Genomic DNA, 123419 nt, shown 5'->3' with positions numbered 1-123419 from the left:
CGGACCGTTCGCACGTTAACATTTCCACCCACCCAATGACAAATGCCCCCCACACACATGCAGACTACACCTCTCTGGATACAGTTTTTGAAGCACTGTGTCACAGGCAGTGCCTCTCCAACCTTGCTTTTAATTACTTCTCTTACCCCTTTAGAAAATGGGTTTTAGGATTCAGTTCAGGTATACACCACTGTAACTGTACTAACGATCAATCTTCAAGGGTATCGCAAGCTTCGGCTGTGATGTACATATTATTATTCCCTGTTTTAATTGAGCTTAAACTTAGTCTCGGGGCAGAAGCAGAAAGTGGAAATATCATTAGACCGTGTTTATGTGCTCGTAATAAACAAAATGAAAGCAGCAAATAATAGTATATAAGCTAAGTAAATAACACTTAGTCAGCCGCTGTTTTAATTTTATTGTCATTCAGAGCTTCCCTTTATCTAACCATATTGATATCAGTGCACCCCACATACCTACATACATATGTATGTACATATATACATACATACATATGTATGTACGAGTACTCTACCGAAACAATCCTCTGGGTTACCAATTAAACTTCACGTTCCTACGGAAATCGGTTAACGCTTGGCCAACGGGGCGTGAAACCCAATCTGACAAAAGGCGAATCACTCACCGTTTGGCATGAAGAGCCCCCTCCGTAATGCTCTATGACAGGTGTCTGTCTGGTCCAATATTGCAAGCTCCCTCAAAACCCCAAACCCTTCTACACTGGTTCCCAATCGAAACGAAAACCAGAAAATGCTTGTGGCCCATTTACGCTGCTTTGTGGTTAGAATGGATTACGTTCAAATCTATTTTGTGGTTGCAGAAAATATTTTTAAAAGTAGATACTCGTAAATTCAGAATCTCTTGAAGCACAATGCCCCATTTAGAACCATTTCTGGATAGGATTCTCTGCATAGAAATGTTTATTTAAGTAGCTGATTAAATAAACTTTTTTAGTTTTCCATTGCACCCAATCACGCTACTGTAATTCTTACGCGTAATATCTTATTTTTCTATCACTGAAATTATAAAATAATTGTCCCACCATCTGGAAGCACTGTGCCTGACGATGTCCCTGGGAATTTCCCCAAGCTCGTCGCCACTCGGAGTAATTTAAATTGAGTGCAGTGACAGGCAGCAGTCGGTCCTCTGTCCTGTTCCACCACCTCCGTGCTTCATGGTTCCTGTTCCCAGGTGTAGCAGTTGACACGGTTGCTTCTTGTTTGTTTGCTTTGCGTGTTGTTTGCCCAGGTGCTGGTCTCCTCCATCCGCACCGCCATCTACCTATCGCATCAAGATGCTCTCGTTGCTACTCCCGCTTGTTTACTCTGACTCCGGAAGAATCTTGTCCCTTCCAATTAGCATATTCTTAATAAGTAAATAAATGGGAAAGCCTTGCGCAATCATCTCTATGCTCGTAATTTACCAAATGTTTTATTTTCGACGGCTGCTGCAACTAAATCCGAGTCCACTGGAATGTGGCACACACGCCCCGCTCCAAATTGTGCATTGACAATTTTATTTATGATTCTGTCGCGACTTTCGTTCCAGTTGGCTTCAAAAATAAACTTGATTCTGTTCCGCAGCGGTGTTGGCCTGTGGATAGTGGTGCTGCACCCGAAACTCAATTGGGCGTTATATAATGGTCGCCGAAAGATCCAGCTGTCTGATTTATTCTGTTATTATTTTTCGGCCTGACTGCATTCGTTGTTTGTACAATTTAAGGCTGTTTGGACACCTGTCGCCGTCATAAATCATCCTGAAAATCGTTCAATCTCCCAAGCAAACGACAATTCCCCGATAGCAGGCGCCGCCCACTCCCTCTTCTAATCGTATTGAAAATATAAGATAGGAAACCAGTATAAAATGATACCACACAAAGACGACGATTGAGTGCAAGGCAATTAGGCATTTACGCTTCCTTTCCAGATCCTATGTCGCTTCTCAACACTGCGTCTGAAATGCAGTAATAAACAGATATGGGGAAAAAGCTCCGTTTTATGCTTTCCTTCTATTATCCGAGACACACTGTACCACAGTGTACTCAATTCCCTTCTCTCCCTGTCTCTGTCCCTCGCTCACCGCTGATAAGCCAGGGCGGCACTGATAAGGCGATCGTATTTATCACGGCTCTCAGTGCTTATTTCGACGCGGTTTGTGCCTGGCCTGCCTCTCGGAACTAGTACGGCGTACTATTTGCGTCTGTTGGCTCGCAAATCCGTTAAGAACGCGTCCCCGGTCTTCGGGCACACTCGCGTACGAGGCTTTCTGTCCGTCTGTCTGTCGGTGTACTTGAACCGTTATTACGAAAATTACGTGGATGGGGGCCATGTACACCAACGAGATGATGAATCACATCGATCAGTATTTGCGGCGCATTATGGAGCTGCAGATACGCGACGTGGTGAAGAAGCAACGCGACGAAGGTGAGCGCCGTCGTCTCCATTTGTTTACCGTAATTTGAATGCGTCATTGCTGCGGCTGCATGACATGCTGAGACATGCATATTCCCGCTCTATTGCTCTCTTTTGTTCTGTTCCGCCTTGGAACCGATCGATCGATCGATCTGTCTGTCGGTCAGGTGCGCGGCTACTCCGACGATTTTGCACTTCATAAAAGTTTGGGCCAGCACCAACCCCCTGCTCTGACCACACCTTCTACTACAACGGAAATTGACTTGTTGAAAATTTATTGACGGTTCTTCGGTTCTCTTCGCTGTTGTTGCTCTTGCCGTTGCCCCTCTCTTTGTTTATTTGTTGTGTAGGGTCTTCAAAGACTTATCTCTGGCATCGACTTCCACTTCATTTACTTAGCGCGCGTCAGCGGGGCAGAGAGTTTCGTATGAGAGTGCCCCCGAGGTCGTACACCCATTGTTGCAATCGATTACACACACAAGGTGGATGTGCAATAAGCCAAATAAACAAAATGATTGGGAAAAAGAGTGCGTTCAGGAAGAGTTTTCAAACAATGGTAGAGTTATGCTGCTAACAAGAATGCATGCAAACCAAAGCTGAAAAGGATTTCCCTGTAATCGAACAATTTCGTGTGGAGAGACAGCTTACATAACCGCCAAAACGCATCGTTCCACTGCCCTAATTCTAGTAGAGTTCACACGAGCGAAGTCCCCCCGTAGTTGTACTCGTTTGACCTCCGCCTCCGCTGCAAACTTGTCGCTGCTCCGCCGCTCCGCCAGAGATGTGTGTGAGAAAATTCCCAGCCAAAATCCAAATCAAATGCAAATCAGTTCACAAATTTATACAAATCTCAATAGATGGGCGCAGGGGAATGAGATGAGCTGCTGCTAACCGAAGGCCAACGCATAAACAAAGGCAGTTGGAGATTGCCCCAATTGGGGTTGCAAGAGCCTGACCCCGGGCTGACCCAGTTGCTAGCAGCTCTCGATGGTACTGTCCGCTCAGGAGGGGGATAATTTATGCCGCCAATTAAATGCTGTGCTTATCATTCATTTGCAATGCAACTAAGTGGCAAATGGCGCGCCATTAGTGCGAATTTTTAATCGCAGGCACCTGCCTCCGTTCCAGCTCCAGCTCCGGCCAGATGACCCGCTCTCTTGCCGCCGCGCTCTCTCTCTCTCTCTCTGTCTACTCTCTACTGTCTACTCTTTCCTGCTATTTTTGTTTTACTCTCACTTTCAGACTGCTCCAATTTCAATGGCGCTGCTCTAGTTATCCTTCTTGCTGCTCATTAGTGATGCATATTTTCGTTGTTGCTTTGGCACACGCATAGTAACGGCACCTGGGCGCGCTCTGAGCCAGACAATTTTCGGTAGATTGGGAGGCAGAGGAAGAGGAAAGTTGGGGCCGAACTAGTTTGACAGCATCTCAAAATTGAAGAAAGAAAGAACCACACGGCAGCCCCATTAAAAGCCAAAGCCGAAACACGCTCATGTGCTCCATTTTCACTCGGTTCCACTCTCCTGCAGCTCTCTTTCTCAATAGCGCTGGTGAAATTGTGTCACCCAACAAGTGACGTTAATAACGTCGTAGCTGCGACTAGCATCCCTGACCTGGCAGACTTTGTCTGCTCCCGCACCCGCTGGTGCCCCTGCTGCCCGGCTGCTGCTGCTGTTGCTGCTCTGGCCCACTTATTTTTTGGGCGAGCAAGAGAGGCGGACAGCGCACCGAGAGAGTAGGAGAACCTGAACCTGTCGCTTTCTATTACTCAGCCACAATGGGCCAGCGCAGGCCGCAACGAAAATTTCGCACAATAAATTGCGTTTTGAGGTCAAGCGAATTACACTCGCCATGTGCCCCGCCCGCAATAAGAGTCATACATATGTACATACAAACATATATGGAAGGCAGAAGGTGTTGTCAAACAATTCGATCAACAGCCTACAGCTGTAAATGACTCACGAAATGTCAGCTGAGTTTCCAGTGCTGTCCCTGCTCTTTGTTGTCTCTCTCTCAATAACGACGAACGATTGAAAATTCTTTTCTCTTACTTTTAAGAGTTGGAGAGGAGCACGCTTCCTACTTTCATTCCTTCCTCCTCCCTCACTCGCTCCCTGTCACACAATCTTTCTTCTCCCAATGCCCCCCGTCCATACCTACTACTGTCTCTGCCTGTTTATGTTTGCACAAATATAATTAACATAACGTAAAGTAATCACAAACTTGCGCAAAGAAAAACGAAAATCAAAATCTTCGTTTAACTTTCTTTTGTGCTGCGCCTGATGGAAGCGCCGGCAGCGGTAAGGGCAGCAGCAGCGACAGCTGCAGAGGAAGAGACAGATACAGATACAGAGGCCTTGCCATTGTTATATCGTACTCTGACTTTTTTTGTTTTTCGCAAACATTTAAAGCGATTGCCGTTAGCTGAGCTTGCTGGTATGTGCGCGCGAATGATTCATTCGAATATAAGCTCATCTCTGTCTGGCATGCACTGAGAGAAACTGTAAAAGCCTCTCTTTGATAATTGCCAGAGCAGAGAGCTCAACCTGGGAGAGCTGAAGCTTTCATAATAATTATTAAGTTCGTTGTAGAAAAAGAAGATTTGTCGTTAGGGCCGTCATTAAATTGCAATTAAATATAAACATTAAAATTTAGAAGAGAAAGGTCAAACATTACTAGGTACCAGATCTATTCTTGTTTTGGGTGTTTTATTTTCGTTGATTCAAAAACAATACTTTTTCCAGTCATCGTTATCTCTGTCACGACCCCCTGCCCTGACCGAGTGAGAATATTGTGTGCAATTGCTGTCAAACTGCGTAATAGTTTTCTGACAAGTTTTGACAGCCTTTGTGGGCTTGCAGGCTTCATTTGCATAGATATTTGTACTATTAGCGAAAAGCAGGCGGATACAGTGTTACAAACTAGTATCGTACGAACTACACAGACACTACACACACACACACACACACACACACAGGGGTGTTAGACTAAGAGATACTGACGGGGTGACACATGCAGCATGCACCCGCACGCTTACGGCACAGTGAAGCACAATTGTTCACCCACTCCCAGCACAGTGGAAGGGGTAGGGGGGGGGAGGACAGGGCGAGGCAGGCAGGCAGACAGACAGACACTTGTAGTGGGGAGAGTATGAGTATTTTGAACTCGTGTAATCTCTGCCATTGTGCCGAGCTTTGCAGCTGCAAAAAGCAGATAAAATTGGGTCACATTCGTTGGGTTCTGCGTCTGAGCCAGCTTAGATAGTTGTCAATGCTGCCTGAAGATTCCGCTACGAAAAAGGCAACACACTGGGCCGAAACTTTTTGGACAAACTTCATGGGAGTATCAGTTCTTTGAACCCGATCTGGGTACGTGGCCATTGGAAAGCCATTTATCTGGCTCATACCGTAAATCGAACGAAACAACCGCAAAAATCAATTAAAGCAAAATTTCCCCTCAGCGGAAATGGAGTTGAGATAGTAACAGAGAGCGAAGAAGCGGAGTGTCCGGCCCAGACAGCCAATTATGTTGCATGCTCAATGTACATAATTGACTTCTGGCTGTGTAGTTTCAGGTGTGCAGACCTACGCCCTCAGAAAAGTTCAATGTTTGCTCTTGTTTCCATCGCTCATCCTCTCCGCATCTGGTTTTGCCAGCAGAAGTCGTAATTCTACGAGTAATTATAATTATGATCTCTCTGAGGGTATTTTAGAGCCGATTTAGAGCGAAATCCCAAGCCAAGTCGGATGTACCATATAAAAACTTTTATAACGCACTCTCAACGCCTTTTGCAACATTTCGTGACAAATCAGAGAATTCCGGGAATTTTAAACTTGGAAATCTGGAACCCGCGTTCTTATGACTGTGTACAAAGGGAAGGACTTTGGAATGGTGAGCAAACCATCTAGCAGCAAAGTAGTGGAAAGTTTTCGAAGCGTATCGAAACTTCGGTAGCTTCCGTTCTCTGTCATTTATTTTAGTTCTCTGTACAAGTAGTTCCCATTGATTCTGTTTCTTCTTCTGCTTCTGCTTCTGCTCTGCATTACATCTCAGCGCTTGCAGCACTCTCTTCCGTACATGATATTGACATAGTGACGCTGAATGTACGAACAAGTGGTACATTTCTTTTTTTTTTTTAGCTCAGAAAGGGAGTGGCCGAGGGAGAGAGTGCGCCCAAGTTCATTCACATTTCGACGCGCTTCGTCTGCAATTAAGAGGGGAATCAGTCAACTGTGGTTCACTGTTGTTGCCATCTCACTCGCACTATGATTATCACGCGACAGTCGCAGGTCTTCCAGTGAGTGGTGTGTGGCGGCTGGTGTGGGGTCCACACTCACTCACACTGTGTGCGTGCCGAAACGTCTTAACAATCTATTTTGGCCATAACGCACAATTGGCACTCATTATCATAGTCACGCCGCCCTCCCATGGGCATGGGCCATTGGGCCATAAAGACAAAATGCCTTAATATTTATTTTGGCCAACACTTTGTGGCCGGGCCCAGTGAGTGTGGTCAGGATCGGAAATTGCTCTGCCGCAGCTCTTTTTATGGCCCACCCGTCGTCATGCAAATCCATTGTCAAACATTCCCCCTCCCATTGGCCGTATATATTTAGTTGGCTTTTCACTTTCCACTGGAAACAGTGAAAGAGAGAGTGTGGGATTGCGTTAATTGCTTGACACTGACTGGATTCTTCTGGTCTTCTGATTCGGCTTGGGGAAGAGAGTTGTTTCAAAGCTTTACGTTACTTTAAGAGAGAGAGAGAGACAAGTATCTCCTTTCGTTTCTTTGTAGTCTTTGTTTTGTGGCGGCGTGTGAGGGAGCGGCACTTATGCTATGCCGGCAGTCAGAATTTTTGACATTTCAATTCCATTTCTACTCCTTTGCGTGCGGCATAGCCAGACAAGGAGTCATAACTCTCAGCTGCAGGCCTCAGAGAAAAGAGAAGAGCGGTGGATTGTGAAACGCGGCCCATGCCTGTAGCATGACATAATATGTACACACATACATACATACATATGCATGTATTCTCACCTCCCCCTTGTACATGAGCATAATGGTCTCCGAATCCCACTCTAAATAATTCGTCATCGCCCCAAGCGTGTGTGTGGCGTGAAAGAGAGTATGTGTGGAGAGTATGCTAAGTAGCTGGCGGCAGAGGCACGACATTGGAGCAAGTGAGAAGGATTGGCCCGACACAAGGCGCCCCGTGCCCCTATGCCGCCGCTCATGGACCCCGGAGAGCTGTACGTGTTTCGTTTGAAAACCTTTGAATCAATTCGATATACGGGCAATGATATAATTCCCGATTTTAGCATGCATAACGACAAAGCGCGACAGATGCACATACATATAAAATATATTACGATATGTGCACAAATGTACAAATATGTATGTACATGTGTATGTATGCACTGATATCGGTATTATGTATGCAGTCGCAGTCGTAATAATAATATTTTAAGTTTTTATTGTGAGACGCAGTTTCACAACGGACCTCGTCTGTGACTGCGACATCCCTTAATTGCATTTCCGCTTGCCTCCCAGATGATCTTTGTTCCGTTTTTTTCATTTTCTTGTCCATTTCTCTCTTTGCAGAAAGCGTCAAATCGATTCTGGGGCGACACACAAAGATACTCGTCAAGTATATGGTCAAATTGGAAACGAAAGGCGATAAGACGGAGAATCGTGTTTTGGTAAGTGGATTCCCCCTAACACCCCCAGCAGTAGCTGGACTTTCAACAAGCTGCAGGTGCTACTGCTGCTGGTAGTGACATGCCGCAGACGCTGCCTGTCAGCGGCACAGATGCATTTCTGCGGGCAGCCAGTGGTCCAATTTGTAGATGTAAATGGCATTCTGCAGCCAAATTGCCAGCAAATGAATGAATAGCCGAGTGTACTGAGCAGCCAGGCATGACCTGAAGTGTTTGTGGAAGTAATTGAAGGAGGACGGAGATAAACTTTTATCCCAACTTCTGCTTTAAAGTGTCAGAAATTTAAGAGAATACTCGCCAAAAGCAAAAGTAATGCCAATTTTGCAGGGAGAGTACGGAGCAGGTGATTAAGGCCTTGTTGTTTGATAGGTTGTATAAATAGATTTGATAATTTAGGCAGTTAATTATTTTGGAAAGTTATCACAGAAGTTCAGTAATTGAATCGAGACAGGTGTCGATGTGGGGCCCCACATTTTGAATAGAGAGACAGGCAGTTAAATGAGAAACGAGGAAATTATAGAACAGGGTCAATTATCGAGTCAAGGAAGGCATTGCATAAGTTCACCTATTGAATTATCGAAACAGGTGTACATCTTTCAAGTATTTAAATTCGAATAGCAGATATTTCGAAATAGTGAAGCTCATCTTAAATAAAGTCTAAGTTAGCTATCGGAATTAATTGAGTAAATAATATTTTAAAAGGAAAGCAACTCACTTAAACTAAACCAATTAAAATCAGTATCTAAAACTAAGTTTCAATCGGCAATTTCGCACATTTCTATGGAGTTTTGGCACCTTCTCCGTGGCTCAGTGGTCAAACCGTAAAATTAATTAAAAATACTCTCGGAGGAGACAATGAATGGACATAATTCTCAAGCAAAGACAAAGAATGCTTTCGAATGGAGGCAAAACTTTCCCACCTACACCGCCCAACCCCGTCGCGGTCCGTAATTGATATTTTATAGCATACTTAGCGGCGACATGCCTCTTGCCCTTTGGGCTATGCTAATTTCTTGGATGGCCAGGCCGACACTCTCCGCTGGCAAAACTTGTACGGCCGCTTTAGGAGCTCACACAGCCGGAAAATTGATTTGTGCAAGCCGCTTACCCGTATACGAGGTTCTCGCACAAGTTGCCTGAGACAAAGTGTCCAATTACCAAAGTCGACTAGAGCTCCACTGTTCTCCACTGCTCCCCTCTGCTCCACAACTCCACATCCGTACCCACTTCTGCTATTGCTGCTTTATTGGCCCTGCATTAAAGCAGCTAAACGAATTATTTGACGCACTTTGATTTTCAATTGGATGGCAACGAACTTTATTTTTTTTATCAATGCAGAACCGTTGAGGAGAGCAGAGGCACTGCGACAGCGACTAGCACAAAGGCAGCCAAGAAAATTGAGTTTACGAAGAGGGAGAATACACTGCGAGACACTTGTAGAGCGAATGAGTGCATATGGGGTTGAAGGGTTACTGAATGACAGGATATTTCCCTTGCTAATGTAGTTACACTACACTAACTGATTGAGAGCTGGCCAGTGCCAGCTCCCTAATGGAGTTGCAGTTTAAAATTTGTGTCTAGAGTGCCTTTTCATTTCCAATTAAAAAACACGCTAATGGTTCCCCTTTTTCCCCTTGGCATCGTCTCTTGCAGGTCTTCACTCCCGTGCGGGTTTACTTGCTCAATGCCAAAGTGCCAACAAAGGTGAGTCTACACACTGGAGCCAAGTAATGCTGGATTGTAATCATCGAATGCTTTCAGATCGAATGCCATTTCCACTATCTGGACATTGTGGGGGTCGAGAGCAAGAAGTCCACCCACTTTTCCATTGTGACCAACGATCGGCCATACTCGTTTGCCACCACCGGCGATGCGGGCAATTTCAGTTCGGTACGCAGCACTCCTCCATCCAACCATCCATCCATCCATCCAATTAATATTATTATAATGTACTATATGTGTATAATTAACTCGATTCTATCTTTGTGCTCATTCTGCAGAACGCTGATGTCATTCTAACCGATTTGGCCTCAGCCATCAAGCAGATATTTCCAACAGTTCCTCTCAAATACATCATCCGCAAGGCAAGTATCCGCAATATTAGCTATTAGCCAGATAAATCCAAGGAACCTTCTCCCTGAAAGATATAGATAGATAGAATTTTTACCCAAAGTACGCTTCAGTTTTACCCTCTGACAATCCACTGACTTCTGACTGACTCACGTCTGGCTTTAATTAATGTTTAATTGAATATTTAGTGAACAATTGTTTGTGTATCTGGTGTGTCTCACCACCACCCACAGCCATGCGTGCGTTCCTCTGCACTGCCACTGCCACTGCCACTGCCCTCCGTCCAATTAGGGGCTTAAGTGCATAAACGTTGTCATCTGGCGCAGTCGGGGTTAATAATTCAATGCATTTATAATGCTCCTACTACTGGCTTACGAGTTTGTTCATCTGTATGCTGGCTATACGTTTATGCAAATCGGTTAGATCCGCCCACCACAGCCGGAGAGGCACCCACGGCATGCTTTGAGAAACAGTACTCTACTTTGCCTTGGGGAGCGTATTATCATTTAGCATAGAAACTGGCACAACAGGTCTCAGTATCTAGGAGCCAATCGGCAGGTTAGAGTATCTGAAACCTCGGCCCTTGAAGCTCGAAGAATCTCTCTCGTTTTCCATTGTCGTCGGCTGGGGAAAAAGTCAGTCAGCCAGCAATTGGAGCAACATGTTTTGTTTGGATAATTGCCACATGACACGCGAGCTGTTGACGCCTCAAAATCTAGGCATCAAAATTCACATTAAGCAGAAGTGTTAAATGCGAGATTAAACATGCGCCGGGGTGGTGGGGAAGTCCGAGTCTGAGTTTGAGTTTGAGAAGTCATGGAACTGTGAATTGTTCTCCAAGTTGGTCAACTTGCAGCACAACAATGTCGGACAACCCTTGAAACCCTTGAAGCTGCTAAAAACTTGATAAAGTTTTGAAAGAGATTTTTGTAGCAGGTCTCTGAACTTTGAACATTTCTCTCTCCCCTTTATAGATCGATATACAGCCACCGGAACGAGAGACAATTTTCTCTGAGGAATTCCGACCCTCCGATCCGCGCAATGTGGGACCCTGCGGTGGCTTTAGCGCCCAGTACGCCTGCATGTGCGACTTCCATGGGGTGCCGTATCGCGAGGAGGTGGCCTGGGACGTGGACACCATCTATCTGTCCCACGACACACGAGTTCTCAACCTGCGCGACTTTGACCACTTGGAACCAAAGTAAGTTGCCTGCCAATGCGAATTCTTTGCACTGATTTAATGATGCTCTTCTGTTCGCTGCAGAGACTTGATGGCCATCGTTTCGGCGCTGGAGTACAATACGTTTTTTCGTGGCCTAAGGCCGCCCACATGCGTCTCTCCCACGAAACCCTGGAACGCATCCTGCACGTGCTCAAGCGTTCGATGTGGCTGGAGGAGCTGCATCTGGAGGCTTTAGGCTTAAGGTGAGTGACCTCCACAGCATTCAGCGTAATCTGCGCGACACTAATGGGGATATTTCACTTTTGCTCATTTCAGATGGGATTTCCTGAACAAGTTATCTATATCTGTGATAACGAATAGCAATCCCGCCATTCGCACCATCGATCTGAGCCACAATATAATTGAGGACAAAGGTGTGTGTGTGTGTGTGTGTCCGTCCCAGGCCATTGAGCCAACTGCCCCAACTTGACTATGCGCCTTACCCTACCCTGCCCTCGAGAGTCGTGCCACACGTAATCCAATTAATCCAATTCTTGTCTACCCATCTGTTCTCTTGTCGATTGTCGATTTCTGTTCTGTTCTTTTGTCTTGTTTTGTTTTGTTTTATTTCGATATTTATTGTCGATTATGTGTGACATTTTGTTCGTGTAGGTGCAAGCTCGTTGTGCGCCCTACTTGGAAAGATTGTACAAGGTTTGCAGCCCAGCCACTAATAGAAACATCATTTATCATTGATCACTAAATATATAACTCATATATATATATATATATATATATATATACACATTTGCCATGCCATGCCATTCTTGTTGTTGCTGTTGTTGTTTCATCAATATTTGCAATCCTCTAACCCCATATGTCCTACTCCCCCTCCCCCCACATACTGCCACCAAAGTTAAGCACTCTGTCAGACCTTATTTTCATAATCTTCTTCATGCATTTGCTCTTTCAAAAACATTGGTCTACAAATTAGTGAAAATAATTCCCCCAATTGGATGCAACCCACAGATCAAGCTTCATTCATGTCAAATATCTCTCGTTGTTTGTCATCGTTATCGTTCTTTTGATTATCCATAGACATTTGCTAAGCCTTTGCTTTGCTTGTTCTTTTGTGCTGTTTAGGTGCCATACATCTGGCCGGACCCATTGCCAAGGTGTCGAAGGGCCTGTGCAAGCTGGCGCTGGCCCACTGTGGCCTAACCTCGAAAGGCGTCAACCAGATGTCGCACTCACTGACGCTCAATCAAAGTATTTCCAGCTCGCTCACGTATCTAGACTTAAGTGGTAATAGTCTCAAAGATGATTTAACCGTGAGTACTCACAGATCTCTGTAGCCTGCACCTGGAGCTACTCAACTAAATCTGCTAACTATTTCGCAGAATCTGCACAATTTCCTGGCCCAGCCCAATGTGCTGGAGCACTTGGACCTCGCCTCGACAGACATCATGCTGGAGAATGTATGTATATTGGTTCACAAAAAGGGAACTTCTATAGCTCAACTCGTATCCATTTTATACACTAGCTGTTTGGAGCTCTGCTGCGCGGCTGTGCCACGCATCTGGCCCACCTGAATGTCTCCCACAACTCGTTCAGCACGAAGAAGGGCAAGGAGATACCGCCCTCGTTCAAGCAGTTCTTCACCAGCACATTGAGCCTGAAGCATCTGAACATTGCCGGCTGCAAGCTGCCCATGGAGGCGCTTAAGAACCTGCTGCTCGGCCTGGCCTGCAACGAGTCGACGGCGGGCCTCTACTTGGACCTAAGCAGCAATACGCTGGGCACCCAAGGCGCCCACGTGCTCGAGTCCTGCATACACGGCGTGCGTGTGCTCCAGAGTCTGGACATCAGTGACAACAGTGAGTGGGCAGCAAAGCCTAATGTCTCGCCATTCCCTAACTAAGGCTTGAAACCCCTTGCAGATCTGGATGCAGAGCTCGCGCCCGTTCTGACGGCCATCTCAAAGAATCCTTCGATCCGAACGCTGCACCTGTGCCGCAGTCTGACGGGCATGAAGCCGAAGCACATACCCCCTGTGATGGACGCCCTGGTGAACCTCATCCAGAAGGACGATTTCCCGCTGGCCGAGTTGGTGTTGTCGGAGAACAAGCTCAAGCACGACCTGCACGACTTCATCAACGCCCTCGGCAGCAACCAAAGTCTCCAGAAGCTGGACATTAGCGGCAACTTCATGGGCGACGTGGGCGCTCGGCTCCTGGCCAAGGCGCTGCAGATCAACAACCGCCTGCGCACCATCTACTTGGACAAGAACGGGGTCACGCTGCAGGGGTACGCGGACATTGTGTACGCGCTGGAGCACAACCACAGCATGCGCACCATCCCCTTTCCGGTGTTCGATATTGCGCCGCACCTGAAGAACCATCCGGACAAGACGGACGCCGTCATGCGCAAGATGCAGGAACTGCTGCAGCGCAACTGCAATGGTCTGCAGCGGACCAATGGCCAGGGCTTTCGGCTGCAGCACGGCTTCATGCTCTCCTCCACCCACCAGCTGGTGGACAAGCTCGTGGCCGAGACGCAGGACACCATCTCGATAGCCAAGGGCGGCGGTGGGGATTCGGCAGCATCTGCGGTCCAGCGGCTGATCACCGACGCTGAGAACTGCAAGCAGCTGATGCCCAAGCTCCAGGAGGCCGTGCGCAGCGATGCCCATCCCATCGAGATGAAGCTGACGCGCGTGGCCAGCGAGCTGGGCTACACCATCAAGAGCTACCTCGAGGAGACCCTGGAGACCATGATCCGCACCGGCATAGAGCAGTGCCCCAAGACCCTGGGCAACCAGATTGTGATCCAAGATCTCCGCAAGGCGCTCGCCGAGCGACTGGTCGTCCCCGAAGACTTTCTACAGACCTGCCTCCTCAACAATGCCGGCAGCGAGATAATGAACAAAGTTGGGTGAGTGCCACACAGATTGAGAAGAATAATGGGGTAGAGTGGAGGGAGAATGGAAGATATAACGAAAGTTTCTATTTAAGAAATTATGAAAATTTAAATAAACTCTACAGTAAGCGGATCCATAGAGCATCATCTTTCTTTATATAGAATACTCAATTGCACATGGAGTATATACATACATATGTACATACTCTGCTCACACACTGGACGATTAGCTAGAAACAGATTCGAAGGTCACATTCAAGAGGGAATAGTGATAGCTGAGAGAAAAAATGAGAGCAAATGGAGTTTTGATATGGGAACTATCTATTGTATATTGTACATATAATTGCATTTGAATTTGTATCTAATGGCAAACATTGTACATATGTACATATAAAGATTGAGATTATAGCAGTAGCATTTTATTTTATTTATAAATATATTTTGTAAATATTATCACAGTTATTAGTCATGATTCGCGAAAGAAACAAGAACAGTGGACGAAGCTGTAAATACAGTAACTCAAATATGGAACTTTTTTTTCCGTAAAAGCTGAACGATATCGATCCATAAAGGGTTACAGCCGCGGTAGCTGTTGCCATTAAAACAAATTAATGATTAAGGAATACATGTATATTTTATGCATTATATATATTAGATATATAACTCTTTGTGTTGCAAATCTATAGCCAAAATGGGAGATACCCATTGGAAGTGTATGGGAGCCAAGCAAACAAATATATTTTATTTTTGCATATTTGAAATTGCGCGTCGAGTGGCGCTGCGCTCTCACTTGACACTCTGTTTTGCTCTCCCACTCGCCCAGATAAGCCGCTCCACAGCTCTCCGTAGAGTATATGGAGAGTGGAGAGCATTAGCATGTGTGCGTGTGTGTGTGAGACTGGTAGAAATAGAAAGAGCAAGAGAGCATGCTCCACGATAAGATTAAATAAACCCACAAACGAAATACGAAACAGCTGAATGCAGTTCCACTGTGCGACAGGCGAAAGGGGATATCGGACTCAAACGCATCTGTGGGACAGAGCTAGGCACGCCGGGTGCCTTCAGTATATAGGAAAACATATTTATTTCTTGCAAAACATATGTGTCGCGCGACTGTGTGAGCGAGCGCCTGCATATCTTCCGAGGAGAATCCAGTGCGAATCAGTTGGCAGTCGTCGCGCGACAGCTGTTGAGCAGCGAACCCCCAACCGGCAGTGAGATGGGCCTGATGCGCACTTTGTGCTGCTGCCTTGGTGGCTCGTCCTCGAAGGCGCTGGCCAGCACCCCAGTCTACACAGTGTGTCCCCATGAGGAGGAACCTCTGGAAACTTTGCCCTTGCCCGCAGATCCAGTGCCAGCTGGCCAGAAGTAGCGCCTCCCCCTGCTCCCTTGCATACCATTGACTCCATTGACTAATTGGCACTTTCTGCTCGTTCTTTACAGTGAGATTGAGCAGACGCTGGCCGCCGCCATCTCGGACCGGGCAACGGATGAGGTGCTGGAGGCATTGACCCGCTATCGCCGGGGCATGGGTATCGCCGAGTCGCCGTCGGTGCTGCTGGATGAGCCCCAGACGCCGGACATTGTACGCAGTCGCTCCAGTCATGTAAGTGCGCTTTCCACACCCCACCCCCCCCCATCGATATGCATCGATCTACCTTATGGGTCGTCTATCGAAGAGGCAGCCAGCTCTCTTATCAGCCGCGGGCCAAAGCTGGCTCATGTCACATGTGATGTCATGGCCCCTAAGGCCGCCGGCGAGAGTTTCACTTTCGACAAAAGTGGAGCACCTAGCCAGCGACTGAGCCAGTTGGCCGCCGACTCTGCTTATCAGCATTCGATTAAATATCGGGCCTGTTTTTTGGGGGGTGGTTGCCGAATCGAGAAACTATTTGGAGTGGACCCCAACAGACAGCACCTAACCTAACCGAGCGCATATACCCTCTAATTTTTGCAGGATGCAGACGGGCTGATCATACGCCCGGGCGGACGCGGCTCGATACTGCCCAAGCTGGGCCTGGAATCGCCCACTGTAAGTGTTGAAAATCTGTCGCTACCCAAGTGGATGCAATAGACTCCTCCAAAAAAACAAAAAAAAAAAAAAAAAGCAACCAAAAATCAATTAGATCATAGAAATACATCGAAGATTGTAAGCGAATAGTGTAGAGTGCTAAATGCTGAGAAGAAGTCGTCACACCCTCATAGTCATACACACACCCCCTACATACGCCCATATATAAATACATATATGTATATATACATACGTACATGCCATACCATACATTCATGTGTAAAATGAAGTCATAGCCACATAGCCACAAAAACGTAGCTGGAACCACACGATCGTAAATGAAAGAAATCTAAAGAAATATAAATCTATATCGAAATCGAAACGCAATGCAACACCCATGTGCATCACATTATAGAATACATACATATATAGCTCCTACTACATACTGGTACATCATAGAATCATTAATAAATTATGTACTCAAATGTGTATTCAAAATGCTCATGCTCATTATTTTTCTCATGTCTTCCTGCCCCCCCGACAACACCCAACCAACACCAAACACCATCATCAAATCAAAACAAATCAAATCAACCAAACATAAATCAAAATCAATGTACAAAAAACGCAACTCGAACTCGTACTCGTACTATACAATATAAACTACTATATTTAAACCTTGTCTCCAACTCATTTACATAATTGCATTTCTAAATCAAACAAACACAAAAGAAATTGGAATATCTCAACCTTGTAAGTAGTATTTGTCATATCTCTTTTTATCTCTCTCTCTCTGTGTCTCTGTGTTACTCTGGAGTTGAGTCGATGAATCAGTTTCCTCTGGGACTGCCAGCGAATCATGGAATGATTATCCTTGATCCGCTGACAGCTGGCTGAGACAGCGCACTTAACTCTTATCCTTATATTCTATCCCCCCACCCGCTCTGTAGTCTGCTCGTTTCTGTAGAATATCTATATATGTATCTTTCCCCCGAAATACAAACACATTTCATTATTTCACACACACACACCATAAAGATCCCATAGAACCACCCCAATATTAACGATTTGCAGACACCTCCTCTACATATGGAGCCTATCTAATGTCATCCATATGCTTCGCAGGCCACTCCCCATCTGCCCACCAAGCGGCGCAGCGTTGCTCGAAAGGTTCGTCCTCAGTCGGTCGTGGAGAATCTCAGCCTGAGCCACATACCCGATCTGCTGGAGTCGCCCTCCTCGCATCGCTCCAACTCCCAGCTGTCGAACCGCGGTGCAGCTGCCGGTGCCGCCGCTTTGGCCGCTGCCAGCAACATGACGGACAGCATTGCGGCCATGGACGATGGCGGCGTCGACGAGTGCTGCGACTCCATCACCGAGCTGCCCAGCGCCTCGTTCCAGCTGCAGCATCTGGTTAAGGGACGCCCCAAGCGGGCCAAGACGCGGGCACCCACCCGTCCGTTGGTTAGCGCTGAGTGCGCCGGTGGCGGCAGGGAGATTGGCGAGGGACTGGAACACTTCTTTCGCCCCGGATCGGTGACACCCACCACACTGACGCCCCTCGTCTCGCCCACGTCGGAGGAGTGCAGCTCGCTGTCGTTTGTGGACAGCCCCACCATGAGCCGCGATGGCAACGGCCACATGACCTCCGAGGAGACTACACCCATCCTGGAGGAGCGCCGACCAATCAAATTGGAGCGCCAGTCGCCCCTCCTCAAGAGTAAGTGGATAACTGGATAATCTGCAGAACAATTTCTGATGTTGCTTTTGCCGCAGGTGCCTCCTGGGCCACCCGATCGCGCTCCACGGACAACCTCGAGAAGTATTCGCCGCTGGTGGGACGCAAATCGCCGCTGGTCAAGATGCGCACCGAGGGTGGACCTGGCTCGGGCGCTGCCATGGAAGAAGGAGCCACATCCGGACTGCTCAAAGCGGGCAACCGCGATGACAAGATGCGCTCGCCCAGCAGCGATTCGATCAAGAGCCACGCCACCAGCGGCGAGGGCAGCGTGATAGTGAAGACGGGCAACGGAATCCTGCGAACGCCCATTGTGCTGCAGAAGCCGCGTCCCTGGTCTGTGGTCGGCAGCGAGCCCAAGTCCAGCAGCGAGCTGGTGACTGGAAACGGTACCGCCGACTCCAACAAGACGACGCCGGACAAGCTGCAAGAAGGTAAGAGAAACTGCCAAATCTGAATCTAATCGCCAATCCACTGATCACTCTTTTTCCTGTGCTCAGATATTGAGGTGCTGACCTTTGGACAGAGCACCGGCGGATCAATCGTGGGCATCACGCCGGGCATAGCCATAGCAGGGGGCGGTAGTGGTGGCGGCAGCATTATGGGCATTACACCAGGTGAGCGCTGGCCGCTGTTCCCATAAGGAAAGGTCTTAAAATCTTTTATTGCAGGAGCTGCCCTCGAGAAGAAGTCTGTGCGCGAGCTGGCGGCAGGCCTTAGTCGATTGGGTAAGTGGAGTGTCCCCAGCCAGTGCATGAGAATGAGACGGATGTATGCCGGATTCGATGCCTGCCCAGCACTTTGTAGATCTCCTCCCTCCATTCGTAGATGTAGATTTATGCAAGCCTAAACGATTTTTGTTTTGTATCTTATTTATTTTCATATTTTGATTGATTTGTTGTACTCGTTAACTGTAAAGAACTCCCCCTGAAACCGCCCGTTATGCCCAGAACCCTCCTGAACGCAGCAGGTGGGCGTACGAGCAACGCATCGTGCACATCCTCGACCTCGTCGCTGTCATCATCCGCCAGCGGCGGTGCAACCACAACGACTACAATAACGACGACAGTATTAAACACCCAGAATCAGGCGCGCTCAAGGATTGTGAGCACCACAAGCAGCAACAGCGAGAGCCAGGAGACGCTGAGCAAGACCACCATCACGGAGCACGGCAGCAGCAGTCTCTCCAGCAGCCATTCGAGCACCACCGAGAAGAAGCATGCCATGGCCTGTGCCAGCCTCATCAGCAACGAGATACTGAGCATGCGCAACGGCCAGCTGAGCGGCAAGTCGGGCAGCTGTGCGGAGAGCGGCGGCGTCAAGCGCATCGCTGGCAAGGAGATCTCAACGCTATTCGAGGTTTGAAGAACGCGGAACCACAGCTGCTGCTTCAATCATGAATCGCCGTTCGAAATTTGGGTGGCATCGTTGTTTCGGTTGCTCATCCCCTCACCCCATCCTGTGCGTCTAATATTTGTTGTCTAGTGTGTAGTCCTGTAGTCCTGTGCATGCCTGTCACTAGCACTCATCTTGCATCTGTATGTTGTTGCCTGTTGTCAAAGTAATTGTTAAGCTAAGAAATACGAAAATAATGCTGACACGTTTAACATTCGCCCTTCCGAACAGGAGACATTAGCTGAAGACCTGCAGCGCACCATCTCGACACGACGCATGTTTAGAGAGGCCACGCCCTACACAAAGGAGGATGTCGTTGATTTATAAGTGTTCTAGTTATATGCTCAACATTCCCTTAGATCGTCCCCTAGGCCCACCCGCGCAACCCCTGCCCCATCCGAGAACCTGCCACAGTTCTGATCATCGTTCGATCGATCGAAAGGGGATGATTAGATGATAATGATAATGATGATGATGGTATATTTAAGTAGAGGATATGTAGAGACGGAAACGAGGTTGCAACTTATTCGTACTGAAACCATTAATTAATGTGCAATGGGCGCGTGTGTATTGTTTTCCTTTGGCAATTTTTGTGGAATGAACGTGATTTATTTATTGATATACATATACTATAACCTACATTTTATCCAAATTAACCTTTTGCATATTTATAAAGATGTTTTTGTGTACTATATTTTATATTTTATGTATTTTAAATGATTTAAGTGCCAATTATATACAGAACTAAAAGAAATCTATTTCTAGCGCGTGCTATTAAACAATTTCAATGAAACTAACGAAGGAGCGCAATGAATATGATATAGATATGAGATATATGATATGGAGAGATTGATATACACACTTTATGTAGATCGATTGCGTGCAAATAAGAACTATTTTAATGGCCTACACCTAAACAAATCTAAATGAAATACAATATTTTTTATAACTGCTTCCAAATACACGTATTTATCGTTTTTCATTTCAACAATTTTCATTTTCCTTACAACTACATACACGTACATATACATATATACATACATAGGTAGTATTAAAACGACAATCCGTTTCAAATTTTTCAAGCGCCGTTTGCGACAAAAGAACGTATGCATTTATTTACTGAGAAAACTCTGATTTTTTCTACAAAGTTAACAATTTACGCTAAGAATTTACTTGTATGTGAACGATAACGAATTACTCAATGCATTTAAAATTACAGTAAAACTACTACTATATACGCGACACTGACAGCAAGATCAAGTAGTTTGCACGAACGACACGGAAAGTTTTATCCAGAGTTTGACCCAGTCCACCTCCACCGAACACACGCACTTCGAGTTTAGAGTGTTGCCCGATATTCCCATAGTTGGCTCAATTGTTTGCCATTCAACGTAGACACACACGAAACGAAAATACGAAAAACTTAACGTGTTCATTATGGTTAAGCAATTAAAAAATCATTGTAATCTATTGAAATTCAAATTAAATGGAAAACAACTTAACTTACATCTGCATTTTACTTTCAAAGATCGATAGAACCGTTTTCTTCGGTATATTTACAGTATATTATAAAAATGAGAAGGTATATTTCGGTATATTTCTGAAGGTCAGATGGTATATTTTATCAGTCCGCGGTCACACTGCACGCGTCTGAAGCGGCGTTTTTTATTACTGTAATTTTTTGTGAAAAAAGCAAAATATCGTAAATTTGAAAGCAATTTTTGAGTAAAGTAGTGCAAATATTAACTGCCACGATGGTGAAGCTTACGCCGGAGTTGATAAACCAGTCCATGCAATACATAAATCCGTGCAGGGAGCGGGAGCTCGATTTGCGCGGCTACAAAATTCCACAGATCGAAAATCTTGGTGCTACTTTGGACCAGTTCGACACCATTGACATGTCGGACAACGATTTGAGGAAGCTGGACAATCTACCGCATTTGCCGCGTCTCAAGTGCCTGCTGCTGAACAACAATCGCATCTTGCGGATCAGCGACGGCCTCGAGGCCGTCGTTCCCAATCTGAGCTCCATCATTCTGACGGGCAATAACTTGCAGGAGCTCAGTGACCTGGAGCCACTCACTGCGTTCAGCAAGCTGGAAACCATATGCCTGCTCATCAACCCGGTCTCCACAAAGACTCACTATCGCGAGTACATGGCTTACAAGTTTCCACATCTGCGCCTGCTCGATTTCCGGAAGATAAAGCAAAAAGACAGGCAAGCGGCCCAGGAGTTCTTCCGCACCAAGCAGGGCAAAGACATGCTTAGGGAGGTTACCAAAAAGTCAAAACTGAGCGCTGCCGCAGCACTGGCAGCCGAGGCGAGTAGCGGCAAAGGCAGGGGCTCTGATGGTGGTCGCTTTGCCAATCCGGAGGATATGCAGCGCATCCGCGAGGCCATCAAGCGGGCCAGTTCTCTGGCAGAGGTGGAGCGTCTGTCACAAATACTACAGAGCGGGCAGCTGCCGGAGAAGTTCCAGCACGAGAAGGACCTGGGGCAAAACGGGACATCGCATAATGGCTCGGAGCCCGTGGCCATGGAGTACTAGCATTTCCCATAGCTGTCAGCTACCTTTTAACTGTAGAACAATATTTGTAATAAAACGCCGTAACAAATTGTGTCCCCATTTTCTGCACTCTAGATATACATACATACATACACAAATATATATATTGTTTCTGGTTCTCAAGTAGTGCCGCTGACCGGGATGGATCTTTCACAGAAAAATCTCCGTCTGGCGATGATACAGAACAGCTGGCAACCATTCAAATGCGCACATGATAGTAATTCACTAAAGTTTAACAATCTACACTGAGTTTAAAAAAGGACAAAACGGGTTAGCTTATTTTGGCTTCGCAACTGGATCTGCGGGAATAGTAGTATTGATATTGGACTCTGGAATTGTTTAATGCTCTGATGCGGCGTCGAATGGCTGGGAAGTTTATTATGAGGACTTTGCCGCCATTATCGAGTCGTAGTGCAGGCCCGTGTAGAAAATGATCCACGTCACCAAGAATCCGGCAAACGATGTCATGAATCCCTCTTTCACCAATTCCCAAACACCGCCGTACGCTTCCTCGTCCACATTCTGAAAGTTGATGGCGTACAGGTAGACAATGCCGCAGCTGATGCCGGCGAAACTGTGGACAAAAGTTCATGCATTCGATATGAATATGAGCAGCGCTATTTATAGCCCAGCTACTTACAGCACAAGACCCAGGAAGCCTTTGAGCGGCACAATGCCCCAGATGACACCAAGGATAATGCCAAACACCTGTCGGGACCAATAGATGACATCTAGGAATTCCTCCTGCAAAAGTCAAAGATCATGGGTTCGTTCATGGTTATCCAGCCCTGCACACGTACTTTGGTGCACAGGTCGGTGCTCCGGAAGATTCTTTCTTACCTTGTCCTCCCATTCGGATTTTGTGATGGCGCGCGCGCATATTTCTTTCAGTGTGGATGATTTGGCGCTGCCGTTTCCATGGCGCTCAATAGTATTCGTTCTGGTTGACATTATTAATTTCAGTTATGACCCACTTAAATTATTTGTTAATTAATTTTTTCACTATCATATAAAGTGTGGGCTGTTATCGATGGGTGATAAAGCATCGATTACAATATCGCATAACTGCGCAAAACCAGCATTTTAATGGTATCGTATATCGTTTGCTGTATATACGGTATATTTTGGTATATTTCTAAGGGCCAGTCACACGGCCACTCTGCTACCAGCTGTTTGGTTATGTCAATTACGTATTTTTGGTTTTAGCCGCTGATCAACAAAATATAATGCTGCAAATCACCAAGCTGTGCCTTGCCACTTCAAGCAAAATCATTGGTGAGTCTCGTATCAGAAACAGGCATAATAATTCACTCTGTTACCCGCAACAGCCCAGCGGTATGTCGCTGTCACCGCCACTCGTGCCATTGACCAGAAATGGCGTGAAGACAAGGGGCTTCCAGAGAATCCAAATGCATTCGGGCCACTTACCAATTTGCCCGACTACACGTTCCTTGATGGACGACCGACGCCATTGGGTGTATGTATATAGCCACTGCCACTGTCACATCCGAATTGCCAACTAATATGGTTATTGTTCTAGTCCAACCAGAATAAACGCCTGCTGAGGCAACAAGAGATCGCCACCAAAATCGTCGAGCTGAGCGGCGAGCTGGAGTTTGCGAAGCAGCGGCACGAACGCCAGAGAATCGCGGCTGCCACAGAGAAGCAGCGCATCATCGAGAACAAATTGAAGCCCAAGGGACATCTGATGCTGAAGCAGAAAAAGTAGCATCATATTGTTTCCGCATGTTACTTGTTATAAGCTATACTAAGTTGCCTAGTGAATGAAACCGAAACACTATATGATTGGTCTTGTGATGTGGGCACATGTTTGCCGAAAACACGTTTATAAAACGTTTCTCAAACTGTATGAAGCGTGGCGCACAGTCGTCAGTTCATTAGACACACTGCTAATCGAGACTTAATTGCAACTATTAGCAGAGACGCATATCGATGCTGTGGAATATACCTGTTGTGGACAAAGTACGATACACCGGCCCGGCCCTAGCATGATGGGGAATATCTCGATAATTAAGTGTTAAAACGCCAGTGACGCACTTGAGGCAGCGTGTCCTGGCATTTAGTTGAAAGAGCTGCTGAGTTTTCCGACTGGCATGCTGGTTGGCCAAGTCAACCCTTGCGCCGGCAATTGACTGGACTATACCTTAGGGCACGCTCAATCGGCTGCGATTCACACGTGAGTCGCTAATAAAAGGCTTACGCTGTCACATTTTTGTTGCTTTCCAAACTATCTTGTCAACAAGGAAGTAATCGTGTTTGTTTGTAAGCTGTTTTCGAGGGTCGTTTACAGCGTAGCAACGAATACGTCGATCATTCTTCCGGCCTTAGCCACCTGGAGCTCTCAATAGATCGTGCTCAAAGAGTTAAGCAGGCCTAACAAACAAGCTTCTCATAAATATGCATATGTACATACGTATGCTTAAGCGATTACCAGCTATTTATTTGCACAGCTTTGCCAGTGGCTCCCTTGTTTTCGTACCTGTTTGACTAATCGGTTAGGATATCAGGAATTTTGCACTCCATGGCTCCCATGTGTTTGCTTTGGTTGCGGTCAAGAAGAAACAGAAACATGCTCCACTTAACTAACGCTGCAACACCCTTTCCTTTCCATGAATGTCAAGGAAAGTACCAGCTTCAATAGATCTTCTAGTCATCCAGCTTTTATAGCCAGTTTTAATATCCATAGCAACCATTATCTAGCTCTGTCTATCATGAGAAACTGAGAAGATTCCAAACAAAAGTCTATAAATTATACGTTACTTCCTAGTTTCCAAGCACTGTGTTGATTTGGCGCAGGTCAAAACGCCAAAATCCATTGATCGCTCGGGTGGCAGACATGAAATTTTCCATAATTCATTGTAAAAAAAATTCACACCAGTCATAAGGCGGTAAAAGCAGAAATTGAATGAGCGAAAATGGTGCCAAAATAAATATTATATTAATGGAAGACGGCAAATTTATATATTTACATTCCCACATTGACTCAACAACAAATGAAATCTAACATCTAAGAAGTCAAGTCAAAGGAAATTTACCGAGCAGCTGGAGGGCTGATGACTTCAAAATGTTTGTCGTACGACGTGCATAAATTAGCCAGGGCGTCTGATATTTTGCACCAACCTTCAAGAATCTGTGGGGGTGTGACACAAAAGCGTGCTGGAAAAAACGTGCTACCAGAGCAGTCAATAAACTCGACTCCGCCTCAGTCCCAGTGCAGCCAATCGTGCGTATACGCAATGCAAGCTGAACTCGATTTCATTGCGAATGTTTTTCTTTTTCTCTGCCAATTTTCACACCTTTCTGCTGTTTTCGTTGATTTTGGAGTTGGCAAAAATATTTACTCAATGCGGGGTTTTGCGTGGAAAAAGATGTGATGTTGCGGAAAACAACGAACATTTTGTTATGGCTGGGACGGGCTTGCGAATTGTATATTTATATAAATTGTTTATAAATTTATTAAATTAGCAGGTTTATATTTACCGTCGAGCCGTCTCGAGCAAATCTTCTGAAAACCTGAAGATAATTAAGTGCGAATTTGTTTATGTCCAAGCATCAGTCTATTTCGGAATTAGTTTCATCTGCTTAACGATGGCTTACAGAAGACTAATCAAATTTGTTGCAGATTCTTCGATATTTTTTGTTTGGTGTTTGTGATTCATTTACGAGGTCCCGTCCCCCAACTATGAAGTCATGCCCCCTTTTTGGCAGCTGCGACTAACACTCAGGCCCCTACCACGGATTGACCACATTCGCTAATTATTTTAAAGTCCACGATCATATGCTCATATTTTTCCAGAAATCCAGATTTCTCACTTCCTGAGTCAGCAACATTTTCACGCCGAGGCAGCATGTACCACGGTTGTGGTTAATTATTTTTAAGTCACTGGGATATTTTTGGAAGGCGCCAACTCTATTTGCGCCTCTGTGCTGATTTATAATAAAAGCTCTGAGGGGCACGACATTACAACGATATGGGTGACCACACGGAATTACCACTCCCGACCACAGCGCCTGGTACACAAATTACTCATGCGCCATATGCCCTGAAGAAAACATGACACACCAGCTGAAAATATCTAATTAATATCGTCTGGGCATCGTTCACCCTAGACATGAACTTGATGGAATAATAAGTAACCAAACAACACAATAAATTAGTAAAACTACGTCAAGCAATAAAGGAATTTAAGGAGATCGTATAATTCCGTACTCTCTTTCGCTCTCAACTTTCGTTTGACGTCAAAGTATAGAAAACAAATAATTATAAATAAAACGTATTAATATAATTAATTAAGAAACTCCGCCCGGTCCCCGTCCAGGTATCTTTCCGAACTCGACTCCGATAGACATTTGGAAAGCATATAATTAATATGTATGTTTGAGAAACAAAGCCAGACAGTGGGGGATTTTTGGGCTTCGTATCTTTCCGCATTGTAAAAAGTTTTCCAAATCAAACTTGACTCGTTCCCTGCTAACCGAAACATTGCAACCGGCAATTAGAGCCTTTCGATCAAGTGATTCACATAGTGATAAGACAACAGCCCATCACAACGATCCTAACGATTCGTGTCGAATCGAAGTCACAGCGGCGGCACATGCGCAAAAACCAGAGGACGGATGGCGTCAATGAAAGAGAATTGAAATGTCCGAGCGTCGTTTATCGATTGTCGATTTGTCGCAGCAGCCGCCGCCAAGCGTTTCCTCCAGACTTGCGTCATAGCTGGAGCATCGGCTCTGCCCGGAGCCAAAATTTTCACATTTGGGTGCGAACAGGGCAGCATATTCGTATATAAAGGAAGCGTTCTTCACAGCTAAGCACACAGAACTCAACAGGCGTTCAAAGCATTCACAGCAAAGCCACAAGCAACCCAAACACCCAAAGGATTACAATAAATTTTGGATTTAAAAAGATAAAACCAGTTCGAAACCCACAATGGATCTTACGGTAAGCTACCACCGTGCTACAGCTTTCGTCAGCAAACCCAACTAACTCCCAACTCACCTCATCTCTCTATAGCAACTGTACACATGGGCCTGTCTTCTGCTCAGCATTATCGCCTGCAAGCTGTCCCAGTGCAGCGCCAAGCCCACTTACTATGACGTGGATAGCTATGAGAACTATGACACCGATCGCTATGACAGTTACAGCGGCAGCTCCTACGCCCTCACCTATGGCAAGCCACTGACAGAGAACCGCCTGAAGAAACTTAATCCGGGCTACTACTATGTGGATGATGGGTACATTGCGCCCGTCTCCACGGGCACCAACACCAACACTCGTCGCCAAGACGCCAGCCTCCACGATGGTACCCTGCCCTCCAATGTGAAGTTCACTCCACTCGTTCGCGTCCGACAGACCCGCACCAAGCGCAAGAAGCTGTTCGTGCCCAACTTCTTTGGCTAGACGGTGCTGCTCCAAACCGGATGCGAGAGTACAGACTGAAGATGATCGTTATGCATTAGAATAGGGATTAATTATTTTATTAGTCGAGTCGCAAACCAAAAAAGTACCTTATACTGTTAAATATTTTATACATATATACATCTCTAAAAATATATACCCAAATTATATATTTAAATTTATGGCTTGTAATTTAAAGGTCAACCACAATGCTTTAATTGAAATAGTGTTCGAAAAAAATGAAGCTGCCTCACTGGATTTGTTAGATGATCAAAATATATTTCAAGTAGTTGCTGAGTTGTTAAGTGTTCTTAGTTAAGAGGAAATTTACTCATAGAATGAAATGATTTTGATGATCAACTCCTTATACCTTTTATTGAAAAAATTCTATGACCCATGCAATGTCTAGCGAATTTGTCAGTCTGGTGCTAATTGACCACTTAGGCGCTTCAACGTAGAATTTATTCGTTTTACTTGACCATTTTCCATTAATGAATTATAAATTTATTATAGAGATCAGTGGATGACATAAACATTTAAATAATACATTGCAGCATACACATCAAATCAAAGTTTTCGAACGTACTGTTATCGTCCCAGAATAACTTCTGAAAGTATACATGTACATATATTTAAATATAAATGTTTTATTGCGCATTTATTAGATTGATTGAGTACTACAAATTTAAATCGTTCCAATTTTAATCAGCGCCAAATCCATGGAATTGATTTATTTATCTGATAAAATTATATTTTGTATTTATATATACTAACTAGCTAGTAATATTAAATCGAATATCAAAATTGAGAATTTGATTTTCTTCGGTATATTTACGGTATATTTAAGGTATATTTACCGTATATTTGCGGTATATATATAAGGTATATTATAAAAAGAGGTATAAATCCACTGAAGAGGAAGACTCTGAAAATTTACAAATAAAAAATTAAATTAATATTAGCAGAAGAAATGAGTTTCATGCAACCGAGTCCCGTCAAGTACGCGTGCTCCTGCGGCATACTGAACCCCATCAACAAGCTGTTCTTCTGCCGCCACTGCCCAAAGTTGAGATGCGGATTTTGTGTGTGCCACGAAATCGAGTCGCACTTCTGCTCCAATTGCCTGGAGAATATCCCTTCCTCGGAAGCGCGTCACAAGAAGAACTGCTGTGCCAACTGCTTCGACTGTCCATGCTGCCAGCACACGCTCTCGGCCCGCGCCGCCACCGTTCCAGTGGTGCGCAAGTCTGAGGAGACCAAGGACGGAGAAAGTAAGGAGTCACCTTCTGCGGCAGCCACACCCCCAGCTACGGCCAGCAGCAAGCCGTCGGCCATACCCACAACCAAGAAGATATACTATTTGTCATGTCTGTCATGCCGCTGGACAACGCGTGACGTCGGCATACCAGACCAGGGTGTGGCCTCCGGCACCTGGCCGGACAACGAGTGCCTGTACCAGGCGCGCTTTAACACTCTCGTAGACTACTACCAGTCGATAGTGCTGCAGGAGAAGCAGGAAAAGCTGGAGTTTATGCGACGCAAAGCGCCCAAGCAGCACAAGTTCCCCAGCCTAACCGATCGCACTGGCCTCACTGTGTCCCTGATTCGCCGACAGATCGGGTGGAACGAAAAAAGTATTCCGAAGGCGAAGGCAATCAGCATCACGCCAGCCGAGGCCACTGCAGATGTGGGTGGCCTTCCAGAGGACATCTTTACGGAGCCTCTGAATCTTCGCAACATAACAACGATTGCGCAGCGCCACGGCCAGCCGGGAGATCAGCCCACTGCTGTCAGCAACCTTTATCCGCAGCGACGTTCGCTCTGGATCAAGCGATCGCTGCGTTGCCGCCAGTGCGAGCATAATCTGATAAAGCCGGAGTATCATCCGACATCGATCAAGTATCGCATACAGCTGTTCGCCAGCTACCATGTTCCCGAGGTGCTCATGGTGCGCTGCGAGCAACCGCTCCAGCCGGGCAAGGCCAATGCCATACTCTTGAAGTTCTCGAATCCAACCATGTACGACATGACTATACGGATTCTGAGTGCACTTCCACCGGAGGAGTCACTTATTACTTCTGAGGCCTTCCAACAGGCCTGCAAGATTAAGGAGGAGGCGGTCACATCGTCTCCACTGGTGCGGTCCATCGGACTAACCCTGTCCCGACAAAATTCGACCCGAGAAGTGAAGCGCGAAGTGGAAGATGTGACCAATGCTGAGATTGTGCCACTCGAGAGCGAGTTTGTGTTAAGCCAACGGGACGATTCCAAGGAGTTCGACGAGGACGTGCAGCTGCCAACCGAAGAGCCCAAGTTTATTGTCTGGCGCAAGGGCAACAAGGTCCTGATTAGACTGCAGTTCACACCAGCAGCTGAGCTGTCGTCTGGCACTGACGTCATGCTGGGCTTCTTTATGCAATACACTTACGTCAACACAGTGTCCAATGCGTCCGAAAAGAAGGAGCCCACGACCCACGCCCTCCACTCCAGGATATTTATCAATGCGGGCGCCACGGAGAAGGCAAACTGAAATTACTTACAATATGTGTATATGGCATAGTAATTGAACTTATCTGCACTAACACGCTTGAAGAATGCTGAGCAAATCTGTATTTATTGAACTAATATAATCGTTAGGAGAGCAACTAGTATTACAGTTGGAAAATGCTGCGCGTGTCTGAATAAACCGCTTGTTCTAATCCTACTTAGACGACACTAGACCCGTCCATTTCTCGCTCTCTTCCCACAGGAATGTTCCAGTTTTGTCGTCCTTGGCAGCAGGGGCCACATCCTTTGGCTTACAGTCGCTAAAGTACAGTCCTGTAACTCCATCCAAGTCACGGTCCAGTGCTGCATAAATGGAAGTCTGTGCTCCACTCTTAGGAGTCTTCAGGAGCGGCCAAATTAGAGGCTTCAGGAAGTACCTACAATAAATTGTGATTAACAGCAGCCCTATTGATAAGTTCAAGTATCTCTTACTTCACAAAATTGGTCTGAAAGAAGGCCCAATTCCTCCCCAGCTCAGTGTCCACAACACCAGGATGCAGGGAATTCACCGTGACTCTAGTACCCTCCAAACGTTTGGCCAGCTCGCGGGTGAATAGGACATTGGCCAATTTGCTCTGGCTATAGGCGTCGGCTTCACTATACGACTTTTCGCTATTCAAGTCGTCTACGTTGATGGCCCCACGCGTGTGTGCCAAGCTAGAAACGACGACAATGCGGCTAGGTGCCGATTTCTAAAATAATCGTGGTTAATGACAATCAGCTATGAGATATCTATTATAATCGTCAGTACCTTCAGTACATCCAGCAGCAAATTTGTGAGCAGAAAGTGGCCCATGTGATTTACGCCCAGTTGCATTTCAAAGCCATCCTTTGTCAATGCTTTGGGACAGCGCATGACTCCGGCATTGTTGATGAGGACATGAAGTTTGTCCTGCTCCTTCTTGAATCTAATGGGGAGAAGACTTATTAGAACACGCTTTGATATGCTTTCAAGTGATCTCACCCAGCAGCAAATTCGCGAATGGAGTCCAGCGAACTCAAATCCAACACTCGGGAGAATATGTTTTTATTGTTGGTCTCGCTAACGATTTCCAGACGGGCCCGTTCACATCTGTTTATATCGCGACAAGCCATGTAAACAGTTCCACCGCGTTTGGCTATCTCCCGCACCGTCTCCTTGCCGATGCCGGTGTTGGCTCCAGTCACAATGAACACCTTACCCGTCTCATCGGTGTCCTTTTTGAATTGGCCACCCTGCATGTAATCCCTGGAAAGGTCGAACATCGAACATTATCATTATTTGTCCAGACACTTGCTATCAACAATTGGCAGCCCATAATCGCGGGTGTTACTGATTACAAATTTCGTAATTTCATGCAAAGTTCTTGTTGGAAATGACGATTTGACCGACTTACTTTAGGAAATAGATGGCTCCGCCGATTAGGCCCGCCCACACTACACACGGGCACAACAAACAATCTAGGAAACAGCTCATTATGTGTTAATTATGAATATTCTCGCTTTCGTTTGGAGGTGCTGTCAGAAGTGAACTAAGGAATGGAATGCGAGCAAAGCAGTTGGAACATTGTATATATACTGCCCAATATACAGGTGATAAAACGCCAACTAACGATGAGTATATTACGAATGTGCGAGAACAACAGAACCCAATTTCTATGGAAGGAAAAAAACGATAAGCCAGCGTCGAGTTAGATATACCCTTACAGTTTGACCACAGTCCATCTCTTTCATTCAGAGTTAATGTTATGCCGCGAGCACACTCTACTCCACTTCACGGAAAACCCCAAACTCTCTCTAGTTCATTACTATATTATATGGTAGACTGACTATCGAATTCGAGCGTAATTCTGTGCGTGACATATACCTGAGCCATTTTAATATATCCTCAGAAAGGGTATACAGAGAGAGAGAGAGATAACGTGGGAAAAAGTGTGCAGAGAGAGAGAGGTAAGAACCAGTGTGGAACCAGAGTAAATCGAATCGTAGAAATTATGTGCACAGGTAGAAGAAGAAATGAAATTCAAAGTACGCGCGTTCATAATGCCATCCCTAGATTTTAATTCACGACAAAACAGCTGTTTGTTAATTATTTTCAAGTTTTTATTTATTTGTTTCCCATAATCTGATGCATCTTAATCTCCACGCCAAAGGCTGTTCTGGGGTTTCCTAGATTTCCTGGCCCTTATTTTTAGTTGGCATTACTAAAGGCATCCGGAAAAAAACCCCTAAAAGAAAAATGATCAACTAGTGGCAGGTGACGCGCCACCTCTTCAGTTATAATGGTGACTCATCTGTCCGTATAGGCAGAGCCGGATGGGTGTTTGTTTTCACTTTTGTTGTGGCCCCGAACAGCTTTAAAGGCATTCCAGTGTAGACAGCGGTAAGTGTTGGACGCGCACGTTGATACAGAAAACAACAAGTACAAACAATCTATTTTGTGATTACGCAGCCGGTACACCCACAAATATTCAGCCATCATCAGCCAATATGTTCGACTTCAATTTGGAATTTGCGAGGGGCGGTGCCCGATTCACCAGTGAGCTGTTCCAACTGCTGGCCGCAGGTGGCGTCAAGGAGAACATCGTTTTCTCGCCCTTCTCCATACAAGCCTGCATTGCTTTGGCGTTTGCCGGTGCCCAGGGCGAGACCGCCGATGAGATCGCCAAGGCCTTGCATTTCGTGTCCAACTTCCCCCCGGAGGTGGCGCAAACCTTCCAGTTTGTGCTGGAGCAGTACAAGAACAGCAGCCTCCTGAGTGTCGCCAATAAGCTGTATGTGCAACAGGGCAAGGTCCTGAAACAGTCCTATGAGGCGGCCATCAAGGAGCAGTACCACTCCGAGGCGGAGTCCATCAACTTTGCTCTCAGCGATGCAGCTGCTCAGGCTATTAACAGCTGGGTCAATGCCAAGACCCAGGGCAAGATAACTGAGCTGGTTAGTGCCGACAGCTTCACGGACAACACACGCCTTGTCCTTCTGAACGCGCTCCACTTCAAGGGGAGCTGGACCCACAAATTCAACGAGCAGGGCACAGCAGAGGACGACTTCTTTGTGGGCGAAGAGGAGGCCGTTAAAGTTAATTACATGAATCAGAAGGCTAAATTCGGCTATGGCTTCTTTGAGGACTTGGGCTGCACGGCCCTGGATATGCCGTACAAGGACTCCGATTTGTCCATGTTTGTGCTGTTGCCACAGGAACGCACAGGCCTGAAGGCCTTGGCCGAAAAACTCAAGTCAGTGAACTTGATCGATTTGGCCGGAAAGCTGGACGTCGAGGAGGTGCAAGTCAAATTCCCTAAGTTCAAAGTTGACTACTCCCTCGAGCTGGGTGACAAGCTGAAAGAGGTGAGTGCAGAGAAAGTAACCTAAATATTACCTGCTTTATGACACGTTGCTACTCTAATTGCAAACCGCCCCCAATCAATGGAATACGTTTGAAGTATTGTATATATGGCAGTCTTATCTCGGAACGATATTTTTAGTAGCTTATCGGTTTAAAAATTTCTCAGATAAGCTTCGATATTGTGGTCATCCCATACGAATTGACGCAGCCTGCGGTTCGTGTTTAAGATCATGTATCACAACACGATTCCATAAAGTTATATAATTCTAGTTGCAATCGCATGAGACACACCTTAGTCTATCTTATCGATCGCGTACCTTTTAACGTGCGATGACCTCACCTGTTATTTATTTAACATACATTTAATTTCTCCCTGTTCATTTCAGCTTGGCATCAAGAAAATGTTTACGGAGAGCGCAGAGTTTAACAATTTGCTGGAATCTCCCGAAGGTGTGTTTGTGTCCAAGGTATTGCACAAGGCGACAATTGAAGTTAATGAGGAGGGCACAGAGGCTGCTGCAGCCACCGGAATGATCATGATGACTCGCATGATGACATTCCCGTTGCAGTTCCAAGCGGATCGCCCGTTCCTTTACGTCATCTGGAATAAGAAGAACATCCTCTTCGCGGGTGCTTTTGTCAATGCACCAACTTCTTAGAATTTCACCTCTCATCATTAGGTAATGTTTTTATATGAAAAGTATTTTTGAAATAAACGATTCGCACAACGAATGTTTTTTCTGGTTTATTCAGTATTTACTTAGTTCTGCAAATTCTCCATCACATTAACAAAATACCCTTTAATTAGATATTCTGGTTATTGAAATAGGTAAAAATATATGTTAAATAGGGAGTATAAAAATATTTACAAAAATTAGGATGGATCAACCACAGTTGTAATTGTTAAAATCGTTTAAAATAAGGCGCCAATTTTTTCGCTTATCGCACAAAAATACCGATATATTTTTAACACCACACAGTGCATCGATTGGTACAATAATACGACGTAAAAAACAGAAAAAAAATATATATATTTGACTCTGAACTCTGAAAAGTAGTTCTGTTGATGATATCCCACAATATCCCGCAATATATATGTTTTCGCCAGTCCGAAAAGATATCGATATATTGATGCAACATATTTAGCATCCCTAATGGCCATTGTTTTTCGAGTTTCATCCGCAGCCACAGTGCAAAATAGGTTTATCAATTTAATTTAAGTGTTAAAGTAGTTGTAAAGTGTTTTTTAAAGTTGTGAATGAAAACAGCGTCACAGGGGCCAGTAGCAACCGTAGTCAGCGTCGTTAAGCTTATTAATACACCCGATAATACGCTCCAAATTGAGGAGCAGTATTTGTTCTCAATAAATTGCGTTCGTGTTTGCCTTCTGCAGACGAGGAGCAAGTAAAGTACAAAAATACATTGCCCACGGCAACAGAAGGTATGTTGTTGTGGTTGTAGTAGAACTCTGCGCGCAGAAAGGAAAGCGAATGCAAACTGTTATGCCATATGATCAGCGGCGTCTGCATTCGATCAGCAGGGGGGTTCCGTCGTTCTGAGTATCTGTCTTTCGTCCGATTCCGATTCATACTTCGAAATGAACAGTTCAATGCACGTTGAGAACGCAGCGATCCTGCCTGGAACCTGATTTCGAAAACAATTCCAAAATGCAGCTGCATTTTATCCGATTTCAGCAGCAACATAACTACCACAGAACTAGAAAAGTGCATCACAGTCTGCAAGATAGTTGCACGTACATCGATCAATGGGCAGGAAGGCTGGCAGGCAGGCGGGCAGCTATGAATGTTCTTATGCTCAAGAAACGGTGGTTGCTTGGCAGCGCCTCAACCACTGCCGCTACCACTATCTCCACCCCTAGCCCTACCCCTAGCCCTTGCTGTAGCCTGTCACAATTTGATTTAGGCACATCGTCGCCGTCATTGGTGTCGTCGTGGCTCTCGTTGCATTTGCATGCGTGCAGTGCCAATGCAGCTACAGGCGGCACGTTGTTTTTCCATTCTTGCTGAAAGTCTGCACAATTGCCAAACAAAGAGACACCTCTCCCTTATGAAAACATTGCTTTGTCCCTCCCTGTCTCTCTGTGCGTATCTCATGAAAATGACTCGTGTTACCTCTATTGCAGCTGCACTCGCTCATCCCGCTAGAATCGCTCTCTTCGAAGGAAGCCCAGCCCCAACATGCAGCACAATGTGCACGCCGCCAGATCAGCGCCCCACATACGCGCCCATCACCTCACGCACGGCCACACTCACATGCAGATGCATCCCAGCTTGGAGCAGCATCTGGCAGCCGCGGCATCTATGGCCGGTGCTCCCCAGATGCAGGCACAACAGCAGCCGACTCCACACCGCGATCATCATCATCCACGGTAAACATAGCAAATAATAGAAGAATATACTGAGCTGGAGTTCAAGTTGGAACTATCTGAGACCCAACCCTTGACTGGCCCCAGCATCGTCGCTGCTTGCCTTGCCTCGCCTCGCTTTGCCCGACTCGCCAGCGTGTCTAGGCTTTATGCGATGCGGCAATTATGTTAATTCCTGTCACTGACAATCGGTGTGAGACTCATCATCCCATTTTCTCAACTCATAAATTATAATTTCAGTGGCTCTTTGTTCTTTCGCGCTCAGCATGACTTCCGTTTGATAACGGGTTTGAGCAGAGCAGAAGCAGGAGCAGGAGCAGCAACGACTGGGCTGCAATTATCCTTGACGTTCGTGAGGATCGTTCGGATTTCTTGGATCGCTTTCTGGTCTCCCTTCGTCTTTGTATTCTTTGCGATCATATGTTTTGCATCAACTTGAACTGAACTTTTCGTTCTGTCTTCAGTTGCGTTTTGCCTGGCACTCGGATCGCTCATGAATTTATGTCAAACAGCGCGTTAGTGGTCACAGTTCTTAGCGTACATTTCAGTACGTCATGAAATGCGGAAGTCCATGTCGAGTAAGAGTTGAAAAGATTAGATGTTTTTTGTAATAGAAAAGAGCTGTGCACAATCTAATGCAACAGTTGGTTTTGATTCTGATTCTGTGTCTCAAAGGTGCAAAGGTTCCTTGAATTAGTTGATGTTAAACTGTTCATCTAACCTTTAATCGTGTAGAAAATTCCATAATAATGGAAGATTTAAATTGGTTTGTGAGTGGTTCAAAAAGAATCCAGATAAATCCCATCTAAGGGTCATCCATCTGCTGCATCCCAGCGGAGCTGATCTTTATCTCTAATTGTCCATATCAATGTTAATTTGAAGGCTTTTTCTTTCTCAACTGATTTGGCGATTAAAAATTGCCCAAATTTGTCCGTGTCTTATGAAACTGATCAGCATAGTATGTGTATGTATGTCTGTCTGTCTGTATGTGTGGCAGTTAGGCTCCTGATTTGTGATGCTGAGACTGCGACTGAGAGTGAGACCGTCCCTGATGGCCCCTCAAATGCCCAATTCCGAAAAGACGTCAGGGTGTCGCGGTAGGTGCGTCTCAATTGAAACTGACAGTTGGCGAAAAATGACACGATGCGTAAGAGAATGCGGCTTTTGTGCTTTGTTGGGATTTCGCCCATTGTTCTGCCTCACCGCTGTTGTCTGTTGTCCTCTGCAGCAGGAGCAGCAGCAGAAACAACAACAACAACAACAGTGAAAAAGAGGCAGGGGCAGGGGTTGAACTGGGGTGCGGAGGCAGCAGCATCAGCAACAGAAAAGGACTTTGGGTCGGGCTGCGTGTTGGTGTTTTTGTTTTTCCCAGATGTCAGTTGATGTACTTTTGTCCATCAGCATTCCTCATTGCCTCTCTAATCCTTTTGCCATGCATTGTTTGCTGACTTAACCGCAAAGCCATCGCGTTCCATGCCCTCCAGGGCTGCAGCTAGCTTCCATTTGATCGATTAACAGATCTGCCATTTCGTTCTCGTTCGCAGCCTGAACCATCACCATCTTCACGCACAGCAGCAGCAGACGCCGTCGAATCCTGCCGCCGTTGCCGTGGCGGCTGGACCTGCCTATCACCACAACAGCAACATCAGCAGCAGCAGCAGCAACAATAACAACCAAATGCAAAAGATCCGGCAGCAGCATCAGCATCTCAGCAGCAGCAACGGACACGTGGGTAAATGCAACCAGCCTCCGCCGCAGGCCTACAACCCTCTGGCTGGCAATCCGGCCGCTCTCTCGTATAATCCGCTGCCGCCTCCTCCACCGCCGCACCACATGGCCGCCCACATCGGCGGCTATGCAGCCCACCCGCCCCACTACTACCAAATGAGTCAGCCCAAGCTGCCCTCCAAGTACAACAACAACAACACTGGCGGTCACTACATCGCCAACAGCGGCACCAGCAACGGCTATGCGCCTAAGGCCATCCTTCAGACAACATATCGCAGTGCCAAAGTCGGACCACTCATGGCCCCAGCAATAGTCCCCGAGGCAGTGGCGGTATCAGCAGCGGCAACAGCAGCAGCAGCGGATCTTCCAGAGTGTGTGAACAACAGCAGCATCCTACCGGGAGTCACGGAACCCACATGTTTGGAGGAGTTGCCACAATCGGAGCAGCCGCTTGGGGAGGCAAGCACAACGGAGACGGCGGCGCCACCAGTTAATGAATGCAGCAGCACAGAGCACATCGATGCGTCGGGCACGCTGTCCAACGAGGACAGCAGCTCGGGACGCAGTGGCAAGGATAAGACGCCCATGTGCCTGGTCAACGAGCTGGCCAGGTACAACAAGATCACCCACCAGTACCGGCTGACGGGCGAACGGGGACCGGCCCACTGCAAGACCTTCACGGTCACCTTGAAGTTGGGCGACGAGGAGTACTCAGCGGATGGGTTCAAGATAAAGAAAGCCCAGCACATGGCCGCCTCCAGGGCCATAGAGGAGACCAAGTACAAACATCCGCCTCCGAAGATACGCCGCAGCGAAGAAACCAGCACCGTACGCACACACATCACACCCACCGTGGAGCTAAATGCGCTAGCCATGAAGTTGGGACAGCGCACCTACTACCTGCTGGATCCCACACAGATGCAGCCCACCGATCCGCTGATGCCGCCGGAGTTCGGAGTAGGCTCCTTGCTGCCCACACCACCGCCAGGGATGCAGCAGACAATGCCTCAGCCCCTGCCGCCTCCCTTCGCCCTGCGTCCTGCACGACATGGACACAGTTTTGTGCCCATTCCTTCCCCGCCCATGCATCCACATGGATTTTATGGTCCCCAGCGGTCTTTTGGGCCCAAATATGCGTCCAGATATACGATGATACCGTCGCTAGGCCCTCACATGATCCACGGGCCCAATATGCCCTACGCCCCAATTCCACCCACGCCCAGCAAGATCACCCTGTACGTGGGAAAGCAGAAGTTCGTTGGCATCGGGCGCACGCTGCAGCAGGCCAAGCACGATGCGGCGGCCAGGGCTTTGCAGGTGCTCAAGACGCAGGCAAGTTCGGCGTCAGAGGAGGCACTTGACGATTCCATGGATGAGGGCGACAAAAAGTCGCCCATCTCTCAGGTGCATGAGATCGGCATCAAGCGCAACATGACGGTTCACTTCAAGGTGCTGCGCGAGGATGGACCGGCCCACATGAAGAACTTCATCACGGCCTGCGTCGTGGGTAGCATTGTCACCGAGGGCGAGGGCAACGGCAAGAAGGTGTCCAAGAAGCGATCGGCCGAGAAGATGCTCACAGAACTGCAGAAGTTGCCGCCACTCACGCCCACCAAGCAGACGCCAGTAAGGCGCATCAAGGTAAAAACACCCGGCAAAAATGGGTCAGTGAATGGCTCTGGCTCAACCATTTCGTTATCGGAGGTGGTGTCCATGGCAAAGCCGGAGCGGCGAAAGCGTCTCAATGTCGCCATCAGACCTGTGGAGCTGGACGATGCCGAGAATCCCATAACGAAGCTCATCCAGCTGCAGCAGACGCGCAAGGAGAAGGAGCCCATTTTCGAACTGATAGCGAAGAATGGCAACGAAGCCTCTAGGCGGCGCGAGTTTGTCATGGAAGTATCGGCCAATGGAACCACAGCCCGCGGCACGGGCAACAGCAAGAAGCTGGCCAAGCGCAGTGCAGCACAGGGTATGTTCATAATTTTCTCCTTTTACCATCAATCGAATTAACTGAATTCTGTCTGCAGCCCTGTTGGAATTACTGGAATCGGATGAGCACAGGAACGGAGTCCAGGAGTCACAGGAATCCATGGATAGCAATGCAACAGAAATAGCAACTGCCACAGCGACCACAGCGCCAGTAGTGGAAAGCCCTGCAGAAACGGATATTCCCATGGTCTTAACGCCAGTGGGCCCAATGCCCGGTATCCTGATTCTGCGTCAACACAAGAGACGTGAGTGCATTCTTTGCTTTCCCCTGGCACCATAGACTCAGGCCTTTTTCTTGCCCAACAGCACCTAAAAGGAAAGTGGACCCAATGATTATTGTCAAGGACAGCGAAGACACCAAGGAAGAAGAGGAGGAGGAAGCCAACAAGGAGACAACGACCACAACGACAGACGACAACAGCAGCGATCCACAGCCCATGGAGGCAGCCCCAGAGAGTACGTTAAATACATCGACGGGCAGCAACACGAGTGGCGTGAGCAGCAATAGCAGCAATACTGCTGCCTGCAGTAGTGCAGCCGCAGCCGCAACCGTGCACATGAAGGAGCAGCTCCTGTACCTAAGCAAATTGTTTGAATTTGAGGTATGACTAATAGACCAGCAGCTCGTTTGGGAAATCGTTACACACAATATTAATCAATACCCTTTGCAGGTTAATTTCTCGGACTATCCTAAGGGAAACCACAACGAGTTTCTCTCAATTGTGACACTCTCGACGAACCCGCCGCAGATCTGCCATGGCGTTGGCAAGAGCTCCGACGAGTCTCAGAATGATGCTGCGCGCAATGCCTTAAAAATCCTCAGTAAACTGGGCCTCAACAATGCCAAGAAGTAACTCTAATCAATTTAAATTCATTTTTAACTGCAATTTTTGTTGTTGCACATATGCAAGGAGAGAAGCAAAAGCAAGAGCAAAAACGAAAGAAATACCCGTCCACAAAGCAAACCTAAACAAAATCCAAAAACCAAGCTGTGTGCAAATTAAAAAAAAACACAAAAAAAAAAAAGAAAAAACGAGAAACAATGCAAGAAACCCTACCTTTTGAAATAGCAAATTATTAGTTAATACCTATTTATTTATTTATGTGCAACTTGTGCAAGCCAACTGGTGTTATTATTTTATTTATTTGTTGTTGAGAATTGATGAAAGAAGCAAAGAACTGAATGTAACGAAATCGAACAGAAACACTGAGCAGACCAGAACGGATAGTCGTCCATGTCTATCCTCCGAGTTGAGTTGAGAATTGAACAATAACTAGCCTTAAAGAGACCCGACCCCCCACTAAATACTGTACGCACGTGCTTACAGTATATACACTTAAGATTAAAGCTGATGTTGATGCCCATTTACCACTTGAATTGAATTGATGAACAACGGATTATAGATACCCGTTCGCTGCATGCGGCAGGCGCTTTCAAAAATAAATACAAAATGAGAAAACTAGTAGGATTTTCCTGGTGAGAGAGAGCCGCCACGGAGCCAAATGAGGGAGAAGTTTTGATTTATTTTTCGAAGCACACCATCTACGTACCGCTTGTGGTCACATGCTTGATGAAACTCGTCGAATAATGAATCTATTATACATTATACATATATCATAGCTAAGAATTAGTCCTAAGCATCTATAAATGGAGCGTCACATCCCCCATGCATGTCAACAATGTTAACAAATTTCAGGCAAACATTTCAACTTGCCAAATGCCAAATCGAACGGAATTGAGAGATTTTGCAAATTGAATGCTAGTTTGTTGAAATTTGTAGCTGGCAGCGCATGAGATTGACAGGATGGACTTTTTGCGTTCAAACTTATCAAATAAAATACAATTTACATAATCGTTATAATTATAATTAAAAATGTTTAAATGGCCATTTTTGTAAATGTTCAGTTTTTGTTACATACGCGTATCTGTGCGAACCAAAAGCTGAACATCTTTATGAATAATGAATAGTGTTTGTTAGCCTCATATATGTTTTTGCCCCCCCTACCACTTATTCTTTGCTTATCTTTGTATCCGTTTTTACGTAGCTATACCACTTTCTCTTTACATAAATGCCCCACCACATAGTTGGAAATTCTGACAACCATAGTTTTAAATGCTATCGTCCGTTGTGCCCTTGTCCCATATCCTTGTAACGTAAACAGCACCGGATTATTAAGCGTTAAGTTGCATTATGTAAAATGTATTTTGTGTAAGCAACCGCGAACCTAACATAAGCGTATGCGAACTGTAACCGTGTGAAAGGAAGCGTCGAACCCAGTATTAAATGTATAGATAAACGATCAGCACACACTATTAGACAGCAAGAGACATTGTGCTTCTCCATAAAAACACACACACAAATTGTTCATTTTGTTGGAAGACTTTGCAAAATAAACATCACATATGAATCAGCTTTGCAAAGTCTTCCACAAAATTGATTAGAATTATTAACTTTAAAGTGAGGTACATATATTATATTCAACACCAACAACAACGAGTATAGAACTGTTCATTAACACCAAATAAAGTAATCGAATGCGAATATGGAGAGAATACACATTTATTAGTCTTAAGCATGCACCACACTCCCCCCACCCCATCACCACCCTCCCCGCTCCCACTCTGACAGAGCAAATTGTTAGTCTTGTCTTATATTTGTAACGTGAGCGTACTTCTACATACAACCATGTTATAGCATACAAACAACAATGAAACTATGTAAATGTAATTACTTTAATAAACATTGAAATAAAGGTGGAACATACTGTTTGATGAAGCAAATGGAATCCATTAAATCAGACGATGTAAATTAAAAATCAGATTCCTGGAAGAAGAAAGTCTGTTCGAACCCAAAAGCAATGCATGGCAATAATGTTGTTTTCGAATGATATATATGAAATTAGCTGATTTACCCCCTTGAATAATGTAGGCCATAATTTCTTGATACTCGCAGATACGAGTGCTCGAATAAGGCGTTCTCACTTGCTGACATTTGATGAGCATCGTGTTCACATCCAAATAGCAGTCGAAGCACGCAACGGACCCGCAAATTTGACATTAATCACCGACCAAACCAAACCTTAGATTTATGTGATTATAGGCATCGTAAAGAAATTGATGGACCCCGCCTCAGGCCTGTCCCTGCCCTACCCAGCCGTACGCTGAAAATATTTGTCGGGATAGGCGGTATAATATGCCTAAACAGCGTCGCCAGAAATCCCAAATAGGTAGGTATCTTATATAAAATATCATAAAAATTAGTGCCAAATATACGAGTATTTTCTAAATTCACAATCAAAATGCTGGCGAGAGGGCGACGAAACGAGTATAAACATGTAAAATACATAAACGATTGTTAATTTGGCAAAAGCGGAAAACCATTTCGCAATCCCGAATCAAAAACTGTAAACGTTTTAAATACCCAAATCAAATCAGATTATAATATACCGACAGCTGAAGCTCTGACTAATCGCGATGACAGATACTTATGCAAAATTTTGGTAAATTGCGGAAAACTAAATGGAGTGGATGCTGGATGGATGGAGGGAGGGGGTTCTCCATCGGTTCTGCATTGGGAGATATGTATAAGTACGAGTGTTGTGGGTTGGGTTGGGTGCGTCTGCAGGCTTCCCACTTTCTCCGCTGGCATTTGGCTAGTTTGAGGCAATCGCACGATTAAAACAAAAAGGAAAACACAAAATGCATAATAAATACATAAAATTAAATTAATGCCTCGCTTGCACACAACACACACAACCTGCCCCAAGTTCAGCTCCCTGCCCGGTAAAATCAAAGGGTTACTGTCCAGACCCATTCCCATTCCCCATTACCTATTTGCATATGCATTTCTTGCGGGATGGGACATGATGGGCGACCTGCGCTGTGCTCCTCCGTGCCTCTGATTAATTTATGGCGCTGATAATAATCCGGCATCGGTAGTGGCAGCCAGCAGCCAGCAGCGCCGTGTGATTATGAAATCTGGCTTGCCAAAAGAAATCAATAATATGAGCAGCGGAGCGGAGCGGTCCGTAGAAAGAAATGGAATGGAATGGGGTCCCCAAAGGGGAAACAAGATACGCGGGAAGATGACCGACCAAAGATGAGTGGAAATTAACATGTGTTTGTCAGACGCCGGGGCCCCGGCATCTTCGAATCTGCATTTACGAGTGTGTGTTGATGTGATGTAATAGGCGTTTGATTTGAATTTTGATTTTGTTTTTTTTTGTCGGAATTTTCTTGCGGCTACGGAAATGGAACTCCGCCTGATTCACAGAGCCTCGTAGGTATTTTGGGCTCTGGTAATTAAGCGAATCAATGCAAGTAATTTAGATTTAGAAATGCTTGCCTCTAATCAAGCATTTACTTATATAATTTTTAACAAATTTATATAAATTGAAAGCGATATTGGGGAATTTTGGGTGGGAATTTGTGATGGCGAATGAAAGTGAAACCCGGTATTTCTTCAGCTTCTTATGTTCGCATCGCTTGATTATAACATTTCCAGGTGTGTATCTTAAAGTGTGTTAATTTTGATTTATTCAAATACTTTCTGAAAACATTTCATTTTGAGTAATGTGATGTTTGACATGCATTTAGAAGCAAACGCCCATCCGTCTTCAAGCATGGCGCTGCCCATCTCTGTGGGAATTTTGCTGGCTAATTTGTATGTTAAGCTTAACAGTGTTTAAGCGGGAAACAAATGATTGAAGCCAACTAATGATGATTACCGCTCCACTGTTCCACTCTTCCACTGTTCCGTTGCGAGCAAATATATTCGATTTATGTATGTACAAGTATGTTCCCCAACTCGTAATCAAATTAAAGTCTTGGTTTGATCATCACTGGCTCAATGATTGAATTGGCCTCTTCCTTTGAGCTTGGGGGATCGGTTTTGCATTCAATTAAAGACGGATTAAGGGGGAAATTCTAGTGTTAGATGGCACGTGAGCAAGCAAATGTATGTTCGGGTTATTCCGGTTAAAGTTTGCTCAGTCACAGAAGTATATCACGTTCTTGGGCCCTGAGTTGGCAAATTTAGTTTTAATAATAGTTTGCTGGCACATCTTTACTTGACATGCACGATAACCGACAATTAAAGGCCGGAGCCAAATGATGAGACGGCAACTCGATAATTTATATGACACGTGCAGGAAGTAAACATTTTGGCGCTTCTACAAACGCGAAGAGCAGAGCCCGCATGGGCCGCAGGTGAAATAGCCAAATCTGAATAGATATTTATATAAAGAAACTTTTATGATAGATTGTATATATAGTGGAGCATGATGAATGGCTCCAACAATTGGATTACTTAATTTATGGAGGAAAAACACTTGAGCCAAAGCGGCACAAAGGGAAACACTTGGGAGCGAGCCGCAGACAAATTGTTTGCTTCATTTATTATGCCAAATAATTGAAATCGAAATGAAAGAATTTGTCTAGATGATTATATTGATTGCCTCCCCACCAGCACCCCAGCCCCTATCCAATCCTATTCAAGTCAGCAGGCTGTTCATCAATCCATGGATTCAATCAATTGATTCGCACGGACAAGTGCTTGACTGCTTTTTGGCTTTTCGGATTTTCGGCTTGCATAATGATGATGATTATTTTTTTTTTTTAGGAGTTGTTTTGCATAAGATCCAATGGGATTGGGGATTGTGAATGTGAATGTGCGTCTATAAATATGATTAGTCAAATTGATCGATGCCCGACAATGTCGAATGGCAGGCAGCCCTGTGTGTCTGCTTCTACTTTATCTATCGATTTATTAACTTTTTGTCTTTGCCTCAGCGGATTTGTCAAGAAATAACTAATTTGCCAATGAAAGAAACATATGAAGTGTCATGTTCGGAGATAACACACAGCCAACGGATGAGTTGAAGACAACAAAAATTCATATACGAATATACTCTCGCATGCAAAAAAGATACTGGCACCGAGTGGGCAAATACTCTTGTGATGAAATCGTTTTGATTCTTCTTTCCTGAAATTTTAAGTTTGATAAGAAGCTTTGGCTTACCTTCTATTCAAATGTTCTTTTGACTTAACCAAACAATTATTCCTTTGTTTTGTATATAGTATTTAAATATGTGAAAGACGCCGAAGGCGTATAGAGAGAGAAGCACAGAAAAACGAAATCTGTGAGATTTTGCACATAGTTTTAGTTTATTTATTAAATACTTGGCAAACAGCTAGGAAAAGTATTAGTGCCCTTTACAAGGGTGTGGCCAATAGCAAACGTGGTGGTTATGATGGGTGATTTGGCCAAAAGGGAAGCGTGCATAATTATAATGTTGTCTCTAGCCCCCACACCTCTTTCTGTTTCTGGGTATATTTATGGATGCAGCATGCTACACTTATGCAACATCTTTATAGAAATAAAGAGAGATAGAGGAGCCGCCTATCCATAAAGCATGTCCCGTTGCAGCAAGTTGAACTCGTCCGTGAAGCCCTCAGGGGTCCAGGTACCGAAGATGGCATTCCCCATGTCGAGGAACGCCTTGAAGAGGGCCGGGTAGTTGATGTGGGGCCTGTCCGTGGTGTCGTTCTCGAGGGGACTGGCCCACGAGGGCTGGGGCAGCAGCAGGGCAGCGCTGAGAGCCGCCGCAAGTGCAACAAGTGTCCAGGGAATCATTTCTGCTCGCAATCAACTGGTGATGCAATCGGTCGCGTTGCACTTTTATAGGCTGGTGGCAGTGGCACTGAAAGCTGGCTGACCCCATTCCGTTGTTGCCACAGTTGCTGGCCAGGCCCGAATCGGCGGGGCTTGTAAACACGGTCGAGTCGCAGCCATGGCAAATATTTGGCCACATGTTCGACACGTTTAGCGCAAAAGCAAAAAAAATGCAAACTAAAGCGGATCAGGGGCAGATTCCACAGCGAACAATTTTTCAGCTTGTCCGTCCGCTTGTTGGATGGCGCTCAAAATCCAATTTATAGAAGGCACAGCACAGCAGCGCATTTGATATGCGTGGATCTGCAAATTGCTGGATCCACGGATCCGATGATCCACGCTCACATGACACCGCCAACGCTGCTCTATCCATCAATCATTTGGCCAAGAAGCGCTTCAAGTGCAGCTGCTAAGCAGCGCTTAATGTTAATTGATCGAGCTTTTGTTTAATTAAAATTTCAGATTTGGGTCACACGATACTCAAACTTGGTCTTTGCTTTATATGCGGAAGTCCCAGTTCCCCTACTTCCAGTTCTATACGCGCCGATCTTGGCCACGGCCAAGATTACTCAGTCAACTATGTCGCATACGTATGCAAGGAATCTAAAGAGCTTCAACCCGATCTGCCGAATTTTTCTGCCACTTTAGCCGTGTGAAAACCGAAACTGAAACCGAACCCGAAATGAAAACGAAAGTCAATTTTTTGGGTACAGTGAAAACACTCTGAAGGCGGACTACCACCACAGCTGTAGGAGGAGGAGTGACTGCTAAGCGTATGTTAAATTATATCAGAGTCCCAATCTAGTTATCCTTTCGCTGAGCGCAGCTCTCATACAGTGGGAGTTTTCTACTCTGTTTTCTGAGATGGATATCTTTCAGACGTACACAAAATCAATAACTTTAGTAGATTAATTTTATACATATTTATGCTGGCAAAGTGCCTCATTCATATTGCTTTCTATGGAGTATTCACTGTGATTTAATTTTCCATTCGCACACACGCCCCTAAGGAAGACAGTTGACAGTGGTTTTGTGCCTTTCTTTTGTTGTTTTTTTTCAGTATTTTTTATGAATTCCAACTGTTACTGTTATGTAGGCTGGCAGCAGCAGCAGCATCATCTTCATCATCATCATCGGCAGCAGCAGCAGGTTGTCACCGGTTTACCGGTGGTACCGCAGCAACATCATACGCAATCGATCGGGTCTGGTCTCTGCTTTTCGTATACGTATCTTCTTCAGCGTGTATTTCGGGGTATCTGGCTCTGACTGGCCGAGTCTGAATGTCTGGGTCTGGGTCTTGGTCTGGCGCTGTCGCTCTTCGAACTCTTTTGCGGCCAAAATATTTCGATTATCTTTGAATGTTTGGGTTCAGTTCAAGATCGCGCCTCGAACGGTTCAGTTTACCCTGGCTCCGCTCCGCTCAGTAGCCGGCTCCTTAAGCCCCATTTCGAGTAAAGGATATTATCCCGACCGACCGACAGGATAATGCTTTAGCCTGACTTCAGTTCTGTGTTTTGTGAAGTTAAATACTAAAATTATTTCTGTGCTATCAAATAAACGAAAAGATCCGATAGCTGTGCCAAATTACGAAAAATAAATAAAAGCTTGTCCATTTGGAATAGTTTGCTCGGAAATAAATAAGGTAAAACTGTGACTCCCTGCAGAGTACCCTGAATAATCGTCTAGCGAATGGCGATTAATAAAACAAATTCCCATGCTGACACCCCCACAATCATACGAGCAGACACTGAATCATCTGCTTAAGTGGCCGCGATCTAGAAGATATTTAGAAACAACAAATTTTTATTTTTATGGAGATACTTATTTGAAGATTTGACCGCTAAAATATTGCAAAGAAAATATGAATAATTTTGGTAATTAGTTGTGGGATTTGGGATGAGTAATATGGGAAGTATTCTGGGAATGGTTACCAACATGAAATAGTACAAAAAAACAATGCTCATTTCAAAGTCACTTAGATCAATGGGAACATTGATCCTTAGATCCTACAATTGTAGAATCGTTAACAAAGTTAATAGGAAAGGAGTATTAATACAGAAAACTAAGAAGATTGAAAGTCTTTACATTTAACATTCACTTTTGAGAACATTTTCCCAAAATAGTTTAAACTTTTTGAGATTCTTCGATGTAGGAATACTTAATGATTGTTTTGTAAATCCGCCAATGAGATATGTTTACAAAACCAATAACCAAAGCTCTCCAATCGATATATATAAGCGGATACAGAATGAGGGTTCGCGGATCTCCCCAGAACGCTGAGCACTCTTTGAAGTGGCTCACTCTCAGCTCGTGTTACGCACTCCGTTTGCGTCATCTGACCATAAGTAGAACCCAGACTCAGGCCGAATTCCATAGATGCGGGCACTTCAGATGACTGAGTGGTAGAGCTAACGCTGACGAGCTCCAGCATATCCTTCTACCCATCGCCATCCCAGCCATCAATTCAGCTGGATGACACTCGAGAGTCAGGGGCTTGTCGGCGCCAAAGAGCCAGCGATTTGCTATAATTAAATACCCGACTAGGGGTAACCCGTTCTCGTGATATCTGGCTAAGATTTATGGTTCGGCTGAACAAAACGTGCTGCCAATTAATTTGCAGCAAAAGCAAACTCAGCTGGAGATCATAATACAATATAATGATCCACGCATTTAAATTACAGCGAAAATGTGTATTTCAGCTCATTGAAAATGCCATTGATGGGTTTATGTTTATGCTTATCCATTCTCTTTTGTTTGTGGGTTTCGATTTTCAATGCAAAGTCTGTTATCTGAAATTTTCCTTCCCCACTCCAATGTGTGGCTTCTTGTTCGGGCTCCCATCATCTTATGCTCATCATTTGTCTGGCATTTTAATTTTTTCTTTGATGGATCATTGAAAACAATGAGAAGTAAAACATTTTCTGACGATGCTTCCTCGTTGTCTGTGGTTGTCTGTTGTTTTGGTCTACGGTCTTCAGTTTTCGGCTATGATTTTCAGTTTTGCGTTGCTCTTGATAATGACCCTGAAGCTGTCGAATTGTAAATGGTTTTTTTTTTGTAACTTGAAAGTGGAAGTGGAAGCTCTGGGCTGTCCAAAGCTGAGTGTAGCACTTGGCCAAGTCCCTATCTCTGTGCCCTCCCCCAGTTGCAGTCGATATTTGCATATTGAGGAGCCACCGAGTGAAGCACTTTTGCCAGCGCTTCTTCTGGCTTCTGTCCGTGGATCATTAAAATTCAATTAGATGTCGCTTAGATAGTCATTATGAAATCGTATTTAGAACTGGAAAGCTTACAGTTTGTTGACTCGCGGGAAGGTCGTTGACTGTCCACCGGAGCACTGCAATTAACCAAGCCATAATTATGGTTTTCTAATTGTTACATCATCCATCTTATGTAAACACAAAATCGTTTGATTGAGTTATCATTTCAAATTGGTGGACAATTAAGTGGCGATTCGTTTGTCAGCCGAACAATGGTCCAACTTTGGTTCGCTCTCTAAAACTTGAAGGGTTTTTTTGGTCTTTGGTTTTCGCTTGCTTTGATTGCCTTCGATCTGCTTCTGCACTACATACTCGTACATACTATATATAGCACAGCGAATTCAATCATTGAGTGAATGATGTCTGGCCAAGTGTTTTGATGCTTCCTTTCTTACACAACAATGCATTGAGATAATTTAGGGTAATATTTCAGTTCAATTGAAGCTGTTCGTTTGGCAAGTTCGTTGCCCGAGTCTTTCGTTTGAGCAGGCTTCAATTTGCATGAACAGCAATGGTCAAGATAATAGTGCTGCCACCTACTTAAAGACACTCTTAGCCGCATGTTTAAGATATTCATATCTCTGTATAAATTTATATAGAATTTCCCTACTGCAAATGTATGTATCTGTAGCATGTGCTGTCAGCACATTTCATTGGGAAAATATAATGGCATCAAATGACCTCAGCGGCTGTCGGCAGCTGATGCTCGTCCCGCTGCAAAACCCATCGAGAATTGATTGCTCAAGTGCCTAACTGGAAGCGGTTCGAATATATTTGGTGCTCAGATTTGATTAGCGTTTGGTAATTCGAAATTAGTCACATTCTAATGGGGCCCGAGTGTGATTAATAATGTCTGCTCATCCAGGTGATTGATGGAGCCGCTGGATTACCAGTGAAAAGACCAACACTCGCACCCAATCTGAACTCCAAATCGATCACATGAATGATGATGAATATTATCTTGAGTGGCAGAGCACTGAGATCGAAAGTGATTCCAAATCGATCATAAATATTCAAGATATTCCGAGAGGCACAACATCTAGAGCAAAAACGGAAATCTCGGCAGCTATTTCAGGGTCAGATCTGAGTTCTCGCTTCCTTTTATTGTTTTATTTATCGGGCTTAGCTGTCATTTGGTGCCGAATTCGAACCGTTGATGGACCCACGCAACAGTGCCACACAAAAGTCGCTGCCCGGCTGGAAAAGGCATTGGTTTGGGTCTCGATTCGCTCGGTTTGGTTACGTGAGAGAGCGGACACGCCTCGACCCAATCCGTATGCTAATTAGTCGGCTCGTGGTGGTCGTCACTTACGTGGCTCCGCTGCCCATTGGCCCGCTCTCATTCGTATGCAAATTTGACAAACATTTTAATCAATGAGTTTGCCCCTATTCATGGTTTATCAATCAGCCTAATGAATAACGTTTAGGGTGTTGCAAGCGCCTGCTAATCCATGCTTCACTTTCAGCATGCAGAGCTTCGCTCGGTGGACGGGGCTTCTCCTCCTGCTGCTGGCCGCCGCCCAGGGCCAGGGCCAGAGCCAGACCCACAGCAGCGGAGAGCACTTCGAGGACGCCGACACGACGTCCAGCGAGTACACGGACCAGCAGTTTGATCTGCGGCACACGATACCCGGCGAACCCGGCCTGGACTACCCCATCCTCAGTGCCCCGCCCAAGACGAGCTTCGTGTGCAAGGGTCGCCATGAAGGTGAGTGGCATCTCTGGCCCTCTCTCTCTCTAGGCCTCCGTTTAAATGCGATCCCATTCCTTTGCAGGCTACTATGCTGACGTGGAGAGCCGCTGCCAGGCGTTCCGCATCTGCGCCCACACAGCGAGATCCCCCCAGGGCTTCGGCTTCCTCTGTCCCAACGGAACCCTGTTCAGCCAGAAGAACTTCGTATGCGACTGGTACCGTAATGTGAACTGCGACGATTCGGAGCGGTACTACGAGATGAACGTGGAGAATAGCGTGGGCAGCACCCACGAGATGATGGAGCGCGTCCGCCACATGATGGAGTACCCCATGAAGACCATATCGAAGGCCCTGCAACAGTCACAGGCACATCCGCAGACTCATCCCCAGCAGCAGCAGCAGCAGCAACAGCACCAGAGCCTAAGCAAGGATCTGAGCAGCGCCAGTGGAGTACTCACCCAGCCGGAGCAGACCAAGGAACCACAAATTGCAGCAGCACGGGGCGAGGCTATTAAAAGTGAGCCTCTTAATGCAGCAGGGCTGGAGACCATCTCTCCCTCCGCCTCCACTGACGATGGCGACGGCGAGGGCATCTATGTGAACAGCCTCGGGGAGCTCTCCTCGGATCCGGGCATCCAGTTCGACCACACCAATGCCCACATTGTGGCCGAGTACCCGCGGGAGTATCACTACCAGAAGCAGAAGAACTTTGCGGAGCGGGTTAATTCTGGACTGGAGCTCTTGGCCGACACAGAGTCCACCTCGAGCGAGGTCCTGGCCCCTGACTACATGAAGCATATACGGAGCAACAAGGACGAGGCCACACAGGTGGATCTGGTGTCGAACATCAACAACCTGCTGGACGAGGTCTCCTCCGATGTGGATCCCTCCGTCTCCGGCTACCAGTCAATGGCTCCGACCAAGATCAAGCAGCCCTTTAGGTTCCTCAGTCGCGGATTCGCCATGCACGGAGATGGCTCCAAGGGTAGCTCCTCGGCCTACGTGTACAACAAACCCAAACAGACGCCGGGCACAGTGAGATTTACGGTAAGTGGCAACCACTTTGATCCGGCAACTATCTGGCAGCCTGTTCCTCTGTTTCTTCTATCTCTTACTATCTCTCTTTCTCTCTCTATCCATCTATCTATCTATCTATACATATTTCGCTACTCTATCAACTATCGCCTTCAACAATGCCTCACCCCACACATACCGCAAACCACACAACCACAACACACACACAAATTACACCCAAAAGCCCAATGAGATACCCACCGAAGATCTCAAATCCACTGAGCACAAACACAAGTTTGGCAAAAGCACCAGCACCAGCACCAGCCCAACCACAACGGAAGCGAGTCCGGCACTGCTGATAGCCCCGGAGGAGGAGGCAGAAGAAGTAGCAGTAGAGGCTGAGACCACCACATCGGCAGCAGAAACTACGCCCACTACTGTTGCTGTGCCACTCAACCTGCTGGAACCGCCACTTCTGGCTCCTGCTTTTGCCATCGAATCCCTCGGCCAGGCAGCCGCCCTGACCGCCAGCCTGCCCCTCAGTGATGACCTGGCCCAAGTCGAGGAAAGTCCCGAGGCTGCCGAGAAGACGAGCGTCCATCAGGAGGCCACCAAGCTGCTGCTGGCTGGAGTACAGCTGACTTCCCACGACGAGGAGACACAGGTCCTCAACACAAATGAGTTTGCAGAGAGCAGCCCCGCCCCCATCAGCACCTCAACAAGCACCACCAGCACCACTAGCACCACTCCCGTAATGCTCACCTCCACGGAAACGGTCACAGAGATCAGCAGCACCCAGGAGCGGATTCGAGGCTATCGGCGCTATGCTCAGAGCCGCGGTAATTCCTCTTTGAAACGCGCCAACGTTCGTCCGCTGCCGGTGGTGCGCAGTACGACTAGCACCACCACACAACGAACCACCACGCCCACCCGCAGCTACTTGGAACGCCTGGCAGCCAGCCGCTTGCGTTTGTCCCGCCTTTCGCTGGCCACCAGGAGCACAACCAAGGCCCCGACTACCACGGCCTCGGCTACCACAGAAGCAACCACCACCACCACCACCGCAGCTTCCTCCCTGTCGTATGTGCGGGGTGGGGCCGAGCAGGGGCCAAGCAAAAGGCTATCGGCACGCCACATTGATCGGGAAACGAAGGTCGAGACCGGAAAGGCCAGCTGGGAGAGCGTCCACAGCAATCTGCAGAGGTTCCAAGTGCAGCGCGGGAATCGCATCTACACGCCGGCAACACGATCAACAGGAAGCAGCAGCAGTAGCAGCACCACCACCAGTACCAGCGCCACATCCACATCGACGACGAGCAGCTTTCCCAGACCCACGGCAGCAGGATCGGTGAATCGCGGAAAGAATCGCTATTCGAACTTCAAGACGCAGGCTCCGGTCACGCGAACTCGGGGTCCAACCACCGCGCGAGTCTTCACCACACCCAGAACCACCTCTTCCCCTGCCCTGTCCACGCTGACACAGCAAATCTCCGCGCTGGCCTCCGGCTACGGTTACGCCCAGCCAACACTCAACCCACCGCAGACCCAAAAACACATCCCACACGCATACGCCACACAAACAGTCAGCGACATTGCACCACCCTCCTCCCAATCCATCACCTCAAGCCTCTCTCCCTCCTCTGGCTTCCTTTCCTTCGATAAGCTAACGCGCGCCATTGTTGACGAATCCGTCTTACAGAACTTCAAGAGTGCCCAGTCCAAGGGTTCAGCTTCGGCTCCGGCCCAGTCCCAGTCCCAGTCGTACCGTCCACTGGCCAAGACCAGCTCTGTTGGCAGCAGGACTAGCAGCGGCAGCAGCAGCAGCAGCAGAAACAGCATTGGGTACAACAAGCCCGCCACAGCACCAGGTGAGGAGTCCTCAATGTGAAAGTATGGGCTACAGTTTAATTCCCTCTTTTTCTTTCCGCTCCACAGCCATCTCCAGCCTGACCGTACCGCCACGCCCCCCGCAGCTGCCCACCCCACCCGGAATAGTGATTGTCCGCGCTGAGGGACAGCGCATTGCACCGAACTCCGCCAGCAACATCATCGCCTCTCTGGCAACCCAGGCGCCAGCCAAGGCCAGTCAGGGCAGCTCGTACGTATCGCTGAACGACTTCTTCAGTTCCAAGTTCGGGCAGGGCAACGAAAACAGTGTTGCAGGCGCCACAACGCTGCAACAACAGCAGCAGCAGCAGGCACAGGTACAGGTGCAAAGGCAGCCTGCACAGCAGCAACATCAGCAGGTGCAACAGCAGCATCATCATGTGCAAGTGCCACAGCAGGTACAGCGTCAGCAGCAACCTCAGCAGCAATTAAGCTACATAACGCAGCAGTACCAACAGCCCCACCAGCAAACCATTTACCAACCAAACATCTACCATCAGCAGCAGCCACATTCCTATCAGCAGCAGCAGCAACATCCCTTCCAGCAGCAGCAAAACAGCAACAGTTCCAGCAGCAATCGCGTCCGTCGATACAATCCAATCAGCAGCCCTACCTGACACCCAATATATTCGTGCCGTACCAACAGCAACAGCAGCAGCTGCCACAGTTCCCTCCCCTGGCCCCGCCGGCAGCAGTGACAGCCACTGGCTCAGTGCAGGGATCCTTCATAGGTGGACGCCATGTGGATCACCTGAATGTGCAGCTGCCTACGCTGTCCAATGGCTTGATTCCGGGACTACAGTTGGCCCAGAAGCGCAGTGACGTGTCGGCCCAACAGCTGCAGTTGACGAACACCGCCGGCAGGCATCCATCCAGATCGGGATCGGGCAAGAGCAGGGAGCGGTCCTTCTATTCCGGCCGCACCTCCTACCAGGTGCCCCAGAGCAGTGTGGGTCGGCTGCCCAACGACATAACGCAGCAGCTGCGCGGACGCCTGCGACGCTACTGAAGGAGATTCCGGGGATGTGGAGATCCCCACTAGCTCTACGTCTTAGCATAGCTAAATTAATGAACTATTTATGCCTAAGCTAAGTTAACGACTTAATCTAGAGATCATTTGTTCACTTCCATATTCTATCTATCCTATACGTCTACGTGTCGTATGCGGCTGTATATTTTTGCATATTTATTGAGAAATAAAACGAAAAATCCATGAAAATTAAAGATTAAATGCGGGGGGAACTATTCAGTTTTGGAGAATCCAATTTCAGTGCATCTCGTATCTACAGTTAATGATTTTCGTTGCTTGTGAGATTAAGTTTTTATTGTTTATACGTTTAGAATTAAAAGTTATCATCAATATACGTACAGTTCTTAGCATGTATGAATACAATACAAGGTTCTATTTATACGATTAACTTACCATTAATATAATTATAATTATTAATATTATTTATACTTTAGAATTATATTGTTTTACAATTGTTTTCCATTTTGAATAGGGCTTCGAATGTTCTCTCATTTCTATTTAAACCCTACACTACATTGCTGCCCACCTCAACACTCCAGTGAAATGAATGAATGCTGTGAAAATTGCATATATACTCGTCGGTAAGTATGTATGTATGTATCCATTTTCTGCGCTATCGTATGGCAGGGAGGACAGGACATTCAACTGAATTAAATAATCAATTGGCATACGTGATGATGTGGGAGGGACATTAAATTAATTTAAACTAAAAGGTACTAATGTAAGGGGGGACACAGTGCTGGCGCGTCTGTGGACTTCGAAAGAATAATTTAAGTATAGACAACTAAGGACTTGCGAAAGGAATCTAACTAGAGCATAGAGACGCATTGATTGATATCATCTGTGCTGTGCGTCAAAGCTTGTCAAATGTACAGCGGATTTGTACAAAACACTTCTAATGCGATTACGAAACGCCCCCGGACCGGGAAACTTATTTACAAAGCCTATGTGAAGGCTGCGGTAGACAGGGCAGCGGATTCGGGGTAAGCCAGAGGCAGAGGCTGCGCTCAACGCTTGGCGATCAGGAGGCAGTCCCGGACGCGAACTCGTACTCAGGGAAGCGAATTGACATCGAACCTGGGTGGTGGGGCAACTGCTGGCGGAGCTGCTGCCACAGGCTCAGCTTTGAAGACCTCCAGCGGCTGTGGCTGTGGCTGTGACTGCGTCTGTGACTCTGACTGCCCATGCATCTGGCAGAAGACCTTGCGATCCTGCTCGTCCAGAGTCCAGTTGGAGGAGCGCGCACAGGGCACATGGGCAGTCGCCTTGCAGCACCGCTGGAAGCAGCACACACTGGCCCCCGTCTGGGAGCAGACGACGCAATGGTATCGCGTGCTGTCCCACACAGCGGCATCCAGTCCGTTCACATGGGCGCCGATCAGCTGGATGTCGTTGGTCCACACTGCGCAATCCTCGTGCAGCCAGACCTCGTACCCGTGCTCGGAGGTCTTGCACATGCCCCGAAATGTCTCGACGAACTTGGTCTCATGGGTGCAGTCGAGCGGATCCTGCGAGGACTGCGACTCGTTAAGATCATCGCTGCAGGAGTAGACGCTGTCGTGGGTGTGCTTGCGCTTCCGCTTGTGCTGCAAGAGATTGGAAATTAGAAATTCAAATGGTCAGAAGTGCCGCATTACTGCTTACCATGCTGATCTTTGGTCCCTGCATGATGTGTGCCAGCGTGGCTGGCACCGCGGGCAGGTTACGTCGGTGCTGAACCATATCCTCCCGCCTGCGCTTGCTTACGAAGACGCCATCGAAGTCCTGGCTCCCGGGCGCCTGCAGAGCTGCTCGGTACTCGTCACAGTCGTTGGACACTAGGTAGGGTCCGAAGAGGTCGCCCAGGCCCATCTTGTGCGGTCCGCGCTTGCAGAACACACAGATCCAGGTTGAGTCGGTGGTGTCCGCATCGTAGCGGTTGCTCAGTGTGGAGCTGTGCATTCCGCGCAGACTCTTTCTCTCGTGGGGCGCCTTCTTGGCCTTGGTCTGCTTCTCGTTGACGTCCTCGGCGCTGTGTGTGTTCTTGATGCTCACGCTGCCGTCTGGTTTGATCAGTATGAAGGGCGACTTGAACCGTAGATCAACACCTCCACCTCCATTCGTTGGCGCCTGAGTGCTGTCCTCGTCGGTGGTCGGCGGCTTGCGACCGCCGGCGCTTGACTTTTTTCCGTTCGGCTTGGCCTTGCTCTTCACCGCTGCCCCCTTCTTGCCCTTTCCCCCCGCGTTCTTCTTCTTGGTCGCTGTGGCCTTGGGGATCGCTGCTTTGGCGGCAGCCACCTCGTTTTGCTGGCGTACTGCCAACGCCGCGGCTGCTGCTGCTGAGGTACTGGGCTTGTTATCATCCTCGCTGTCGAGCTCTGGCTCGGGTGCTGCCCGCTTTCTGCCACGGCCACCGGCTTTTTTGGCCTTGCCTGTAGGCTCATCGATCATGAAACGCAGCAGGGAAGCATCCATGCCCATAGAGAGCCTTCGTGGTGGCAGCCGGCGGGAGGTCGTGCCCTTGGGAGGGGTTAGGATGCTAGGAGACTTGATGTCCTCGGTGCCAGTCAAAGGCGTTGATGTGGAGCGAGTTTCTGGCGTGGGGCTGTGCACGGGACTGGGAATGGTGGACTTCTTCGCTGCCTTAGTGGCTACGGGTCGCACCTCGGGGATGAGGAGTGGAAGATTTGCTGCAGGTGAATCCGACACTGGTGTCCTCGTTGCCGCAGGCTTATCCTCAACTTGGGCACTGTCCAGAGCCAGCTGAGTACTCAAATCGTGCGCCACTGCGTCTTCGTCTGGATGGGCAGGCTTCTCCGGTGGGCCATTCTGTTCGGGCTCCTCTTCGATGCCAGCAAACATCTCCTCCAGCTTATCCTCTACCTCTCCAAACGTACAGTGCTCAGAGTTGGCCGCAGTTGGTGTTTCCTTAGCTGGTGGAGTGGCTGTGCCGGCTGTATCGGGACCTTCCAGGGGCAAGGGAATAACTGGTGCCAGTTGAGGTGATTCTGGCTCCTTGGTGGCACCTCCCACTGGCTCCTCTTCTTCATCGCACTCGTGCACACTCACCGCCGGCCTGGCATCAATGTTTCCCTGCTCCACGAGAGCTGGCGACGCGGGCGTGTCGGTAGTGGCATTGGTTTCATCGTTCTCCGGCTTCTCTGGCCTACGTACATCGTTGCTAGGCATGCTAGTAGCATGACTACTATGGCTGCTGTGCGTGTTGCCGCTGGAGCTGCTCGAACTGCTGCTGCTGCTGTTGCTCTGGGGACTCGGTGGTGGCATGGTCGGGGGAGTGTGCTTTATCGGCGGTTCATCCTCGTGGTGGATGCGCTGCTGCTCCGTAAGGTTTCTTTGGAGCAGGGCCTGCCGCTGCTTCTTCGTCTTGGGATTTTCATCGTTGTAGAGCGTGGAGCTGTTGCTGTTCTCCGTGGGTGATGGCGAGGATCCCCGTCCGTTCTCCTGCTTCGTCTGCTTGTCATTCTGAGACTCGGACTGCAGGCCAAAGGGTTGAAAGTCGGAGCCTGCGATTTTGGGCGACTGCTTTGGACTGCAGGTGTTGCTGTGATTACTGGGCGTGTTTCCAGGCTGCTGTTGCTTGGCGGTGGCGCCTCCTCCTCCTCCCTCGGGCGCATTTTCATTGGGTGTGACCCGCATGACGAGGCTGGACTTCCGCTTGCGCCTTTTGCGGCTGTTACTGCTGTTGCTATTCGACTCCAGCGACTCCTCGTTGGATGTGGTCAGGTAGGGTGATTCGGGTGCATCTGTTACTGCTGGTTTATCCACCTCTACCGCCGGAGCGGGTGGCAACGAAGGCGCCGCATTCCGATAGGATAGATCCGTGATAACTGTTTGATTCTCCGTCTCCGACTGCGTCTTCTGCTTGGCCATCGACTCTAGATTCGTCAGTTGCGAGCTGCGGGAATGATGTGTCGTCTGTTGCGGCGTTGATGGCGCCTGCTGCAGCTGCTGCTGGGCTGTGCTCTGCTGTTGGGCGTGGAACTGAGAGCTAACTAAATGGGGCGGTGGCGGATGCAGAGGAGAAGCGGCCGAAACACTCTGACTGCCCACATGCTGATTATGATAGTGCAAGTGTTGCGGCTGCGGCTGCTCTTGCTGCATGTGCTGGTAGCCCCCTCCCCCGTGGCTGCCACCTACTCCACTATTCAGCTGGTGGTGCAGATGCAGCTGATTGTAGTCCATTGTAGGAGAGTGCATCTGGTGCTGAGGCCCGGCCAGTGGCGACTGCGGAGTTGGCGGGGTTTGGGGACCATTGTATTTTGGGGTTAAGTTATACGGCGGCAGCTGCTGCTGCTGTTGCTGATGATAGTTGCGCAAGGGTGAGGCTATACAGGAGTAGAAATAGTTTAGCTGGCATTTGAATAAAAAAAAAAGTGAACTCACGTTTCTTATTCGCATGCTGCTGGGATTGCTGCTGCTGATGTTGGAGATTGTGCGGCGACAGTTTGTCCTTCTGCATGCTCTTCGAAGATAGCACTTCCTGCTCGAAGCTGCGCTTTAGCTGCGACAATTTAAAGTTCTCGTCGCGATTTTGCATATAGTGCGGGCTGGGGACATTGTTGTTGCTGCCGGTATGGTTACTGCTGCTGCTGCTGGTATGGTTGCTGCTGCTGCTGCCGGTTGGTAGGTTAGCTGTGGATGGCGGCCGTGGTAGCAGAGATTCACAATCGCTACCATTGGAGAGGATTAAGGAAGATGCTGCATTCTGGTTGCTCGACTGCAGCATGGCATGGGCCGCTGCCATAGCGGCGAGGTGTCCTTGCTGCTGTTGCAGCTGTGCGCTAGTTGGCGTTGCATTTGTCGCTAGGTTTTGGCTGCTTGAAATGGAAGAAACAGATGGAGATTAGCTGGGCTTTGGGGCTAAGATGATTGGCAATGGCTCTTACATCGTTGGATAGTTCGGGGCATGCATGAGGGATTGCTGCTGCTGCGGCTGCTGCTGGGATTGTTGTGGCTGCTTGGCCAGCGGCTGGGCCGCGCTGCGGGCGGACTGCAACGAGAGGTCCATGGAGTCGAATGGCAAGGTTCCAGAGTATGGCGGCGCCAGCAAGGGATTCATTTGATGATGGTGATCCAGCTGCGGAGAGTGAGAGTGTGTGAGGACAGTGAACACTATTTGGGCCTTTCGCAGGGACTATCACAAGATATACAAGATATGCAAGGTGGCAGCAGGCGACACACACACACACAAGAAAGCAAATAATGATTACAACAGATGATATACTGCTAAGGAAGGAATCTATTCTAATGGCTAGGCGGGAGATTTGAGCATGCGTCTAGTTTTCTGATTCTGCTTTCGGTTTCCTAATTACGTTTTTATGATTGGCCGACATAAAATTGTAAAGCGCATCTGGCGGCGGCGGTGGCTGGGCGGACACGGAGGCATGCCAGGCCAGGGGCGAGCGCACCATGGGCCGCTCGTTCGACATATGCGCGAGTTGCGGCTGCCGTGGAATGTACGATGGTATCTGGAGATTGAGATTTTTCAGTCAGCAGGGTTGCGACTTCCAGATGGCCGTGTGGCATCGTTACTACTTACTTGCAGCGGGTTCCATGATGGGTTCTGGGCGGCCTGGCTGAGGTGGCCGTGCGGGTGATTGTTGTTGGCCATTGTGCTATTGCTCTCTATCACTGAAGTTGTCCGTTCGGCTAACTTGTCTCACGGGAGGGAAGACCTGAGATCATGGACAGTACCTGTACCTATCTAGCAGTCCAGCCTTCGGGGCGGAATGTGCCTGATAACTGATAACTTCGCGTCGCAAGGGAGGGGGATGCACAGCCTTCTCTACATAAGCATACGGCATGGGATGTCCTGTCACATTGCCTATGCAGCCGCCAGGCGAACCGTAGCTGTTCAAGTCGAGCCAAATTAGCCGATAATAGTTATTAGTGCAGGGCGCTGCTGGTGCCAGTTTTCTTAGCCTATAAACAATTCTGCACGCACTTTTTTCACACCACCCACCCACTGGCGAAAGGTTTTCGGCGAGCGAGGCGGCAGGCGCTCTCGTAGTCCTTGCGCGATAACAGGGGCACAAACAAGGCAGCCGATAAAGTTATCGACAGATGACAGCGTTGTTTTGCACGCTACGCCAAAAACACGCGGTGTTTGTAACAGATGAATGTTCTCAATTGGCTTGGGCTCAGAAATGCCATTTTCAGTTCTATTTGGCGATTGGGGTTTGTCGGTTAGCACAATGATTGAATGCGGCGGCACAGTTAGTGGCTTTGCTGGTGATATGATATGCTGTATGGAATACCTCAATTCTCAATTGCAGCGCATTGCAACTTCGTTGTGGCGGTTTGCGAATTTTTCTTGTTTTGGGTCGTGGACGGACCTATGGCAAAATCGCATTTCCGAACGCACTTTGCTCTCAACACATTGCGGTGGCAGTACGGCGAGTGCTGTGGCCTATTTTAGCAGAAGCTGCATTGATTTTCTTGTGTGTTTACGCGTATTTTCAATAACAATTTAAATTGTTAACAAAATGTAATTTATCTGCGCTACAGTGTGACCGAACTAACTTGTTCTGGTAGTTCGTTCGAGTTTGTCCCCTCTCTAGCTCACACACCTTGCATTTTTCTTACATACTAAAAAAATACTAAAACTGAAACGTGCTATTTAAATGCGCTACAGTGTGGCCGACGACGTCGTATCTAAAAAAGCCACATGCAAAAAAATACCAAAGCACTATAACTTAAATTTATTGCAAACAATTACAGTTATTAATTTATCTATGTTTTTCCGAGGCACAAAACTTGTAACAGTTTTATTTACAAACTCCGCACTAACACGTTTCTAAAAGGTCGAACAAATTGGCGCCAAAATACGTTCACACTACTGTGCTGCCCTGGCAAACTGCAAACAATTAAATACAAATATATTGCGAAATTTTGAAAAATGAGCTTAGGTAAACGTGGAGCATTTTTTGTTTTCGAAGGCTGCGACCGCAGCGGCAAGACTACACAAAGCAGACTCTTGGGTAAGTTGTACTTCTCCCGAACATGGCTTGGCACATTCCGCCTCAAAAAACAACCTTACAAACTAGAACTTTTCGACTGTAGCCGAGTCCCTCAAGTCGAAGGGCATTCAAACGTTGTCAATGAACTTTCCGGAGCGTGAGTCTAGTATTGGGCAGGTGATAAACTCGTACTTAACCAACAGCAAGGATCTGCCCGACGAGGTGATTCATTTGATGTTCTCGGCGAACCGCTGGGAGTACATGAACAAAATCCGGAAGGAACTTTTGGCCGGCACAACGTTGATTGTCGATCGATATTCCTACTCTGGCGTGGCCTATACCGTAGCCAAGGGATTGGACTTTGACTGGTGCTATGCCCCGGAACGGGGACTCATTAAGCCCGACGCGGTGTTTTACCTCAAAACAGCGTCTGAGAACCTTTCGAATCGCGGGAAATACGGTGAAGAGCGGTAGGTTCTTATCTGGAATGAGTTGCAATTGCATAATCCTTCTACGATTCCATTGCAGCTATGAAAAACTAGAGTTCCAGCACAAGGTGGCCGAGGTGTTCAATCGGATTTGCGAGCGTGAGTCCAGCTACTGGCATGAAATCGATGCCAACCAGCCCGCGGCAGAGATGCACACGCAGATTTTAGGCATTGTAGAGAAGCTGCAGCAGCAGGTGGAAGGGCAGCCGCTGGAGAAGTTAACCTAGCACATAGCCCAGGCCCAGACCCAAGCTCAGGGCAATTCATTTACTATCGCGCTCCAACGAGGGGATTTATTGTACATTGATTTATGCCTTGCAAACGCATTTGATATAAATGTAAAAATGGGCAATTGCTTTGTTGTCGGCGCTTAATTTTTAATTTACGATGAGAGTCGCGCTATAAATCGCCGGAATCGATGGCCGTGGACATGAGTCGAGCGAATGCATATACAGAATTGCATATATGTCTGTACACCGGATTAACTTTTGTGAAAAGGCGCCGAAATTGGATTAATTGTAAGTCCGCTCGGCAAGAGAATTTTAATTTCCATAATCCCCTTGATTTGTGTGTTCGCAAAGCCTCCTCGAGGATTAGCTCGCTCTGTTGTTGCTCCATTGTAGTTGTTTATTAATATTTCATTACAATTATCTGAACTACTAAGGGATCTACTCATTACGGCTAAACTAAAGCGAAAATAATTTATGCGGATCCAACTTAGTTGCTAATCTGCTGCCACAAATCCAAAAATCCACAAATCCTCTGCATGTGCTTGGCACACCCTCCCACTCACTGCTCCTAGAACTGGCACTGGCACACTCGCTGTGCTACTAGTTTAACTCGTAGCTCTCGTAGCCCAAGTCATCGCGTCGACTGCGCGGCCCGGCCTTGGGAATCCGGGTTCGCACCGTCAGCTGGCGATAGCCCACGCCTGGCTTGTAGTCAATGCTGGGGGCGACACGTACGCCCCCTCGTACGCCCCCGTGCCGCTTCTGTGTCTGGTGGTAGAAGCCGATGTCTCCGTAGCTGTGCTTGGGCCACATGCACTCGCAGCCGGAGGGCACCGTTCGGGTTTCCGACTCCCAGCAGCCGGAGGCATCGTTCAGCCGAATCAGGTGGATGGTGCGGTTGAGCTGAATGCAGGCGAAGCCTATCGCCGAGCAGATCTGCAATGGATTCGGGACACTAAGGAGCTGTTCATGTGCGAAGGCTGCGATTAAAACCCACCTCACGCTTCTCTCCCCGCTCCGCGAGCAGGGCCCGCAGCAGATCGTTGCTCCTGTAGACGTAGTCATAGTTGTGGACCCGCGGAGGCTGCGGGGCGTAGTTATGGGCACAGGTGACCTCCACATAATGATTGGGACGGTAGTCCCCGCTTTCCAGCTTGACAGTGACTCGATTGGTGGGGCACAGCGACTGATAGGTTACCTGTGGGGCAGAGATGGTTATGCGGATTAAAGCAGCACACAGCTGGAGGGGATTTGTGAGCTCACCTCATCACTGTTGGGGCTAGGAGCCAGCAGCTGCTGGGCGGGAGGCATAACGCTGCGAACGCGACGCTTGCGCACATTCTGAATGCCGTAGGGCAGCTTTTCACTCAGCTCATCCGCATCCTCGTCCTGTCCCTCGGCCGCCACGGCAAAGTCCTCCTCGCCCTCAATGTCGACATGGGCATCAGGAGCAGCAGCAGCAGCAGCAGCAGCAGCAGCTGCTGCATATTCGTTATCATAAAGCTCCGGCTGACCCGCCTCTGGATCCCTGCAATTGCATATGCATGGAAATTTTAGCTTTGGCAATGAATTAACGCCGCTCGCGTCTCTTGCCCTACTGAAGCTGCCAAACAAACGCGAACGCCACGGATGCCGCAGGCGGGCGTCGGAAATGACTGCGACGGAGTGGAAAAACGACGGTTTTTAGACTGCTCTGTGGCGACTGCAACAAAAAATGAATTCGTTTTTGACGTTTGTTATTTGCATGGCGTTAGATATTCTCTATCCTTCTCCGCCGCCGCCGCCGCCATCCTTCATAGTTCCTTTTTCCAGCTGGCCAACAAAAGCGCATCATTTTGCATTCAACTGCGGCAAATGCCAATGAATTTTTTAGCATTCGTTTTGCGCGGCTTTGTCTGGGATTGGGATTGGGACCAGGGCCGGAGATGGTGCTACCGAGGGCGTTGTTCTGTGCACGAAGCAGCACAAAGCTCCTCCGTTACGCGGCTGTCGTTGGCTGCCAGCGGATTTCCTCTTTCGTTGTCCATGCTTTACTGCCTCGCCACCCTTGCATCACCCCCCTCTGACCAGCGATAGTGGCATTATTGAAGGGTTTTTTGAGGGCAACAACGGCTTTGATAGTTTTGTCGCAAAGCTTGCGAAAATGTTTAGAGAGGAATACTTGTTGGAATTCTTGAGGTGAGCTCAAATTAGTACGGGAAAAACGTAAACGGATAAAAAGCTGTTTGTGGAAGAAATGTGGGATTTGTGGCGGAAATGGAATGTTTTTTTTTTTAAATCGATCTACAAGCGTACGAAAATATATCTTTTTTTTTTGTTGGTGTATTTTTCTTTGGTAGAAAAACTTGAAAGAAGCTTCTTCTCTTTCTTCTGCCTTTTTATGGACAGCAAGGATTTTCCAATTGTGTTCGTTTGCCTTTGCAGCTGTGTGCATGCATTCGAGAGATTGCGTAATCTATGGCACAGACATCACATGATCCGCCTAAGCTTGATCGCGCGTAGTTGGTCCTTACAAAACGGGCCACACAAAGCACACAAAAAAAGGGACAAAGCTGAGCCAAAAAGTCAAAGAGGAAGCTGAAAAGTAACGAATCAGCTTAAGCGCTTACGTCAAGCATACCAGCATTGCATTGCCATTTAGCTGATATGCACAGAACAGAACAGAACAGAACAAAAGCAAAAGCAGCAGCGGGAGCGGGAGCGGGATAGATTTGTCAATGCTTCACTCCAATCATATTCGGTGACACTACAGATGTACATATGTACATACATTGACCATCCCAATCAGACTCACTTTGACTATTTCATCCTACTCACACACATGCACAGATACAAATTGACTATCCCACTCCCACTTCCACACACAAAAACACAATCCAGCAGCACTCGTGCTAATTCTCGTTTGCGATTTCCGTGCTTCCACTGGCCTCCTACGCTTACCTTCGGCTGTTGCGACTCCGGCGCTCCAGCAAAAATTCCTCTTGTTGCGTCTGAATGTTGCTGTCACCATTGTTTGTGCTGCTGCTGTTGTCGTTGTCGTTGTCCTGGTCCCGGCTGTGTTGGTGCTCGACAACAAACCTGCCCACACCTTGAACGGCCGCATTTAAATCGGACAATTGCAGACGGAAGTCATTGCCAGCATTCTCTGGATCATCATCAAACTCACGCCGTAGATGTTGCCGTTGCTGCGGCTGCGGCTGAGGCTGGCTACGACTGAAGTCGTATATGCTGTGGATGGGATTTCCGTAGAGCATTTGTTGCTGTAGGAGCGCCTGGTGCTGCCATTTGGCCAGTGCTTTGTTGTAGTTATAGTTGTCATTGTTCTGCTCGCTGTCGTTGCTATCCGCAATGCCATCAACGTTGCCGAACGACGCGTAGTTGTAGTTGTTGTTATTACTGCTATATCTATTGTTTTCGAGCGCGACTACAGCTTCTGCCATGTCCCTTTCCCCGTTCCCGTCCACGTCCTCCACCTCCGTGGCATCCACCTCAGTACGCCAGGAAGACCCGCTGCCAAAGCAGCGCATTGCCAGCATGGCGGCCAGGAGCAGCTGTAAGTGTGGAAAAAAAAAAAAAAAGAGATAAGAGTGATAGGGGAGAGAGGGGAAATGGCAAAGCAAATGGAAACGTTAAGCAATTGTTGGTGCAGCCAATAAACAGAAAAGTGTCAACAGTTTGCGTCCGGTGGGGATGGATTCATAATACAGAAGGCTTCCACACCATGCAGATGTGGGATATACATACTACATATACATACACATGTACATAAATGTATGTATTGTACAGCCCAATTGAATGGAATCGAATGGGGGCTATGCCACAATAACAGAGATTAATATTTGCATTGTGTGGATAAGGGTTTCTCTGAACGGGATTTATTATTATTAAGTGAGTATTTCTGTAGATTTTTCAATTACGTATGAGCTATAAAACCCATATATTTTGTAATTAAAAGAGTGTTACATTATGGTCGGAATATTAACAATCATTTATTCAACGAACAGACCTCTCTGACTTCAACTGTGTAGCGCAGTGTGATAAACTAACCAAAATCGACCACTAATTCGACAGAACTTTGATTCAGGCAGCCGAAACTTAAACAGCCGCCTAGCCATTGAGTGAACGGAACAGCTCCCCAATGCTCCGGTCTGACGAGAAAGTTCAATTCCCTTCTGGACGTTGACAATCAATGCGCGCGTCGAGAGTAATTTCAAAACCAAAACCGAACCCAAACAAGTTTAAAAGTTTGTGCGGGGGCTCCCAGATCTGTCCTCCCTCTACATATCCTTTCTTTGCCTTCTTCCTTTATGGGAGAAGGTGAAAGTTTTCGGTATGGCTTTAGACATGTCTCTGGCTGTGTCAGTGTCTGTGTCTGTGTCTGTGGGTGCTGATGTAGATGTGGAAGGGCGATGGCTCTGATTATCTGTGGCCTAGTCTGGCCGAAAGAGTGCCCCAAGTAAAATAGTTCGAGTTCGCCGTGCGACCTTTAGCGATAATATGCGGCACGCGCATCATACATGCCTACATACATATGTATATGCATACATATGTATATGCCTATATGGTTGTCCCGCATTCATTAGAAGCACACACTACGTGACCAAATAGTTGGCGCCGGAAATGCTCAAAACTAAGATATGAAAACTGTGCGAGTGGCAATACTCAACACAAGTGTTCCTCTTCCTGCTTCACCGCCCATCCACAATTTCTGTTGCTCCACAAGTTCTTTTGCCTCAAACTAGTTTTTACATACTATTTGTATACTTATATGGCCATATCTGGGATGTACATATGCAAGTGTTGTTGCCGCTCTGGATTTATAAGATTTCTTTTATGCTCTCTTACGTTTCAGAGCCGACCTCGACACGACCCGAACAGACCCGGCCTACCGCAAAACTTCTTTCATTTGTGCCGCCGCGCCTCTCTAGGAGCCTCTGGCTCTCCATCGCCCTGGCTCCTGGCTCTGTTGCCAAGTTTCTGTTTCGGGAAAAGCCAAGTAAGTTTGTCAAACTATTTGTATGGAATTCACAATTTGTGTTGATGAAGTTACAGCCAAGTCTCTGGGCCGGGCTTACCGAGGCGACCGCGTGATCTGCGTGAACTGTGTGAACAAGTGTTTATGGAATTGAATTATTTTCCTTATTTTTTGTGTGCCTTGTTGTCGTTTTTCCTTATTTACAGGTCGCTAGGCTGGTAGGCTGATGGGCCGGTAGGCGTTGTTTTATCTGTTTTGGGGCTTACAGGTGGCTTTGTCTTAGTCGGTGTGGCCTGCTTTGTGATTTAAAGTTGGCGCCAATAAGCCGCTTTCCCGGGGTCAAGATAAGGCTAAGAGAAAAGTAAATTTCTTTGGGTGTCAGCTTAATGCTTGCTGGAGGAGCTTCACGCACATCTAAATACATGCTAGCTATTTATAGTGAAATATCAGCTAAATAGAATTTTCAGTTTATTTTCTGATGCAATTCTGTTGATACGCTTAAAGTAAAGCGATTCATATTGATAGAATGGGACCCAACAGGCATCCCTCTTTTAGTGTGTATATATTTACATTTAAATTTTGTATAAATAGTTATGTGAACTATTAGAAGGTACAGAGTTACCTTCATGTATATTTCACAATTTAAATGCTCTTGCTCCCATATTTATTTATAAGATTATACATACATACATACGTATGCATGTGAATTGTTTTTATTTTTTGCAGATTCTACTCCATTTATCCATTTTCCATTTTCATATGTACATATATATTTTTTTTAAAACCCAAAAGAATAAAACACAAAGCGGCAACAACAACAAACGTCGGGCAATTGAAAATTTAATTTCATAATTTATAGCGCAATGTTTGCGAATAGTTTGGCACCCGCTCGAGGTTTATGCAAATGATTGTTTTTTTCGATTATTATTTAATGCATTTATTACTCTTTTTTGAGCGGGATTTTCGTTCATCCTCTACTGTAACCCCTGCGATCCGGGGGATAGCTCGGCCCTATGTTGCCATTCAATTATGTTTTTGCAATCAAACAGCAGTGTGTCCAGACCTCATTCGGCGTTCGACTGTTCACCTGGCGACAGTGCATGCACAGACATGTCTACCCGTGTTTGACTGTGGCTGTGAGCGTGTCCGTGGGTGGGCCTCACATATATGTACATACATATATAGATTGCATAAATTTGTTATATTGCCAGTTTTCAATTCAATTTCTCTGCACGGCGGCAATTGTTCGAAATAAAACTTTGTCCTTACAGGGATACAAAAATAGGTACAAAAAAAAAACCAGGAGCACAACTAAGCGATGGAGAGGGGGTGTGCAGCGAGAGGGAGCAAGGGAGAAGCACAGCACGAGTGTACCAATTTGCATGCTTGTAGTAGTGTGTATCTGTGCCTGGAAGTTTATATATCCTTTAATCGCTGAGGAGTCCATGGGTCTGACGGGCTCGATTGGGCTTATCTTTTAACGTATCAAACAGCAATGTTGCTGTCTGTGTGTTAGTCTTCCTTATTTGAAACGAAATAAATGTAAGTTTTAGGGTATCCCATAGTCGGTTCATGAATTCTAGATTGCTTCTGTAGCAGCCGCAGCCGCAGAAGCAGCAACAAAAAGCATCGAACACCAGCAGCAACATCGTACAAACAGCACTTTTCTCTTCTCGATTTGTTTTAATTGTTGCTCTCTCCTCTGGCTGTCGATTCTGTTGCTGATCCCAATTCTGTTGTTGCAGCAGCTGGTGGTGTTGCTGTTGCTGTTGCATGCCCCCTCTGCCACAGGCAATTTGCTGCATCGGATACATGCTGCTGTCTGCCGATTATTGGCAATTGTCAAATATTAGTTTTTTCGTTATTGTTTCATCAATGACATGAAGCGATTTTAATTAATCGCAAAAGTTTGCCAATTTCAAAGTTATCGCCCGCCACAAATTGGCTTGTTGCTAGTTTTGGCCATGTATCAATTTGTTGCATGTTGCGAAAGCCAGCAGCTAACAACATTTCCCCGGTTATATTTTGAAATTAAAATCCATCATAGACATTGGCGCCGTCTCCACATAACAGCCTGTTAATCACCTCTCTATCACGGGCGAACCATCTCCACGTTGCTCTCTTTTTGCCACTTTGGCCATGCCACAGAAAAGCTGCAGCTGAAAGTCGCCCGAATCGCTCCCGTAACAGGGGCCAGATCGAAACATTTAGAGGCAGGAATGGAGGGATAGCAAGTAAGCAGATGTGGGAGATGCGGGAGATGCGGCACAGGTAAATATGGCCTTAGGTCTTTCAACTGATCCAACTTTGATCCTGCAGCTTTGGATGCTGCTTTGAGGCTGCTGCTTCTGCTGCTGCGGCTATAATACACTGGAAGCCAAAGGGAGCTTTAATGGGGCAATTAGTGGCTGACTTTGGCCACTGGATTATTTGCTGGCTTACTTTTGGGTCCCTGCAATTGCTGGGGAAGTGCATTACGAGCTCCCAGGCCACTGGCCATTTGAGACCTATCTATCAATGGCCACACAATGGACCCGAACAATAGCCTCAATGCAGTAATGAATCGCTGCTTCATGGAGCTGTGCTTTTGTCTGCCCGGGGCTCTGTGAGTGAATTTTGGGTTCAAATTTCAAAATGAAACTGACAGAGACACCGTGTTATAAACGACAGATACCCTACACTGAGACCAGTGCCCCATAGGCAAAAAACATTTCGGTATTTGCAAGTAAGTTCAAGGAATGGCGCCAAAAAAAAATATTAATATTTACTTGGCCTGCTGTAGTTTATCATTGTTTTCTTGTTCTTTGTGGCTTTTTTCTGTAGTCTGTTATTGGCTGCCGTATTTTCGGCTTAATATATGCTGAGAATTGCAATGCCAATTACAAATCCATAATTAAACCACAAGCAGCAAATTGCTTTTTCGTTCATAATTATTTATGCAGTACCTAAAGGAATAGAGGCGAAGGGCGAGGAATAGGGGCGTATCATGCAGTGTGTTTGCAAGAGGTATGGTAAGCAACAAGTGCAACAGTGCAATCAACGTACAGTTGCACATTTAAATGCGGCCCCCAAGCATGTGTTTGTGGCAGCGTGAGGCATTTCTGCTTCTCTATTGTGGCGCATATCGTATAGCGCCCTGCAGAGCTGTGTAGCGGAGTGGGAGTAGAAGCAGGAGCAGCAGCATATTGAAATTGTTGCCATAGCGAGCGTCGTAATCCCTGCCATCGATGACGGGGTTAAAGCCTGAAAAGGGCCCTCAACCCTCAACGCATCGACGGCTCCGAGGCCAGAGCTGACGCTGAGGCCAACGAAAAAAAAAAAAATGTAATAAACGCCAAGCAAAATATTTGTCAAATCAATTTGGCTCACACCCTGTGACTGGGTGCCGAGGGGGGCACGGGTTTGTGGCAGGGCTGTGAGTGAGGAAAATATGCAAAGAGTTTGTCCGCCCCACAGGCACACGCCCATCCACCCACATACGCATAAGGATGCAGGCAAGCACACATAGTTACAACAATTTTGTGTTGAGTGAAAGTCGAGCGAAAGTTTCGTCCCTGGGAGATAAATGACACTTGAAGCTTTTATTTCCTTTTCTCTTCGGCCAGGGTATGCTGGGCTGGCGAACTGCTGGCGACACATAATCACACATCGTGGGAATTGGCCTCACTGCAGTCGTCGTCGAGGATGTTTTTTAAAGCTGATTAATTATAATTGGTCGATAATTGTCGCTTATTGAAACTACATGCTCTCTCTTACTGTTCAGATGTGGGCGTAGGGATCTGACTTGCCTCCGTTAAGCTTTTATCATTAATTTTTTTTTCAAAGGGTATTTTTAGCTTTTGTATGCTCCATGTTTTTTTTTTTCTTTTGTACTGAATTGTACAAGGTTTTTATTTTTTTTATTTTATTTCATTTTATGCCTTTCTTATTTGCCATTTTTCCCTTTGCGCCGGCAACTGCCTAGCGGGAATATAACATGACAGCGACCCAAGTCTCTCTCTCTGTCTGTCTACTTGGCATTCGCACGTGTGTGTGTGTGTGTGTGTGGGGGTGTGGGTTTCGGTGTGTACAAAATTATTGAAGACACTGTTGATAAAAGGAAACATGGGCATTCCCGCATTCCGTCTGCTGCTGCTGCTTCATGTGTGTGGCACATGCTTTGATTGAGGTATGCCGCAGCAGCGCCATTTGCAGAGTGCGAGTATCTCCACTTATTTATTACATTCACTGCGCTGTCTGTCGCCTGGGAGACGGAGCCACTAACTTGCAAAACAGACAAAGGGAAATGCAGAGACAGGATAGGCGGGCCCCAAGGTGACGGCCTCGAAAAGGGCTGCAAATTAAAGTTGACCAACTGTCAGAGGTCGCCAGGCTCAAGTGGCAAGTCCGCCGCCCCACTCGTCCCAAGTGTAAAATCGCATTAAAATGTGTCAAAAATGACAAAAGTCTTTTCCTATTCTGGGGGGGATTTTCATAATTTCCACAGCAATACAATAGAGACGTGATAGCCCGTGATTGCTTTTCCTCTGGTCCCATCCTCAATCCTTTGATCCGTTGTCATCGTCTCCGGACAAATTGATGCTTTGACATTGTTCGAGCAAATGTTTAATCTCTCTCATTGGTGGAGTTAAGTCGCTCTGTGTCATTCTCGAGTATACAAATATTTGCTGCTGGCTCCCATCGAATCTTTTTTTGGTATTGCTTTGGGACTTCTGGGACTTGTGCTACAAATTATCACCTCAAGTGAGCATCTGGAAACATTGGAAAGCGAAAAAGATAGCAAGGAAAGAATACAAGGCAGAAAATAAACATTTCAATCAGCAGAGGAAATGGAGACAAACTTCCTGCACTTTGTTGCAGCTGCAGATAACCCAAAGAAAATCAAGACAAATATTCTGCAATTACAGTGTTCCAGCTGTCATTACCGCTCCGAACTCCATGAAATTGTCTCGGCTGTCAGGCCTCCCACCGAAGTTTTTCCGTAATAAATGTCATGTGAGGACCGTTTCCGGTGAGCAAAGACCTTTGGTTGGGCCCACTTAATGATGTCCTAGTCTTGAAACCGCAATTGCAATTGCACTTCTCCGTATATTTGTGGAGTTATTGCAGGAAACTTTGTTACCAAGTGTTGTGCCGTCTGTGATTGTTGCACAGACCTGCTCTCCGCACTCCTGCCTGCCCCCCGACTAATGTATGCTCAAAGTTTGTGCACATGCTAGTGTATATATGAAGTGTTTATATATATTTTGTGTTTGGTTCCAGCTATGCCGAAATCTCGGAATGCATTTCAAATATATCTTTGTTCTGGTCATGCATCAACTTGGGAATGCAGGCCAAATAAATCCTGAGAATGCCTTTGCTTTACTCTTCACTTTGTGCACAACGTTATACATATGGTTGCCAAGCGAAGAACCCATTTGAAAATATGCCTGTGGAATGCACAGAGAAGAACTCTTACTCAGAACAACGGATTGATTCATTGGGAGGAAGGTTTTCTTGATGATGATTCATCACATGGAAATATTTCCATCTGCCCAACACCAAATGCGAATCTTATTTCAGGCCTGACCTATCATATACTCGTGTTTACTTTACATTGATTGAGGGTAAAGTTGCTCGATTCTCAATCAAATAATATATGCATACGGAGTAGATAAACTTGAACTCGAGTCAAGTTTTTTCTAGAGATTTGCGGATTTTATTCCATCGGATTTTGTGCCCCAAATCAGATGGTACAATAAGTGCTGGGAGAGGGTCCGGAGCCAACCCCTTTCACAATTTGTCGAAAAATTGCGTTATTCAAGTGGAGAAAGATTGCCAGTTAAGAAGCTTCAAAGTAGTTGCAGGAGTACCTTAGTACGTACGTACGCGTATATGTATTGTGCAAAGGGATATTTAGGTGTGTGCATGCTTGGATACAGATACAAGTAGAGAGAAACAGATGCAAAGTCGCAAAGATGGAAAGATACTTGTACTATACAGGACTGCTGATACTGAGGTACGTAAGCCAGCCATTCGAGTGGCAATTTGTGCGTGCAGCGAACCGAAAGCAAAGCCACTCGAGTCGACTCGAGCCACTGGGCCACATGTGAAGCCATAGCCAAAACTATGAATAGAGCTGCTGAACGTAGAGCCATCCAAGAGGTTTGTTATACTGTCAACTTTCTGGTGAATCTAAATCGGCTGCCATGCTCCTACCGCAGAGCCAAGGCTATCCCGGGCGCAGCAGCAGCTCAATAAAATAATCATGAGCTTGCGTTGGCCGGAAACAAATGTGCATTTAACGTTCATGTTGGCGTTGTCGTTGGCCCCATCCAAAATGAAGGAGCCAAAAATCAAATGCACACATGCAATCCCAGTAAGGACTTAATCCTTGTCCAGCACAATCTTTTCGTCTCCCTACCCGCCCCTTTGGCCAACTCACCGAGTTATGTAAAACCAACCACAAAGTCATTTCACTGAGCGGATGTTTGCGGCCAAATGAAAGGACACGCAGTTCGCTCCGACCGTAGATGGCAGAAGGGAGAAAGGAGAAGGTCCTGTGTCTGGGCCACGTTTAGCACGCGAGTGCTCGTAAATTGTGCTGGTCCACAGCCTTTCGGACAGTTTAATTTCGATTTCCCCTTTATCCAACGGCTGCGAAAATGGCGCGTGCAGTTCTCCGGGAAAGCGAAAGAAAAATGGCGAAAACTGATGCCGGATGCCGGGCAATGGCGAATGGGGCGGATGGGCGGATGGTGAATGGCGGATGGCCGATGGCCGACGGGGAGCGACAACTGCCAGAGATTCCAAGTAATTCGTAATGCATAAATAAACGCAATGAAAGAGGACATTAAGGAGAGATGTTTCAGCCGCCTCGTTTCCCTTTCGATCTGGCAACAGCTGCAGCAAGAAATCTTTAAGAGCGCTGCGTATATAAAGAATACACCAGAAAGGATGCTGCTTCGGCTCCATAGTCGCAAGTTCCAGCTGTCAGCGCTCCTCCCGTTGTGACATTTAAATTAAGTTCGTGATTTGGCAACATTTATTTTGATTTATACACATTTGCGTACATGAATGTGTGAAAAATCTAGTTTTAGCCAAAAGGGAAACACTTTCCCTGGTGAGTAATGCGATCACCAACAAAAACAACGAACAACAAACAGCGGAAGGGACATACAATTAATTGCCTTGTCATGGCTGAAAAATTAATTTCCATTTTTGAATGGCGTCGTGTTGAAATGCTGACACCGCGTTGATTGCATCCCCCAACAGAAAACAGTTCTACGAACATTGCGCATACGCAGAGGTGATGCGAAATATCTCAGAGTTGGAATACACTCGTATATTTCCGACATTAGCTCTAAATCACTAAGGGAAACCAAAACTGAGGGTAAACAACAACATTTCAACTGTATGAAATGTAAAAATAAACCTTCTGCTCCATTAACGATTTAATAACTCAAATGGAGATTTATTTCTTTTGTTTGAAGGTTTCTAAAAAAAGGGAATTGACTGACAGATATGTATGGTGCATTCCCTGCTTGCATTCACAATCCTACCAAATTACCTTTTTGCCATATAAATCGTTTATGTTCTGATAACCAAACACACACAGAAAAGCGAAAGGATGAGTGGTCGGTCCACAATACGCCGGAAATAACCGGGCCTCAAACTCGTTTAACGTTCCGTTTGTCCGTAAAGATGTACGGAGTCACCAAACAGGGCAGGGAACAAAAATTGAAAAAAGCTCAAGTGCTGGTAAACAAAAACTGTGTTTTTGGCGATGGCATAAAAGTTTATATTGCACATTCGAGCGCATGCAAGGCCACTTAGTCATAAATGCCCGACTCTACATACGAGCACATACATACAAACGTATATGTACATATCTATGTATGTTTTTTTCAATATAAATTTATTCTCTTTGGCTGTTTTGGTTAGCACTGAAACGTGTGCCACCCCCCCTTTTGTTCTTTCCGTTGTGTTGACACTGTCCGACAAATATTTTATTGGTTCCCTTTCCCTTTTCCAGGGCAGCGAGGGTCGCATTAAAAACAAATCAAAGGCAAAACACATAAATAAATTTACGAGTTGAAAGCTATCGTTCCATTGAGAGTTTCCTTGAAATTCCAGAAATTTACCAATTTTCTTAAAGCTGAACTTCGCTCCAGAAAAAGTGTTTGGATGCGAAAAAAGAGTTTTCCTTATGAGGCAACAATTTTTTACTTAGATCTGTTTCTGAGAGATTTACCCAACTATGTTGCCATATTTGATTGTGATGCAAAAAACAAATAGTTTAAAATAAACGACAGAATAATTACAATTTGAGGTCGCTTTCATGACGCAGCCACATTTACCACACAATTTGTTTATATTCATACTTGCTTAGTATATTTAAATGAACCTAATACAAATCCGAGTAAATGTAAGTGCATTACAGCGTGCAGAATTCCCGAACAAATTTTATTTTGAAACCATGGAAATAAACCATCATCAATCCCATCGGGGAAGCAAAGCACCGCGAACATAAATTTTGGGTTTGTCCGATTGGTTTTTGGGGGAAATTCAATCATCATAAACTGGGCAGACATAAATCGTGTCGTATTGGCCCCGTGTTTCATTATTTTTAATCAACTGCTTTTCATTAATTAGCAATTTTTCGCTCTATGGGGGTGAATCAATTCGTGTAGTCAAATAATATAAATAAACGCATGATTGATGTCCGCTAATTAACTTGAATATTATTGTAGCTACGATTGTTGGGTTTTCCACGTACTGCACACGAAATGTGAATAGGAAATGCTTATTTAGTTAGTATAATCAGCTGTGGCCTCGTTATTATTATGTGCATATAAATTGTGAGTTGAAGTCACTGTGTCTGGGCTTGTGCAAAAACCCGAAACAGGGTTTCTTTAATCTTCAAGCCGCCAGTGTAATTAGTCAAAAAATAGATGCCTAAATGCTTGCGGCCTTGGTTAGTCCCCGTTTTGGGTTTTTTGTGTTGTGAAAGGCATTTTTGTAACATTCCCGGAATGATTTGGCAAAAGTTTTTCGATTAACCTGGCCTCTTGTAAATGGGCGTGGCTAGAAGAACTATTAGTGAAGATCTGGGTGGGAAAAGCTCATTCATTTTGGCCATTTTTATGTGCGAAGTTTTAAATGATTTACGAGTTACAGTGCAGCACAATAGTCGACAGCTTGTTGTGGGCCAGGGAGCGGAGCACATTTTTGAGCCTGGAAACTCTGGCAATTAAATCTCAGCTGGCAACACTCGCATGTTTGTCATACCCCCAAAATAGCACACCCTCCCCCCCATGGTTAAGGAGTGAATGAGAGGGATTTTGGCTGGGATTGAGGATTGAGTGTTCTATTGATTGAAATTTACGATTTGCCCCGCCAGCTCAGGGTGAGAATCCGTTGTGGATCGTTTTTCCACAAACGGAAATGTTGTCATCGGCAATTCGGTGCGTCATTTTGGCTTTGGGCCACGCGGCGCGTCACTTTTATGGCAAACGGAAGTCCCTGTGTTATTTATGTGCTGTGCCGAATGCTGAGAGGTGGTGGTGTCGAAGGAGGTGCAGAAGAGTTAGGTGTTCCCACCAAGCATGAGCAACTTTCGCGTTAGGCGTTATTTAATAGCTTATTAGGGCAGGCAACGTCAACTCCGCTGCTACCGATGAACAAAAGACCATGTGAAAATCCAATTAAATGTGACATCTGCTGGCCCACCACCCATCCCACAAAAAGACCCTGGCGTGATTTTGATATATGGATTCAAGTGGATGGAGTGTGTGTGTGTGTGTGTGTGTGTGGAGAGTCAGAGCCAATAATCAATTGATGAAAGTTTCATTCGATCGGATGAGGCTCTAATTTATGATTCACCGAGCGAAAATGAACGAGACAGCGTCAGAGACACCGTTTCGTGTGCAATGATAATTGACTTTTCCAAATGACGGACTGTGGTGTGGGCCAGGCCCACAATTAGTTCAACATAATGATGTATCATTATGGCCAGTAATTCATCAAGCATGCTCTCTCTTCTCACCACTGCCCGCCGCTGTGGCACAGTTGCCGCGCTCATAAATCACAGACAAGCCAGCCAGAGCCGGGCCGGGCCCACTATGCGTATGAACAATTTGATAAATATTCAAGACAAATATGCCAGCGAAATTGTCCTCAAATGCGACTGGCACATGACACTCCCCGTGCACTCGGCGGAAAAAGTGTTCCAGGAGTTTTCCCCTTATTTTAAATAAAAGTTTAAAAGACCACAAGTTTTTTGTGAGTGCACATTCCGTGTTCCGTGGCATTTCGCGACAGTTCCTATTCGACCTAGCCAAAAAGCATTATTTAATCCCATTCCCTTAGTTGATTCCCCCATTTTATCTGGCCGGAGACACGCTAATAAGTCTGCAACGTGACACTTGCTGCGGAGTGTGTTTCTGGAACAGAGTTTTTCGGGGTGGCATAAAGTTTCGGTCTCGGACAGCCGCAGGCTGCAAATGAAGAAGATGACTTTATCGGGCAGCGGCATCATGAAGCAGCAGAAAATGAAATGGAAGAACAAAAAATTGTTGCCACTGCCGCGAATGTAAATAGCAAACGTGAGGGGGTTGAATGGAAAGGGAGGCTGAGGCCAGGTCGGAGCTAAAAGTGACAATAAATGCCGGCGGTTATGTATAAATTGCTAAAGTGTGCGGAAAGATTTACGGGCCCAACAAATGGACCAGAGTGCTGCAAGACTGCTGTTCCCCCTGTGCGTGCCCCGTTGCCTTTTAGCCACCACTTTCGTGGGCCGTGGCAAACAAATAAGCAAAGCTTAGGGCCCAGACCCAGGGTGGGAGCGAGGACAAGGCCAGGTGCTTTTAGTCTGATTGCCAGGACCAGGCCAGAAGGCAGCCAAAGAGGCAGTCACCGCCCACTCACAATGACAGTTTGGCCAACACTCAACAAGGCCGCTTGTCGCTTTTCAGAGATAGAGACAGTGCTGTGTAGGGATAGAGAGAACTCGTAGAGATAGAGGGATGAGAGAGAGAGAGAGGGAGATAGATAGAGTGGGTGAGATTCTGATTCCGACCTGGGTTGACTGCTCTTCAAGTGGCCAAGAATCTGTTGTGGTCGCACTTATGCCGCCTGCTGCCACTCATCCTGATGCTCCTACTGCTACTGCTCATTTTGACCTGGCCTAATCATCTGCATGAGGGTCAGTCGATTGGCTGGCAAATTGATTTCAAATAGCCAGACTTTCGCTCCCCCTTCAACCTCTTCACTCAGCTCTTAATTCCTTCCTTGCCTCCATCGAAGTTATTACAAAATGTTTGTTGGGAAGTGTTGGGTCGCGGCAGGCGGCGCACATCATTCACACGTTTTCGCATAATTTGACTATGGAGAGTCAGGGCCAAACATCATTACTCCTCCTTCCTCGTGGCCTACTTCCTTTCTCCGCTGTTCGCTCTTCCCATGTCGCTTAATGAACTGTGGGGAAGTGGTCTCTGGGAGCCCCCTTGAACCATTTGTCGCCATATTTATTTTAATGGTTGCTCAATTTAATCACTTTGACAGGCACCACACGCCGATGGGATGTACTCAGGGATTCAGAATGTGAGGGAGCTGTGTGCCAGAAGTGAAGAAACAGAGTGAAAAGATGGCGACAGGAGGGTCCCTTCAGCCAAGGATCCTTTCATTTTTGTGGTTGGAAATTGTTGCAAGATTTCATTTTATACGACATTTAATTAAGCGAGCGAACTTTTTTTTTAAGTTTTAATGGAAGACGACGAACGGAGGAACATACGCGCGTGTTCTCCCCCCAACACACATTACGTAATACTCAACACACTTAACGTGCCTCTTGAATACCCTTACGCCGGCATGGCACTTGCTTACTTGCAATTTTAATTGGGAATCGGTCTTAAAGGCGCTTCTGATGTATGGAATATATAATATAGATGTACTCTTATTTTGTTTTTACCTTATGTTTAAAACTTATCTACCATCCTTAGGGATCGTTTACCCTGGAGCATATTCCCGATTCGTTGCCATGGCGTGAGCACAATTTCCATTTTCTCCATGCACTTTGTTTAACAGTTTATTAAATTGACTTTCATCCTCGGAAAATATTTTGCGGATAAATATTTGAAAATTTATTAAATCAACCCGGCAATGCATCATATTTCTCGCCTGCCGCATCATCTCTCGCGGAGGAGGCTGCCTGGGGATGTCTGGGCCGCCTGCATTTTGTTGCTTGGCCAAGTGAAATGAGCTGCATCCGGTCTTCACATATAGTATAGTATAGCAGCTGCAGGCGTTGCATTCTTAACGCCCGAGCACTCTCCTGGCCGCACTCACATGTCCTGTCCGCCTGCCAGGCCACGGGCTACCGCTGCATCCTGTGCGATTGTGTGTGCTGTGCGTGCATCTGTATCTGTGTGTGAGCATGTGGCATGTGTATCTGTGTCGGTTTCTGTTTCTGTGTGTTCTGTGGGTATCCTACGCTGCGTACTTTATTCCTTTTCCTGTGCGCTAGCGCATTTCCGTTGAGCAGACACAGATACGGCCAGTGGGTAAGGAGCCCAACGAATTTTGATGCATTTCCGGGGAAGCGTTTTCCCACCCCCTGCCACCCTGCCCGTAGCACCCACAATGTGTGCCACATTTGATGGTAGAGCGCGCATGGCGAAGAATTTATGTTCAATCTTAGAAAAATAATGATTATCTTTTATTTTATGGTTGAGCGAACGACAACGATGAGGTCCAACGTCCTCTGGCATATGTTCTTGATCGCTTGAGCAGAAACCGAACTCGGAACAATAACTCTCATATTTCCAGAGTGGCGGCGGATGAGCAGGAGGAGGAAGGTGCAGGAAGAGTGGATTCCCCTGCTTACAGGATAATTATAAAGCGACTCAAGTGGCAATTGCTCCTGGCTCGCGACAATTGAGTGGAGATTATTCATTACGAGCCCGCCCCAAAACAATTTAAGCGTCCGCTGGCGACTGACGAGGGGTCTCGTCGCTGAATTTGTGGAATGTCCCCCACTTGGGGGATAGTGGAGTGGAGTGTTGTCTATGGCAGGGAGCATAGATCGATGGACCCACCGACAGCTTATGTAAGCGATAGTTAAGTAGATGCTGACGAGCTACTTCCCACTGAAGGCCTTTCACACTCTGACAGCAATTATTCAAGTTTGCGTTGCCTAGTCATGATTATGAAGTGAACACGAGGCAGTGTAACAACAGCCACATCCTTGGAAAATGCCGGCAGGAAACTGGAGCCCCAGCTCCATCCAGCCATCACTTTGTGGAGGAACTTTCCCACGGATAACGTCACTCAAGGCGAGATGTATTCAAGCCGCACAAATGCTGTTACACGCTCGCAAAAGAGCGTAGAAGCCAGGAGTTGGGTGGGATGTTGGATGCTGGATGGTAAAGGGTCTTGAAAGCTCGCACTTTAAGTACTCCCACTGAAGGATGGCAGGCGGCCTGTGGTGTAGGAGGTACGGGTGCAGGGGTACACTCATGAAATCGATTGTAAGATATTTACCCGAAATTACTAGAGAGATGCATAGGTTTCTTGTACGATCTACACTTTAAAAGTAATCCGAATTCCCATAAATACTTATGTATACGAGTAGTACCTCTCATCTATTGGTGGGTTATTTTCCCCCAGTGCACAGCGCACGTAACGAGGGGGAAAAATGGAAACGAAAAGGCCTGATGTATAATTTCCAGCCATAAATTCCAATTAAACGTTTGCGTTGCGTCCTAACCCACCCGCCCACTGGGCATCGTTCCATTTTCGTGGTATGCTGCTGGCGGTGCATGCTATGCTTTTGATTAAGTATACGCCCCGTGGCAGCGGCAGGAAGCCGCATGTGGCATTGCATTCAAATGGCAGTGCGGCATTTTCGATTTCCATTTCGATTGCTGCGTGGGGGGGGGGCGTGGTACTTTTTTTTTTGGCCGGCCATGTTGACTTTGCGCTTAATTGTTTTATTATCCCACAAGTGCTGGCCACTAGACAGAGGCACGGGCGCAGCCGGAGGCACCGACCGACCCAGCCACACTTGAGGTCTGCCCCCAGTTTGGCAGCTCTATGGCAGTCGTTGACCTGGTTGCGCAGGGCACTCCTACTTGCATCCGGATAGTCTCTACAGAACCACATATTTTCCCGCCTAGCCCATTCAGTTCGCTGAGCTGTCGAATCCAGAGAGACAGAGACAGAGACAAACAGAGAGTGAGAGAGAGAGAAAGAGACCGAATGCTGCTTCTGGTGGTGTCTGATATACGAGCTTCTGTCGGCTGAACAAATTATAGCAAGTGCAGCACTTGAGGAAGTTGGCCAGGATTCACGGACTTCGTCGCCATCTCGGCCTCAGCCACATCCCCGGTGTCCGCTTTAATTAAGGTTCTGGGAAAAATCTCATTACTTCGTGGGTGTTATTTCACCGAATCACTGAATGCAAATGAGTTCATTCAGCCTCGGATGCAGTCCAATTTTTATTAACAAGCGGCTTCATAATGACCACTCGATGCCACAAACAACAATTCTGCCCCCCAGAATTCCACTCCAATTTGGAGTTTGACTCTCCCCTAAGCTGGCCTTAACAAAACATTAAGCTGGAACATACATATAATAAAATGTTGCAAACTTCCGGCAGTGTTTGTCTTTGTGTTTGTACTGCGGTCTGAGACTCAACAAAAATATTTGGACACTGCAGCCATGCAACAGGAAAGCCAAAATACCAAAGGCAAACAATGCTCGTACTCGTAAGAGAATTACTTTAATGGCCAGTCGTTTCCCCGGTTCTTGCACCATCCTTGTCCTTGGCCAAGGTAAGCAATTGGAAATGCTCTGCGTGCCGGCAATCCATAAGTTTTCCGGCTCTTGGCTCTTGGCAATCTGGTCACATAGCCGGGGACCCACGTCAGCCACTTCCAAATGCATACACAGTTGACTTGTCAGCCTGTTAATTTGCTAAATAATTTTCGAATTTTGGACCAATCCGTAACGAAGGCCGTAACTCAACTTGGAAGCAGGGCAGAGGGGCGGGCGAACGGGAACGTGCCAACTGGTCGGCACGGCACGGCAATGCGTGTAAGCAAAATCCAGTTTAGCCTAATTCGGAAGGGATACATTATGAGGGGGCTACAAACTATTTATGATTTCCCAACACGAACGATTCCCCTCTAGGCACGCGTCCACACCTTTTGTCACTCACTCTCCGGATTATTTGTTTGCCGTTTTGCTGACTACTACGTGAGATTGTTCTACGTTTAAAAACAAAAACAAGTTCGAATAATATTCGTATCCTCGAATAGGAATAGGAATAGGAGATATCCCCTTCTTGGGGGACTATCTTGAGCACAAAATTGGGTAAAGATTGAATGCTATGTGCAGCAATCAACTATTGATACTGATCAATAAAATATGTTGCACCTATAAGGTAGAAAACTCTTTCTGTTGCATACATTTGTACGAACACAATGTGCCCCTGTACTCCTGGAGTAAAGGGCATGAAAAAATAGGGCACGAATACGCTCTGCTCCACATATATATGTACATATGTATGAGTGTAGACCCCTGGAAACACGTTCATCAATTAGCGCCGAAGATTTAATTGTGGCACGTGTAAACTTAATTAAACGGCATTAGTTTGTGTAATTGCAGTCCGGATGCGAGCCCGGTTTCGAGTTGACTGTGGGGCCTGGCGCAATTTAATTGCAACACTTTTTCCTCAACTGCGTTTGCATTCCAATTAATTTTGGAGCACGCATGCAATATGTAATATTTTTGGGGCAATTTTTGTTTTCAGCGGAGGGCAGGAGGAGCCACTCGGCTGATTATTATTTGTTGGCTGCTCGCCACAAAGTGCGGGGTTAACCACAGCGGAAGAAGTAGTGGCGGAAGCAGGAGCACCTGCCCCTGTGTTTCATTTAATTAGCATTATTGTCATGGCAACCGCAAAAAACTATTTGCGGTGTAAATTAACTTGGCAGCCGAGAAAGCGAGTGCAGGGAAATGAATAAAATGAATATAATATCCCCAGGAATTTGGTAAACAATTTACAATATGGGAGCGGGAGGATAGTACACTAATCCAGGCCAAAACATCGCATATACCTGGCAAGGAATTTGATCCCTTAGGCAAAATCGAAAAGCCTGAGCAAAACCAGAAGATTAATTAAAAAATTAAGGAATATTTCTGTACGATGAACTTCAAAGCATTGTAGGGTTTCCTTCTTTGGCTTTGGCTTATTGACCGTCAGACTCGTTGCGGCCAGTGAACAGGTAGTATACCCGTGTCGAATTCAGACCATACATATTCGGGCATAGTGCGAAACATTTGGCGCGTTCGCCAGGACATTGGTCTCGTGTATGATTGATGTTTTTGGCTTATATCGATAGCTGACGTATTGACTAGAATATGCACTAAATCGCAAAGAAAAAGAAATAAACAAGCCAAACTAATGAAATATCATGAAATTAGCTCAATACTTCATTTTACGAAGAAATATTCGAATTTTACGGGAGTGTTTTTTTGTTGCGAGTCGCGAATTTTCGAAGCCAATATCAATACGTTCTGAGGCGAGTGTATTGTCGACGTCGAGATAGTAATGTATGGATCATACGCGTTCACCAGAACTGATCAAGTTGTCCTGGTACACGCGCCCATTGTTACTACTCGATGTTTGTGGTGTACAAGGCTATATTGTATTTGCGGAAATCTTTGCAACAGATAGAGCTAATGAATTAATTTCAGCCAAAACCTTTTGGCAGCATTTCATGCTGAACTTAGCCCAAGTAGCGGGTATTTTACAGTCAGAATGACCATGCCCCACTCCCACACCGACACGGAGCCATGGAATACAATGAAAGGTTGCAACAACAGACACGGCCTAAATAATGAAATAATGAAAATTCTGCTTTAATTTCTGGTCAGGCTGGGAAATTACCTGAAACGACAAACAAATTTCATAGAAAACGAGCAGCTTATTTAATTCTGTTTGAAAACCAGCGAGAATTGAGGTCACTGTAGTTGGTGTTGGGTGGCTATTTGATATTGTTGTTGCATATGCCTATGGCGACGGGCTGGATTTTAGATGCAAATTTTGCCACTGCACTTAAATAATGTAAATATAATTTGGCTGTTTGCCCGACTGCAATTTTCCAACATTTTATGCGCGCTCATGTTCCATGAGACAGGGCCTAGATCCTGCTGTTTTGTTGTCTGCTCCCCCATCCGCCTGCACTCAGGTGACAGGGCCACTAATTAGAGTCAATAATGTGGACGAGAGCGACTACGACTCGCATCGCAGAGTCGGTTCTGTCCCATTGTCGCGGTGCTAAATAAATCAGAAAGTAATTAAAACAACATGAAGAGTTTCAGTTACAGTTACAGTTGCAGCTCCCGTTTCAGTTCCAGCGGAAGCGGCACTTGGCCTCCCTTCAACTCTCATTCCTTATGCCCCTGCCCGTACCCTTCCCTGCCTTGAACAACAGTGCTTCCTGCTTATTTAGCAAACGAAATGGAATAAAAATAAATACAATAAAATATCAAGAGCTGAAGTTAACAGAGGCTTTTAACACCCTTGCGACATCTCAATCCGAACCAAATACATTTTCGACTTTTAATTATGAAGATTGTTTGGATTATTGTTGAAGGATTGTGGGAGCAGCTGCTGCAAAAATGAATATAAAGTTTTCTATTTGGTAAAGGAAAATGTCTGATATTTAACCCTCCTCATAGTATCCTAAAGACTTTGTATATAAATTGGCTCAGAAATGCTTGGCTCGTCATTAAAGTTGAGATTCCGTCCGAAATTGTAATGCCCTCGGAAAGGGTATGCTACGTAACAGCAAACAGCAAAACTGTATAAAAGGACAACAAGCGATGCCAGTTGGTCGGTCGTCGGAAGCGCAGCCACAACAGAACTGTCTGTTGTTCGGTTGTGGGGAATGTTAGGGGTATGAAATCGGGTGACGGTATTCCCATGGCAGAGTGGCAAGTGTGAGGGGAAAATAGAGAAAATAAACTTAATTTACGTTTATTTACTATGACAAATGTTTTTGAAGGCGTGCAACTTTTAATTGCGAAATTTATTTAATTTCCCTGCGCCAGCGAATGTGTTTATTTTTGGAGGTGTTTTGCCGGTTTGTTTCCCTATTTCAAATGCGTTGAAACGAGCTACCAAGTTAATCAGTGCACGGTAACGGATTCCCTCTGTGCAGCCTTAATTATGGGAGAGGAAACGTATTTATAAATATCTAAAGTATTGTATCTGGCTCTTACGTCGATCGATTTCTATGTCCGAAACTATGCCAATACAAGAGTAGTTTGGCGTCACAATTCACCCATAGAAAAAGATGGAAAACTTCTGGATGGACAAGGCATGGAAAATGGACCAAGATGAGCAAGAAATATACATTAGTTGGGAAAAAGTGTGAATAACTTTCCATCTCATGTCTTTTTGTTCTACTGCCACAGGCGAAATTTTCATTAAGGCATTTTTGATGTCTAATTTGCATTTTTTGCATCTGGCCGGGATGCCAGGCAAGTGACACGTTAAGCATTCTCAAAAAAAAAGAGGGGGGTTGCCACCGGGGAGGGTGGTGGCACAACAACATACTGCACTTGAAGGAAAAGTGCAAGCGGGTTTTTCTTGTTGCATCTCACCATTTCCCCTCCCCTGGGTGCTGGGGTGCTGTGATGGCTGGCTGTCAACTTCTAGTTGTCCTACGGCCGGTCGACATCCATTCAGCCCAGATTTGGGGCCTGGACAAAGTGTCGAGTAGCAACACTAATTCGCTTGCAGCATGCCACAGCAGACCGAGCCGCTGGGAGTGAATACCGAAGCAGGGACACACATACACAGTGATCCATTTTGCTTGTTATACCCTCACATATGGTATTATGACTTTGATCACAGATTGGACATGCAGAAAAGTTAGATAGAATATACATCCGCGTCGTCGGTTTTTGGATTCAGCGTAACGAGTCCTTTTTTCACTATGGATGCACATTATCGTATCACTATATCACAGATGTAGTGGACATAGACACAATGCATATTCAAGGGTATCTAATGCCTCTGCTACCGGAAATTGCCTTCCTATGTTGTTCTTTTTATTAGATTTTCAGCTGCATTTGTGACAGCGCTTTTTGCGCCCGGTTTTTGTTAATTTCAAATTTTGAAACCATTCCTACGCCCTGTCCACTTTTCGTTTTCGAGCGTATGTATGTGCACAGCTGTGAATATGGTCAACATTTCGCTTGGCTTATGGGATTCATTCAATTGCTGTTTGCATACATAAGGCCGGAGCGAGCGGAGCCGGCTCCCATGATACTTGCCTCCGCCCGGAAACGTAGGCAACACGTTAAATCCAGACACTACAATTATGCTGACATGGATGCAACCACTCTAGGGGGAAGGTTTTCTACCATTTGCCTTTTCTAAAGCTGGGGCCTAATAATCAGAAATCTCCAAAACAAAGAGAAAGGATTTCTCGACCATTCGTTGCTTGCATTTCACACAATTTTTTTTTCCAAAATTCGATTGCTTTTCTGTGCAAAGCATTTCGGAAAAATTCTACTCACCAAAGCCTTGGAGCACATGTATTATGCGTGTTATGGCTCGTTTTGTATAGCTTTATTTTTGATTTGGATTGAAAATATCTATTTAGGAGGTGTGTGTCACTCAATAAGGATTCTCTACGGCTGAACAGAGATTCATTTGGCAAAAAAAATAACTGTCATACGGCGGAGTACTTTGATGCGATCGGGACCACAGGTACGCGTCGTGTTTCGAGGTTCGTTGCAGCGAATGAGGCGCGAACAGGTTGAGGCTATGCTATTTATATGGAAGTAGCTATTTATATAGAAATCGCAGCGCCCGAAAGTAGGCTGCCAACTGTTTATATACATTAGCTTGGCTAGCAGCGGCTGCTGCGGTGGCTGTTTCTAGATATGCAATAACCTGTTCTAAAAACCGTACAACAGGTTTTAATTGCGACTTAAAGATACCCGCTGTTCGGTTACCGTAACATATAATCGTTATTCTCTAAATGAGTCGAAAGAGAAAAAAGTTTTTAAATATATGTATTTGCAGTGTGCGTACTACAAGTTAAAGATATCTATGCACCATTGCCATCTTACTGCGGGCCATAAATATATCGCGCCCTGGATGTTGCATAAATGTTCATGTACAGCATATACCCTCGTCTTCTGCGAGTGCCGGGGTATGAGGTATAATTATTCTCGCAAAGTACGCGACTAACGGTTGCCCTTATCAACAGCCCCTGCACACAGATACATAGATGGCTATGGACTGCAGCCAACCCCAAAAGCTATACATAATCGTCATTGGCGCTATATAGCGAACGAAGGGTTGTGCTTGGGTAGAGTATATATTTGTGTATGTACATATGTAGGTATGTATGTATGTATGTATGCAGAGCTGGCTTATCTCTAATGTTCGGAGTCGGAGCACACCGAGAGTGGGAACGAGAGATGATGGGTGCCGGACTAACCCACACTGCATTGGAATATCCCAATGTATTGATAACATTTGAATTTTTGGCTTGATTTATGAGCGTATCATGAAACTACTCGTAGCTGCGTGGCATATCGGAACCACAACCAACCAGCAAACAATCATTAAAGGAACAACCGTGTAGCAATTTCAACATTGACGCAGTTGAGCGTAAATTGAATTGAATACTCGTGGGCCCCATATCCATGTACTAAATTATTCCATTTAACATTATGGTTGAATCATCTCGATCCAAGCACTGAACCGGTTTCCACAGGAACATACTTTGAACGATTGCGTATAATTATAGTATGAGGAGTATGAGGCTGTTGAAGCTTTTCATGTACACGCCGCGGGGAAGACAAAACATGATTCGTACGTACCACACTGAACTGAACTGAACTGAAAAAAGAAATCGAATTTTTCTCCTCATTGATTTGCAGAATTTCCATATTTGCTGATGTTCCCTGCAGGCTTTGTCTTTCAGTTAGCCAAGCAAAATTTATGGCCAGCTTGTTTCCTTTGTTTACGTCTGAGTTTTTTGGACAGGTTTTCTGGCTGCAATACCCTAGTAAGGGGTATACATATATATCTACACCTTAACGCATGCAGACGGATATCTCCACACGTAAGAGCATTAGCTGCTTCGCCGTTAAAGAGCTAAATTGAATGTCCTCTTGTTGCCCCTCGATTTAATGGTCCTTGGTGGTAGCCTCTTAAATTGTTCGTAGCCGCTTCACATATTTGCAAAGAGTTTGCTTTCGGGTTAAGCGCTTTTATTGCATTCTGCAGATGCCTATGTGAATGGTCCGTGCTGTTATTGGCTCTGGCTCGCCACTCCTTCCATCTCCTCTCGCACTCAGCATTTGCTATCTAATAAACTTTACATTTGTTGGTATTCTTTTTGTCCAAGCAAAAAGACTGCTGCTGGGCGCTTTGATATTGCTCAGCTCGAGCACAATTTTTCAGGGCACTTGAGGCTTTCATTTTGTATGTAGTCCAAGTGGAGTCCTCGTCTGCAGCTGGCCAACTTCCGTCCATTGTTGACTTCATTTTAATGTTCTTGCTTTTTGCGGCTTTTCGACTCTGGCGCTCTACTCACTTCTGGACAGTCTACCCTCTCTCTCGCTCTCTCTCTCTCTCTCTCTCTCTCTGTCCATTTATATTTAAAATTTCGTTTGTGATTCAACATCTTAAAGTTTGGCAAATAGATTTGGTGGACTTATTATTTTTCTGCGGTCATGTTTTGTGGGTTTTTGTTCATTTATTTATGCAGATTTATGTTCTCCCCATAAAGTTTCGTTTGTTTTCCACAAAATGCATGAAGGATTTGCAGCAGTTGTGTTGTATTTTTGCCAAACTTTTATTAAAGCGGTTAAAAAGTATTAGTTTGTACATGGCAGTAGTGTGCAGACATTGCAGTTCTGGGCAAACATGGCGTATGCGCCATCGCGCTGGCACAGTTCGCAATTTTCAATTATTTTATCATTCTTTTATTCGCCCGCGATTGTGTCTCATAACATTTTCAACATTTTCACAAAGCTGTACCCCTACTCCTGCAAAAAGAAGCTTAATTAATTTCCAAGCTGCAGTTCGTCAGGTATTTGAATTACCATGCACACGTATGAGATAAGAATTGTTTCATAATCAGCATGTAATCTTTATGGAGAGTGACGCACATGCCATATCCAATTAAACGCCTACTGGAATGCGGTGCAGCACACGCACGCTTTGGCGGCACATAGTATGTATATAAATCACACAAAACTATTCCCTTTTCCGGCATTTACATGGAGTTTTATCCACGATGAGGTAGCTGCCCTCCACTATATTGCCACTGCCATTGCCATTGCCATTGCCACTGTCACTGCCGCCAATCGTCTGGCCGACTGTTGCCCTTCAATTTTATGCAATATCTCGCTTTTATGGCCTAGCCACACTCACCCATCGCCATCGCAGTCTCTATCTCTTTCGATTATTGTCACTAATATTGAGCATGCGTTTTAATTGAATTTCACGCGCTTCCCATAAAATGACAGCGTGTCCGGGTCCGGGTTTGGCTCCCTTTATGGCTGGTCGCGCTGGAGGTTGGCTTATGTATCCTACTCCTTGTATTATATACTCGCCTTCATCTCCTTTGATTGCTGTCGCTTCTTGTTATGGCCAATCGTAAAGTCCTTCTCTGTTATTGCGTTGTTCATTGTTTATAATAATATTAATAATTGGCAGTGACATCAGTGCTTGTAAAAATAATCATATAACGCAATACCGAGAATCGTTCATTAGATATCCGTGTTTATAATTCCGTACATACCCGTATAGGTTGGTATACCTATATGTACCTAATGCCCTTCCCTTCCCAATTGTAATGCCCACTGCAGGCCGTAATTTAACCGATTTTTAATTACCGGCTGGTAATTGCCATCGAAATTCTTATCAGCTTATTTTTCCGGTCTAAGGTTGGGTAGTTATCTGTCTATATGTAGTGACGTTTAATAATTGCACCGGTGATAAGCGACTTGGGAATTGTTGTCGTCAATGCGAAGTGCCTGGCTAACTTTAAAAAATATTGTCCTACTATGACGTGGGGTAATCTTAGGAGATGTGTGAATTTATTGTAGATACAGCTATCATGATTAGCGACAATAATCTTTCACTTTCATGTTCTAGTATCGCTGAAAATGGAGACCAGCTCATGTGTAGATTTCTATAAGTTCAGGCGGGACATAAAAACTGTACACTAGCTGCATAAATCTGAAGATATCTTGGAATCAAGATAGCACATCGACATTAATACATATTTATTGCCTTTTGTGTGTATATTTATGGCCGCCATTTGTTAATTGTTAGTCACTTAGCAAATGTTTTTAGCTGGTTATCTTTGAGGAAACTCATTTGGCTGGCACTGCGAAGTACTGGGGTAAGTAGGGGTCGTAAATAAAATTATACGAAATTTCCGAGGTGATTTTTCTTCAAGCTGTTGACTCACTCACGAACCAAGCGAAAGAGTGAGTGCGCTTTTGACTGACAGGCAGACAGACAGACATTGAGCAGCATTGAAAATTGTTTGCTGCTGGGCCATTTACAAAACAATTACACTTATTTGTGAGCCATTTAACAGCGTTACCCAAGTGGCCTGATGTCTGACAATCCATCAGGGGATGCTACCCGACAGCTCGCTGGATCGCGAACCTTGAGGCAGATGCAGCAGCAGCAGAAGCAGCAGGATGGACTCCCTGCTTAGTATGCAGCTCAGTCACAAGGAGGATGAGGAGGCAGCGACAGTGACAGCAGCGAGGCAGAACTGCAGGGCTAGGTGAGTAATATTAATCATACGCAGTGTGGTGCATCATTCCGCACCTTGGAAAGTTGGGCGTAATTGAGTGATTACCTCCTCGAACGGTTGGTTCTTTGTTTGTCTTCTGTTTGGCGTTTAGCTGGAAGGCAAGTACGAATCGATATTAACTTATTTCTCAGAAAACGGGTATTCGAAATTTCCCAATTACCGAAGCGGGCGGAGAACGCTATCTAAAAATATGATTCTGTATACATATTCCGAAATTAGTCAACACTCAAAGTAATTTTGTTTTTGCTTAATTGGGGAATTCTTTTGACCAGAGTTTGAGACATAAATTAGTCCCAGCGATTAGCGGTATTCAATGGTAGCGTAAGGGAAAGCCCCTGATAGTGGTAGCCGATGGCTGATAGCTTTACTTGCTCACAATATTTTTGCACACAGAAACTACCCGTTCACTAAGTATTGTGCAATGTGATTCCATTATTGATTGTCTTTATCAGTGTCAAGATAAGAGGCTACATAGATAGATGGGCTGGTATCCCCTCACTTTTTAGGGGCCATAAAAGCGTTGACCACAATTCGCTTTTGACCAAGTTACGAACGATCACTCGAACAAACAACATGCAGCAAGGAATTGTCATCGTCATGCTCCTGGCCTGCCTGGCGGCCAGCTGTAGCTCCACTGCCACTCCCACAACCCAGATGTTCGGCCACTCCCGGATGTTGCAGCTGATGAGCTCCACCGCCGAGCTGCAGAAGAGCAATCCCACCCGTTCGTTGGAATGCTTTCAGTACTACAGCGAGGAGTTCGACAAACACCTCAAGCAGTACGAGTACGAGTACGGCCTCTGCAAGGATCAGGCCACCGAACAGACTGCCGACCTCTACGCAAAGTACAATCAGGTTGTATACAGCCTAGGAAACTCAACGATAGACGTTTGTAAGGCTCTAACGAATTGCACCTACGGAGCGAACGCACTCGATAACTTGAACTGCTACTCCGCTCAGGTATGTACGCACTCAGACACGCAATGGAGAGACTCGAACTAATTTTAATTAATTTTCAGGGCTCTGAGAGTGTGAGGAATGCGTACAACCTTTCGTCAACAGCTTCGCTGTACTCCGCTGACCTGACGCAGGACATTCAGCAGGTAACCTTCCGTGAGGAGGGCTGCTCGAACAGCTCGGCGCGTCGCTACGAGGCCCGCCTGGACCAGACCTACATCGATCTGCAGAACTGCCTATCCGGTGCAATCCCAGTGCCAGCCCAAACTTCAACCCCAACCCCAAGCCCCCCTTCAACCACAACCCCAAGAACAACACCAGCTCCAACCTCAAGCGGTATACCAAGCTCATCAACAGCCCCAACTACGAGGGAAAGTACTTTAAGTACTAGGAACTACCCTGAGGCCTCAACTGATGGGGGCAGTACTAGCCACCGCAAGAAGCACGGATTGGCATCGAAAATCGGTAGCATTATCAATCATATTGTCTAAATTATAAATAAACTAAAGAAATGCATTTGGAATCCATCCACTGGATATAGTAGTCACTTGCAGAGTCACTTTAAATATGTAGATTTGATGTACAACTGGCAGATTTTCTGACAGACAAATCAACTGACTTACATTGGCAGTGCTGCAAGGTATCACCAACGACTGTGAATCCGACTAGTGTATTCCAGTGATGTACACAAACAAGAAACTAAAACCTATTGCAACTTACTTAATTAACGGCCCCCGATGTATGCATGCCGGCGGGAAACGGAGTAGGCCGCTATCCAGATGCGATGCAAATAAAACTTTCTGCATTTGCCATCAGTCCAAGTTTATCAAAGATCCAGTGGCGGACCGGTGGTAGATAGAGGCAGTGAGTGAGAGCAAAGAAAACATGTAACCCAGTTTGGAAAAACTTTACGCCCAGAAGCACAAACAAAAATGAAAAAATAGGAAAGAAAAGCTGGTTACGATGGTTTGGATACCCTTGCCGATCGGAGGTCTTCTTAATGTTTCCGACTTTGTATATATTAAAAAGGGTCTGCTCTGGGCTAAGCATCAGCCAGAAAGCTATGGAGCCAAGGGATTAGTCTGCATAGATAAATATAGTATCCTTATATCGGTGCACTTCAGAATGCTGCTCGATAGGGCGTTAGGGTACTCTTCGCACAGGTGAAACCAAACGAATAACTTTAAGCTAACGTTGACAGTTAAGTAAACAGTGAAAACATTTTCCTTGCGGTGCTTTTCGTTCAAATTTAATTGCATTTGTTGTTGTTTCTGGTGACGCCTGTGGCGGTGTTGTCACTGCAATTAAAACAAATTAGAAATGTTATAAACACTCACATGCCTGTACACGGTAACGGGAAGGCATATGCCATATGGCAGGTAGTGGCACAGATTTCTCTTTCCAAAATCAAGCCAATAACTTAGTAGGAGTCCTGAAAGCATCCCTGGCTCCCTGCCTCATGGCCCTGATTTACTCTGCCACATTGCGCTTTTGCGTGTGCGTGCAGTGTGCAATGCACTTCGGCACCCAACTGCTAACAGAGATACACATAAAGACACATGCCAAGGCTCACGCACACAAAGAACGCAATTAAGATATGCAAATTAGAAGTCGGTGTCGTCCGCCTTGTCCTTGTGCTGCTGCTGCTCCTGCTGCTGCTCCTGCTGCTGCTGTTGATGCCTTACGATGCGATTTCCAGTGAATTTGATAATTATGCAGAGGCATGCGATGAGAACAGCTACGAGCACATGTATAAATATGGCTGGTCAGATATATATGCACATATCTGCAGAACTGGTGTGTGTGTGTGGTGTGCAATAATAACAACTCAACGAGCGACATCTTGTGCTAAGTGAGTCATTGTCGGGGCGTACGTATTTTTCCCCATTTAGATGTCATCGTTGTAAGTGACCGACCGACAAGGGGCTGCGATAAGGCTCAATGCGACATTGATTGGGGTTTCATTCAGTAAACACAATTACTGCTGCTGGTATTTGTCAAAAAATGGGAAACTTTTCTATTATCCTGATTCCATGGAAAATTAATCAAAAAAACTAAGAGTGGAGGCCCTTTAAATTTAATGAAATCTATGACATTTAAGTATCTAACCTATCTCTAACCCAATGCAAATCGGTTATTGCACGATTTCAATGCTTTCGAGCAATACAAATATTTCATTGGCTGGTCTGCTTATCTGTTAATCATTTGCAGACAGGAAAGCAGACTTTTTTTTTTTTGGATTGCTCTCTTTTTCTGTCTACCAGATGTAGATCAAAAGGAGCTGAGTACCAAGCGCCAACGAGAATATTCGACCTTAGCCTAATCACCTGTTATTGTTTTCTTTCCACTCTCTCAGCTGTTATCTATCCAAGTGCCAAGTGGTTCGCTGGGCAGTGTAGACAATGGGTTTTCCTCTAAAACGTATTTTTAGAATTTCGGAGAATCTCTAATGGATTTACCCGGAATCGATATTGGGAAGAGCAAATGCTCAGCGAGATATGTGTATAAAGGGCACGTGTGTGTCTTCGCGAGATTTCAAGTACTTGAGGAAGATTAGATTTTGAGCGGAAAATGAGAGTGCAGAGGAATTCAGATGGAACCTAGAAAAGAAATGGCTTCACTGAATTCCCAATTCTAGGAAGTGTTGACATTGATAAAGTGTGGAACGCAAAACACTTCATAAACATATCAAGTGAAGGTGCGTTAGGGGCCTTAGCAGGTGGAGCGCCTAGCGATTGTTTGGATCGAAATTGATTTGAAGGGGTCTCCATGAGTGGCAGTTATAAACCGATAAGAAAGGTAATACCGACTGATTTCTTATAGATAGCCGGCTTGATAGGCCCAAACTGAGTCAAAAACATGGCCAATAACAGGGGTTTTCTAACTAGAAATTATTCGGAGCGTCGCATTGTTTTATGGTCCTCCGATATCGAGCACTTGAGCGGCGTGCCTATAAATACTGAAGCCGGTTTGGCAATCCGTCCAAGTACGAATCGATCGCTTGCAGTGAGCGAGTCCCGTAAACGAAATCCGAAGCAACCCAAGTAAATCAATTCCCAGCTGCGAAATGTACGCCCAAGTGTGCGTACTCCTCCTGGCCGTTGGCCTCAGTCAGGCCTTTGCGTCGGAGCCCGTGCTCTTGCCGCAGGAGCATTTAATGCGGCTCGTGATGCAGTCCCGGGACGCCGGAAGCGACGCTTCCCACACCCTCGAATGCCTCGCCTACTATATGGCGGAAATAAACGCGGCCGCAGAAAAATTAGATACGGACACCAAGCAGTGCATCAGCGAGGCGCAGATCAAGGTGGAAGCCATCGTCGATACCACCCAGCCCAACCGCACTGCCATCGAAAACTCCGGTGCAAGCTCCTGTGAAGCCCTCAATGAGTGCAGCTCTCTTGCTGACCCCAAGGATTACTTCACATGCACCGCCCAAGCCGTAAGTTGAAATCGCCGCAACACACCAAACCACACAGAGGTAATCACACACAAACAATTCGTTTCGTTTGCAGGGTTCCGCCAACGCCAAGTCCATGTTCACTATCTCCGCCGATTCCAATGAGCTGGTGGCCCAAATTGAGGAGACGCGCCGCTTAATCACGGTGTGGCAAAACGATTGCACCAACAAGACACAGCGCGAATATGCCGAGAACAGTGCTGCCCTCTACGAGGGTATGGGCGATTGCATGGCCGGTGGTGATGTTCCAACGACGGGACCAACACCGGGACCAGACCCGAGCACCACATCCTCCCCCGGAACAGACCCGAGCACCACATCCTCCCCCGGACCAGACCCGAGCACCACATCCTCTCCCGGACCAGACCCGAGCACTACATCCTCTCCCGGAACAGACCCGAGCACCACAGACACCACAGAATCATCAACAACAGAGTCGTCCACTGAGGCATCTACCGAGAGTACCACAGTGTCCTCTACCGAGAGTACCACAGTGTCCTCTACCGAGAGTACCACAGTGTCCTCTACCGAGAGTACCACAGTGTCCTCTACCGATAGCTCCTCAGCTTCGACAACCGAACAATCCACGACAGCTGAGCAATCCACGACAACTGAACAATCCACGACAGCCGATGATTCGGACAACAAGGAGTCGCCGCCTGAAGAGGACTTGGATCATCTGATCACCAAGATCGAGACACAGGGTAACGCAGATCTGAAACAGATTGTGAAGAACATCCAGCAGTGGCTCAAGCGGTACTAAGCCTGTACCTTCTTAAGCTTTCAGTATAAAAGCCTAACAATAAAAAAGCATACATATGTATTTGTATATAAACTATTTATTGAAAAAAAAAATATATAAAAAAAACAACTGAGTATCTGAATTGCTATGTACATGGATGGGCTTTAGGGGAGTCCCACTGTTTATTGGGCTGTAAAAAAGCCCCTTTGATATCGTTTATAGCCTCGGATTGGCGTTCAATAAAAATGAAACAATGTTAAGCATACGCAATGGCCACCTGATGATTCATTTTGCGGCTATAGCTAGTGATAGTGCTAGACAAAAGACAGAAGTATTCGAGTAATAGAATGCTATCTGGCAAGTCCTCGATAAAGTAGTACATTTTACTCTTACCTACATATAGCGTGAGTAGCACCCAGGGCCGCGCCAAGGGGGGGTGCGAAGGGTGCAGAGTTTAGAGGCGCTGATTTGGATTCAACACTGCACCAAGTTACAATTAAAAATTTGCTATCATTTAATTATATTATTTATACATACTGTAACAAAATTGTGCTACGAGGCGGGCCGAGCGGATTTTCCTTTCCGGTTGGGGAGGCGGACTTGTTAGCCGTCCTATTCCGTAATAATAACATACACTACTTCTCCAATTCTCGCAGTTTATTTATTGTACATAACCACTAACCATAGAGTATATACTGTACCGTGCCACTCATGGCAATCGTGGCTGGTCACTATGGAGCGAAGCAATTAAAAATGGCCTAAAGATAAGCATTAAGCATGTCAAACACTGAAAAAATAAGGTGTGCAGCCATGCCAATATTCTCGGAAAAGAGCACAAGTCGTTTATTCTTGAAGAAGCAATAAAATGTAGGATTATCTTAAGTCTAAGATATGATTTGTTGGTAATATTCGCATTATTCAAGATCTTAGGTGTTAATTTAGCCGCTTCTTGAAGTGGTGGTATTTCCCGCAGTGCATGAACTATTGGTAAAGCACCCGTGACCATGAGACAATCGATATTTCGGCGGTGGTTAGTCAGAAAAGAACCAAAATTAAAAACCAAATCGGAAGGAATCTCGGCCACGATGTGAAGTACAAGATAATAAGTTAATTAGCTTTTAATCAGGCCGTAATATGAGTTTCGAGAACTATTTCCATTTGATCACAAAACCAGATTATGGCGGGCTATAAAAATCACAGCCTTACCCTGGGGACTTCCAGTAATCATTTAGGTCCGCCATTCGCGCATACGTTAACTCCTAAGGATCGCGCAATTTTCCAGCTATGAAGTTTGCCCTCGCCCTGTGCCTCCTGCTGGCCGCCAGCTGCAGCGCTATGCTGCCCAAGCACCCAGCGGATCTTGCGTCCATGCTGTCCCATCAGCAGTTCGCCATGAGCCGCATGATCTCCACCTTCGACACACGTGCCGATGACTCACTATTGGTCAACGACTGCTTCAACAGCTACCTGGACGACCAGAGGGAAGTCATCGTCAACTACAATCAGAGGTACAACGGATGCATTAACACCGCCCAGGCCTCCAGGGACATCGTGACAGCCGAGAGTGCCTCAGAGCGCCAGAACCTCCAGGATCGCACCAACGCCATGTGCACGGGCCTCACCAGCTGCGACGAACTAGTCGACGGCTTGAAGTTCTTCGAGTGCTACCGCGATTCCGTGCGTACAGATTGAAGTTTCCCCCCATGAATCCCATCTAACCTGAGATCATTTCAGTCCTCCGACAGCTACAAGACCACGTTCACCCTGAACAGTGACTCCAACCTGGACTTCAACCGCATCAGCGCCAGTTACAGCGTGATCGAGACTGACCTGACCGACTGCGTGGACACCGCCCGTGTGGACTATGCCCACGATATGGATACTTGCGATGAGCAGCTCACGGTTTGCTTAGCCGGCGGAGTGGTGCCCACTGATGCTCCAGTGACGAATGCCCCCTCTACCGCTGCTCCATTGACGGATGCCCCCTCCACCGCTGCTCCAGTGACGGATGCCCCCTCGACCGCTGCTCCAGTGACGGATGCCCCCTCCACCGCTGCTCCAGTGACGGATGCCCCCTCGACCGCTGCTCCAGTGACGGATGCCCCCTCGACCGCTGCTCCAGTGACGGATGCCCCCTCGACCGCTGCTCCAGTGACGGATGCCCCCTCTACCGCTGCTCCCATAACTGATGCCCCATCCACCGCTGCGCCAGTGACGGATGCCCCCTCTACCGCTGCTCCCATAACTGATGCCCCATCCACCGATGAGACGGAAGCTCCAATCAGCACCGTCGTTCCCACTAACGTTCCAGTCACCGAAGAGTCCCCGAACGCACCGGAGGAGGATCTCAGCAGGGCCTTGCCCAAGGCTCACCAGGGAGCTTGGAGCCTCTTTAAGCGCTTCTTCTAGGGTTGTGATCTGCTCCATCGAGGCATAATTAATGAATTGTGCCCATGAGAAAACTGAAGGCAGAAAAAAGGCCTAAATAAAGCACTTGCTCAAAATGTAGAATACTTTTCAGTTCGCTTTGAAATTGTTGTCGCCCGCGGCCGCTCATTGGTGACTGGTGAGACTGGCTGTACGAAGTAACGTGAGAAATTCGCTTAATCGGAGTAGATAAGGGGCGGCACACACACGGAGGGCTACTGGTCGCCAGTACGCACGAAACATCGGATTAGGCAGCTTTGAGCTACCGAATAACACTTGCAATCAATGTGAACGCCAGCGGAGAGATAGCGAAATACATGAACTTTTCAAATGCTGATACTACACTAATACATACTTATTATGTGTACAGTCTGACCTGCTGGCGTAGAACATTAGAAACATTATTATTTTCTTTGAATTTATAAAGAAATTCAGCTTAACAGTTTGAGCACTTTTCAAGTAGTCCGTCATATCTGTTAACCTTCGATGGGGCCATAAAAAGAGTGAGGGAATTTCGAGGAACTGGCCAATTACAAACTTCCCGGGCGATACAAGATACTGGATTGAGTGGGCCATCGAGGCAGTAGCGCCGTCGAGGCGGCATTCGAGATCTGCGGCCAAATGAGTTCGGTACGGCAACACGAGCGACTAAGCGAGACCACCTGTCGCCATATGCTGCTGGCTCTGTTTATGTTGGGTATTTGCGCGGCACGGACGCAGGCATTCGGCTTCGATTGGCTGACTCCCATGCCAGACGGCACCATCGATGAGTGCCACGACGAGTATCTCCTGGCTTACGCCAATGCCTCGCTGGCCTTCGCTGATGCATTTGATCTGTGCGAGAAGACGGCCAACGAGACCAAGATTGAGCTCTCCATCGACGAGAAACTGGAGCGAATGCAAATCGAGCTAGGAGCCAGCGAAGTGTGTGGCAATCTCCAGATCTGTGACACCTTGGAGAATAATCTCGATTACTTCCAGTGCATCAGCGATAACGTAAGTTGGAAGAGTCTAGTCTAGCCCACCTCCTTCTAATTACATATATGTATATGTCGGACGGTAATTCACCATATCAATACCGCAGGGGAGTCGCAATCTGGACATTCTCACTGAAATCACATTCAATGCCACAAGTGCGCAAACGCGATTGCGGGAGGACTACGATGAGGTGTATCGCACCTATCTACTCTGCACCCTGGACGCCCAAAGGACCTACATGGAAGAGCTGCGCCAGGCCTACAGGGAACTCAGTCAGTGCCGAGACGAAGCATACGATTATTTAGATTAAAGAGCACACATCTGTGCGGTAGCCTAGCCCAAACTTTAATGTTCCTCATTTTTCTGCAGGCATTGGTCCAGTTCTCGAAAGATCCGGTCCGTTCCCACCACATAGCTGTGCTCGGTGCGATTCGTGCACAGGTAGTGCTCCACATCGATCGTGCCCAATTGCTGTGTCAGGCTGAGAGCATCCGCGGAGGCGTTGTATGAAATGGTGTACACAGTGGCCAACTGCTGCTTGGACTGTGGACAGATGGGAGTGAGATTCAGGCCATTCCTTACCAGCTGCCTACTCACCATTTTGGCAAAGCAGTTGAAGAAGTCCAAGGCGTTGGATATACCTAGACAGTGGTCTATAAATGCACTGATACCCATGGCCGCCTCCCGGATTTGATTCTGCTCCACACCGACATTCGTGGCCACCGACTGGCGCTCACTAGTGGCGTTATTCAGGCAGCCGCTGTAGCTCTTCGACCAGGTGGCCCCCTCGTTCTCCAACTGTGGCAAGTAGTGGGCGAAGCATTGTTTGGTTATGGATTCATTGGTTTGCAGGTAGGAGAGCAGGCTCTCCACAGTCTTGGGCTTTTCATCTACTGACTGTAAGAAAAAATCCGTTTGGTTAGATAGCTGTCGCAAATGGAAAGGACACTTCTTCAGCCTACCCCCAGGCATATCCTTGGGACCAGCACCAGCAGCGTGATAATAGTAGCAGTTTCCATGTCTCTGCCAACGCCCGACTGACAAAAAGTAGCCAAATTTCCACCTAAAGTCACCGAAAGTTGGCCGTGTAATCTGACATTGATGTATGGTTTGTTTATATGCTCGCTTATCGCTGCGGGCAGGGCACCGTCTGCAAATATCGATTCAGTTGCTTTAAAACTGTGCAAAGTGTGTAGCATAATTTTGTGAGAAAATCAAACATTTGATACCCTTGAATGAAGTATTATAAAATGGGTTAGATCTTCGTAACGCACTCAAGAAGTTTTTTCCTCATGATTATAGGAATCAAGAAAGGAATAAATATAGCAAAGTCGAATGCAAAAGCGGAATTCTCTGAATGTTTGAAATGATTCTTCGGATGGATTTAATTTATGATGCAACTCTTTGGCAGCGGAATTCATTACAACGCTTTTATGGCTTTAAACTTTGGTAATTAGAGCCACCGAATTCCACCATAGATATAATTTGAAAAGCCCAAAAGCTGCCGGATTCCGTTGAACAAGTGAAAGGGTTATCGACACTTTATTGTAAACGCTTTCTATCGGTCCGAATCAGTCGTTAACGCTGTTTCGATTTGACCCTGACGATGCACATGCAAAGCAATTTGGGACTCTGGGTATTACGCATACAACTTAATGCTTCTTAATTGATCGCCGCCCGCCCTCAGACTAATTGCACAGACAGAGCAGAAAAAATTCACAAAAATTCACAAAAATTCATCGAGGCAAACGGATCAATCATCCGCCTCCAGTCGCGACGGCACCACCAAGTATATAAAGCTTTGGAGCTTCCTGCCTGCCAACGACAGTGAAATCAGAACCATCGACCAACATGAAGCTTCTCTGCAGTGTGCTAATCCTCGCCAGCGTTTTCGCCGCCCAAGTAATTGACCCCCCCGATCCTTTACCCCATTCGGATTCGTTGGCAGTAATGAGTTTCCAATCGATTCGCAGGCCATGCCGGGAGCCGTGCAGACGCAACTGCAGAGCGCCCTGGACCAGTACCTGGTGCACGCACGGGACTTCGATACCACCATCTCGGCCGACGTGACCACGCAGTGCTTCAACTTGTATCTGCCGATGCTGAACGAGGTGGCCGCCACCTTCTCTAGCTCGTACCGGTCCTGCGTGACTACCGCCAGCGCAGAGACGGCCAATCTCACCGCCCAGGTCGCCCAGCAGCAGACGATCTACCGGCAGGAGGTCACCTCCCTGTGCAGCGCCTTCACCACCTGCGACAGCGACAATGACACCAGTACCTTCTTCACCTGCTACGCCACCGCGGTGAGTACGGAGCCCAGGGCCCAGTGTGCAACAGTCCTCTGCCTCTACTGACTCCAAAAAACATTCCACAGGCCAACAGCGACGTCTCCCTCATCTACGACATTGCCACCAATGCCGCCACCTCGGCCAGCAGCCTCAGTGAGGGCTTGAAGGCTATCCAGGATACCGAATACCAGTGCACCAACACCACCGAGAGCAACTACGTCCGCGACACGGCCGCCACATACGACCTACTCGACAGTTGCCTCAAGTACGGTGTCCCCACAGTCTCCACTGCCGCTCCCGTCCCCTCTACCAACGGCCCCGTGGCTAGCTCGAGCGGGGCTCCTACCACTACTGTCAGCACTCTGGCTCCAACATCGAACGTTCCGGCTAGTAGCGCCGTCCCAGTGACTACCGCTGCCCCCCGCACCACAGCCGCTGTGACCACTCCTGCCGCCGGCACCCCAGCCGCTGCCTAGAGGCCAACTAGATACCCAATAAAAGAGCATTTAAAAATCGCATGCGACTATCAATTCGAAAGTTAATGCCCCCCGCTTCTTAAGGATCTAAGATTTAAAGCTAAGGAGTGGAGTTTTCATGGCGAGAACTATGAAGAATCGCTTATGCCAAGCTTTGCATCTTCCTTTGGAGAGAGAACTAAGAATGAAGCACGGGTATCTCACAGTCAGCATACCCAACTATATAGTGAGGTGAATAAATATTCAATTTGTAAGCCGTCTTATCGGGCACCTCATAGCAGAGCTGCCCGCACATCGGCGATACTCGTACATTCAATTATCTCGATGTGCCTGTGCCTGTGTCTGTGCGTGTAGCTGTTAACTTTAACGCTTTAAAATGTTCGCACACACACTAGATTGTAGTCAGTCGAAGTTTGTTCTCGGACCATTAAGCATGAAAGGCCACCAACGTAGTCCCGCTCTGCCAGTTGCCGTCGTCGCTGTGGCCGTGGCCATTGCCGGGCTGTGCGTGCTGTCAGGACTGAATGTAATGAAAATTGAGTAGAACAACAACAGACAGGGCTCTCTGACAATTGGAAACTACAATCCTGTAAACGTTTATCCTTTATTCAGGCAGCGCCTCTCGACGTGCAGTGCAATTGTGGGCACGCAGGAACGCAGCACTCGGCCGACGGCCTTCAGACCCAGACTCAGACCGGTCCCGGTTGCCAGACGCAAACCTCCGAGAATGGCACCCAGAGCCAGAGCCAGAGCGGCAGTGGTACTGGCAATTCTAGCCAGTCTCAGACCCAGTGCACTGGCTCCGAATGCGCTCCGTTCACGCCCTTTCCACCGCTGTTCACCATGAAGCCAATGGAGCCCCTCACGTGGAAGCCATGGGAATGGAGGTCACTGCAACCCATTGCCCCGCTGAATGGGCAGCAGCAGCAACAGCAGCAGCAGCTCGATGTAGTTTAAGCTCTTCAAATGATTTTGCGATTCAATAAAAGCTGGAGAGCTGAGATGAAGCCCCAGCGTGTGGTCCATTGGGTCCAACTTTCTGACATATCCAGTAATCCATTTCTCTATGTAGTTGCATCCAAAAATGCCAAATAGGCCCCGGAGCTAGGACCTGGTTTAATTTCTTTTTCAGGTTGTTTTTGAAGTTCGGCCACCTCGGGCTAGGGTCTCGCCGCACTCGAATTTTCGATACGAAATTTAAAAATTCCAGCGAAAATACAGATTCTAATTGGCTCTGCTCAAGTGGGCTAAAATCCCATTTCGAGTGCTCACTGTAAATCACAGCCCCATTGGGTTGCCAGTAAATCGCCATCCCGCGAGCGATTATAGATAGCAGAACATTTGCTGATATGACAAAAATATGTATTTGCTGATACTACTATGTTGGTTTTATTTTAAATTATGACTATCTCAAAGAATACACAATGTAGATTACATATATGTACGCATAAGAATATGTTTTAGTGGGAACAATCAGCATTTAAACAGTATAGCAGGTGACAAGAAAGTCCAGATGCCGTTGCGGGGTACATATTGTAAAGCACGTGAAAGGACCCTGATAAATGATAATTCCTGCTTTCCCTTACTTATAATATGACATCATCATCAGAAATAAATCGTTTTCCTTGGCTACAATATAAATTACATATTTTTTAACCATTAAACGACCAAAAAAAGTTTCCATTAACTTTGCTTAAAGTTCCATCTGTCATTGCTTCCATCAACTACTAAGAACCGACAAAAAATGCTTTAGTAACTTTTTGATTGAGTAATACACCAGATGGATTTTATTTATCTCGAATTGCATCCATGATTTTGCTCAAATTCGTGAACTTTTGCTCACCATTCACACAATGGGATTGACAGTTGGGCTGCATCAGAGGATGATGATGAATTCACGCCGAAATGCTGTCTGTGGTTAATGCAGTTTTTTGTTTTCATCCCAGATAAAACTTTTACAATGCGCCCAACTTTTACCGACTGTGGCAACCCATTGTGGCACCTCAGAGCGACGTGCGCCCTAGGCGATGTGTGCAAGTAATTGTGGCAAAAGGCGCCACAATAATCCACGGCTGCCGTGGCAATCCGTTGGAGGATATCGTCAGCAGTTGATGTTGATGTTCGTGGTTGCTCGTAGCTCGTACTGCCGCCAGCTGGCTTTTAACTCATTTTCTGATTAAAATCTTGGCCATTAAGCGTGCAAGCTCAAATCGGGCTAAACTTTTTTAATGGCACTGACAATAGTTGCTCCAGCCCCAGCCCCAGCCCTAGACCCAGCTCCATTTACCCCCAATCCATGCAATCTGCAGTGCGGCCGCAAAAAGGACGCGCGAAAATTGGCGCCTGCAACGAACGACGATGGTCACGACATGGCGCAGAATTCGGTGTAAAATTAAATTAAAACTGCCAGCGTGGCAGCAGATGGAGCCGAGGCAGTGGGGAGACTGCGAAAATATTTGCGAGCCTTTAAGGAGAAGGCCAGATGGGCTGATAGTGGAAATCAGTAGGAGCAGCAGGACCAGCGGAAGCAGGCCAAGGAGGAGCTGGTAGAGAGAGAACTCTCAGCGCCAGCTGTCAGCGGCTGCCGGGCCAACGATGTCAATTAGTTTTTGAAGCGATGCTGACCTCCGTCTCCTAGCCATGCTAGCTACCCTTGTCCCTTGTCCCCACTCAAGTTGGCTTTAAGTTAATTGCACAAGATTTCACTTTGCACTTGCCGTTGTTACATCCGTTTCCGACCTGTTCCGTCCTGCTCTGCCCTGCCCTGCTCCGCCCCGCCTCCACGACCGCCGTCATTTTTAATCAAGTTAAAAGTTATTTTTAAATGGAGTGCAAACGAAATATGCAAGTGCAGTGCAAACCCCACAAAGGTCCTGTCGCTGGTTCTGCATATGGATCTGTATGTGCATCTGCATCTGCATCACAGCATACAAAATATTTATCTTCTGATTATTTCGTATGGCATTCGTCGTGACCGGCTGTGTGTGCTCCTGTTCGTCATTCCGCCATTCCAGGGGCTTGGCCTCATTAATATATAAAAATATGGTTGCTCCTGATGACTGTGGGCATATTATTTTACTTTAAACTGTTTTCGTCTGACTTAAATTCATTGATATGGTGATATTTTTTTCCGAGTTAATTTACTTAATTCCATACCGAGGGGTGATGGCGGAATTCATTTAACAATTAAGGCTAACTACTCATTAAGCAATCAATGGTACAATATACTCGAAGGAAGAACTATTACAAGTCAAACAAATAGTCGCTGCGGAGACGCTGCTTCCAATAGCACTGGGAATTTACTTCCACTTGAAAGGGAGTTCAATTGGAATTTGTACCTAAAGAAATCAATCTTTAAAGAGCTTGTTTCGAAACAAATGAAAGCTCTTTCCGTTTGACAGGGTATTGCATAATTTCATTATCAGAAATTACTCTTTAACTTTTGTTCTTCTGGATGAATAGTATTCACGCGCCTGTCCTCTCGCGCTCGCTCTCGCTCTCACTCTCAATTTCACCTACCTGTCGCAGTTCATTTGTCATTTTGTTGGCTTCTTTTTTATATTTTTAACAAATTATCTGTGACAGCAACCAGCACAAAACACACACACACACAACGCTAGAGGAGCGCATACCCTTCTGAAGCACTCACCTACGATGACGGCGTCGCTATTTTGGGTGCTTTACACCTGCAAAGCCTTTGATTGATGATACGGGCCATTGATAGGGAGCGGGTGGTCTCACCAGCCACCCGTTGCCTGTACCTCAGCAACACCCTCTCTATCCAGCTAATTGGCGTCAAAGTAGCTGCCGTTTAAATATACTTTAGCGAAATATGTTTGTATATATTTTTTGGGGATTTTTAAGCATTTGGCTAATTATGCTCTCAAAATGAAGGCTCCGTTCCAGGCTGCTCGACTCCGGTATGCTATGGTATAGTATGGCTTGGCCTGTTCTCGTCTCGTCTGGGCTAATTAGAGCAGCCAAAGTTAATTGCAATTTGCAGCGACTCCTCCGGGGCACGGGGTGAGCAAAGGACCAGTGGGCGGTGGTAGAGAGGATATGCGGCACGTTACATAGACGTCGCATCAACTCCTTCAGCTGTTGCTGTCGCCGCTGCTGGCGATGTCACGTTTTTGGTGGCTGCTTTTTCGTATGACTCCATTGCGAGCACTGCCACAGATGTTGCACTTGCCACACGATTTGCAGTTACGTGCGAGAGGGGTGAGGGACAGGCAGACAGAGAGCGAGATGAAGAGAGCTTCACTGTAACCGAATCTTGTCAGAACCGAAAATCTTCTAATTTTCTACTGCAGTGATTTCGCATGCATAGAGAGTGCAAGTTTCAGCACTGGCACTGGCACCGGCACCGGCAACGGCAACGGCACGGCCACGGCTCTCACTGATTTATGCGCATCAATAAGTTTCCCGAGTTGCCGATACTTATGCGAAATGTGCCGCAATGAGACGTGGACCCAACCGGAGCACGTTCGCCTGCAGTGGCAGCAATAGATACTCCAGCAGCGACTCCCAGCTGCTAAAATAATGATTTGCATTTCGATTTGGGTTTGGATTTCGATTTGGATGTGGCCAAGATGTAACAGCGAGAGAGAGAGAGAGAGAGAGAGAAAGGAATAACGCAACACAGTTTTCGGGACTCTTAATGAGAATAACTTCCACAGCCAACTTTCTCCGTTCCCGCCTGTTTATCGTTTCGCTTCGGGAGGGGATGGCCAGCCAAATAATTCATTTTCGCTGCTTTGTTTGTTGGGCACGTTTATGGCCATCGCTTATCTTAATGGGTCAAAGGTTATGGCCAGCCTTGAGATGAGACAGTCCGCCAAACTTCCGTTGCCCAAGCCCCCACCCCAGAAGGGAACCCCAATAGTCTTGACTTCTGCATTCAAACAGCGCACTGCGGGCGGTCCAAGGAGGACCCGTGCGGCCAGCCAGAGATTAGGCGTGTTTATAAATAGATTTATGTTGCGTCGCTGGGAAAACCTTTTAGCCCCCAGCCTTCAGCCCCAACCAAAGTTCCAACCATAGCTGGATGTGGCAATAAACACGCCATAGAGCCACTGCAACTACATGAACGGCATTTAATTAAGACAAAACAAGAAATCTGTATTCGGACTTTGCGATACCTGCAAATCCCCAAAAGAAACATCTTTAAAATATTAATCCACGGCGGCAAAGGCTTTACAGGCATTTATGGATACTTGAAACCCTTCCCTCTGCCTGCTACATGCATTGGTACACACAGAAGATACCTCTGCACATGGCGAGTACCGCATAATGAGTATAATTACGTTATTTTCGACTTTCGGCTCACTTGAGTCGAGCACTCAGCCTCATAGAGCCACACATACAGGCGGCTGGCAAGCTCCACTCGACCCCACTCGACTCGACTCAACTCATTTGCTAAATCAAGCATGCACCACTTAAATTTTCATTAGACTGTTTTCCCGTATGCTCACCTGCATGTGCTGCTCCTTCTGCTGCTCCTAAGTCGAAACAGAACCGCAGTGTGTGCGCACTTTGTCTTAATGATGTTAAAGTGAATTTAAACTTACGTGATTTTTACGTGAGCGGCAGTAATTGGCGCTGCACTTGCACATACAGTCATGACCGGCAAAAAAGGTGAATGCGCTGTGGAAGTCAATGAAGTCTCTCAATACTGAGAGAAACTAAACAAAAAAAAATAGTTTGCGTCATATAAATGTAATGGAAGATTGTCTAAGTATAATCGTAAATATTAGGTAAATTCTGTAGAAATATGGAAGTTGTTGAAGTGTGAAAAATGCATTTCTGAGACATTTTTTTTGAGAAGAATATTTAAAAAAAAATATAAAATAGAAAAATTTTAGGGATTTTTTAGAGTGTATGTAGAGTCGCCTTCCTCCCGCACTGAGCTGTGAGTCATATCTCTGATATGGTGTCATCATTCAGCGAGTGTCGGAGATTTCTGGTGCGCAGCTCCTGTGGCACATGTGCTCACGTATTGGCCATAAATATTAGGGTTAAGGGCGGGCATCGCCAGCCTGGCATATTGGCAATGCCAGAGCGAAATCAAACCATAAATTTAACACGTTTCAGCGTTTGCAGGCGGCCAGTGACAAAGACACCGACAGAGGGATGAGGGGGAGACAGCCGCCGAGTGCAGGGCACACACACACACACATATATTACGTTACGTATACGCAACGATGTCTGTCGCCGCGTTAACTGCCAGCCACGTCGCGGATAAAGCCACGTGCCAGCTGATGCCGCTGCTCCTGGAGAGGCATTTAATTTGCTGAAACATCCTGGAAGGCATTCTCCCCTTCCGTGCCTCCTGCCTGCAATTTAGCCAGGTTAAGGGGGTACGCTGACCAAGTCGAAGAACGATTTCGCTTTTGGTTTAACCACAGCATCAGGACCAGAACCAGAACCAGCATTCATTGGCAGCCTGTCAGTGCATGGATGTACCTGCTGCTGGTAGCGACGATGCAGGTCTCCGATTCTGTCAAGTTTACGCAGCCTCCGGCCTCCTGGCTGCCTCATGCCTGACTGCCTCCACTTCCTGTTGCTCCAAGGGATGCGATGGCAGCCAATTCGCTTAGTTCCATGGGAGTATAGATGGGTACGAGTATATGTGGTTTAATTCCGTTTCACTTGGGTTAAACACATACGCTTAGCGAGGAAGCCACGAGAGAGGGAGAAAGGGAGTCAACGAAAGAGAGAGAGAGAGAGAGAAGAGAGAGTTTCATCATGGCATCGCACTTCGAAGGGGATTTGCAGCTTAAAATCGGATTTGCCACGCCCAAGCGACGCCCAACCAAGCTTATCGAATTGTTCTCATTATCGTTCAGATTTTAGTGGGCCAAGGAAATTAATTTCGTGAGTAAGCCTGTGTGGATGCAGGCACCTGACATGTAATTACTAAGCCAGCCAGGCCCCCCAAAGCCTGTAGCATACATAATCATCATCAAGGACTCCTGTCTGCCCACACACAGGACTTGGAGTACTCTCATGTAGCTATATCGAAGGCTTTGGTGTTTGTTGATGGTTGAATAGCAGCTTTGCCGCTTTTTCGTCGTGGGCTTGACTTGAAATTTTCCACCAACTGAAAGCAATCTCGTTAATTTCGTCAATGCAAAAGCATCTCGAATCTGCGCAAATCCCCATCAAGCCCTTGTATTCGTTTGAGTCCATACATTTATATTAAGCCATCCATTATGATTGTTTCATTTCGGCTGTCGATAAAATGCTTTGACAACAAACGGATTTCGTGTCATCAACTCCGGGTCAGAGGCCCGAACACACATGGTTCTGGCACTCGTGTGTCCTTTGTCCTTTACTAGTTACTCTAACCAAATATTGCCATTATTCTAACGAGTATTGGGACATTGGCAGTTTGGTATTTCGTGGAACTTTCACTTCGGCACAAAATCAAAACAAATTGCCACGATCAACAACAATTGTCATTTGTTATCCTATTAACGCTTAACGCTGCTGCTGCCATCCCGACAGTCTCCGGCAACATCCCGGAATTCGGCAATGAATTATGGACACAGGCCAATGCCAGCCCTCTCGTACATTAATGCCGGCAAGAATTTCCAAGTAATAAAGCAATAAATGCCAAAGTCGAGGCCTCTTTCGGTTAGAATCGACGAAAAACTTTCCAGCACATTCGACCACAAAATGTACTCCCAAGTAGCTACATTCCCCCTTCTCTTTATGGTTGTGTGCATATGTGATAAATTCCTGACAAATTGATATAAGTAGAAATTATGTACGAGCAGAGCCAGATAATGGTCTGTGGCTAAGAGAATTTATCCGATAATCAGCAACCGATGCTGGGAAATCGTCATTAGCCAAACGCCTGTGCATCCGATACACTGAGACGACCGGTGTATATGTTGTACAGCCTCCAGTTTTGGGAGTGTGAAAATACAAAAGGAAATAAAATACATAATTTTTTATATATTTGCATATTGGGATAAATACTATCGTTAAAAGACAGTTCTTCAGTTCCGTTTGTTTTTTCTGGCCACACTTGATGGAAATTTGATTTAATTTTAATTAATTCTTAATTGTTTATCCGGAAATGCACCATAAACACAATATCCAAAACAAAACAATTCAGTCGGTCATATATCAGTGATATCCACTGAAAACATGTAGAGAAATGATAATTAAACATACGTAGATTCCAATGATTTTACTCGTTTTTATTTGCAGACTCATTACTGTTAAATTTTAGTACATTTTGGATTTTGCTTATTTAATGATTCACTTATTTGCACTTTGCTTACCGCAATGATTGCCACAATGCTGCTGCTGTGGCAGTGGTTATTGGTCATCTTTTGTGTGGCTTAGCTATTACAATTTTAATGGACTCCCGCAATGCGATAAGTGAAGGTTGATATTGCTTGGCAGAGAGCACACATTAGGTGCTAGCACCTAGGCAAATGTCGTATCAAAAGCATAAAAGCAAACAATCCTATTAACAAATAACACAAGCACGGAACTGCAGACACACACATATACGGACACTGAAACCGAACGGAAATGCAAATATGCCAATCGGAAGTATTCTATCCTTGGAGCTTCCACAGCAGGAGAGTGGAGACAGCAAAAGTGGCCACAACAGCAGGATGTGCATAAACGGATGGGACTGGTAATGGGATTGGGTGAAAGTGAAACCAGATCGAGTGCGAACTCATAAAAGTTGCATGCCACAAAAAATACTCAGCGAAGAGAGGAAGAGGAAGAGCAAGAGATAGACACTCGCACATACTCGTGCATAATGTGTAATGCGAATGAATATTACAGATATTCACATTGAAGTGGACCCATAATTGCGCCTCAATGCCACTCGAATGGCAATCGCTTGGATCAGAGATGATTAGATAGAGAGAGGCATTACAGCACTACAGCGAAAGAGGGAGAGGCAGTAAAGAAAGGGAAGGAGACAGACAGAGAGTGAGAGTTGTTTCAGATGATGCATGAATATTTGAAGAACTTTGCCAGGTCACTTGAGCACTTAAGTCGGCATCCGAGTCACTCAATGCGAGTATTTGATTGATTGTGCATAAGTCTTGGCCCATGTCCTGGAAATGTATTCATTTCGAGCCGTCCCCCTGGGGCCGCGGACTGCATCTTGATTTATAGCGTCTAGACTAGATTTGGAGCCACGAATTTATTTATAATTCCTTCTTTGTTTGTCCTGCCATGGGGGTGGAGGCGGCCCAACAAATAAATGCATATTTACATGTCGTTTGGTCAGCAAAGGAACTTGTCAACGAACTCGAAATGAACTCAGGCCGGCTCCAGCGAACTATTCACGCCTGACCATATGGTCCCAGCCATCATCCCAGATTAAGGCCATATTCTCGCAGGACAACTTTCAGACAAAGTATTTTAATTGGGACAACTTTTACAACTTCCATCAGATGGAAAAGGGTCAAGCATTTCCAAATAGACTAGCTGCTAATTTACTTTGAAGGGAGAAGTCAAACAAACACACAGGACCGAACTACCTGAAGTTATTTACCGACTGGCTGTCGGCTATATCCCGCTGATCCTTGCCTCCAACCGTAGTGCCAGGCCCCAGCTCTCAGGCTGAGAGCGAGGTGCTAACCCTTGGCAATTTATGTGTTTCATTATTAAACTTTGCCACCTGCCGCATATTTAGCAACAACAATGGGCAGGCAGGCAGCCGGGCAACGGCCAACGGCTCCACACACACTTGGCGCAATTTATTGGCCAAACACCTCGGCCCGGCCACTCTACAAATGACTGCCAGGCAAGAGGGGGGGTAAAGCTAAAGCCCTATCAACAGGCACCCAGCAAAGGGACTACCTTCGGGGCCTGAATATTTTGATACCCTTGCAGATCTAATGTTCTTTGAAAATAAATACTAAATGCATCGACTTCCATAAGTAGACAGATGGAAGTGGCATCGTTGAGAATTTCTGCGTTGCCAGCATTGAAAGGATTGGAAGGAGTGCATCTAAATCGTAGGACTCTCGGTGAGGGTATCACAAGTAGCAGTCGATGGAGAAACTGGAAACCAATTGAATTGTAGATGCGGGTTAAACACGAAAGCAAACATGGCACAAAACGGGGCTTCAGGCCGGGACCAAGTAAATAAAAACATCGTAAAGTCAGAGTCCGAGCTCGAATCGGAGATGGAGTTGGAGGTCAGTTGGAGGCCCCACCCATCGTTACTGGCAGCCTTTTTACACACACGATTGAATGCGCAATTTATGCGGCGTAATTTATGAAAACAAAAACCGGAAACAATTTTTCTGTGCGGCCCCCTTCGAGCAGTACAGAGAGCGCTACGTCCGGACCATTATCTTCTGTACATACGAGATATAAGATCCTAGGCAAAGTCCTAGTTATTTATGCGAATGCAGCCTCAGCCTCTGTTTCAGTTCAGCTTCAGTCCTGGATAAACAATAGAAAGGCATTACGGTACCCTGGTGGCTGCCAAGAGGCAAAAATTAAGCGCTTCTGGCTGAGGTCCGGCCACAGGGCGTATGAGTATTCACACTTTCATAGCTGGGGGACGGAGAATGGGGCAGGCAGTTGCTGCTTTAATTGCGGCATCTATTGCATTCGCATTTGCATTGCTGATTGCAACAACAGGGACAGCAGGAAGCTCAGATGCCATCCACAGAGAGAAAGAGAGACCACTACTCGTGTGGGCATCCGAATCCCTACAAAACTACGAGCATAAACAATTTCCAGAAATGGCGGCTAACAAAGTGACGCTTAAGGCCATGGCTATTGTGTGCCTGCCCTCATTGCAAAGTCGCCTTCCCTTTTCCGTTCGTGCCTATTGCCTGCGTCCCTTCTTTTCTTTCCTTTCTTGGCTATCGTTTTTATTATTTTGCAGCCCTTTTAGGGGTTTTCCTGGCCAGAGAAGCATAAAAATCACGCACTCACAAACAAATAAAATGCTGACAGCATATATTTCCGTTTCCGGCTACAGTTTTCAGTTAAACAAATGCCTCACATATGTGGCCCTTTCCCTTCCATTCCTGCGTGAGCACCGAGCCCGGAGCGGATGTATTACAATTTGGAAATGCCTAAGGAAACGCACATTTATGACAAAAGGGATAACCCATCCACATCCTTGTCCCTCAGCCTGCTTTGGCTATTTGCTTAGCAAGAGTTCGCATTTTTATTTTAATGCTAATTTAGTGGGTTCTAGGCTCTCGACTGCACTAAATTAGCAGCCCGAGATCGTAAAATCGAGAGCAAACTAAATCGCACTTCCGCCGGAAGTGGACTCCATCTGGGTTCTTGAAAGAGCTTTTCTTTTCGTTCTTTTCCTTTTTATGACAGCTTAACGCTTCGATTTGATTGACGCAAAGTTCTAGGATAAACCAATCAGATTTCTCCCCTTCAGCCCCATCCCACCTACCCACTCGCATATTGGATAATAGTTCGGCCTGCCACAGCGAACAGCTTGGCTTTGGGTAAATAAAGTTAATTAAATTTAAATATTTGTATTGCGTAGCTCGGCCTTTGCGGAATTTTATTTTTTTTTTGCCCGAAAGTTATCAAACCGCACTGCCACCTCCCCTGCTTTACGGAGTAAATGCAGCGTTAAATTATATTATTGTATACTGCTGCTCCAGCAGCAGGTCCAGATCTGGCTCCGCCAGTTTGAGCTGGTCCTGGCTATAAACGAAAAATAAGGAAGGAGTTTTCGAAAATTTATTACGAAATAATTCATAAAAACGCATGCGTCGCGACGGAGAATTTCCAAGTCACCAACACGCGGTCGGACACCCAGCGGATGAGACCGCCAGACCGACGACCAGGTGTGCAGTCCGCAGTGTCTGCTGTGGACAGTCTGCTACTGTTAAACGATGCCCGCTGCGTGGCACAAACAAAAGACTGAAAACACATGGTAAAACGCCTTTGCGGATACTCCGACCAAAAATATACCTAATTTAACTGGTTAAAAAGTAAAACCACTTTTAGTGTGCAGCTCTGAATATAATCATTGTCCGATTGCGGTGGTTTTTGGGAGACTTCTTGATGAAAACTGTATACGGATAGAATTGTGTTGCAGGAGAGTTATTCTATATCTTTAAGGCATTTACTCGATTTGCAGAGGCACAGTTATCGACTATATAGCGAATCAGCTATTGATTCAGATCATGATAAATACATTCAATAATTCAATATACCCTTTTGCTGCTAGGAGTACCTTGTGTATGAAGAAAAATTGTTGAAATTTATATTTATTTTTATGGTTTGGCTTTGTTTCAGACAGACCCCATCCGATGCAGACCCCCGGCTGGCACTGGCACTGCCATTGCCATACTCCCAGGGCACTCGTGTGTAGCAGCCTCTTTTATTTTCATCATTCAACATTTTTAGTGAGTTGGCAGCCTTTCAGTTTCGATTCAGTTTCAGGGCGGCCTCGGCCTCTGCCTCTGCCCTTTTCGCGCGTAAATGTTTGCACTTTTTGTTTGCCATTTTAAAAATATTTTCAGCCTCTTTGTTTCGTTTTTGTGTTTGCTTCAGTTTCAGTTTTTCCTTCCTTTATGGCATTCCACAACACACACATTTATATGCAAATGCATGTGTGTATGGGCGAGTGTGTCAATGTGTGCATGCATTGGCACTGTTAAACGGTAACGGCCTCTCTTTACGCGGCATTTTTTCGGGCCCTTTTTCGGGGCCAGCTTTTGGTTTATTGGTCCCCGCGTTTTTCGCATTGGCACGAATATTGCTCTGCCTCTGCCCCTCTTTTTGCGGGAGGGTTTTTATATTGCGGGTCAGCAAATGTTTGCGGTTTTACTTGTCAATTTGAAGTGCATTAAATGGGTGACGCGCGCCGGAGGGGGTAGGTGTTGTTGGACTTTATTTTGCTTTTTATTCAGCCTGGGTTTGAGCCCCAGGGGCTGCGCAGTGCACTGCAATGGAACCCATTCCCACAAGGCTGTTGCTGCAGCAACGTTGCCTGCGAAATATATTGATAAAGTGTTTGTTCATTCCATTGTGTGGAAAATAAAACCAATAACAGATATGGTCACGCCACACTGGAGGAAGAAGTGTCAAATCTGTGGCATGAGGATAAAGCTTTTACAATCGCTTGCCTCTGCTACCATTTTCTCAGTTACTGACTTGCATTGCCAGCCATCCAATTAGAATTTTAATGCCAGCCCATGCTCCTGTGAGACGTCATCCAATATGACATTCTCAATCCGTTGGCCATAAAAAGAATTGTTTTGCCAATTGTTTGACGGTTGCCAGATCAAGCAACAGTGCGCACCACTCCCCGAACAGCGCATAGAGCACTCCGAAATGATTGGAAAATTATACAGAACTCCTGTTCGTACTTTTTTTGAGCTTTCTGTTGGCGGTTGGGTTTACTTAACGCTGTCTAACAATTCAAGCGGAACGCGCAAAACAAAACAAAAACAAGGATAGCAAAACATGAACGAAATGTTGCGTCAGTGGGAAAACGTGCCAAGATCGGCCCGGCCCCTCCCCGAGCTCGGTAAAATTCAACACTTTGTTAAAATGTCAAATGAAACATGTCATTTATCATGGCCACTCCCACCGCGTTTTCGCTCAGGCTCTTTCTCTCTTTCTGACTCGGGCGCTGTCTCTGACTCTAGCTCCGGGCCCGGGGCGCTCTACATCCGGTAGTTGTGGAGTTGACGGGTATATTAAATTCCAGAGAATTTGTGAAGCTGCTCTGTGCAACATTTGAAATATTTAACTTCCGCTTTGGTTCAAATATAAATAAATAAGTCCAAAAATATTCATTGGAGAATACTGCCACTTATTTACGTTTCTTTTGATGCGAATTTCTGGGATAATTCTCGAGTGGCGGGTATCTTGTAGTCGTGATGGCGCTTAAAGAGTCTTAGCCATGTTTCTGGCTGTTCTCCTTGTATCTATGTATCTAGCAGTAGTGTGTGTGTGTGTGTGTGTGTCTCTGCCTCGAGTGCATATATCCTGTGCGCTCTTATCTGTTTTAACAAGCGTTACATTTCCAGCAAATACGCTTATGCCGGGCGACGCGACTGCTACCGCCTGCCGAAGCCCCTGCCCCTGCCCCTGAATTCTTCTTCTGCTTCAGCTATTTCTTGCTTCCTTCCGCTGTCAGTTCAGTGGGTGGCGGGGCCCTGCCGTTGACATTGCTTAAGTGCGGGGCCAACCTTTTCGCACTCGAGAGATGCGCTGAAACATTCCCTGTGATAATTTTTGAGAGCCAACTCAAACCGAAACTCAAACTGAAACTGAAATGCGCAGCCAGCCAAGGCCACAGTCCCACTCCCCATCCAAACCACTCTCAAACACTGCCCGCTAAAACTACACGTAGGGCTGGCAGGACACTCCTCCCACGATGTGGTGGCTGCCTGTGTGGGCGGAGCCGGCGACAAGGCATTTAAAATTGAAACAAATTGTGAATGATGCAGCAGTGGAAAGGGAAGGTAGTGCCACAGGCACAGGGGTACATGTGTGTTTGCTGTCTGCTGTATGTTACTGGAGCTGTGGTGGTTGGCTCTGTTTGCTGCCCCGACTCCGGCTGCGGCTCCCACTCCCATTCCCACTCCGACTTTGTCTGGATATCTGTGTGCTGGTCGATGGCTGTTTGCTTTCTGGAGAGCTGTGTGCTCTGCGGAGACTACAATAAACAATACCTAAGTGTGCAGAACAGTCCAGGGCCAACTATATTCCACTGACCAGACTAAACTGATTGCAGCTCTTATTCAGATATGCAAGGGTCCGTCAAGTGGCCATGGCAAGTACTCCAACTGCAACACTAACTCAACCAATGTGACAATATTTACATACATATTTTCCGGAATTTAATTTCAGCCAATGACGATGAAATTAAGGGTATTCTTCACACAGGATAGCAAAAAAGGACCCACAGGCAAATGGGTTGAGGTGATAAGCTGACAGATTAGATTATGTTACCAGAGAACACTGTGTCTCACAGCTTAGTCCACAATGTGATTATAACCTGGGGAATTGAATGCATACGATGGCAAGACAAGGGAAAAGATTGAAAGAAAGCAGTGAAAGAGATATGCATCACATATTTCATTTTATTTTGACTGGTGGAGGAATATTAGGCAAGGCAAAGCCGCAGGACTTTACCATTCATTTAACAAAACATCAGCCGCATGTTTAATTATATTTACGAACAAAATCATTTAAATTGATTAATTTTAGTGCTAATTTATATTTAATTTTTGTGGTTTTCCATTTGGAATTAAGAAGACGCCTGATTAAAGTTTCTCTCAAGGATCAGAAATAGTTGCAGAATGCGTGAGCGAAATAAATCGAAAAACTTTATTAATCAGAGAATGCTGGTGCCAGAGGCAGCCGCAGCAGATGCCGCAAGTTGCTCATACGCCGTGTTGAGCATTTGAAATGCTCTTTGCTGCAAGCGAAAGTCTACGCGAGTGCGTGTGTGTGCGTGCAGCATAAAATTATGGTACACATTTATCAACGTTTTAAGCGCGCTGATGGCAATCTGCCTGGCTGCAATTTAAATATGCAAATGACAGACACCAGTGGGGCAGAATGGATAGAGATGAGCGCCGAACAGTTAGACTAGATTGGCGCAAGATCAGGAAACGTTCATCACATTGTTGAGTGTGGCAGTCGCACGCGCCATCACTTCTGGCCCCAGACACCAATCCCCCACCACGTTTGTCTCTCCTTGCGTGTCTGAAGTATGCGAGTCAACGCATTGCCCGGGCACATATTTTAGAGCGTACTTAACTCGTTGGCCCGTGCTACTCCTCCAGCTCTTGCTACTCCAGCTCGAGGTCTTTTGGCGCGCCTCGTTGTATGCAATAAAAATGGCAAGCGGGCAACAATGCGACTCCCAGGCAGACGAGGCAGACGGCAGCAGCTGCCGGCCATCGAATGTACGAGTAGATGTGAATACCATTTGACCTCGTGAACTTTAATTACAAAATGTTCTCTGTCTGAGCTCTGCTCTCTGTTCCCAGCCAGTTCCATCGCATCGCATCTCCACCACTGTTTCTCCATCTCCCACTGTTTCTGGGCAAACTTTGACTACAGGAGGCCGCATAGAAAATATGTAAATCATAATAAGCGGCGTGCTCGACTGACATCCGCAGCCAGGCAGGCTATGGGCTATAGCTCTGGTTATAGCTCTCGCTTCGGTCTCACCATCAGCTCCGGCTGCGGCTGCGGCTACGGCTACGGCTTTGGTGACTCTGACTGTGGGCCAACCGCAAATTAAAAATTTCTGCACGTCTCCACATAAAAAACTTTTTGCTCTTCATATTTTTCTTCGTTTTTCTTTCCTCTTTTATACATTTTCTTTCTCGTTTTCCGTCTTTTTTTTATGCATTCGTTTAGTTTTGCGCTCGTCGGTTGGCAGCGCTGTCGCCGGTTTATTTCCTTTTATATTGCTTTGCTTTATGCACACACATTCATACCCACATAAATACATACATATATATGTATGTATGTATGCACACGCACACTCAAACTATTACATATGCAATATGTGCCTGCCTGGCACTTCAAAGTTTAGCTTACATTTATTTGTGAGTGTTTGTGTGTGAGCTTCACTGAAATTGTTGTGCGAATGTATTTGAGTGAGGGAGTGAGAGAGAGAGAGAGAGTTCCTTTCATTGCGACCCCTTTCGGTACCAACAGCCCGCCCCTTGGGGTGCGTGCAACTGTCCCGACGCGTTGATTGTGTTTGCATATTATACACGCCCTTTTATGTCCTACGGCAATATGAAATTTATTGTCTCCCTCTCTGTACCACAGCCCTCAACCTCGGTCGCAGCCTCAGTATTCAGCCTTCAGTCCTCGTCCTGCCACTGAGTGCGTTCTCCATTGACAGACAGAGCAGCGAGAGGGGTTGCCAGGGAAAAGGACATTGATTTTAATCCCAGTCGGAAGTCGCATGCCACTTCTTAGCCTTCGTAGGACTCGGCCTCGACGACAAAAGGCAAGAAAATTTTTAATTAAAACAAGGCGAAACAAAGGACGAACATGGCCTGGAATGTGCTTTTCCAGCTGCCACAATGAGTTCTCTCGGCTAGAAAATGTTTAGCAGACAAAGTAACAGTTAGAATAAACCATGTGGTAAAGAGGATAGCTCAAAATAAATGAACATCGAAGTGTTTGCCAGTTAAGGGTGCACGTACATGTTAAACTAAGTCTACACCTGCCTATTTATTTTACATAATTACCAAATGAATGATTCAACGTTACTGAATACCACTTTACAGTGTCTCTGATAGTTCACCAGACATAAATAGCCTACTGTCTGCCAATATAAGCGCTTGTACATATCACATTAGTTACATTATTCGACCATTATGGCTTCCGCTCAGCTAGAGCACAGGGCACTGTAGAGTCGGGAATGACTCCATTTCGATGGCCACACAGCAAACAAAATGTATTCAACTGCATGCACACATGCCGGAGCTCCACTCCGGAGTGCACAACAAAACATTGCCGAAAACCGATTGCCATAAAAAAAACTGACATAACATCTAAATTTATGTGCAGTGTGGTTTACATGGCCAAAAAACCGTACTATGGCTCCGTTTTCAGCCATTTAGTGGCTCTCATAAATTGTTTAGGTGTGCTGATTTCCAACTGGTTGAATATAATATTCGCTGTGAATATTCCTCTAATTATGCCCATATTCGATGATAAATGTGGCTGGATGGTGGCTGGCGGCTCACGGCACGGGGTACACGGCGTATGCGTAATTCAATCAAGCGCCAATAAATCGAGGTGAACTTTTTTCAATGCGCCCAGCATTAAGTTTCAATTTATTTCAATCAGCGAGCGCACAGAATCCCATAAAATTGCAGTAAATTCAACAATGGTAAAGTTCAATTACGCAACTTGGATATGCAGATATTTTCCAGATATACATATAATACGATTCGATTTCATTCGCGTTATTTTCTCGCTTTGCAATTGACAATTTAATGGAGTATTCCACGCTGGCGGCTGGGACCACCAAAGCCATGGCCCTGTCTGTAAGTGTTAACCGCTTACTTAGGCCATTATGCTGGCCGAGGCGACATTGTATTAGGCAGGGAAATTTATGGACGCAGCTTTTATGCTTTAAGGACTAGACTCCCGCGTTAATGGGCGCACTTGTGAATTTATGGGCACGGCCTGCGGTGCCTGGCCAGGAGATAAAGATAGACTTGCCTGGAGGACTATTTCATAGTTAGCAGCTTGAGCTTCCTGCTAAGTATGTAAGTCCTTACACACTCTCTCTGTCTCTCTGTCTCTCTCTCTTACTCTTTCTTTCTCCCTGTGGCATCTCTGGACGACTTTTAATGGCTACCACACCTTGCTTACATATTTACTATACAAATTACACTTTTTATTGCATGCGATTTCAATTCTTTCGCATTTGGTACTTTACTGGAAGCACAGGCATGGACTGTACGCACGGCACGTGGCAAAGGGTTCTTCCGTTTATTGAGAATTAATGGTTTATTTATATGATGTGTTAAGGTCGAAACAGGGTCGGTCGTCCCCGTGCGCTTCCTTGCATACTCGTATGAGAGTTGCGTGTGCCGCAAATTGAAGCTCAAATTATGTGCCTCAATTTGGGCATTCGGTGGGTCAAAACCCCGACTCTGCATTGTCTTTGTGTTTGCAGCTGAATTTCCATAATGCGCAAATTGCAGGGGAGCACGAAGGGAAATTTTTTGATTATGGCATGTTGCATGTTGCGTGTGGCGTGTATGCTAATTTGACTGCACTTTTGCCTATGCTGAATGTTCACTGTGAATTGCGAATGTTTTTTGGTTTGTTAAATATGTATGACATGCAAATGGGGATGGGGTCTGACTCCAATTAACTCTGATCGATTTAACAAAGCACCAACCACTTTCAGTTAAAATAGTTTGTAGTTCGCGTTTTTCCGCTCCTAGGAGTACATTCCGAAATGATTCGACGCTACTTGTTCCTTTTGATGGCCGTGGCCTTAGTTTCTTCCATTATGTAATTATCTAATTAAATTCTGACATATTCAGGCACCACTTTCCCAGAACGTATTTTTTCCCCGTAAATTCCGACAGTGGAAGGAAGGCCAACACATTTTCATTCGCATTCCCAATTAACCGAGAAGTAGCTTACCCTATCTTGCCCATTTGTTGAAGGAACGCTAGTTTTGTCCCTTAAGTTCCTATGCGTCAATTAATGATTTTTGCTATCGAAATAAAGGCTTTTTTGGCGATAGTCCTGGTGTTTTATATTTCGAATGAAATACATACTAACTTTCAGAAAATAAATAATAAACTTTTTATAACTACTCTCGAATTCCCCAGGGTATTTTCGAATTCATTGCAGATTTTGGTCTTCCTTCTTGTTTTGCATAATGTCTGTATGCGAAAGCTTTAGTTTTTATTTTATCTGCAGATGGCGGTAGTTAGAGGAATTGTCAGTTCCGGCCGCACTCATCCCACCCCATCCCATCACATCTACTCCCTCGCATATACTGGTCCACATGCATATGCAATTTAGATTCTAAAAATTAAATTAAAATAAATAAACAACAGCGCATTTCCATGTGGCAATTTATTCATTTTCATTTGTTTAAGCGACGCTCTTGACGCCTCATGTTTGTCATTAAGCAAATAGTTTGCGGGCGTGGCGAGGCGGTGAATGTGAAATACTCGTATTTCTACATCTGTGCTCATGCAGTGTGTGGGAAATATACAATTGCCGAAAATCACAAATAAACCATTATGTCTAAATCAGAGGAATCGGACCGTAAGCGATCTATTTCCCGTGCTCGAATGAATGGCAGAGAAAGAGAGAGAGAGAGAGTCAAATCAGTGCTGAGCTGGATTTCAATTGTTGAGGTTTTTTGTTTTTGTTCAATTGCTGTCTATTTTATAGCAATTTGGTTGACGAAATAATGTAAAGATACAAAAATTCAATTGCTAATCCAACTGATCCATCTAATTCTATTTTGATTTCTTAAATTTGTTGTGTTTGGTTGGACTACACATTATCGTAAGTCAATAATTAGGTATGGCAGCTGAAGACATTTCTTATTGCTCTTGGAGCTTGCATACTTTTCGGCGACTTCTCTGCCGCTGATGAATTAATACAGTACGTGAGTTTGGTCTCCCGCTTCTTGTTCCTTTCACGTTCTTCTACCTTTCCACTTCTCATTATACTTGTCTGTTTTGATGCTGTTTTCTTGTTGCTGAAAATTTAGCTACGGTTATTATAATACTTTTATGCCATCGTTTACCGTCCCAGACAGCCACTGGTGCCGCTGCCACTGCCACTGCCCCGGTTGATGTTGGTGTTGACTTAGTCAAGAGCAATTAACATGCAAATAAGGCCTATTAGTTACCCAAACGTCAGCCCTGTCAGCTGTTGTGTCTTCCAACGCCCACGCCACGCCCTGCATCCGGCCCTTACCTGATGGTAGCACCTTTTTGCATCATCTATGGGGCGGATCCAACTGCTCTCTTCAAGCTCCAGGGCTGACCCAGACTCTGCCTTACTTTAATGACTTACTAATTTCAAGCTTGGCATCTACATTTTCTGGGGGAATTTCTTGGCGCGACTTCGTGTGGCCGCTCCTAGCTGTTGTTGGGCTGTCGTTAAA

At 46.2% G+C, this 123419-nt stretch overlaps 21 protein-coding genes and 1 long non-coding RNA gene across 25 annotated transcripts; 15 read left to right on the top strand and 7 right to left on the bottom strand.

The window, feature by feature from the left end:
* Window positions 1-2187: 2187 nt before the first annotated feature.
* Window positions 2188-20399, top strand: LOC111079752 (F-actin-uncapping protein LRRC16A). The gene is given in 22 exon segments (XM_022375029.2): window positions 2188-2441; window positions 8029-8126; window positions 9798-9848; window positions 9906-10034; window positions 10145-10228; window positions 11189-11415; window positions 11479-11528; window positions 11531-11639; window positions 11713-11810; window positions 12520-12707; window positions 12777-12854; window positions 12920-13253; window positions 13317-14310; window positions 15739-15901; window positions 16253-16327; window positions 17039-17059; window positions 17432-18026; window positions 18083-18478; window positions 18545-18661; window positions 18716-18772; window positions 18964-19403; window positions 19671-20399. Coding segments are annotated over 22 exon segments (4506 nt in total). The 5' UTR covers window positions 2188-2335; the 3' UTR covers window positions 19767-20399.
* A 670-nt stretch (window positions 20400-21069) lies between these two features.
* LOC111079763 (probable U2 small nuclear ribonucleoprotein A') lies at window positions 21070-22091 on the top strand. The gene has a single exon (XM_022375049.2). The coding sequence runs from the start codon at window positions 21194-21196 to the stop codon at window positions 21986-21988; it is 795 nt and encodes a 264-aa protein (XP_022230741.2). The 5' UTR covers window positions 21070-21193; the 3' UTR covers window positions 21989-22091.
* LOC111079764 (respirasome Complex Assembly Factor 1) lies at window positions 22089-23047 on the bottom strand. Its single transcript, XM_022375050.2, has 3 exons — window positions 22847-23047; window positions 22647-22750; window positions 22089-22580 (listed from the first exon to the last, which is right to left on the bottom strand). Exons 1-3 carry the CDS (start codon window positions 22955-22957, stop codon window positions 22385-22387), a joined length of 411 nt encoding a protein of 136 aa, XP_022230742.1. The 5' UTR covers window positions 22958-23047; the 3' UTR covers window positions 22089-22384.
* A 103-nt stretch (window positions 23048-23150) lies between these two features.
* LOC111080741 (39S ribosomal protein L52, mitochondrial) lies at window positions 23151-23805 on the top strand. Its single transcript, XM_022376540.2, has 3 exons — window positions 23151-23281; window positions 23335-23483; window positions 23547-23805. Exons 1-3 carry the CDS (start codon window positions 23233-23235, stop codon window positions 23733-23735), a joined length of 387 nt encoding a protein of 128 aa, XP_022232232.2. The 5' UTR covers window positions 23151-23232; the 3' UTR covers window positions 23736-23805.
* Window positions 23806-26839: 3034 nt separating this feature from the next.
* Window positions 26840-27559, top strand: LOC111079762. The gene is made up of 2 exons (XM_022375048.2): window positions 26840-26972; window positions 27045-27559. The coding sequence occupies exons 1-2, from the start codon at window positions 26961-26963 to the stop codon at window positions 27429-27431; spliced, it is 399 nt and encodes a 132-aa protein (XP_022230740.2). The 5' UTR covers window positions 26840-26960; the 3' UTR covers window positions 27432-27559.
* A 763-nt stretch (window positions 27560-28322) lies between these two features.
* LOC111080735 (dynactin subunit 4) lies at window positions 28323-30132 on the top strand. Its single transcript, XM_022376535.2, has one exon. It carries the CDS (start codon window positions 28399-28401, stop codon window positions 29956-29958), a length of 1560 nt encoding a protein of 519 aa, XP_022232227.2. The 5' UTR covers window positions 28323-28398; the 3' UTR covers window positions 29959-30132.
* Window positions 30027-31568, bottom strand: LOC111080737 (retinol dehydrogenase 13). The gene is made up of 5 exons (XM_041591801.1): window positions 31352-31568; window positions 30940-31203; window positions 30727-30883; window positions 30408-30667; window positions 30027-30352 (listed from the first exon to the last, which is right to left on the bottom strand). The coding sequence occupies exons 1-5, from the start codon at window positions 31429-31431 to the stop codon at window positions 30130-30132; spliced, it is 984 nt and encodes a 327-aa protein (XP_041447735.1). The 5' UTR covers window positions 31432-31568; the 3' UTR covers window positions 30027-30129.
* A 494-nt stretch (window positions 31569-32062) lies between these two features.
* On the top strand, window positions 32063-34032 carry LOC111080736 (serine protease inhibitor 42Dd). The gene is made up of 3 exons (XM_022376536.2): window positions 32063-32337; window positions 32407-33302; window positions 33687-34032. Exons 2-3 carry the CDS (start codon window positions 32445-32447, stop codon window positions 33957-33959), a joined length of 1131 nt encoding a protein of 376 aa, XP_022232228.2. The 5' UTR covers window positions 32063-32337; window positions 32407-32444; the 3' UTR covers window positions 33960-34032.
* A 442-nt stretch (window positions 34033-34474) lies between these two features.
* Window positions 34475-42198, top strand: LOC111080731 (maternal effect protein staufen). The gene is made up of 6 exons (XM_022376524.2): window positions 34475-34741; window positions 35444-35689; window positions 37231-39386; window positions 39445-39651; window positions 39713-40008; window positions 40078-42198. The coding sequence occupies exons 2-6, from the start codon at window positions 35499-35501 to the stop codon at window positions 40258-40260; spliced, it is 3033 nt and encodes a 1010-aa protein (XP_022232216.2). The 5' UTR covers window positions 34475-34741; window positions 35444-35498; the 3' UTR covers window positions 40261-42198.
* A 3409-nt stretch (window positions 42199-45607) lies between these two features.
* LOC111080733 lies at window positions 45608-46041 on the bottom strand. The gene has a single exon (XM_022376528.2). The coding sequence runs from the start codon at window positions 46039-46041 to the stop codon at window positions 45808-45810; it is 234 nt and encodes a 77-aa protein (XP_022232220.2). The 3' UTR covers window positions 45608-45807.
* A 4455-nt stretch (window positions 46042-50496) lies between these two features.
* On the top strand, window positions 50497-54943 carry LOC111080732 (serine-rich adhesin for platelets). The gene is given in 6 exon segments (XM_041591860.1): window positions 50497-50583; window positions 50865-51048; window positions 51116-52080; window positions 52292-53915; window positions 53983-54500; window positions 54503-54943. Coding segments are annotated over 6 exon segments (3819 nt in total).
* A 304-nt stretch (window positions 54944-55247) lies between these two features.
* Window positions 55248-61506, bottom strand: LOC111080727 (uncharacterized protein CG5098). Of its 3 annotated transcripts, none has more exons than XM_041591783.1 (6): window positions 60504-61506; window positions 60277-60432; window positions 59851-60041; window positions 59348-59781; window positions 56609-59289; window positions 55248-56550 (listed from the first exon to the last, which is right to left on the bottom strand). In XM_041591783.1, the coding sequence occupies exons 1-6, from the start codon at window positions 60573-60575 to the stop codon at window positions 56017-56019; spliced, it is 4068 nt and encodes a 1355-aa protein (XP_041447717.1). In that variant the 5' UTR covers window positions 60576-61506; the 3' UTR covers window positions 55248-56016. The 3 variants fall into 3 exon arrangements, with proteins under 3 accessions (XP_041447717.1, XP_022232213.2, XP_041447718.1); XM_022376521.2 differs by having other exon boundaries at window positions 59348-59778; XM_041591784.1 differs by lacking the exon at window positions 60277-60432 and having other exon boundaries at window positions 55249-56550; window positions 61222-61505.
* Window positions 61507-61793: 287 nt separating this feature from the next.
* On the top strand, window positions 61794-62759 carry LOC111080730 (thymidylate kinase). Its single transcript, XM_022376523.2, has 3 exons — window positions 61794-61944; window positions 62027-62393; window positions 62452-62759. The coding sequence occupies exons 1-3, from the start codon at window positions 61863-61865 to the stop codon at window positions 62636-62638; spliced, it is 636 nt and encodes a 211-aa protein (XP_022232215.2). The 5' UTR covers window positions 61794-61862; the 3' UTR covers window positions 62639-62759.
* On the bottom strand, window positions 62628-87446 carry LOC111080729. Its single transcript, XM_022376522.2, has 5 exons — window positions 87192-87446; window positions 65582-66192; window positions 63905-64169; window positions 63639-63839; window positions 62628-63577 (listed from the first exon to the last, which is right to left on the bottom strand). Exons 1-5 carry the CDS (start codon window positions 87207-87209, stop codon window positions 63242-63244), a joined length of 1431 nt encoding a protein of 476 aa, XP_022232214.2. The 5' UTR covers window positions 87210-87446; the 3' UTR covers window positions 62628-63241.
* A 3891-nt stretch (window positions 87447-91337) lies between these two features.
* Window positions 91338-92944, top strand: LOC111081704 (protein TsetseEP). The gene is made up of 3 exons (XM_022377843.2): window positions 91338-91441; window positions 91924-92431; window positions 92491-92944. The coding sequence occupies exons 1-3, from the start codon at window positions 91353-91355 to the stop codon at window positions 92917-92919; spliced, it is 1026 nt and encodes a 341-aa protein (XP_022233535.2). The 5' UTR covers window positions 91338-91352; the 3' UTR covers window positions 92920-92944.
* A 2461-nt stretch (window positions 92945-95405) lies between these two features.
* LOC111080890 (spore coat protein SP96) lies at window positions 95406-96708 on the top strand. Its single transcript, XM_022376729.2, has 2 exons — window positions 95406-95867; window positions 95941-96708. Exons 1-2 carry the CDS (start codon window positions 95496-95498, stop codon window positions 96646-96648), a joined length of 1080 nt encoding a protein of 359 aa, XP_022232421.2. The 5' UTR covers window positions 95406-95495; the 3' UTR covers window positions 96649-96708.
* Window positions 96709-96762: 54 nt separating this feature from the next.
* LOC111080891 lies at window positions 96763-97237 on the bottom strand. Its single transcript, XR_002608547.2, has 3 exons — window positions 97165-97237; window positions 97021-97107; window positions 96763-96941 (listed from the first exon to the last, which is right to left on the bottom strand). It is a non-coding gene; the product is annotated as an uncharacterized LOC111080891 (long non-coding RNA).
* A 620-nt stretch (window positions 97238-97857) lies between these two features.
* Window positions 97858-99135, top strand: LOC111080894 (cell wall protein RTB1). Of its 2 annotated transcripts, XM_041591835.1 has the most exons (3): window positions 97858-98304; window positions 98362-98810; window positions 98871-99135. In XM_041591835.1, exons 1-3 carry the CDS (start codon window positions 97912-97914, stop codon window positions 99034-99036), a joined length of 1008 nt encoding a protein of 335 aa, XP_041447769.1. In that variant the 5' UTR covers window positions 97858-97911; the 3' UTR covers window positions 99037-99135. The 2 variants fall into 2 exon arrangements, with proteins under 2 accessions (XP_041447769.1, XP_022232425.2); XM_022376733.2 differs by having other exon boundaries at window positions 98362-99135.
* Window positions 99136-99542: 407 nt separating this feature from the next.
* Window positions 99543-100390, top strand: LOC111080897. The gene is made up of 2 exons (XM_022376737.2): window positions 99543-100050; window positions 100139-100390. The coding sequence occupies exons 1-2, from the start codon at window positions 99676-99678 to the stop codon at window positions 100340-100342; spliced, it is 579 nt and encodes a 192-aa protein (XP_022232429.1). The 5' UTR covers window positions 99543-99675; the 3' UTR covers window positions 100343-100390.
* On the bottom strand, window positions 100336-106660 carry LOC111080896. The gene is made up of 4 exons (XM_022376736.2): window positions 106446-106660; window positions 100995-101182; window positions 100630-100929; window positions 100336-100575 (listed from the first exon to the last, which is right to left on the bottom strand). The coding sequence occupies exons 2-4, from the start codon at window positions 101049-101051 to the stop codon at window positions 100378-100380; spliced, it is 555 nt and encodes a 184-aa protein (XP_022232428.2). The 5' UTR covers window positions 101052-101182; window positions 106446-106660; the 3' UTR covers window positions 100336-100377.
* Window positions 101834-102835, top strand: LOC111080895 (mucin-5AC). The gene is made up of 3 exons (XM_022376734.2): window positions 101834-101934; window positions 102006-102335; window positions 102407-102835. The coding sequence occupies exons 1-3, from the start codon at window positions 101884-101886 to the stop codon at window positions 102794-102796; spliced, it is 771 nt and encodes a 256-aa protein (XP_022232426.2). The 5' UTR covers window positions 101834-101883; the 3' UTR covers window positions 102797-102835.
* LOC111081705 lies at window positions 103204-103819 on the top strand. Its single transcript, XM_022377844.2, is given in 3 exon segments — window positions 103204-103322; window positions 103409-103647; window positions 103649-103819. Coding segments are annotated over 3 exon segments (393 nt in total). The 5' UTR covers window positions 103204-103229; the 3' UTR covers window positions 103710-103819.
* Window positions 106661-123419: the final 16759 nt, after the last annotated feature.

This window comes from Drosophila obscura, unplaced genomic scaffold, assembly GCF_018151105.1.
Source record: "Drosophila obscura isolate BZ-5 IFL unplaced genomic scaffold, ASM1815110v1 contig_151, whole genome shotgun sequence".
NCBI classification, from domain to species: domain Eukaryota; kingdom Metazoa; phylum Arthropoda; class Insecta; order Diptera; family Drosophilidae; genus Drosophila; species Drosophila obscura.
Note: the sequence above shows the minus strand (reverse complement) of the source record. Positions and strands in the feature narration are given on the sequence as shown.

Excerpts from the sequence above, each read along its gene's own strand:
- LOC111079763 (XM_022375049.2), top strand. The coding sequence starts at position 21,194 with ATGGTGAAGCTTACGCCGGAGTTGATAAACCAGTCCATGCAATACATA.
- LOC111079764 (XM_022375050.2), bottom strand. The coding sequence starts at position 22,957 with ATGTCAACCAGAACGAATACTATTGAGCGCCATGGAAACGGCAGCGCC. Across the intron at positions 22,751-22,846 it reads AATCCGAATGGGAGGACAAG|GAGGAATTCCTAGATGTCAT; the intron begins GTAAGAAAGAAT and ends TGACTTTTGCAG. Across the intron at positions 22,581-22,646 it reads GGCTTCCTGGGTCTTGTGCT|TTTCGCCGGCATCAGCTGCG; the intron begins GTAAGTAGCTGG and ends TTTTGTCCACAG.
- LOC111080741 (XM_022376540.2), top strand. The coding sequence starts at position 23,233 with ATGCTGCAAATCACCAAGCTGTGCCTTGCCACTTCAAGCAAAATCATT. Across the intron at positions 23,282-23,334 it reads CACTTCAAGCAAAATCATTG|CCCAGCGGTATGTCGCTGTC; the intron begins GTGAGTCTCGTA and ends TACCCGCAACAG. Across the intron at positions 23,484-23,546 it reads GACGACCGACGCCATTGGGT|TCCAACCAGAATAAACGCCT; the intron begins GTATGTATATAG and ends TTATTGTTCTAG.
- LOC111080735 (XM_022376535.2), top strand. The coding sequence starts at position 28,399 with ATGAGTTTCATGCAACCGAGTCCCGTCAAGTACGCGTGCTCCTGCGGC.
- LOC111080737 (XM_041591801.1), bottom strand. The coding sequence starts at position 31,431 with ATGAGCTGTTTCCTAGATTGTTTGTTGTGCCCGTGTGTAGTGTGGGCG. Across the intron at positions 31,204-31,351 it reads GGAGCCATCTATTTCCTAAA|GGATTACATGCAGGGTGGCC; the intron begins GTAAGTCGGTCA and ends CGACCTTTCCAG. Across the intron at positions 30,668-30,726 it reads TGCTGCTGGATGTACTGAAG|AAATCGGCACCTAGCCGCAT; the intron begins GTACTGACGATT and ends CGATTATTTTAG.
- LOC111080736 (XM_022376536.2), top strand. The coding sequence starts at position 32,445 with ATGTTCGACTTCAATTTGGAATTTGCGAGGGGCGGTGCCCGATTCACC. Across the intron at positions 33,303-33,686 it reads TGGGTGACAAGCTGAAAGAG|CTTGGCATCAAGAAAATGTT; the intron begins GTGAGTGCAGAG and ends TGTTCATTTCAG.
- LOC111080731 (XM_022376524.2), top strand. The coding sequence starts at position 35,499 with ATGCAGCACAATGTGCACGCCGCCAGATCAGCGCCCCACATACGCGCC. Across the intron at positions 39,652-39,712 it reads TCTGCGTCAACACAAGAGAC|CACCTAAAAGGAAAGTGGAC; the intron begins GTGAGTGCATTC and ends CTTGCCCAACAG. Across the intron at positions 40,009-40,077 it reads GCAAATTGTTTGAATTTGAG|GTTAATTTCTCGGACTATCC; the intron begins GTATGACTAATA and ends TACCCTTTGCAG.
- LOC111080733 (XM_022376528.2), bottom strand. The coding sequence starts at position 46,041 with ATGATTCCCTGGACACTTGTTGCACTTGCGGCGGCTCTCAGCGCTGCC.
- LOC111080727 (XM_041591783.1), bottom strand. The coding sequence starts at position 60,575 with ATGGCCAACAACAATCACCCGCACGGCCACCTCAGCCAGGCCGCCCAG. Across the intron at positions 59,782-59,850 it reads GCCCCGAACTATCCAACGAT|CAGCCAAAACCTAGCGACAA; the intron begins GTAAGAGCCATT and ends TTCCATTTCAAG. Across the intron at positions 56,551-56,608 it reads AGGGACCAAAGATCAGCATG|CACAAGCGGAAGCGCAAGCA; the intron begins GTAAGCAGTAAT and ends AATCTCTTGCAG.
- LOC111080730 (XM_022376523.2), top strand. The coding sequence starts at position 61,863 with ATGAGCTTAGGTAAACGTGGAGCATTTTTTGTTTTCGAAGGCTGCGAC. Across the intron at positions 61,945-62,026 it reads TACACAAAGCAGACTCTTGG|CCGAGTCCCTCAAGTCGAAG; the intron begins GTAAGTTGTACT and ends TTTCGACTGTAG. Across the intron at positions 62,394-62,451 it reads GGGAAATACGGTGAAGAGCG|CTATGAAAAACTAGAGTTCC; the intron begins GTAGGTTCTTAT and ends ATTCCATTGCAG.
- LOC111080729 (XM_022376522.2), bottom strand. Across the intron at positions 63,840-63,904 it reads CTAGCCCCAACAGTGATGAG|GTAACCTATCAGTCGCTGTG; the intron begins GTGAGCTCACAA and ends TCTGCCCCACAG. Across the intron at positions 63,578-63,638 it reads AGCGGGGAGAGAAGCGTGAG|ATCTGCTCGGCGATAGGCTT; the intron begins GTGGGTTTTAAT and ends AATCCATTGCAG.
- LOC111081704 (XM_022377843.2), top strand. The coding sequence starts at position 91,353 with ATGGACTCCCTGCTTAGTATGCAGCTCAGTCACAAGGAGGATGAGGAG. Across the intron at positions 91,442-91,923 it reads AGGCAGAACTGCAGGGCTAG|TGTCAAGATAAGAGGCTACA; the intron begins GTGAGTAATATT and ends TGTCTTTATCAG. Across the intron at positions 92,432-92,490 it reads TGAACTGCTACTCCGCTCAG|GGCTCTGAGAGTGTGAGGAA; the intron begins GTATGTACGCAC and ends ATTAATTTTCAG.
- LOC111080890 (XM_022376729.2), top strand. The coding sequence starts at position 95,496 with ATGTACGCCCAAGTGTGCGTACTCCTCCTGGCCGTTGGCCTCAGTCAG. Across the intron at positions 95,868-95,940 it reads TCACATGCACCGCCCAAGCC|GGTTCCGCCAACGCCAAGTC; the intron begins GTAAGTTGAAAT and ends TTTCGTTTGCAG.
- LOC111080894 (XM_022376733.2), top strand. The coding sequence starts at position 97,912 with ATGAAGTTTGCCCTCGCCCTGTGCCTCCTGCTGGCCGCCAGCTGCAGC. Across the intron at positions 98,305-98,361 it reads TCGAGTGCTACCGCGATTCC|TCCTCCGACAGCTACAAGAC; the intron begins GTGCGTACAGAT and ends AGATCATTTCAG.
- LOC111080897 (XM_022376737.2), top strand. The coding sequence starts at position 99,676 with ATGAGTTCGGTACGGCAACACGAGCGACTAAGCGAGACCACCTGTCGC. Across the intron at positions 100,051-100,138 it reads TCCAGTGCATCAGCGATAAC|GGGAGTCGCAATCTGGACAT; the intron begins GTAAGTTGGAAG and ends TCAATACCGCAG.
- LOC111080896 (XM_022376736.2), bottom strand. The coding sequence starts at position 101,051 with ATGGAAACTGCTACTATTATCACGCTGCTGGTGCTGGTCCCAAGGATA. Across the intron at positions 100,930-100,994 it reads TCCCAAGGATATGCCTGGGG|TCAGTAGATGAAAAGCCCAA; the intron begins GTAGGCTGAAGA and ends TTTTTCTTACAG. Across the intron at positions 100,576-100,629 it reads TCAACTGCTTTGCCAAAATG|TCCAAGCAGCAGTTGGCCAC; the intron begins GTGAGTAGGCAG and ends ATCTGTCCACAG.
- LOC111080895 (XM_022376734.2), top strand. The coding sequence starts at position 101,884 with ATGAAGCTTCTCTGCAGTGTGCTAATCCTCGCCAGCGTTTTCGCCGCC. Across the intron at positions 101,935-102,005 it reads CCAGCGTTTTCGCCGCCCAA|GCCATGCCGGGAGCCGTGCA; the intron begins GTAATTGACCCC and ends ATCGATTCGCAG. Across the intron at positions 102,336-102,406 it reads TCACCTGCTACGCCACCGCG|GCCAACAGCGACGTCTCCCT; the intron begins GTGAGTACGGAG and ends AACATTCCACAG.